The 144,179-nt window shown below is 36.7% G+C and overlaps 1 protein-coding gene across 4 annotated transcripts; it reads right to left on the reverse strand.

Moving 5' to 3' along the window:
- Positions 1–48,201: 48,201 nt before the first annotated feature.
- On the reverse strand, positions 48,202–102,211 carry LOC116759529 (platelet glycoprotein 4). 4 transcript variants are annotated; one of them, XM_032643397.1, is made up of 15 exons: positions 101,883–102,211; positions 80,153–80,241; positions 79,461–79,669; positions 68,613–68,773; positions 64,367–64,514; positions 63,422–63,601; positions 61,891–61,982; positions 59,793–59,839; positions 56,489–56,558; positions 55,431–55,618; positions 54,286–54,404; positions 53,271–53,344; positions 52,643–52,697; positions 51,656–51,820; positions 48,202–49,131 (listed from the first exon to the last, which is right to left on the reverse strand). In XM_032643397.1, the coding sequence occupies exons 3-14, from the start codon at positions 79,578–79,580 to the stop codon at positions 51,656–51,658; spliced, it is 1,419 nt and encodes a 472-aa protein (XP_032499288.1). In that variant the 5' UTR covers positions 79,581–79,669; positions 80,153–80,241; positions 101,883–102,211; the 3' UTR covers positions 48,202–49,131. The 4 variants fall into 4 exon arrangements, with proteins under 4 accessions (XP_032499288.1, XP_032499290.1, XP_032499291.1 ...); XM_032643399.1 differs by lacking the exon at positions 101,883–102,211 and adding an exon at positions 99,566–99,637; XM_032643400.1 differs by lacking the exon at positions 101,883–102,211 and adding an exon at positions 94,820–95,162.
- Between the last annotated feature and the right edge of the window lie 41,968 nt (positions 102,212–144,179).

The raw sequence follows: 144,179 nt of genomic DNA on the forward strand, positions 1-144,179 counted from the left end.
ATGATCTGATGAGTCTGCAAAGAAATCATTTTTTCTAATCATTTATAAGCTATCTGTTAAAACAGAAAAGCATGGGTAAGTTGGGAAAATAATACTAGAATAGTCTCTAATATCATCAAAATTATAAGCACCATTAAAAGAAAATTCCACTGTCAGGAATATTGAGTTCATGCCTGAATTCTTTCTTATGCCAGTGTTGAAAACATTGAAATATTTTAAAGAAGAGTATTTTCAATTTAATTTTTAGTAACTGACTTTTAGATAGTTGTGAGGTAAAAAAGATTTGAAGAAAATATGTAAGGTAGAGGATACCTAGTTTCTGTCACAGCATTGGTTTCTTACTAGTCTCAAATGAATTTTTTAACATATTCAAGTGCAATAGTGTTCATTTTGTCATGGACAGCTGACTCATGCCAATTCTGTTAAAATATGTAGATTGTGTCAGTATGTATTTCACCTAGTCAGTCTTATCTTTTGTATCTTCATATAATATATGCTCCTTTCATAAAGATTGAAAGAAAACTCTTAGTGGAATTGGTAGATCCTTCTGTAACAAAGTTAGTAAGAATTTGCTATTCTAGTATTCAAAAACCTGTTCATTTGAGATATTTTGTTTGCAACAGCATTTTTTAAAATGGGGTTGACCTGACATTGATAAATGGAATGTGCTTTGTACTTATAAAAAATTATTCCCTGCTTCAAAATGCCCCTGGCAAAGGAAAACAAAAATGCCAACAGAATGGAGGCTATAGACAGAAAAGACACATAAACAATATTTTTGTCATCCTCGTGGCTATAATAATAAAACTTATATTTTGTTATGGTCTCAGTTTTTCCCTCCCTAGCTTTGTAGTGGTAGAAATACCACTCTGATGATTTTATTAGTATTTCTCTCCACTTGAGGAACCATTTAATTCTTTTAAAGTCTTGATATTAATTCTTTAAGAAAATAAGGAAAGTTAGGTTTTCCCCCAAATGTATAATAAAATTATAACCATTTTTCATGGCATTTTTTTTATACAGCAGGTTCTTATTAGTCATCAATTTTATACACATCAGTGTATACACGTCAATCCCAATCGCCCAATTCAGCACACCACCATCCCCACCCCACTGTGGCTTTCCTCCCTTGGTGTCCATACATTTGTTCTCTACATCTGTGTCTCAACTTCTGCCCTGAAAACCAGTTCATCTATACCATTTTTCTAGGTTCCACATACATGCGTTAATATATGATATTTGTTTTCCTCCTTCTGACATACTTCACTCTGTATGACAGTCTCTAGATCCATCCACGTCTCAACAAATGACTCAATTTTGTTCCTTTTTATGGCTGAGTAATAATCCATTGTATATATGTACCACAACTTCTTTACCATTCATGTGTCAATGGGCATTTAGGTTGCTTCCGTGACCTGGCTATTGTAAACAGTGCTGCAATGAGCATTGGGGTGCATGTGTCTTTTTGAATTATGGTTTTCTCTGGAATATGCCCAGTAGTGGGATTGCTGGATCATATGGTAAATCTATTTTTAGTTTTTTAAAGAACCTCCATACTGTTCTCCATAGTGGCTGTATCAATTTACATTCCCACCAACCGTGCAAGAGGGTTCCCTTTTCTCCACACCCTCTCCAGCATTTGTTGTTTGTAGATTTTCTGCTGATGCCCATTCTAACTGGTGTGAGGTGATACCTCATTGTCGTTTTGATTTGCATTTCTCTAATTATTAGTAATGTTGAGCAGCTTTTCATGTGCTTCTTGGCCATCTGTATGTCTTCTTTGGAGAAATGTCTATTTAGGTCTTCTGCCCATTTTTGGATTGGGTTGTTTGTTTCTTTAATATTGAGCTGCATGATCTGTTTATATATTTTGGAGATGAATCCTTTGTCCGTTTGCAAATATTTTCTCCCATTCTGAGGGTTGTCTTTTCATCTTGTTTATGGTTTCCTTTGCTGTGCAAAAACTTTGAAGTTTCATTAGGTCCCATTTCTTTATTTTTGTTTTTATTTCCAGTACTCTAGGAGGTGGATCAAAAAGATCTTGCTGTGATTTATGTCAAAGAGTGTACTTCCTATGTTCTTACATTTAGGTCTCTAATTCATTTTGAGTTTATTTTTGTGTATGGTGTTGGGGAGTGTTCTAATTTCATTCTTTTTCATGTACCTGTCCAGTTTTCCCAGCACCACTTGTTGAAGAGACTGTCTTTTCTCCATTGAATATCTTTGCCTCCTTTGTCATAGATTAGTTGATCATAAGTGCGTGGGTTTATCTCTGGGGTTTCTATCTTGCTCCATTGATCGATGTTTCTGTTTTTGTGCCAGTACCGTACTGTCTTGATTACTGTAGCTTTGTAGTATCGTCTGAAGTCAGGGAGTCTGATTCCTCCAGCGCCGTTTATTTCCCTCAAGAATGCTTTGGCTATTCGGGGTCTCTTGTGTCTCCATACAAATTTTAAGATTATTTGTTCTAGTTCCATAAAAAATGCCATTGGTAATTTGATAGGGATTGCATTGAATCTGTAGATTGCTTTGGGTAGGAGACTCATTTTCACAATATTGATTCTTCCAATCCAAGAACACGGTATATCTCTCCACTTGTTGGTATCATATTTAATTTCTTTCATCAGTGTCTTATAGTTTTCTGCATTCAGGTCTTTTGTCTCACTAGGTAGGTTTATTCCTAGGTATTTTATTCTTTTTGTTGCAATGGTAAATGGGAGTGTTTCCTTAATTTCTCTTTCAGATTTTTCAACATTAATGTATAGGAATGCAAGGGATTTCTGTGCATTAATTTTGTATCCTGCAACTTTACCAAATTTATTGATTAGCTCTAGTAGTTTTCTGATGGCATTTATAGGATTCTCTATGTATAGTACCATGTCATCTGCAAACAGAGACAGTCTTACTTCTTCTTTTCCAATTTGTATTCATTTTATTTCTTTTTCTCCTGATTGCCGTGGCTAGGACTTCCAGTACTATGTTGAATAATAGTGGTGAGCGTGGATATCCTTGTCTTGTTCCTGATCTTAGAGGAAATGCTTTCAGTTTTTCACCACTGAGAATGATGTTTGCTGTGGGTTTGTCATAGATGGCTTTTATTATGTTGAGGTAGGCTCCCTCTATGCCCACTTTCTGGAGAGTTTTTATCATAAATGGGTGTTGAATTCTGTCAAAAGGTTTTTCTGCATCTATTGAGAAGACCATATGGTTTTCATTCTTCAGTTTGTTAATGTGGTATGTCAGATTGATTGATTTGCATATATTGAAGAATTCTTGCATCCCTGGGATAAATCCCACTTGATCATGGTGTATGATCCTTTTAATGTGTTGTTGCATTCTGTTTGCTAGTATTTTGTTGAGGATTTTTGCATCTATATTCATCAGTGATACTGGTCTGTAATTTTCTTTTTTTGTAGTATCTCTATCTGGTTTTGGTATCAGGGTGATGGTGGCCTCATAGAATGAGGTTGGGAGTATTCCTTCCTACACAATTTTTTGGAAGAGTTTGAGAAGGATGGGTGTTAACTCTTCTCTAAATGTTTGATAGAATGCACCTGTGAAGCCATCTGGTTCTGCATTTTTGTTTGTTGGAAGATTTTTAATCATGGTTTCAATTTCATTACTTGTGATTGGTCTGTTCATATTTTCTATTTCTTCCTGGTTCAGTCTTGGAAGGTTATCCCTTTCTAAGAATTTGTCCATTTCTTCCAGGTTGTCCATTTTATTGGCATAGAGTTGCTTGTAGCAGTCTCTTAGGATGATTTGTATTTCTGTGGTGTCTGTTGTAACATCTCCTTTTTCATTTCAAATTTTATTGATTTGAGTCCTCTCCCTCTTTTTCTTGATGAGTCTGGCTAATGGTTTATCAATTTTGTTTATCTTCTCAAAGAACCAGCTTTTAGTTTTATTGATCTTTGCTCTTGTTTTCTTTGTTTCTATTTCATTTATTTCTGCTAGATCGTTATGATTTCTTTCCTTCTGCTAACTTTGGGTTTTGTTTGTTCTTCTTTCTCTAGTTCCTTTAGGTGTAAGGTTAGATTTTTTATTTCAGATATTTCTTGTTTCTTGAGATAGGCTTGTATAGCTATAAACTTCCCTCTTAGAACTGCTTTTTTGCATCCTATAGGTTTTGAATTATCGTGTTTTCATTGTCATTTGTCTCTAAGTATTTTTTTTTATTTCCTCTTTGATTTCTTCAGTGATCTCTTGGTTACTTAGTAACATATTGTTTAGCCTCCATTTGTTTGTGTTTTTTTATGTGTTTTTCCCTGTAATTTATTTCTAATCTCATAGTATTGTGGTCAGAAAAGATGCTTGATATGATTTCCGTTTTCTTAAATTAACTGAGACTTGATTTGTGACCCAAGATGTGATCTATCCTGGAGAACATTCTGTGCGCACTTGAGAAGGAAGTGTAATCTGCTGTTTTTGGATGCAATGTCCTATAAATGTCAATTAAATCTATCTGGTCTATTTTGTTATTTAAAGCTTCTGTTTCCTTATTTATTTTCATTTTGAATGATCTGTCCATTGGTGTAAGTGAGGTGTTAAAGTCCTCCACTATTATTGTGTTACTGTCTATTTCCTCTTTTATAGCTGTTAGCAGTTGCCTTATGTGTTGAGGTGCTGCTATGTTGGGTGTGTATGTATTTATAATTGTTATATCTTCTTCTTGGATTGATCCCTTGATCATTATTTAGTGTCCTTCCTTGTCTCTTATAACATTCTTTATTTTAAAGTCTATTTTATCTGATATGAGTATAGCTACTCCAGCTTTCTTTTGATTTCCATTTGCATGGAATATCTTTTTCCATCCCCTCACTTTCAGTCTGTATGTGTCCCTAGGTCTGAAGTGGGCCTCTTGTAGCCAGCATATATATGAGTCTTGTTTTTGTATCCATTCAGCAAGCCTGTGTCTTTTGGTTAGAGCATTTAATCCTTTCACGTTTAAGGTAATTATCGAAATGTATATTCCTATGACCATTTTCTTAATTGTTTTGGGTTTGTTTTTCTAGGTCGTTTTCTTCTCTTGTGTTTCCCACTTAGAGAAATTTCTTTAGCATTTGTCATAGAGCTGGTTTTGTGGTGCTGAATTCTCTTAGGTTTTGCTTGTCTGTAAAGCTTTTGGTTTCTCCATCGAATCTGAATGAGATCCTTGCTGGGTAGAGTACTCTTGGTTGTAGCTTCTTCCCCTTCATCACTTTAAGTGTATCATGCCACTCCCTTCTGGCTTGTAGCGTTTCTGCTGACAAATCAGCTGTTAACCTTATGGGAGTTCCCTTGAATGTTATTTGTCATTTTTCCCTTGCTGCTTTCAATAATTTTTCTTTGTCTTTAACTTTTGCCAATTTGATTACTATGTGTCTCAGCATGCTTCTCCTTGGGTTTATCCTGTATGGCCCTCGCTGCACTTCCTGGACTTGGGTGGCTATTTCCTTTCCTGTGTTAGGGAAATTTTTGACTATAATCTCTTCAAATATTTTCTCTGGTCTTTTCTCTCTCTCTTCTCCTTCTGGGACCCCTATAATGCGAATGTTGTTGCTTTTAATGTTGTCCCAGAGGTTTCTTAGGCTGTCTTCATTTCTTTTCATATTTTTTCCTTTATTCTGTTCCGCAGCAGTGAGTTCCACCATTCTGTCTTCCAGGTCACTTATCCGTTCTTCTGCCTCAGGTATTCTGCTATTGATTTCTTCTAGTATAGTTTTCATTTCAGTTATTGTATTCTACATCTCTGGTTGTTTGTTCTTTAATTCTTCTAGGTCTTTGTTAAACATTTTTTGCATCTCTCGATCTTTGCCTCCATTCTTTTTCTGAGGTCCTGGATCATCTTCACTATCATTATTCTGAATTCTTTTTCTGGAAGGTCGCCTATCTCCACTTCATTTTGTTGTTTTTCTGGGGTTTTACCTTGTTCCTTCATCTGGTACATAGCCCTCTGCCTTTTCATATTGTCTATGTCTCTGTGAATGTGGTTTTTGTTCCAGAGGCTGCAGGATTATAGTTCTTGATTCTGCTGTCTGCCCTCTGGTGGATGAGTCTATCTAAGAGGGTTGTGTAAGTTTCCTGATTGGAGGGACTGGTGGTGGGTAGAGCTGACTGTTGCTCTGGTGGGCAGAGCTCAGTTAAACTTTAATCCACTTGACTGTTGATGGATGGGGCTGGGTTCCTTCCCTGTTGGTTTCTCAGCCAGAGGCAACCCAACACTGTAGCCTACCTGGGCTCTTTGTTGCGTCTAATGACAGACTCTGGGAATGCTCACACCAAGGAGTACTTCCCAGAACTTCTGCTGCCAGTGTCCTTGTCCCCACGGTGAGCCACAGCCACACCCTGCCTCTGCAGGAGACCCTACAACACTAACAGGTAGGTCTGGTTCAGTCTCCCCCGGGGTCACTGCTCCTTACCGTGGGTCCCGATGTGCACACTACTTTCTGTGTGCCCTCCAAGAGTGGAGTCTTTGTTTCCCCCAGTCCTGTCAAAGTCCTGCAATCAATTCCCAGTATGCCTCAAAGTCTGATTCGCTAGGAATTCCTCCTCCCGTTGCTGGACCCCCAGGTTGGGGAGCCTGACGTGGGGCTCAGAACTTTCACTTCAGTGAGTGGACTTCTGTGGTGTAAGTGTTCTCCAGTCTGTGAGTCACCCACCTAGCAGTTGAGGTATTTGATTTTACTGTGATTGCACCCCTCCTACCATCTCATTGTGGCCTCTCCTTTGTCTTTGGATGTTGGGTATCTTTTTTGGTGAGTTCCAGTGTCTTCCTGTTGATGATTGTCCAGAAGCTAGTCGTGATTCTGGTGTTCTCGCAAGAGGGAGTGAGAGCCTGTCCTTCTACTCTGCCATCTTGGTTCCTCCTTTCATGGCAGTTTGTTTGTTTTATATCCTTTAGGATTTCCCTTTACCTATGCCTAATACCTAGGATACTTCCACTGTAAATCAGGATGAACAGACTGATTCACGCTGAGGTCTTGGTGGCTAGGTAACTTGTATAGTCATTAGTGTCACATGATTTTCCAAAGTAAACAAAATGTTTATATTGGAGAAATCAGAAGCCTAAACAAGTGATTTACTTTTCCTATGGAATTTTATATGTCCCTGAGCAAGTAGGATAGGATTTTTATTAATTGCTTGGGGATGGAGGGTGAAAAATAACATGCTACCTCCTATGGCTTTGACCAGGGTTGTCATAATGCAATGGAACAAGTTATTTAAACCTGATAGTAATGACTAGATAGTCTCAAGTAGGATCTCCTTTGCAAAGGATAATTGCACAGCCCCTTAAAATTTTAGTGAAACATCATCTGTTAAACGATCATTGTAATTTCTAAGTAGAAACTATCATCCAGGTGTTCTGTAGTATATACAAGTGATCTTATTCAGGTGAGCTGATTAAGTAATATTTTACTGACTGCCCATTTCATAGGCCAGAGGTCCCCAACCACCAGGCCATGGACCAGTACCGGTCCATGGCCTCTTATGAACTGGGCTTCACAGCAAGAGGTGAGTGGCGGGTAAGCAAGCGAAGCTTCATCTGTATTTATAGCCGCTCCCTATCGCTCGCATTACTGCCTGAGCTCCACCTCCTGTCAGATCAGTGGCGGCATTAGATTCTCATAGGAGCACGAACCCTACTGTTCATGAACTGCACATGCAAGGGACCTAGATTGCGTGCTCCTTATGAGAATCTAATGCCTGATGATCTGAGGTGTAGCTAAGGTGGTGATGCTAGCACTGGGGAATGGCTGCAAATACAGATTATCATTGGCAGAGAGGTTTGACTGCAGAGAGACCATAATAAATCAATTACTTGCAGACTCATATCAAAACCCTCTCAGTGAGTGGCAAGTGAAAACAAGCTCAGGGCTCCCACTGATTCTGCATTATGGTTAGTTGTATAATTATTTCATTATATATTACAATGTAATAATAATAGAAATAAAGTGCACAATAAATGTAATGCCCTTGAATCATCCCAAAACCATCCCCCCTCCCCGACCCATGGAAAAATTGTCTTCCACGAAACTGGTCCCTGGTGCCAAAAGGTTGGGGACCGCTGTCATAGACCATTCCCCAGTTCTCACCTGCAGGTTATCAGAATACAGGGATCCAACCTGGTGTAATTGAGTCTGGTAGACTGGAGATTAAACTAAAGTCTTGCCACTCTCTTGCCAGGTGACCATGGGCAAGCCCCTTAATCACTCTTTTCCTCAACTTCCTCATGTATAAAATAAGATGCTAAGATGAGGTCTGCATTTTTTTTTTTTTTTTTTTTTTTGCGGTACGCGGGCCTCTCACTGCTGTGCCTCTCCCGTTGCAGAGCACAGGCTCAGCGGCCATGGCTCACGGGGCCCCAGCTGCTCCGCAGCATGGTGGGATCTTCCCGGACCGGGGCACGAACCCGCGTCCCCTGCATCAGCAGGCGGACCCTCAACCACTGCGCCACCAGGGAAGCCCCTGCATTTTTTAATCTTAAGCAGTTTTTATATTAAGCAGCTGAACCAGTTTTTCGCCTCAGTTTCCTTAACATGGAAGACCAGGCAGAGTGACTGTGATTACAACGGTGGTGGGAACCCTGACCCCAATTCCTAACTTGATCTCCCACCTCCCAGCTAACACTATCCTGTCCCATCTTTAGGAAGCTGAAGGAGAATCTCTGTAGAAACCTATGGTTTCAACTCATTAAAAAGTTGGGACAGGAAAATCCCCAAGGGTCAAATTCCAGTTTTGTTTACATAACAAAAAATATATAACTCAAAGATAAAGTCATCTCTTTTGGAAAGATATTTATTTTCTGTACAAGCACCACTAAAAATTATACAATATCAGTGTCCTTTTGCAATTCTGACAGGTGGAATAAAAATTGTTCTATTCATTTTGTTTATGGTTTCCTTTGCTGTGCAAAAGCTTTTGATTTTAACTAGGTACCATTTGTTTATTTTTGTTCTTATTTCCCATTACTGTGGGAGAGAGATTGAAAGGATATTGCTGCAATTTATGTCAAGAGAGTGTTCCGCCTGTTGTTTTTCTCTAGGAGTTTTATAGTGTTCAGTCTCACATTTAGGTCTTTAATCCATTTTGAACTTATTTTTTTTATACAGTGTTAAAGAATGATCTAATTTTATTTTTTTTACATGTAGCTGTCCAGTTTTTCCAGCACCATTTATTGAAGAGGCTGTCTTTTCTCCATTGTACAGTCTTGCCTCCTTTGTCATAGATTAATTGAGCATAGGTGTGTGAGTTTATCTTCTGGACTTTCAATCCTGTTCCATTGATCTATATTTCTATTTTTGTGCCAGTACCATACTGTTTTGATAACTATACCTTGTAGTATAGTCTGAAGTCAGGGAGCCTGATTCCTCCAGCTCCTTTTTTTCTTTCTCAAGATTGCCATGGCTATTACAGGGGTCTTTTGTTTCTCCATACAAATTTTAAGATTTTTTTTTGTGCTGGTTCTGTAAAAAATGGCATGATAATTTGAGAGGGATTCCACTGAATCTGTAGATTGCCATGGGTAGTATAGTCATTTTGACAATATGATTCATCCAATCCAGGAACATGGTATATCTTTCCATCCATTTGTGTCATCTTTGATTTCTTTCATCAGCACCTTATAGTTTCTGAGTACAGGTCTTTTGTCTCCTTAGGTAGGTTTATTCATAGCTATTTGATTCTTTTTTGATGCGATGGTAGGTGGGATTATTTCTTGAGTTTCTCTTTCTGATCTTTCATTGTTAATGTATAGAAATGGACAGATTTCTGTGTATTAATTTTGTAACCTGCAACTTTACCAAATTCATTAATGAGCTTAGTAGTTTTCTGGTAGCATCTTTAGGACTTTCTATGTATAGTACCATGTCACCTGCAAACAGTGACAGTTTAACTTCCTTTTCCAATTTGGATCATTTTATTCTTTTTCTTTTCTGATTGCCGTAGCTAGGACTTCCAAAACTATGTTGAATAAAAGTGGCAAGAGTGGACATCCTTGTCTTGCTCCTGATCATAGAGGAAATGCTTTCAGCTTTTCACCATTATGACGTTCATTGTGGGTTTGTCATATATGGCCTTTATTATGTTGAGGTAGGTTCCCTCTGTGCCCCCTTTCTGGAGAGTTTTTATCATAAATGGGTGCTGAATTTTGTCAAAAGCTTTTTCTGCATCTATTGAGATGATCATATGGTTTTTATTCTTAAATTTGTTGATGTGGTATATCACACCAATTGATTTGTGGATATTGAAAAATCCTTGCATCCCTGGGGTAAATCCCACTTGATCATGGTGTATGATTCGTTTAATGTATTGTTGGATTCGTATTGCTAGTATTTTGTCGAGGATTTTTGCATCTATGTTCATCAGTGATATTGGCCTATAATTTTCTTTTTTTGTGGTATCTTTGTCTGGTTTTGGTATCAGGGTGATGGTGGCCTCATAGAATGAGTTTGGGAGTTTTCCTTACTCTGCAATTTTTTGGAATAGTTTCAGAAGGATGGATGTTAGCTCTTCTCTAAATGTTTGATAGAATTTGCCTGTGAAGCCATCAGGTCCTGGACTTTTGTTTGTTGGGAGTTTTAAAATTACAGTTTCAATTTCAGTGCTTGGTCTGTTCATGTTTTCTATTTCTTCCTAGTTCGGTCTTGGGAGACTGTACCAAATTGTTCTAAAATTTACAGAACTACTGTTTCTAAAATGGATATATGTGTGTATATCTGCCAATTTTCAGATTCTATGCCATCACTAAGTTTAGAATTTACCTGACCTTTCCCAGAATCATTCTCCTTTATTCAAGCAGCCCCATGGACTACAGGGAAGGGTCCCAAAGGGCAAAGAGTCCCAAGAAAGTACATTAGAAAACCCAGGGGGCAACATATTCTTCAGTGCTTTACTCTCTAAACCTTAAAACTCATTATTATGACTTGCAAGGACCCTGAGTCCAAAGGTGTCAAGTCATGGGCAGACCTGGGTACTGCCTAGGCTCTGTCTGCTTTGAACTTAAAACTGAAGTGAGATAGTGTACACAGCCCACTGCTGTTGAATCAAGCTCATCAGAAAACAGAAGTGTCAATAATTTATTGTGTTGAATTGCATGGTTAGACAGTTCTTAGTCTAACACTGTCTGGATGATGCATAAGCAAAGATACAAGAGTTACTCTAACATTCCTGCATACGTGTACTGATATTTTCAACAGAAAAAGATTGACTTTACCTAGTTTTTCAAATTTTGAACTGCCTGACTCACTTTCATTATCTTGATGTAAATTTCCACGTTTTCCTGTAAGAACAGGCAAGATATTTCACATGAGTGTAGTCCTGCTTTATCAGCAGCTTTGCTTTCTATAGTTTTACTTACCCATGGTCGAACAAGGCCAACTGAGGGTAACTGAACATGTAGAAAGCAAAATCATGTATAAGGGGGACTACTTAGGATTTGGTGCTATCCTGCTTATCCATGGTTTCAGGCACACGCTGAGGGTCTTAGAAGGTATCCCCCAACACCTGTGGATAAGGGGGGACCGTTGAGTCCCATTAATTATGCTTCAGTGTCTTGTCAGCATGATTAAGTATTGCTATTATAATCGTGCTTTAACCTTATGCTTCATACTACAAAATTCTAAATACATTTGACCCTTGAACAACACAGAGGGGTTACAGGCATGGACACTGTGCACAGTGGAAGAACCAATATATAACTAACTATACAGTAAGTCCTCCTTATCTGTGATTCTGCATCTGTGGATCCAACCAACTACACATTGTGGATCGGGTAGTACTGTAGTACTTATTGAAAAAAATTCTGTGTAAAAGTGGACTCACAAAGTTCAAACCTGTTTTGTTCAAGGGTCAACTGTAGTTTTATTCACCTGCAGCAAAAGCAGGACAAACTCATTATGTAAGACATGCACTGAGTACATAAGAGAAAAGTTCAGGTTACTCAGTATGTTTTACTTAGCTTTTCCATTTATGTTTATCTTTGGAAACCAGTGTTGTTTGTCCCCACTCTTCTCTCAAATGCAGCTATTTAGAGCATATAAAATTTTTGCCTTGCATGCTTGGTTTTCTTAATAGTGTAGCTTCTTACATATTAAAATCTATTTTACCTACTAATTACATTAAATTTTATTTTTTTATTGTTATTTCTTCATCATAAGAAATAGATAAGACATTGATATCTGTAGTAATTTACTGCTTGCTTAAAGTACTTAAATTTAGAAAAAAAGAATAATCACAGGTACAGGAAAGAAAACTAATTATTGGGACTTAGGTCAAGAAGAGAAAATAAGAAAGCATGTTTTAAGATACCACTAATTGCATACCTTTCTTGAGTCTATAGGGAGATTAGCTGTGTCAGCTCATAGATTATTCTCATTTGTAGAACTCATGAGTATATCTACATGTAGGCTATCTTTGAAAGAGGAAATAGAATTTTTCTGTTTCTTTTTTGCTGTCATACCTATGGAGTGTTTCTAGGATGAATTTATGAGTGTTATGCCTTTCCACTATGTTGGAAACCTGGTGGTAGGAACTGAGGACTGAGCTATAAGATGCATGTCCAGTAAATAGGTCAGAAATCAGAGAAACTTTCCCAGAGAATCTGTAATATTCAGATGTGTGGATAGAGCTGTGTTCCCTGGGAAACCCCCCTGAAGGAAAGGCTTGGCCAGAGGTAAAATTTCATGGGATGTGAACTACAAAACTTTAAAACAGTTTCAGATGACAAGAGTACATACTTGTACCACAAATGAATGCCAGGACCTGTATGACATTTTTGTACTCATGAGTATCTCAAATTTCCTATTCTATCCATAAAACCTTCCTTCCACTTTTCCTTGGAACAGGAAGCCAGATCACACACCTCTGTTTTCCACTAGACACATGCTGCGATTCTTTTGATACACAGTCTTCCTCACCTAATAAATACAGTATCTACCCACAAAACCCAGTTTTAGAGTTTTGGTTATGATTAATGCAACAACAGGTAGAATATGAATGATGAAAGTTAACTTTTAAAATTAAGTTCCTTTTCACACTGTTACTTTACACGATATCTAGGTGTGTTTACAAAGCCATGATTCCCCAGACACGAGTAATATGCAGATTCACATTCAAGCTAGTTAAATCAATCATTTAAATCTGGTTGTGTTTCATTATGTGGAACCAGAAGGTCATTAGACTAGTACTTATTTTACATGCAATCTCAGTACATAAAGATAGTTAAAAGAATAGCTATTCTGGTCAAAGTTAGCAAGAACTGTGGCCCTTGCCCTTTCCAGTCACATCTCGTTTGGGCTCTGAGTCATTCCCACAGAACCCAAGGGCTCTGTAGAAAATATTTAAATAATTAGATTAGGAGATCTCCAACACCTTTTCTTATTGAAGTTACCATAATCCTTCTAATTTACTTCTGCATTTCCATCCTATCAGAATATGTGGAGCTAAAAATATATAATAGAAAAACATTTATAGACATCTATAATATAAAATAATACACTTCACTAAATTATGCCTCTCAAATATTACAACTTACAACTTGTTTTGGTCACAGTCTTAAAAAATTAAAACAATAAATACTATATTTATTGTTATATTGTTATATTATACTAAGGATTCTTCTAGAAATAAGCCTATCTTTTAGAGTACTTTTTGCAAGTACTTGATTTACAGGGATTACTCTAAGTTGAAATGATTCTCTTAGAGTCATGTTGGTTCAAATAGGATTATCTAGAGCCATCTTGATGAATCCAAGACCAGAAATGCTATTCTCTGTTTTTTTTCTATCTCAAGTTTTACTGTAAATAATAAGATACTATACAATTTTCAAGAGTTATGATTCTGGGCTTTGAAGTTAAATAATTTAGGTCAATTCTGGGTCTTAATATTATAATTTTCTCTGTGGCTCAATTTTCTCTAACTGGAGATAGGATACATCATATAAGATTGCAAATGTCAGATCAAATTAAATGAGATAATGAATAGAGATTCCTATCATAGCACATGTTATTTTTATTTCAAATGTTATTATGATGTGTTATTTTGAACAATCATAACAGTAAATATTATCGCATACTGGCCAAGTATTATTTTTTAAAAATCTAATAAATATATATAGTTTACACAAGTAGGAATGATTATTTGTAAAAACACTTAGATTACCATAAAATCTGATGAGATGATTGTTATTTATGTATACAGGAACTAAGACTAGCATGCAAATAAAAGGAAGCTTCTGGCTTAAAACAATGCTCCTTGAAATTTTTCAGCTATGACTTGGGCCTAAACACCCACTTGAACTAAAACACTTTGTGATTAAATCAGCTAATAGTTACAGAATTCAGTTCCTTCAGGACCAAAAAATCCACAAGATTCAAATATGTTTGAGTAAACTTCACCAATATTTCGTAAAAAATACGGGTAGCAGCTATAACTTTCAAGGTAAATTTCAAAATTTTCAGTATACTCTGTCCAAGTACCTCTCCAATTGTAATTTTGAGATTCTTCCCAGGTTAACCTGCTATCTGATGATTATGTATTGGATTTATTTTTTCCAGTCTCTTAATGATTCTGATAAATGAAAAAAAAATTCTATGTATTTTTTTCTCTCATAAAATCCAGTCAACCACTGGACTATCTACATAACAATTTTTGTAAAACTTTTTGGATTATTTTTTTGAACCAATATTAAAAACAATGTTTCTTGTACTAATTTAAAACTACATAGTAAAGAAAGGACTGAAAAGTGCATGCAAAAGATTTTAGAAAACATCTTTCAATATGTAACTTGATAATTCCAGAAACTGAGATATATGAAAATTTATGCCATTTACATTTATGTATGAATTCACTACTAATTAAATTAAAACTTTAAATTTCTTCAGAATTATTTTTGTTATCTAAACTTGGTATCATCATTCAGGAAAATAATTCACTGATATTTGTAATAAGCTTCCCTAAATAGCCAAATCATTAATTCTGAGTTGTTTTTATTCTGCTACAGAATTTTATATAATTTATACAAATTATTAAATCTAGAATCCTTATTTGGAATTAATATAATTTACCATTCCCAGTAGCAACTACCAGTATCTTTGTTCACTTAAAAAGAACATATCCAAAGAACACATTGCATTTAGCCATGTAGACAAAGTTTCACCAAAAGTTTGTGAAATTCAGATAGAAAGTTAAACTAATAACTCTCTAAAATAATTAGTAATAATTGCATATTAGGAAGCATGTTGGCATAAGAGTGTCAAATCATTTATAAGAACTAATTCCACTATACTAAATTTTATTAATGTTGACTTTTATTCATAATTTAAATTAGAAATTATGTATAAATAGCCTAAGTAGACAATGAAAGTTCTGCAGTAATCAAATTGGATAGTACCTCGTTTTAAATATTGATAAATATGTACAGATAAACATAAGTTTTAAACATCAAGAAGCAAAATGCCATAGACTAGTGGACAAGGTTTTAATATTTAACATAAAAGGTAAGAAGATTACTAACTTGGGAAACAACACAAACCTAATTTTTTTAAAAAGCCTGATAACTTCAAGAAAACAATTCCTGCTTGCTGTTGTTGTTCTATAACTTCTTAAGAGTGTTTATATAGTAGTGTCATCTTCTATTACTTTGGGAAATAGAAATCTTTTTATTAAAAAAAAAATCATTATAATTCACTTTTAAAAAGGCCAAGAAGGATTTTTCAGTCAAATGCTCCAACATCTGAACAGTCAATTCTTAGTAGGACCAAATGGTATTCTGCAGAAAAACCCTACACTGAAATCCTCATTACATAAAGTGTGAGAGTTTAAATACGCTTTCAGAAAAAAAAAAAAAATGAAGACGTCAGATCCCAGTGACTGGTTTGGTACAAGAGGAATTTAAAAAAAACAAAACCGACACACATCCCTCCACTGATATGACTCCTGTGGGTCTATTTTTATGTTCTGGTAAGGACCCATTACCTGTATCTGAGATCCTCTGCAGCACCTTTTTTTGGGCCATTTTCTATCTAAGTATATCAGATGCCAGAGAGACAAAAGGAACTAACTTGCTGAGTACCTCTAACATACTCTGTTTTACTACACAGTCATTACTCCAGATGATAAACTGGGTCTGAGGAATTAAAATGAATAATTAAAGAGAATTATCAGTCTCATTTTCCTGCATGATTGAGCTTGAAAAACTCATTTCATGACATTTAAATAAAACGTACTTTTCTATACAGCATTAATCTAAAGGGTATTGAGGCTAATAATTGTGAAAATGACTGGAGACTGTCAGTCAACAAGAGTGACAAACACTTTAAAAAGGAAATAGCCTACTTTTCTAACTGGGAGTTCTTTCACTATCATTTTCTGTTAGTTTGTACAGAAGTTTCATGAGCACAACAAAATCCTTCTATGAAAACCAAAAAAATTAAATTTCTCTTAGATCTCTTCAGATAAAAAGATAACTGTTAGATAACATTTTAAATAATTCTACTATTTATGATGACCCTTGAATATAAAAAGCATAATCATAAGTTAGTTTAAAAGAAAGTCATTATTTTAAAGTCTAACCAAATCTTTGCACTTTGGGAGGGTAAAAAAGACCCTCAATATTAAAAAATACATTTTTAGGACTTCCCTGGTGGCGCAGTGTTGAGAGTCCACCTGTTGATGCAGGGGACACGGGTTCGTGTCCCCGTCCAGGAAGATCCCACATGCTGCAGAGCGGCTAGGCCCGTGAGCCATGGCCCCTGAGCCTGCGCGTCCCGGAGCCTATGCTCCGCAATGGGAGAGGCCGCAACAGTGAGAGGCCCTGTGTACCAAAGCACTCTTTTTCCTCAAGCATTGCATTCTTTCTCCAGGGTTTTTTGACTGACACACTTATTTTAACAATTTAATAAGTTATAAAATTCTTTAGGTATATTGGGTGTTTTTTCAAATGTCAGATCACTTAATTATGATAAAGTAGAAACAGGCTTGTGTAATCTCATTATGATTTATGTTTTTCATTTAAAAAGAATAACTTACAGGGATTTCAGGTAATTTAAGGAGATGGTTCCCTTATACCTGTGACCTTTTTCTTTGTTGTATTAGTAAAAAGGTAGTATAAAGGCTAATTTAATAAATATTTTAATTAAGAATATGTATTTTCATGTAGTTAAACTGCTTTGATACATTTCCTTCTCAGTCTTAATTCTCACAAATACACACACCCTCCTGTGTGACAATTCAGAAATAGCCTACTAACACAGGAGTTCAGATGGTATTTTATACAGCATATCTTAAATATATTGAAAGGATAGTTAAATTATAATGAAAATACGAACACTGTTAGAGAAAGATATTTCAGAAAAAAATACATGTAAAATAGATGCCTAAGTTGACACTGGACTTACTTGGATCACTATTTACTCAGTAGCCTAATGCCATCCAAATCCTCTCTCTCTGGAGAGGAAAATGTCACACCCTCCCATGAGCAAACCAGAGAATCAAATTTACATTCTCAGAGGCAGCTGTTAAGTGTTCAGTCCCATAGACAACAGTTCCTGAGTAGCTTAGCACACAGGACTCTGAAAATGTAGAGCTATGTAAAATCTGCAACCGTATTTTTATATTTCAAGCAAAATATTCTGCTTGAGCAATAAGGCAGAAAAATACTGTACCCATTTCTAACGTATGTTGGGGTTTCCATGTTAAAAAGATTATGCATGTGCAATATTTTGAAGGGATATTCTTTATGAGGGTATACCTTGCCTTATGTAAATCCGCTAGAGCTCTAGACAAAATGAAAGCTAAAATTGTCCACATGCTAAAGTCGCCTTAGGCACAGTGCTTTCGGAACTCTTTTTCTCTGAAAGACCACTTAGGGTTTGGAATCAGATGTTACCAGGCCCTAGCTATATTGCCTGGGGATTAGGAGTTAGCTAACAACTCATTCTTATTTTCTTAATCAAAAAATGGAGGAAACTAAATCAGAGCATCCCAATAAGAACTAACTAAGGCGAGTTGTGTGCAACACTTGACAGGTACCTGATTATGAGGCAACAAAATGCTTCCCTTCCCATCGGGCCCCTGCCCCGTTTCTCCCTTCTCTGCTGTTTCCTGGAGATTACATATCTTCATCAGACATACATTTGACCTATTTTTTTGTCCTGTCTCTGCATCTACTAGAATGTTGGCTTCATGGGAGGGGAGACCGTTTTATCTGTTTAGTGCACTGCTGAATCCCCAGAGCACGGAGCAGCCTCATAGCTAGTAATCAGTTGAATGAATGAACACACACATGATTATCACAACCACAATAATATTTTGAAAGGAGTGAGAATGACCAGAAATTAGAGGTTATTATATTGCTAGTTTGTAACGCAAATAGGCAGTGCTTTGAGGTGAAGGGCATCTGCTATGGAAGTGAATGGACCTAAGTGGAATTTGGAATTCTTCCCTTCCTACAGTGTGTGACTTGTTGCTAACTACCTTACCTCTCTTAGTCATAGTGGAAATAGCTCCCTCTCAGCATTGTTGTAAAGATCGAGAGTGGTAATATGAAGGACTTAGCACAGACCCTGACATACAGTATTTGTTGAATAAATAATTGTTATGTGATCATTGGCAAATTTTTATTTTAGGAAATTCATTAAAGTAATATGGACAAGTAAAAAATATTGAAAATTATAGAGGGGTATAAAATGAGAAGTCTCGTTCAACCACCAGTTCTACTCCTCAGAAGTGACCGATGTCAGGTGTGTCCTCATACCCTCCATTAATTTTAAGATTTTAAACTTATATACACATGTATATGGACTAGTACATACACTGAATCATACTTTCTGCGACTTGCCTCTTTTAATATCAGGTGCCTTCTTGTTCTCTGATCTTACAAAAATCATGCTAAAAATTCATGTCTGTATAGTTTTGTTTATGTGCTTGGGCACTAGTAAACAGAGAAAGCGAAATTTCTGGGTCAAAAATTCGTACTTATTTTTTTGGTAGGAAGAGTTTTATCTAATTTCTGTTCCTACATGTACACAGCAATGTGTGAAAATGCCTATTTCCATACATCACACACACTGGTTTATACTGAAATTTAAATTTTTAACAAGTGCTTATTTTATTGGTAAATATTTAATTGAGTGAAGTTTTAACCTATTAAGTATATTGACATGTATATTTTAAAATATTTCTGAGAATATACTTGCTCATCTTTTTTTTTTCTAGTGGGTTTGTTTGTCCTTTCCTTATTAACTAATAATGAAATAGCCTCTCTTCTTACATTTGACACTTAAAAATTTTTTTGACTATGTTAAACTTTATTTTTATTGTATTTTTAAATTACTGAAAATTTCAATTTTTATGCCATTAACTTTCACTTTTAAATATTGTGTCATGCTTTGAAAGGTTTTCTCCAAGAATATAAAAAATAACAGACTTTCTTCTAGCATTTGTATGGTTTCAAAATATCCTTTAGAACAGTATTTCTAAATAAACTGATTCGTGGACTTTATCACTTGTGAAGTAAAAGAGGAAGAGTAAAGTACATTGAGTAATTGTAAATATTACAACATATTTGAGAAGCAGACAATGTAGGCATAATAAGAGTTCTAGAAGAGGAATCACACAGCCCAAGTCCTGACCACAGCTCTTTTCATAATAATAGGTTTTGTGAACTGGGCAGCACACAGTCATCATATTCCTGATTTCCTTTCTTGTCAAAGAGAATAACTACAGAGCCTACCTACAGCCTCAAGCTGAAGGTCATTATATGGTAGATTTAAATTTAAAATGTACAGGTGTATGCAGATTCTATATAGTAGACGAAAATGTTTGATTCATTTTTTTTTGCAGTCTAGCAAATGAAAAGAATTTTAGTGTCACATGCTTTGCAATTCTAGATTGTATGAGCAATCAAAACCTATAAATTATGATGATGATAAGGTAACAGAGTTAACATGTACTGACTGCCAGTTGTTGAAATAAGTGTTTCACGTAAGTTATCTCGTTGACCCACCACACCACCTTACTATGTTCTTTAGACAACTAGTTGAGGTCACACAGCTAGCATGTGCCAAAACAAGGATTAAAACCCTGATAGACTGACTGAAGAGCCTATACGCTTTCCCGAAAGAAAAAAATATACACAAATGAGTTTTTGATCAATACCTACCTTTCCATATTCTTTTTAAGACGTTTGTATAAACAGAATAACAGTTTTAAATAACACTATGTTAGAAAATTATATCTAAATTCAACAAACAAGGAATGACAATGAACATATTCTGTATGTGGCAAATAATAGAATTATTTTGAGATTAAATAAAACAAAACTCATTCTAAAGACCTGTAACACATACACTGTAAAGTACCTCGAAACATTAGTTACCACTGCAAAACGATAAGGTAAAATTCATCTTATCACTTTAATCCTTGGGATAACTAATCATGGAGATTTACACGCACATATTTGTGCACATGCATAACACACATGCTTGTGTTTGTGTATATATATATACATAAACAAACATCTAGTTTTTCAATCAGTGCCTTGTTCATTTACAGAAGTAGTAAACCAAAGGCAGGTTCTATCTGCTTTATATAGTGAGGAGGGGCTTCACATGCAGAAGTAAATATATACATACATAGTTTAAAAAGAGAATATTAAATGCACAAGACATAACAGTATACAGCAATGCCAGTGAAAGTTTGAGAGATTAAAACTGAGGTTTTAATATCACTTTTAAAAGAAAATTTCAAGGACATCATTAAAGATAAAATGTAGAATATCAACGTCATTAAAGTTTAGACTTAAGCCATGTTGTCTAATTAATGAAAGCACAGGATGAAAGTAAACCTACTGCATCAAAGATATAAAATAAACTTACACATATGTTTCATAGAAGCCATGGTTGGAACTGTGTATAAAAGACAGGTTAAATTGAGAGTGCCTCTGTATATGTGGGTAGTTCTCATGTGAGCAGGGCTAGATCAATATGTAAATGTCAAAGGCCTCCTAAAAATCTTGGCAGACCTAATTTTTACTTGACTTGTTTGCAAAGCTGACTCAACTCTCTAAGGAGAGGGGAAAAAATCATTTTTATGTTCTTATCTATATGCACGATATATGTGTATATACACACATATATATACACGCACTCACATATGCACATATGTGCACGCATGTTTGTGTGTATGTGTGCCTCTTGTACTTCCCTTTGTTTATCTGCTTCAAAATTTTAGATGTAACAGGAAATTTTTGTCATGACTGAGAAGTTAAGGTTCGGGTACTTTAGGGACCCACACAAATAATCTATTTGCATTTGGAGCTTGACTGCTGCCCACTGAAGTTGAGGGTTGTCCTCATTTATTTCCATCCAAGCACTTTCTTAGGAGTAAAGAGGCTTCTTTTTTGAGCTAACATATGTCTTCTTTATCTTCCCCATATTGCACCCATTTATCTGGAGCTCTTGAACTATATAAAATATACATAATCCATCCATCACTTAGCAGTCCTATTGAAAAGAAGTACTAAACATTTATTTATGTTGGCTTTCCTACATTGGAATTCTGTAAGTTACTACCCCATATATTTAATGGAAAAAACTGTGTTCCATTCTTACGTTTAGAAAATTGGATTAAAGGAATATTGGTGTCTTGGAACGTATATCATGCTTATATGTTTAGTGACTCTCCAAGAGGGCTATTTTGTTTGCCATATTTCCCAAATATTTCCCCAGAGGACAAAATTTTCCCATACAGTATGTATTATTATATTCCAGAATTAGTGTTCTGAGGGATACCATTTAGTTAACTTTACTACAGGATATCTTAATTCTCAAATACAAGGATCTTCAAGGTTTCCATATTATCAAACAGGTAGTATATAGGCTGTTGGTGGCTTCGAAGAGAACCCGAAAAACTTCCAGCTTTTGGGGGATCTTTTATTATTCAAAACTGGTTTTGTTTTCATGATAATATAACTTAACAAAATCTGCATGACTTAACACAACGACAGTTGATTTCTTTCTCATAACACATGCCTCACACTTGAGAGCTGGTGGGGCTGTGCTCCACACGGTCACCCAGGAAGTCAAGCTGATGGGAGCCCACCATCTTGTCTGCACGTGGTCAGGTGTAGCAGCAGCTGATAAGAACCCGAATGCTCTGCAATGCTTCTGAGGAAGTATTCTGTGGCGCTTCCATCCACGGACAGTCAGCCAGCATTTATTGCATAACTGCTCCTAATTGTAGGGGTCTGACAGATGCAGGGGAGTGGACAAAATATTTGGGGCTACCACTGTATCTGCCACAGCTAATAACACTCCTTAACTTCTTTTTATGAGCAAAATTGCCATGGCGTTAACCGATTGATGTCTCCTGAATGTCATGATAGAGTAATCTAACTATTGTACAATGGTGAATAGAGTTTGCCACAGAGTGACGATGTGTTGAATGTAAAGGAAGAATAATCATTAGTAAGATATCCCACATGTAAGAGCAAGAGAAGAATTTCAGAAAGTTACAGCAGGGAATTAAAGGAATGTTTAGCATTCACTTAAAAATGGTAGCTGTGTAGTCCAGGAATGTGTTATATGGTACAAAAAGTTAATAAAACAATGCAGTTACTACCATGATCGGATGATTAAGGTTAGCATGCCAGTGAAAGCCACAGAAGAGGGAAGGCAACTATTCCAAATACTGAGCACTTTACATGTACCACTTTCTGCCCTAGGTGCTTTCTATTCCTGCACAGATTAAGGGTATTATAGTGATTTTTCTTAAACGACCAGGAAATAAATTGTGTGAAGCAAGCAACATAGCAACGTCCAACAGTACTTTTGAAAAATGCACTTTGTATTCGTAAGTAATTATTCTTAAGTGAAAGGAATCCATGGTCATAAAACTTTGGGAAACACTGTACAGTAAATTTTACCTCCTGGAATCTGAAAAATAATATATGTGTATAACTGAATCACTTTGCTATGCACATGAAACTAACACAACATTATAAGTCAACCATAAGTCAATTAAAAAGACCTTAAAAAATTTTTTTTCCTCTTGGAGGTTTACAGCACATTAATCACTCTGAAAATCCTCCCCAGAAGAAGTTAGTTTAATGTTGTTAAACCCAAGTTTACCAAATTTTTTTATCATAGACCTAAAAAGAGTAAAGAAAAATTAACCTATCACACACTGCTGGGCCTAGTGTAGAACTGAAAGAAGTAGTAGCCATGGGGCTTCTTGTTTTCCTACGTGTCTTGCTGGGTATGCCAAGAAGGAAAGGCGCTAACTGCTCGTTACATGAGCCTTTACTTGGGCTTATGTTTGCAGTGGTGAACCTGGAGGAATGATGTAATGTCTCACTCCTGCCCCCAAACCATAAGAGGCCTTGCTTACTGCTTGCTCTCAAAGTGGTGGATCCCTGAAACTCAGTCTTCCTGAGCTGCAGTACAATCTCACGATGTGCACAGCATCCCTTTGACCTTGTTGCATCTCCCCTGTGAGACTTGAGGTCCAGGGGGACTGACACGTGCTTTTTACTGAAATGTAATAAAGTCTTTTGCCAACATCCATGAACAATTTAGGCTAATTTATTAGCTTGTAAGTAGGGTAACTTCAAATCCAGGATGTAACAGTACAAAGTGGTAATAATAAACTTTCAGCTCTTTCCATAAATTGATTAATTTGAATAATCTTTCCAGGGCTACTAATTTCGACAGAGGAGAAGTATGAGTTAGAGATAATCAACTCACAGATGCTATGGATCTACCAAAGTTACAAGGTCTTAATTAACATTTGAGTGCTTACTCTTTTATTCACTGTGGAAAGAACTTCATATGCATTAACTTGTTTAATCCTCAAAGCCACTGTATGATGGAGGTATCAGTACCTTCATTTTACAGATGAGGAAACTAAGACACAGAGGGCTTAATTATTTCATAAGGTCACACAGTAAGTTGTGGGCCTGGAATTCAAACCCCAGGCACCAGAACCAAATTTCTATCCATCACATTTAGAGAGAGGAGATATAGGAATTTTAAATTTATTCACAATAGAAACAAAGAACAATTGTCACAAAAAATAATAAAAACCCAATTAAAGAAGGATTTTTAAAAATATTAAAAACCTGAGTTTGCAAATGTCTACCCATAAAAAAAGCAAATCAAGATTTTATTGTCCAACAAGTGTAAAGAATACATGCGAAGAGAGCAAGTGAGTTTTGAGCTAGAAGGGAGGGCCTCACAAGTCAAGATACGGTTAATATTCCTTATTTAATCATTCAGATCGTATCAAGCAGAACAGCCCCATTCAGATGGTAACATGGGCCTCTAATCTCCAAAGTCCAGAGTTCATTGTTGGTGTGGCAAAGCAGTTCAGTCAGTTGAAGAATATCTATCTTGTGTAGTTTCAATTTTGCATAACATATACTTTACATAGCTGTGATAGGTTAGTATAATTGTAGTGTCATAGGAAACTCTCGGGTTAACCAGGCCACTCAAAATGATTACTCATGATACCAAGATTAAGCACCTTCAGCTACAGGGATCAACAAACTGTGGCACGTGGGCCAACTGTAGTCCACCCTCCGTTTTGTAAATTGATGTTCCTTGGAACACAGTCATACCCATTTGTTGGGTACCGTCTACGACTGCTTTGTGCTGCAGTGACAGAGCTGAGTGGGGGCAACTGCTACAGAGGCCCTGTGAGCTGCAAAGCCTGCAATATTTCCTATCTGGTCCTTTACAGAAAAAGTTTGCTGATTTCTGTTTTAGTACCTTAAGCACATTTTCATCAATGGTAAATATCTTTGTTTTGTTTTTAATTTTTATTGGAGTATAGTTGATTTACCATGTTGTGTTAGTTTCGGGTGTACAGCATAGTGAATCAGTTATACACATACTACATATATCCACTCTTTTTTAGATTCTTTTCCCAAATAGGCCAGTACAGAGAATTGAGTAGAGTTCCCTGTGCTATACAGTAGGCCGTTATTAGTTATCTATTTTATATATAGTAGTGTTTATATGTTAATCCCAACCTCCTAATTTATCTCTCCCCACCCCTCTTAACTCCTGGTAACCGTAAGTTTGTTTTCTTCATCTGTAACTCTATTTCTGTTTTGTAGATAAGTTCATTTGTACCCTTTTTTGTAGATTCCACATATTAGCAATATCATATGATATTTAAATACCTTATTCAGCATGTATATCAAAGTGAGTGAAACATGGAGCTTTAATGTTTCGAAGTGAACCCTACTATCAATATACTCTGAACTTTGAGTGTTTTTGTTTGTATTTCTACAATGTGACAGTGAATTAAACTAGTTGACCATAAATGTTTATTCCATTTAACAATGTCAGTGGTTAAAGCCAGACATCAAGTTGCTCATTTCATAGTTACCTGTGGGGATATTTTCCTTCCCCTAGGGATCCATGAATTTTCTCACTTAACTTTTCTCATAATAGACCTTACTAACTGTTCATGGCCTTTGGTCTGCACAGATTTGGGCTACTTAACTTTCTCAACCAGTTTAAGTCTTTCTCCACCAAATGATTTCAGGTAACTACTATCAAATAGATGTTGAAAGAAACTTATTTGCCATCTGTGCCTTATACTGCATACACTATTTGTAACTTTTTGTTATTTAGCAAGCCTGTTGAACATTTTCTTCACATTTTGCATGCTAACTTACTCCAAATAAACAGACACTTGTTTTTGATTCCCAACGTAAGAACTATAGAGTTGTGTAGAAAATTACCTTGAGGCAATAGTGTCCTCCAAGTACACGTCCCGGCACTCTCCCAGAGGTCTTAGAACAAAAAATCTCAGAGAACTTTAGATGCTCGAATACTATAATTTTAAAATCAATTTAAAATACACAGTGAGAAGTTAGGAGAGAGAGGTGGGGTAGGTTTACAAATGTAGGACAGGTTGCAAGCAGGGTGAAAGCCTCACTGTACCTGAATCCTGAGGTACATGATTCAGGAGCAAGGGCGTCCAACATACAGAAGGTGCTTGGTGTCAAATGCTACCCTTGTTGTATTGGAGAGACACACGGACAAGTATAGCCACAGCTCTAGACAATTAGTGACCTGATGGACAGCGTAGTTTTTGTTTCTGTTTTTTACTTGCTACTGACAGGGGACAAATGGGATATCTTTATGCCTCCTATAAAGGTAATGTCTTACACATTGACTGACTCATGTATATTTGGTATTTCCACCCTTCTGTTTTCAGCAAATGCTCTACTTTATATCTAATGAGTCACACTAGCTTTTACACTTAGTTTCATCTGTCCTTGTTATTTGTTCTCTGATTGGCAGAGCTGAGTACACTTTTTAAAAAATTGTATAATTGACACACAGTCATCTCTCCATATCCATGGGTTCCCCATCCACAGATTCAACCAAACTTGGAGTTTAGTCTGTGGTTGGTTGAATCTGGGAATGTGGATGGTTGACATGGATGACCGATGGCCCTATGCCACTTTATATAAGGGACTTGAGCATCCCTGGATGTTGGTATCCGAGGAGGTCCTGGACCAATCCCCTGCAGATACCTAGGAATGACTGTATAACATTACCTTAGTTTCAGGTGTACAACATAATGATTCGATGTTTTTATATACTGTGAACTGATCACCACAATAAGTCTAGTGAACAACTATCACTGTAAATAGTTACAATTTATTTCTTGTTATAAAGACTCTTGAGATGTACTGTCTCAGCAGCTTTCAAATGTGCAATAGAGTATTAATAACTAGAGTCATCGTACTGTACAATACATGCCCAACTGGAGGTTTTATAACTGGAGGTTTGTACTTTTTGATTCCCCTACTGACTTCACCTACCTCCACCCCTTGCCACTGGCAACACCAATCTATTTTCTGTATTTATGACCTTGATTTTTCTTTTTTCTTTTGGATTCCGTATCTAAATGAGATCATACTGTGTTTGTATTTCTCTGTTTGACTTATTTCACTTAGCATAATGCCCTCAAGATTCGTTCATGTTGTCACAAATGGCAAGATTTCACTTTTCATGGTTGAATAATATTCCATTGTATGTCTGCTTGTCTATCTATCACAATTTCTCTATCCATCCATTTCTTAATCAACACTTAGGTTGTTTCGAGATCTTGGCTATTGTCAGTAATGCTGCAACAATATGGGGAATGTATATATCTTTCAAAATTAGTGTTTTTGTTTTCTTCAAAAAATGCCCAGAAGTGTAATTGCTGGATCTTATGGCAATTTTATTTTTAATTTTTTGAGGAACCTCCAGCTGTTTTTCCATGGTGGATGTTCCGATTTACATTTCCAACAACAGTGCACAATGGTTTCCTTTTCTCCATATCCTAGCCAAAACTTGTTATTTCTTGTCTTTTTGATAACAGCCATTCTAACAGGTGTGTGGTAAGATCTCAATGTGGTTTTGATTTGCATTTTCCTGATGATTAGTGATGTTGAGCATCTCTGAATGTACCTATTAGGCCATTTGTATCTCTTCTTTTGAAAAATATCTATTCAGATCTTCTGCCACTTTTGTAACAAGATTGGGTTTTTTCTTTTTTTTTTTTTGCTATTCAATGTTATGAGTTTTTTATTCTTTACGTATTTCACATATTAACCCATTATCACATATATGATTTGCAAATATTTTCTTTTATTCCATAATTTGCCTTTTTATTTTATTGGTTTCCTTTGCTGTGCAGAAACTTTTGAGTTTGATGTAGTTCTGTTTGCTCATTTTTACTTTTGTTGTAAAATTTGAAAAATTATCACCAAGATTGATGTCAAAGAGTTTACTGCATATCTTTTCTTCCAAGAGTTTTATGGTTTCAGGCCTAACATTCAAGTCTTTAATGCATGTTGAGTTAATTTTTGTGTATGGTGTAAGATAGTGGTCTAGTTTCATTCATTTGCATGTGGCTGTCCAGTTTTTGCAGCAACATTTGTTGAAGAGACTGTTCTTTCCCAATTGTGTATTCTGAGCTTTCTTGTAAATTAATTGATCATATATGCATAGGTTTATTGCTGCACTCTCTTACTCTGTTCCATTAATATGTGTCTGTTTTTATGCTAATAACATCCTGTTTTGCTTTATATTACTTTGTAATATAGCTTGAAATCAGGGTGCATGATGCCTCCAGCTTTGCTCTTATTTCTCAAAATTGCTTTCGGTATTCAGGGTCTTTTATGGTTCAATAGAAATTTTAGGACGATTTGCTCTATTTCTGTGAAAAGTACCATTGGAAGAATCTGTAATTTGCTTGGGGTAGTATGGACATTTTTACAATATTAATTCTTCCAACTTATGAGCATGGAAGTTCTTTTTTTGTGACGTCTTCAATTTATTTCATCAGTGTCTCATATTTTTCAGTGTACAGGTCTTTCACCTCCTTGGTTAAATTACTCCTAGGTATTTGGTTCATCTTGATGGAATTGCAAATAGGATTGTTTTCTTAATTTCTCTTTCTGAGAGTTCATTATTAACATGCAGAAACACAACATTTTTGTATTTTGATTTTGTATCATGCCACTTTACTGAATTTATTTATTAGTTCCAACAGCTTTTTTAATAAGTCTTTAGGGTTTTTATACATGATATCATGTCATCTACAAACAGTGACAGTTTTACTTCTTCATTTCCAACTTAGATATCTTTCATTTCTTTTTCTTTTATGACTGCTATGGCCAGTGCTTCCAATACTATGTTGAATAAAAGTGGAGAGAGTAGACACCCTTGATCTTGGAGGAAATGCATTCAGCTTTTCACCATTGAGTATGATAATAGCTGTGGGTTTGTCATAAATGGCCTTTATTATATTGAGATACATTCCCTCTAACTTTGTTGAGAGTTTTCATCATAAATGGATGTTGAATTTTAAAATACTTTTTCTGTATCTATTGAGATGATCACATTATTTTTTTATCTTTCATTTTGTTAATTTGCTGTCTAACATGGATTGATTTGCACATGTTGAACCATCCTTGTGTCCTTGGAATAAATTCCAGTTGATCATGGTGTATGATCCTTTTAAAGTGTTGTTGAACATGCTTTGCTAATATTTTGTTGAGATTTTTGTGTCTATGTTCACCAGGGATATTGGCCTGTAATTGTTTTTCCTGTGACTTCCTTGTCTAGTGTTGGTATCATGGTTTTATAGGCCTCATAAAATGAGTTTGGAGTGTTTCCCCCTCTTCTGTTTTTTGAAAGAGTTCGAGAAGCATTGGTTTCAGTTCTCTTTGAATGTTTAGTGGAAAGCAACAATGAAGTTGTCAGGTCCTGAACTTTTGCTTGGTGAGAGGTTTTAGATTACTGATTCAATCTCTTTACAAGTAATTGATTTATTCAGTTTTTCTGTTTCTTCATGATTCAGTCTTGGTAGGTTGTATGTTTCCAGGAATTTATCCTTTTCTTCTAGGTTGTCAAATTTGTTGATGTGTATTTGTCAATAGTAGTCTCTTATGAACCTTAAACCTTTGTACTTCTGTGGTATCAGTTCTAATGTTTTCTCTTTCTCTTGTGATTTTATTTGAGTCCTCTTTTTTCTTGGTGCATGTAGCTAGAAGTTTGTCAATTTTATTTCTCTTTTCAAAGAATCAGCGCTTAGTTTCGCTGATCTTTTCTACTGTCTTCTAGCCTCCATTTATTTCTGCTCTGTTTTTATTTCCTTCCTTCTGCTAACTTTAGACCTCATTTTTTTTTTTTCTTTTTCTAGTTCCTTGAAGTGTGAAGGTAGGTTGTTTGAGATTTTTCTTGTTTCTTGAGGTGGAATTTATCATTATGAACTCCCTCTTAAAACTGCTTTTGCTGCATCCAATAACTTTTGGTATTTTGTATTTCCATTCTCATTTGTCTCAAAATGTCTTTTGATTTCTCTTTTGTTTTACTTTCTGACCCATTGGCTGTTCAGTAGCACAGTAGCATGTTGTGGAATTGGCACATATTTGTGAATTTTCCAGTTTTCTTCTTGAAATTGACCTCTAGATTCAGAGCATTGTGGTTGTAAAAGTTGCTTGATATGATTTTAGTCTTTGTAAAGCTATTAAAACTTGTTTTTTGGTTTAACGTATAATCTATTCTGGAGATCCATGTGCACTTCAAAAGAATGTGAATTCTGTTGTTTTGGGATGGAATGGTGTATATATATCTGTTAAGTCCATCTGGCCTAATTTATCATTTAAGGCCAAAGTTTCCCTATTGATTTTCTGTCTGGATGATATATCCATTGATATAACTGGGGCATTAAAGTCTTCTTGTAGTATTGTATTCCTATTTCTCCCTTTAGGTCTGTTAATATTTGCTTTATATATTTTGTGCTCCTGTGTTGGGTACATAAATATGTACAAATGTTACATCCTTTTATTAGATTGACTCTTATCATTTTGCAATGCTCTCCTCTTTCTCTTATTACAGTCTTTGTTTAAAGTCTTTTTGTCTGAGGTAAGTATAGCTACCCCAGCTTTCTTTTGGTTTCCATTTCCATGAAATATAATTTTCTATCCCTTAATGTTCAGTGTGTATGCGGTCTTACATCTGAAGTGAGTCTTTTGTTGGCAGCAGATAGATGCATCTTTAAAAAAAGTTCCATTCAGCCAATCTTTGTCTTTTGATTGGAGAATTTAATCCATTTACATTTAATGTAGTTATTGACATATATGTTCTTATTACCATTTTGTAAATTGTTATTTGTCTGTTTTATAGTTTCTCTCTGTTCCTTTCTTCTCTTGTTCTCTTCCTTTTTGGTTTCATAACATTTTTTGTGGTGTGCTTAGATTCCTTTCTCTCTATCTTTTGTGCATCTATTATAGGTTTCTGCTTTGTGGTTCTCATGAATCTTATATATAATAACATTATAACATGCACATAAAGGCTTACATATAACAACGCATTTATAACAGTCTATTAGTTCATAACTACTTAAGTTTGAATACATTTTAAAGCTCTACATTTTTACTCTCCCACATGTTTTATGTTTTTGATGTCAAATTTACATGTTTTTATGTTGTAAATCCCTTAAGTAATTATTGTAGTTAGTTGTTTTTACTACATTTTTTTTTTTTTTTTTTTTTTTGCTGTACGGGGGCCTCTCACTCTTGTGGCCTCTCCCATTGTGGAGCATAGGCTCCGGACACGCAGGCTTAGTGGCCATGGCTCACGGGCCTAGCTGCTCCATGGCATGCGGGATCCTCCTGGACCGGGGCACAAACCCATGTCCCCTGCATCGGCAGGCGGACTCTCAACCACTGCACCACGAGGGAAGCCCCTGTTTTTTACTACTTTTGACTTTTAACCTTCATACTACCTTTAGTATATTTCATTTTACCAGTGAGATTTATATTTTCATATGTTTTTTTGTTACTAATTAGAACCCTTTTTTCATTTTATAAAAAAACCCTTTAACATTTCTTGTAAGGCTGGTTTAGTGGTAATTTATTCTTTTAGCTTTTTTAGCATCTATTTTCTTTTTTTCTGATTTTTACTTATTTTTTATTGAAGTATAGTTGATTTACAATGTTTCAGGTGTACAGCAAAGTGACTTAATTTACACACACACACATATATTATTTTTCAGATGCTTTGCCATTATAGGTTATTACAAGATATTGAATATAGTTCCCTAGGTTATTACAAGATATTGAATATAGTTCCCTAGGACCTTGTTGTTTATTTTATATATAGTAGTGTGTATCTGTTAATCCCAAATTCCCAGTTATTCCTCTGCCCTTTACCCTTTGGTAATCATAAGTTTGTTTTCTATGTCTGTGAGTCTATTTCTCTTTTGTAAATAAGTTCATTTGTATCTTTTTTTAGATTTTTAGATTTTCCATATAAGTAATATTGTATGACATTTGTTTTTGTCTGACTTACTTCTCTTAGTATGATAATCTCTAGGTCCATCCATTTCCTTCAAATAGAATTATTTCATTCTTTTTGTATGGCTGAGTAATATTCCATTATAAATATGTATATATATATATATTTCTGTAACATCTTACAGAAAAATCAAAATGAACTTTTTGGCCAACACAATACATATATATATATATATATATATATATATATATATATATATATATACACACACACACATACACCATATCTTCTTTATCTATTCATCTGGCAATGGACATTTAGGTTGCTTCCATGCCTTGGCTATAGTAAATACTACTGCTATGAACACTGGGGTGCATATATCTTTTCTAATTAGAGTTTTCATCTTTTCTTGATATATGTCCAAGAGTGGGAATGGTAACTCTAGTTTTAGTTTTAAAAGCAACCTCCAGACAGCTTTTCCATAGTGGCTGCACCAATTTACATTCCTACCAACAGTGTAGGTTGGCTCCCTTTTCTCCACACCGTCTCCAATATTTCTTATTTGTCGACTTTTTGATGATGTGTGAGGTGGTGACTCATTGTAGTTTTGATTTGCATTTCTCCAATAATTAATGATGATGAACATCTTTTCATGTGGCTGTTGGTCATCTGTATGTCTTCTTTGGAGGAATGTCTATTTAGATCTCCTGCCCATTTTAAATTGGGTTGTCTTTTAGATGTTAAACTGTATAAGTTGTTTGTATAATTTGGAAATTAAGAGCTTGTCGGTTGCATCATTTGCATATTTTCTCCCAGTTCCTAGGTTTTTTCTTTTTATTTATGGTTTCTTTTGCTGTGCAAAAGCTTTTAAGTTTAATTAGGTCCCATTTGTTTATTTTTGCTTTTGTTTCCACTACTCTAGGAGACAGATCCAAAAACATATTGCTGCATTTAAAGCATGTTGTGCCTGTTTTCCTCTAGGTGCTTTATATTTACCAGTCTTACATTTAGGTCTTTAATCCATTTTGAGTTTACTTTTGTATTTGGTGTTAGAGAATGATGTAATTTCATTCTTTTACATGTAGCTGTTCAGTTTTCCTAGCACCACTTATTGAAGAGACTGTCTTTTCTCCATTGCATATTCTTGCCTCTGTTGTTGTAGATTATTTGACCATTTGGGGGTGGGTTTATTTCTGGGCTTCCTATCCTGTTCCATTGAGCTATGTGTCTGTTTTTGTGCCAGCACTATACTCTTCTGATTACTGTAGCTTCATATTACAGTGTAAAGTCAGGGCATGTGATTCCCCAGCTCCATTCTTCTTAAGATTGTTTTGACTATTTGGGGTCTTTGGTTTTTCCATACAAATTTCAAAATTTTTGTTCCACTTCTGTGAAAAAGGCCACTGGTAATTTGATAGGGATTGCAATGAACCTGTAGATTGCCTTGGGTAGTATGATCATTTTAACAATACTGATTCTTCCAATCAAAAAACATGATATATCTTTGCATCTGTTTGTGTGGTATTCAGTTTCTTTCATCAGTGTTTATATTTTCTGAGTGCAGCTCTTTTGCCTCATTACGAAGTTTTATTCGTAGGTAGGTCATTCTTTTTGATGTGATGGTAAATGGGATTGTTTCTTTAATTTTTCTTTCTGATATTTCATTATTAGTGTACAGAAATGCAACAGATTCCTATAAATTTTTTATCCTGAAACTTTACTGAATTCATTGATGAGCTCTAGTAGTTTTCTGGTTGCATCGTTAGGATTTTCAATGATGACTTTTCCAGGTAGAATATTCTTGGTTGAAAGTATTTTGTTTTCATTTCTGTTTTTTTTTCCAGCATTTTGAATGTATCATGCCTCCCCCTTCAGGCCTGCAAAATTTCTGCTGCAAATTCTGCTGATAGTCATATGGAGTTTCTTTGTATAGACCAAGTTATTTCTCTCTTGCTGCTTTTAAGATTCTGTCCTCTTTTACTTTTGATTTTTTAATTATAATATCTCTTTTTTTTCTTTTTTCTGGGACAGCATTAAATGCACCAACATATAATATCTCTTGATGTGGAAATCTTTGGGTTCATCTTATTTTGCACTCTCTATACTCCTGGAGCTGGATGTCTGTGTGCTTCCCCAAGTTAGGGGAGTTTTCAGCCATTATTCCTTTGAATAAGTTCTCTTTTCCTTCCTTTCTCTCTTCTCCTTCTAGGACCACTGTAATGAGAATGTTACTCCACTTGATGTTGTCTCATAATTCCGTTAAATTATCTTCACTTTTTCTCATTCTTTTTGATGTTCTGATTGGGTGAGTTCTACTGCCCTGTCTTTGAGTTCATTGACTTTTTCTTTTGCTTCATCTGCTCTGATGTTAAACCCCTCGTATTGTATTTTTCAGTTCAATTATTGTATTCTTCAGCTCTGTGACTTTTTTTCTACAAAGTATTTAATTTATATTTTGGGAAGGGGCCTTCATTTTATTTTATTTTATTTATTTATTTTAACACCTTTATTGGGGTATAATTGCTTTACAATGGTGTGTTACTTTCTGCTTTATAAAAAAGTTAATCAACTAAACATATATCCCCATATCTCCACCCTCTTGTGTCTCCCTCCCACCCTCCCTATCCCACCCCTCTACATGGTCACAAAGAACCGAGCTGATCTCCCTGTGCTATGCAGCTGCTTCCCACTAGCTATCTATTTTACATTTGGTAGTATATATAAGTCCATGCCAATCTCTCACTTTGTCCCAGCTTACCCTTCCCAGTCCCCGTGTCCTCAAGTGCATTCTCTGCATCTGCATCTTTATTCCTGTCCTGCCCCTAGGTTCTTCATAATCAACTTTTTTTCTTTAGATTCCGTAAATATATATGTGTGTTAGCATATGGTATTTGTTTTCTTCTTTCTGACTTACTTCACTCTTTATGATAGACTCTGGGTCCATCCACCTCACTACAAATAACTCAATTTTGTTTCTATTTATGGCTGAGTAATATTCCATTATATATATGTGCCACATATTCTTTATCCATTCATCTGTAGATGGACACTTAGGTTGCTTCCATGTCCTGGCTATTGTTAATAGTGCTGAAATGAACATTATGGTACATGACTCTTTTTGAATTACGGTTTCCTCAGGGTATATGCCCAGTAGTGGGATTGCTGGGTCGTATGGTAGTTCTATTTTTAGTTTTCTAAGGAACCTCCATACTGTTCTCCATAGTGGCTGTATCAATTTACATTCCCACCAACAGTGCAAGAGGGTTCCCTTTTCTCCACACCCTCTCCAGCATTTATTGTTTCTAGATTTTTTGATGATGGCCATTCTGACTGGTGTGAGGTGATACATCATTGTAGTTTTGATTTGCATTTCTCTAATGATTAGTGGTGTTGAGCATCCTTTCATGTGTTTGTTGGCAATCTGTATATCTTCTTTGAAGAAATGTCTATTTAGGTCTTCTGCCCAGTTTTGGATTGGGTTGTTTGTTTCTTTAATACTGAGCTGCATGAGCTGCTTGTAAATTTTGGAGATTAATCCTTTGTCAGTTGCTTCATTTGCAAATATTTTCTCCCATTCTGAGGGTTGTCTTTTGGTCTTGTTTATGGTTTCCTTTGTTGTGCAAAAAGTTTCATTAGGTCCCATTTGTTTATTTTTGTTTTTATTTCCATTTTTCTAGGTGGTGGGTCCAAAAGGATCTTGCTGTGATTGATGACATAGCGTGTTTGGCCTATGTTTTCCTCTAAGAGTTTTATAGTGTCTGGCCTTACATTTAGGTCTTTAATCCATTTTGAGGTTTTTTTGTGTATGGTGTTAGGGAGTGTTCTAATTTCATTCTTTTACATGTAGCTGTCCAGTTTTCCCAGCATCAATTATTGAAGAGGCTGTCTTTTCTCCATGGCATATTCTTGCCTCCTTTATCAAAAATAAGGTGACCGTATATACCCGGGTTTATCTCTGGGCTTTCTGTCCTGTTCCATTGATCTGTATTTCTGTTTTTGTGCCAGTACCATACTGTCTTGATTACTGTAGCTTTGTAGTATAGTCTGAAGTCCAGGAGCCTGATTCCTCCAGTTCTGTTTTTCTTTCTGAATATTGCTTTGGTCATTCACAGTCTTTTGTGTTTCCATGCAAGCTGTGAAATTTTTTGTTGTAGTTCTGTGAAAAATGCCATTGGTAGTTTGATAGGGATTGGTTTGGGTAGTACAGAAATTTTCACAATGTTGATTCTTCCAATCCAAGAACATGCTATGTCTCTCCATCTGTTTGAATCATCTTTAATTTCTTTCATCAGTGTCTTATAGTTTTCTGCATACAGGTCTTTTGTCTCCTTAGGTAGGTTTATTCCTAGGTATTGCATTCTTTTTGTTGCAATGGTAAATGGAGTGTTTCCTTAATTTCTCTTTCAGATTTTTCATCATTAGTGTATAGGAATGCAAGAGATTTCTGTGCATTAATTTTGTATCTTGCTACTTTACCAAATACACTGATTAGCTGTAGTAGTTTTCTGGCAGCATCTTTAGGATTCTCTGTGTATAGCATCATGTCATCTGCAAACAGTGACAGTTTTACTTCTTTTCCTTTTTGGGTTCCTTTTATTTCTTTTTCTTCTCTGACTGATGTGGCCAAAACTATGTTGAATATTAGTGGTGAGAGTGGGCACCTTGTCTTGTTCCTGATCTTAGTGTAAATGGTTTCAGTTTTTCACCATTGAGAACGATGCTGGCTGTTGGTTTGTCATATATGGCCTTTATTATGTTGAGGTAAGTTAGCTCTATGCCTACTTTCTGGAGGGTTTTTATCATACACGGATGTTGAATTTTGTCAGAAGCTTTTTCTGCATCTATTGAGATGATCATACGGTTTTTCTCCTTCAGTTTGTTAATATGGTGTATCACATTGATTTCCATATATGGAAGAATCCTTGCATTCTTGGGATAAACCCCACTTGACCATGGTGTATGATTCTTTTAATGTGCTGTTGGATTCTGTTTGCTAGTATTTTGTTGAGGATTTTTGCATCCATGTTCATCAGTGATACTGGCCTGTAGTTTTCTTTCTGACATCTTTGTCTGGTTTCCATATCAGGGTGATGGTGGCCTCGTGGAATGAGTTTGGGAGTGTTCCTCCCTCTGCTATATTTTAGAATAGTTTGAGGAGGATAGCTGTTAGTTCTTCTCTAAATGTTTGATACTGGGCTTTGTTTGTTGGAAGATTTTTAATTATAGTCTCAATTTCAGTGTTTCTGATTGGTCTGTTTATATTTTCTATTACTTCCTGGTTCAGTCTCGGAAGGTTGTGCTTTTCTAAGAATTTGTCCACTTCTTCCAGGTTGCCCATTTTATTGGCATATAGTTGCTTGTAGTAATCTCTCATGATCCTTGTATTTCTGCAGTGTCAGTTGTCACTTCTCCGTTTTCGTTTCCAATTCTATTGATTTGAGTCTTCTTCATTTTTTTCCCTGATGAGTCTGGATAATGGTTTATCTCTTTTGTTTATCTTCTCAAAGAACCAGCTTTTAGTTTTATTGATCTTTGCTATCATTTCCTTCATTTCTTTTTCATTTATTTCTGATCTGATCTTTATGATTTCTTTCCTTCTGCTAACTTTGGGTTTTTTTAATTCTAGTTTCTCTAATTGCTTTAGGTGTAAATTTAGGTTGTTTATTTGAGATTTTTCTTGTTTCCTGAGGTAGGATTGTATTGCTATAAACTTCCTTCTTAGAACTGCTTCTCCAGCATCCCATAGGTTTTGGATCATTGTGTACTCATTGTCATTTGTTTCTAAGTACGTTTTGATTTCTTCTTTGATGTTTTCAGTGATCTCTTGGTTAATTAGTAGTGTATTGTTTAGGGTCCATGTGTTTGTATTTTTTACAGTATTTTTCCTGTAATTGATAGCTAAACAAGCATTGTGTGAGACAAGATACTTAATATGATTTCAATTTTCTTAACTTTACCAAGGCTTGATTTGTGACCCAAGATATGTTCTATCCTGAAGAATGTTCCGTGAGCACTTGAGAAGAAAGTGTATTCTGTTCTTTTTGGATGGAATGTCCTATAAATACCAATTAGGTCCATGTTGTTTAATGGATCATTTAAAGCTTGTGTTTCCTCATTTATTTTCATTTTGGGTGATTTGTCCATTGGTGAAAGTGGGGTGTTAAAGTCCCCTACTGTGATTGTGTTAATGTTCATTTCCCCTTTTATGGCTGTTAGCATTTGCCTTATGTATTGAGGTTCTCCTATGTTGGGTGCATAAATATTTACAATTGTTATATCTTTTTTGGATTGATCCCTTGATCATTATGTAGTGTCCTTTTCTGCCTGTTGTAGTAGTCTTAACTTTAAAGTCTATTTTGTCTGATGTGAGAGTTGCTACTGCAGCTTTCTTTTGATTTCCACTTGCATGGAATATCTTTTTCCATCCCCTCACTTTCACTCTGTATGTGTCCCTAGGTCTGAAGTGGGCCTCTTGTAGACAGCATATATAAGGGTCTTGTTTTTGTATCCATTCAGCCAGTCTGTGTCTTTTGGTGGGAGCATTTAATCCATTTACATTTAAGGCAGTTATTGATATGTATGTTCCTATTACCATTTTCTTAATTGTTTTGGGTTTGTTATTATAGGTCTTTTCCTTCTCTTGTGTTTCTTGCCTAGAGAAGATCCTTTAGCATTTGTTGTAAAGGTGGTTCGGTGTTGCTGAATTGTTAGTTTTTGCTTGTCTGTAAAGGTTTTAGTTTCTCTGTTGAATCTGAATGAGATCCTTGCTGGGTAGAATAATCTTGGTTGTATGTTTTTCCCTTTCATCAGTTTAAATATGTCCTGCCACTCCCTTCTGGCTTGCAGAGTTTCCACTGAATGATCAGCTGTTAACCTTATAGGGATTCCCTTGTGTGTTATTTGTTGTTTTTCCCTTGCTGCTTTTAATATGTTTTCTTTGTATTTAATTTTTGACAGTTTGATTAATATGTGTCTTGGGATGTTTCTCCTTGGATTTTCCAGTATGGGACTCTCTGTGATTCCTGGACTTGATTAACTATTTCCTTTCCCATATTCGGGAAGTTTTCAACTATAATCTCTTCAAATATTTTCTCAGTCCGTTTCTTTTTCTCTTCTTCTTCTGGAACCCCTATAATTCGAATGTTGGTGCGTTTAACGTTGTCCCAGAGGTCTCTGAGACTGTCCTCAGTTCTTTACATTCTTTTTTCTTTATTCTGATCTGCAGTAGTTATTTCCACTATTTTATCTTCCAGGTCACTTATCGGTTCTTCTGTCTCAGTTATTCTGCTATTGATCCCATCTAGAGTATTTTAAATTTCATTTTTTGTGTTGTTCACCATTGCTTGTTTAATCTTTAGTTCTTCTAGGTCCTTGTTAAATATTTCTTGCATTTTTTCTCTTCTATTTCCAAGATTTTGGATCATCTTTACTATCATTATTCTGAATTGTTTTTCAGGTAGACTGCCTCTTTCCTCCTCATTTGTTAGGTCTGGTGGGTTTTTATCTTGCTCCTTCATCTCCTATGTTTTTCTGTCTTCTCATTTTGCTTATCTTACTGTGTTTGGGGTCTCCTTTTTGCAGGCTGCAGGTTCGTAGTACCCTTTGTTTTTGGTGTCTGTCCCCAGTGGCTAAAGTTGGTTCAGTGGTTTGTGTAAGCTTCCTGTTGGAGGGGATTAGTGCCTGTGTTCTGGTGTACTAGGCTGGATCTTGTCTTTCTGGTGGGCAGGTCCACATCTGGTGGTGTGTTTTGGGGTGTCTGTGGACTTATTATGATTTTAGGCAGCCTCTCTGCTAATGGGTGGGGTTGTGTTCCTGTCTTGCTAGTTGTTTGGCATAGGGTGTCCGGCACTGTAGCTTGCTGGTCGTTGAGTGAAGTTGGGTGCTGGTGTAGAGATGGAGATCTCTGGGAGATTTTCGCCGTTTGATATGATGTGGAGCTGGGAGGTCTCTTGTGGAGCAGTGACCTAAAGTTGGCTCTCCCACCTCAGAGGAACAGCACTGACTCCTGGCTGCAGCACCAAAAGCCTTTCATCCACACGGCTCAGAATAAAAGGGAGAAAAAGTAGAAAGGAAGAGGATAAAATAAAGTTATTAAAATAAAAAATAATTATTAAGTAAAAAATTTAAAAAAAATGGATCGAAGCCTAGTTCAAATGGTGAAAGCAATGCTATACAGACAAAATCTCACACAGAAGCATACACATACACACTCACAAAAAGAGGAAAAGGGGAAAAAATAATAAATCTTGCTCTCAAAGTCCACCTCCTCAATTTGGGGTGATTCATTTTCTATTCATGTATTCCACAGATGCAGGGTACATCAAGTTGATTATGGAGCTTTAATCTGCTGCTTCTGAGGCTGCTGGGAGAGATTTCACTTTCTCTTCTTTATTCACACAGCTCCCGGGTCTCAACTTTGGATTTGGCCCCGCCTCTGCATGTAGGTCACCAGAGGGCATCTCTTTTTCGCTCAGACAGGACGGGGTTAAAGCAGCAGCTGATTCGGGGGCTCTGGCTCACTCAGGCCGGGGGGAGGGAGGTGTGCGGATGCGCGCCGAGACTGCAGTGGCAGAGGCTGGCGTAACGTTGCAGCCTGAGGTGCGCCGTGCGTTCTCCCGGGGAAGTTGTCTCTGGATCCCGGGACCCTGTCAGTGGCGGGCTGCACAGGTTTCCCGGAAGGGAGGTGTGGATAGTGACCTGTGCTCGCACACAGGCTTCTTGGTGGCAGCAGCAGCAGCCTTAGCGTCTCATGCCCGTCTCTGGGGTCCGCGCTGATTGCTGCGGCTCACGCCCGTCTCTGGAGCTCCTTTAAGCAGCGCTCTTAATCCCCTCTCCTTGCGCACCAGGAAATGAAGAGGGAAGAAAAAATCTCTTGCCTCTTCTGCACGTCCAGACTTTTCCCTGGACTCCCTCCTGGCTAGCCGTGGCGCACTAACCCGCTGCAGGCTGTTTTCACGCCACCAACACCAGTCCTCTCCCTGCGCTCCAACCGAAGCCCGAGCCTCAGCTCCCAGCCCCCACCCGCCCCGGTGGGTGAGCAGACAAGCCTCTCGGGCTGGTGAGTGCCGGTCGGCCCTGATCCTCTGTGCAGGAATCTCTCCGCTGTTCCCTCCGCACCTCTGTTGCTGTGCTCTCCTCCGCGGCTCCGAAGCTTTCCCCCTCCGCCACCCACAGTCTCCGCCTGTGAAGGAGTTTCCTAGTGTGTGGAAACCTTTCCTCCTTCACAGCTCCCTCCCACTGGTGCAGGTCCCGTCCCTATCCTTTTGTCTCTGTTTATTCTTTTTTCTTTTGCCCTACCCTGGTACATGGGGGACTTTCTTGCCTTTTGGGAAGTCTGAGGTCTTCTGCCAGCGTTCCGTAGGTGTTCTGTAGGAACTGTTCCACGTGTAGATGTATTTCTGATGTATTTGTGGGGAGGAAGGTGATCTCCATGTCTTACTCCTCCGCCATCTTGAAAGTCTCCTCCAAAGTACTTTAAAACGTGCTTTCTTAGATTTTTTTTCTCGGTGTTGAATTTCTCATTGTGTTGCCTTGAATTCGGTGAGCTTCTTTATGACCATTACTTTGAACTTTTTATCAGGTAAATTACTTATCTCCATTTCATGAATGTTTTTTCCTCACGTTCTACCTTATTCTTTTCTGGGGAATATATTCCTTTACTTTTTTATTTTGCCTTTCTCTCTGTGTTGGTTTCTATGCATGAGATGTAATAGCCATCTCTCCCAGTCTTAAAGGATTGGTCTTGAGTAGAAGATGAGCCATATTGTTCATCTGTGCCCTAGCTCTTGATTTTCTCTCACACCTTTGTGAGCGTCCAAGCAGCCTATTTTATTTTTAATAGCTCAAAGTAATTGCAGGTGTGCAAGACCTGTCATTCTCCCAAATAGGAGGAACTCATTGAGCACTTTTATTCAGGCTGATTGGAAGCAGTACCTTAGGCTGCAACTTTTAAATTATGCTCATTTATACTGTCTGGTGGGATCACAGATTTATGCTCTTTTGGCCTCCAAAACCAAGTGTTTTGGAGGTGTGCCCTGGGTGGCAGTTGAAAAAAATCAGGGCACCAAACAAGTTAAAATAGTTCTTTTCTGGGAGTTACCAGTGAGATATAGTGAGGCAGAGGAAGAACGGAGATGGCATTCACCAGCTTATGTTCGCTGAGAGTATCTCCATAGGACTCTAGATATATGCCAATCCTGAAGCCTGCCCCTCCAGTCAAAGCTCCAAGTCAAGCAAAATCAGCTCCTTCACAGAAAGAATGGGAGTGTTTCAGTCTGTTGTTTGTGCAGTGTCCTCGGCATGGTAGTGTGCCAGAACTGTCAGTCTTATTGTTAGAGTCCCATGAGACTCAGGAACACAAGGCCCTCTGGCCTCCAGAGCCAGGTGATCAAGGGGTATCCCCTGGGAAGCACCCTCCAGATGTAAAAACTGGATCACCAAATGTGTGTAAAACTCCCGTCTGTGATATACTTGCTCTCCTTCACACTGCAGAGCATGAGTGTGAAATTGGCATCTGTTGGCTGGAGTGAGGCATAAGGGGAGCATAAGCGCAGTGTCCAAGTTGGGACAGGGGAGGTGGCACCTGCCTGATTGAGCAAAGCAGAAGAAGAGAGTGAAGATGGTGTCACCACCCTCTGTCTCCAGAAAGTATCCCAGCATGCCCCTATGTGTGTGTCAGGTGAGATGCCTGTCCCTCAGTCTGAGATTTTAAGGTTAGCAAATGAGCCTCTTTCATATACAGTCTGGGTGCCTCTGGTTCTGCTGCTTCTGTACTTGGCCCTGGGGGAGGTGAGTCTGAGCGTGTGAGCCCTTTGACTGAGTCATTTCTGAGTTTGTTATACCTTTGTGAGTCTCGTGGTTGCAAGATCTATTGGCTTTCAGACCGAGATGTTTTGGAGGCTCATGTCTCAGGTGTACATATTAAAAGTTAGGGTGCCCAATGTGGGGTTCAGACTCTTTGCTCCTCAGGGAGAAGCTCCGGGTTAAGTTTCCTCCTGAATGTTTCTTGCCAATGGCAACATTGTGTCTCAGCCTCTCCTACCTGCTTCGATGTGGGGTTTTTTCTCATTTGCTCTATGTGTAGGAATTGCTCAGCTAGTTTTTAGTTTATTCAGAGAAAACTGTTCCTCATGTTGCTGTAGATTTGAAGTGTGTGTGGGAGAAGGTGAGTTCAGGATTTTCCTATGTTGCCATCTTCAGCTGGAACCAGAGCTTATGTTATTCAGTAATAACATAAATAATGCAGCAAATAACACATGTCAACAAGAAATTATTTGTGGAAGAAGTTTCTGAATCCTAGTGACTCGACTGCCCATTCAGTTGGTTACTCCATTGATACCCCTCCTTATACTTCTGTAGACATGCTACATGTGTGCTGGTGGCAGGCTGGGGTGGGAAGGGAATGGGGGATGGGCAAAAGGAAGTGGCTGACTATCAATACAGATAATTCTCACAATCTTATAGGACCTTTAATTTTAAATGATTATTCATATATCTATGGGGAAATAACATTAACATGTGATGATATTTCAAACAAGTTCCAGAAAAGAGAAAATTTTTAGAATTCTGTTCCCCAGTCTATATCAAAAGCTGAAGATATTTAACACTTTCTCACGAACCATATTTCCATTTTAGGATGGTTCCTTGGACGTCTCCAATAACTAAATTATCTTCTTTAGTACTTAGGACGTGGAGTTTATAAAACTACCTGCTACTGATTACGTATTCTTTCATGTAGGCCCATCTTTTCATAATGACCATATTCCTCAACTGTGTAGACTGAGGGTAGGATTAGAGCAGAACAGTAGCTGTCAACTTGGTTCTTTGAGCCTAGATAGTTCCAAGCTCAGTTCTCTCCTCCACACTGGCCTTATTTATTCTTCTATAACTTCATAGATACTCATTCTCTGGAAATAAACCCTCATCTTTGTATTGTCCCCCCTTGCCCCTGCTCCTTACCCCTTTCTAGACATCCTCCAAGCAAGCAATCCCACCCATTATTTTGCCCAGAGTAAAGCTCCATAGCTGTTAATATATTCCTTATAACTTATATAATATGTAAAACTCCTGGATGCTGTAGAGTCCCTTTATTCAAGTGGATAATTTCCATCTCAGATAAATTCTGGGGAATATCTCCAGTCTTAATATTCCTTACCTGCCCTGAGCTATCTCCTACTTCACATGCAGTAAATATGTGATCAAAGAACACATTCCAGAAAATTCAGAGAGAAGAGTTACTTTCACTTCACCCTCTACCCTGGCAAATAGATTAGCTCTATTACCATCTGAAAATAGCATGTACAAGCTCAACAGGGCAAATGAGAAAACTTAGTGGAACATTTATAGCAAATTGTCAAGCGAGATGACGTTCCTCTCATCTCAGTATGCTTATATAGCTTTGCTCTCTTAAGTTGTTCTGTTAATAAATCTAATACCAGCAACCAGTCAAATAAAACTTTTTTACACAGGTAGTCTGGTTTCAATATGACTTAAATCTGGACTTCTCGAATTTTCTTGTGTATAGAAATCGCTTTGGTATCCTATTAAACTACAGATTCTGATTCAGTAGTACTAGGATAGAACCCGAGATTCTGCATTTTTAACAAGTTCACAGGTGATGCTGAGGCACCTGATTCAGATTTCACATAATAAAGGAAACAAGACTTTAAAACATTTATATTTGTCCTAACTACATCAGAGTTCCCCTTCATGAGTGTGTAGAATGGAGCATTTCTGAAATGTGTGAGTATAAGCTTACTAGCATCTGAGAACAGTTGGGAAAAGAAAATAGGAGTTAATATGTCAATAACTCATGCACAGGCAGAAACAGCTAATATACAATTATAGTATTAATATCAAACAACATTGATTCAAATGCATTCAAAAATTATAAATGAAAAGCAAATCATTATTCTAATAAAGGAAGTTTTTATTTTCACCAGTGTTTAAAAATGCAGCTACCTTTGAGCCAGGAAAGAAAAAAGTAGAGTTTGCCTGTATGTATTTGATACCAATATTATACACTAACTCACTTTTAGTTCATTAGCTCAGCCTGCTACAAATAACTCAGAAAAACAATCATAGGTAATTCTGTTAGTGTATGCAGAAAAGGGTAATGGACAGTGATTCTTTTTTTTTTTTAACATCTTTATTGGATTATAATTACTTTACAGTGGTGTGTTAGTTTTTGCTTTATAACAAAGTGAATCAGCTATACGTATACATATATCCCCATATCCCCTCACTCTTGCTTCTCCCTCCCACCCTCCCTATCCCACCCCTCTAGGAGGTCACAAAGCACTGAGCTGATCTCCCTGTGCTATGCGGCTGCTTCCCACTAGCTATCTATTTTACATTTGGTAGTGTATATATGTCCATGCCACTCCCTTACTTCGTCCCAGCTTACCCTTCCCCCTCCCCATGTCCTCAAGACAATTCTCTACATCTGTGTCTTTATTCCTGACCTTTTTTTTTTTTTAGATTCCATATATATGTGTTAGCATACAGTATTTGTTTTTCTCTTTCTGACTTCCTTCACTCTGTATGACAGACTCTAGGTCCATCCACCTCACTACAAATAACTCAATTTCATTTCTTTTTATGGCTGAGTAATATTCCATTGTATATATGTGTCACATCTTCTTTATCCATTCATCTGTTGATGGACACTTAGGTTACTTCCATGTCCTGGCTATTGTAAATAGTGCTGCAATGAACATTTTGGTACATGACTCTTTATGAATTATGGTTTTCTCAGGGTATATGCCCAGGAGTGGGATTGCTGGGTCATATGGTAGTACTATTTGTAGTTTTTTAAGGAACCTCCATACTGTTCTCCATAGTGGCTGTATCAATTTACATTCCCACCAACAGTGCAAGAGTGTTCCTTTTTCTCCACACCCTCTCCAGCATTTGTTGGTTCTAGATTTTTTTGATAATGGCCATTCTGACTGGTGTGAGGTGATACCTCATTGTAGTTTTGATTTGCATTTCTCTAATGATTAGTGATGCTGAGCATCCTTTCATGTGTTTGTTGGCAATCTGTATATCTTCTTTGGAGAAATGTCTGTTTAGGTCTTCTGCCCATTTTGGGATTGGGTTGTTCGTTTATTTGATATTGAGCTGCATGAGCTGTTTGTACATTTTGGAGATTAGTCCTTTGTCAGTTGCTTCATTTGCAAATATTTTCTCCCATTCTGAGGGTTGTCTTTTGGTCTTGTTTAGGGTTTCTTTTGCTGTGCAAAAGCTTTTAAGTTTCGTTAGGTCCCATTTGTTTATTTTTGTTTTTATTTCCATTTCTCTAGGAGGTGGGTGAAAAAGGATCTTGCTGTGATTTATGTCATAGAGTGTTCTGCCTATGTTTTCCTCTAAGCGCTTTATAGTGTCTGGCCTTATATTTAGGTTTTCAATCCATTTTGAGTTTATTTTTGTGTGTGGTGTTAGGGAGTGTTCTAATTTCATTCTTTTACATGTAGCTGTCCAGTTTTCCCAGCACCACTTATTGAAGAGGCTGTCTTTTCTCCATTGTGTATTCTTGCCTCCTTTATCAAAAATAAGGTGACCATATGTACACGGGTTTATCTCTGGGCTTTCTGTCCTGTTTCATTGATCTATATTTCTGTTTTTGTGCCAGTACCATATTGTCTTGATTACTGTAGCTTTGTAGTATAGTCTGAAGTCCAGTGATTCTTTAAGTGGAGTTGTAGATGGGCCAGAAAGGTCAGATGAAGAGAGAGCAGCCACCGTGTCTCTAATACATAGAACTTCAACCAGAAACACTGAAGTAAGAGGTGGAACACACCTGCAACAAATTCCAGCTCCAAAGATAATTATTGTGTAGCTCAGACATTGATAATGGGTTAAGATTGACAGATTATTGCATATGTAAAAATCTAATGTATAGCTAGGTTTTTTTTTTCCTGAAATGATACCCCCTTTACCTCTTTCTGAGAACTAAAAGCTTTATAGATTGTTTTCTTTCTTCATGTACTTGTCAGCAACAATAAGCCTCAACCCATTTTAAGATGCTGTAGACTCTCTAATTTATGTTAACCCGTTTGTAGATGCTATACATTTTCAAACCTAAGTTTTGAACACCGATAGTTTTGTGGTGATTAAACAATTTTGAGTGAAAATATGCCTCTCTAAAATATGGGGTAGTTTTTCTACAAAACAAAGCAAATTCATCCTTGTGTACAATTACACTTTCTCTGCGGCAATCAGCAGGTCAACGTTTAATGCATTCCCAGAAAGTGCTCCACTTCTACCTCAGCATGTGCACGTGGGCACGCACACACATATCCAAACCCATTTTTCACATAAATAAATCTATCTCCCATTTTTTTCAAGCAAGTATTATACTTTCTAATGGGCATTTTTAATGTGTTTCACTTATCTCTGTGTATGGACTTTTTTCCTCTGCATAATTTATAGAATTCAGGGAAAATACGGTGAGGAATGATAATGATTAGAATATACATGTATTTAGTTGAACGGTACTAAAGACATATAAGTCAAAACCTTTTTACTGATACCCAAATACTATGGAGGTGCATTCCTGTATGAAGCGTTAAAATCTGAGTCACTGATTGGTTATGCAATTCTACCATGAGGTGGATATGTAATTTCTCAACCAATTCTTTTGAACAGTTTCTACTTTACATCGTTCAGCCCTACTTAGTTTAAGATTTAAAGAAGTATCCTTTATATTCCTCCTTGATCAACATGTCCACAAATATCCTAATGCAGCAAAAGTAGACTCAAGTATCAGAAGAGGATGTTTAGGATCTCATCTGTCTATATCTTAGGGGGATACTTTTTTCTGTTGCCAATAAATGAGAGGACATTATTACATCAGTATGTTTTGAGTAGCTTCAGATTTTCAAAAGATCCTTCTGAACTGGTGGTATCTTGGTTTGGGGTTTTCAGTATTTACCCTGGCAGCTAACATGAGGAGATTAATTATTCTTGATTTTAGTATCTCAACAAACCAGTTACTAATAATTTATCCTAGAAACCTCTGTGTATAAAACACAAACAGAATGTGGTCCACCTTTCCTTTCTATGGGGAGCCTTTTTAGGGGGCCTAGTGCTCTCTGCCATAAGTGAACCCCTGCTGACGAAAGGGGTTACGTAACAATATATCTATCTTCTAATAAAAAGGAAAGATCCTTCATAGTCTAGACTTTAAGTACTACAACTCTAAAGCATGACCAAGTATCTTTTTATTTCCTTTTCCACCAACTAGCTCAAAAAATTACCTAAGGAAAAAGTAGTCAAGGTTGAATTTAGAAATGTTTCAGAAGGAAATGTAGATGCATAAAGAATTAAAGATTCAGATAGAATGCATAAGTCAGAAAACTAGAGTACATATTTTGTGACACAACAGGAACCAGGCAAAGCACAGGAATTTAAGGAAGAACATCTTTTAATGTTTGAAACCAGTCTTTCTGTGGTGACTATAAAAGCAAGAAATACCACAACAAATAACTACGAATGGACATTCTACTCTTTGTCATCTCCCACACAATAATTTCTGTATTATCATTTACATCTCTTAATACTAGCACAGCATTCTGAAGTTGCCAAGCATAAGTTGTATACAACTGAGTGAAAAGATCAAAATCTACTCAGATTTCCAAAAGAACTGCAGAACATGGAAAATGACAGTCCCAAAAATGTCCATTTGTATGATCATTGACAAAAATATACGCCCATATTGTTATAAACAGCATGGTTATAGTGCCTACTGATGCTGTACAAAGGATTCCATAGAGAAAGAAACTTAAGTAATGTATAATAAATGGTTCATAGGCCAGTCATTTAGTTTCCATTTTTAAACGTCTTTCAAAATGGCTCATGCTCATGAAATGCAATGTCCTGACAGTCCTGGGGTCTGTGTATTGCAGGGACACTGATGAGGGTAGTGATGTTTCTCCCTTTGATGAGGACGACAAGAGTTCAGGGTCCAGGATTTGTTTAGAACATCCACCCCTTTTCTGAATTTAGCAAAAGGGAACCAATCAGCGAATCAGTACCAAGTAAAAATAACTGGATCATGCTGAAGCCACATCTGTAGAAACTGAAATCCATTCCATTGTGAACATGTTGAATTTTAAAAGTTACTGCTTTTTGTTCAAAGTGTGGATTTTAATGACATCTTAATAATCCTTTAGAAACGTGCTGCTGCTCAGTGCAGAGAACAAAAGTGCCGCCAGTTCTTCAACTGTAAGATAAGGTGTGTTTTGCAAACATAAAGCATATTAAATCTTCATTTTGTAGGTCGATATTAAGAAAGGTCCTCATGTAGCTGGTGCATAAATGTCAACTCATTTGCTTCCTGGAAAGCAGAAGAAAGGTAAGTACTTATCAGAAAGTCGTGGAAAAATAAAGCAGGTAATATTCAAATTCTAAATACTGAGGATGCCATGTTTTCTAGTAATTAGCCCAATTTCTCAAGCTGCAGAGAAAAATTCTCTGATGAACTTCATGGATAAGGCAGTTATTTTCCCATTCCAGGATACATGGAAGGCTGCTTCCCGGCTCTCAAGAGCTGCGCATGGCCAGATAAGGAGGGGTAGCTCGTTAAATCTGCTCTGGATGAGCGTTTCCACTCTTTCCTGTCCCTTCAGACCATCCTCCATTTAGCGGTGTATATACTGCTACTTTCGAAAGGACTATTGGCTTACTCTCTTTGTGATTCATTGAGTAAAAGCACACCTTAGCTCCACCATCTTTGCTTTACTCCCTCTTGTACATCCATCTCCTTATTTTTCAATTGTTTATAAATCTTCCCAGAGGCATAATTATTATAATATTCGAAACTGAAGCTTGTTTAAGGAAATCTATACCTGTGATTCTTCTAAACCTAGTAAATCAGGTAATCTACAGAGAACAGTGTTCTTCTCTATTTGTATAGAAAAGAAAACAGACATATCATTGTGTAAAGAGCAGTAACTTTTCCTTGTAACAGTCAAAGTTTAAGCCAAGTCAATATACTTGTTTAAGCCAAGTCAATATACTCGTTGATAAAGACACTCTAGAAAGTTTTCAGTCTTTCACCTTAATTTAGCCACATAGAGACCCAAGATATTGGACATTCAGGGCTCATTAAGCACTGATGAAATAGATCATATAATTTTAATAATAGAGAATAGTATCAGAAAATTTTTACAACTACTATATACTTCATTTTGAAAAGCATATTCTCCCACTACAACAAGGTTTTGTTGTAAATTGGCTTTTCAGTGAATGATCTCTTCTATCTATTATATAAATGGTCATATGAAGAAGTACTTTGTTTAATCATAACTCATTTGTTACTGGACTGATGACCGGACTTAATGGTGATGCCGTATTTCCTTTATTTATTATAATGTGAATGTATTAAGTCAGCATTTTGAATACATTCTGTCCAAAATGATTGTAGGCAGAATTGTTCAGTCTTTTCAGGGAATAAATATAGGCTGAAAACATCAGAACAAAAGATGGAGTTGCCTTCCTCTCAATCTCACACAAAAAAAATATTGGTCCCAAAATGCCACTTCATTTTTTAATCTTCTATTTGACTGATTCACATTTAGAAAATGGATAATTTTGCAGTTAAAATTTACAATTTTCTGGAACGTCTCCAAAAGATAGAAAGATGATGATGGATCCATGGCTATTGGAAACTCATAAAATTTTATTAGGGATTAGTTGTGATAATTCATGTAAAATATTTAGCATGATTTTGGCACATTAAGGTCAATAATTATCAGTGGCAGCTCCAGAATTTCTATATAAGACAGCTTACGGTCAACAACCTGACTGAAAGTAGAGTAAGAAGACTTGTTTTGAAATTGTAATTTTTCATAGCACGTATATTGCTTTTATTTAGATTCCACTTTTTGTTTTTGATGTTCCCGGAAAGGAAGGGTGGATGGAAGCTATGGGTAAGTGGAAAATCACCCCCCGCCCCCTCAGGCCGTACCAATGTCACATATGATCATTAAAGAAAGGCTTCCATTTAGGAAAGACAGGGTCAGACATTCATTCCTCTATGTACAAGGGGGCACAGGCACTAATGTCTAAAACACAGAGGCCTGAACCATCTCTTCAGTTTTGCTAAAACTCCTGTCTGTCCACATTTACCTGATTTTTCCTGTAAACTCTGAGTAATTTGGTTTTACTATGTTGAACTATTTTTGTCTCTATTTTCTTGTACTGTTGTCTTCGGTTCTAGCTCCTGAATTGTAATCAGGGCTTCCACATCATGATTTTGGACAGCATGTCTATATGCAGCAACTCTGTTTTAATAAGCTATCTTCATTTTACCACAGCATATTTTTATCTTATCTATATCATTTATTGAGTTTTTAATTCTCATTAATTTTTAGCTTATCTAATCTAAATTTTCCTTTTCATTTTCTTTTCCTTTGTAAATTTCAGTCTCCCCTAATATCTACCATTTTCAGTTTCACATACCCTTTCCTAGTCAGAGATCTATTAAATTAATTATCTGTGATTTTTAAAAATAATTAGCTAGAAATAATCAAGAAATAAAATTTAGTACATGTATAGCTTTTGTGCAACATTCTAACTTTTCAAAGGTGACAATTTCATAATTTAGCCCAGTCCTCCCAGAATAAAGATGAAATGTCGTGATCTGCTTAATGTTAATAGGCCTTATTACTCATTCAGGCTTTGTTTATAATTTACATTAAGCAACTCAAAACTTCAAGGATGTGTTAAAAATGCTAGATGACTAGACATATCCAGAAATATTTGCAGCCTAGTTTATAACCTCTTTTTGATAAAATGAAAACAAGTAATATATAAACTAATGTTATTAAAGCCGTATATAATTTTTGTTATATACTTACTTAATTTACTCTCTTTGATCGGCATGCACAGTATGAAATCATAAAAACAATAAACATCACCACACCAACACTGAGTAAGGTAATTTCTACCAGGCCAAGGAGGTTTATTTTTCCAGTCACTTGACTTCTGAACATTTCTGCCTTCTCATCACCAATGGTACCAGTCTATAATCAAGTTAATAAATAACGTTATTTGGTTAGATTTGGGAACAAAATACTCAACTCTCCACTTAAGTGTATCACTCTTTTTTTGAAACACCGCATAGATGTTAGTCATCTTTATCTGTAAGACAAGCCAATGGAATTCCCTTTGCATGCATGTCAAAGAAGGCAATAAATGCCAAGGTAGAATATTTACAGAGAGAAATATAATCTTCCTCCCTTGAAACATGTCAGCTAGCATTCTTCAATATACTGATTTCATTGATAAATACAATGGTCTTACTGGAATATTCTCCAGTTTTCTGAAGGTTGTTTCCTAGTGGCAGAGGAAAATGCCAAGGGTCAACAGTTTTCTTCCTCTAAAGGCTTATACAGTTAGTTCATTTCCTAATCCCGTGGCTAATCAGTTCCCTGATTTGTACTAAAAATATCTTGTCAGGCACTAGATAGACTGCCTACATCTACTCTAACCTGGTTTTTATAAGTTTGGTTGCCTTTTATTAGCACTACAACATTCACATGGAGTTATTTGGAGTTACACGTTTGCATGACTCTTTCCTAACATACTCATTATGACAGGAAAAATTGTTTAATAAACATTATGAAAATAAGAACACTGAAATCCAACATAAGCGTGATACTTCTGTGTGATTTGGTACTCTCAAAATAATTATTATATAATTAATAATATATAAATCTCCCATATATGCAATGGAAACACAAGTTCAATACTATATATGTGTATTCAGTTTTCAAACATCAAAAGCTTTTTCTATCTACCAAGAAGTTTACTGTTTTTAGTGACTGAGAAATAAAAATACTAACCTCATTAAGCCAAAGAATAGGCACAAAATAGTTCTGCTTCAGACCCTTTAACGCTCTGTAATAAACATTGAAAATAATTATGAATATATATAATAATATACTACCTATATATGACAGAAATGTTAATAATTATTAGTGAAAATAAATTTTCAGAAATTAGCTGCTCTTGAAACTTGGTTAAGTACCTTGATGTTTGTTCCCTGTAGTGAATCATTTAAATTTTAATATGGCTGTTTCTCAGACATCTTTCACTCTTATAAATCTTTCTAATACACATTTCTAATTAGACTGACTTTTCCTAAGCATATGTTTTGTCCTTTCAAAAAATTATACCCAGGAAACTAAAATATGAATGCTAGAAACTATTCTCTTGAAAATATTTGGACAGCTAGCAAAATGAGCAGTGCCACAAATACTCATTCCAAAATATGTGTAAATACCATTACAATACACACTAGATATAATTCTAAATTACAAGTGAAAGTTATAAGCATTTAGTAATCATTTAATGACATAAAGCCAAATAGAAGGTGAAAGTTTTATTATTTCCACTTCCTGTCATAGATATACCCACATTCGTACAAGGAGGTAGTAAAAATCATAATGAAACTTTTTCCAAGGGACTCACTCAATTTTTCTTGCTGGCTTGACCAGTATGTTGATCTGCAGCCGTTTTGCAAATCGTAAGGTAAATCCAGTTATCTAAAAAGAGAACAAACTAAAAAATTACCAACTTATTTTAAAAACATTCTTTTATAATATCCAAAACTTATTTTTACTGTTATGTAGAACCTAAGGTGAAACTGTTGTACTTAAAACTTGTGAAATTTATTAAATAATTAATTGGACTTATTAAATATTACATACAAAACTGTCCATAATTACATTTTATGTGTATATGCCTGTGTGTATACACACATGCATATATATGTGCACGCACGCACACACAATTTTTTGCCCAAACTACTGTCAAGGTTTTAGTTAGATTTTTGATTTTTATCTGAACTGGTTTTGGGGAATCAACAACAACAACAGTAGTGAAACGTAGAACTCATGTAGTCCGTTTAAATCCTGAACTATATATTGTCAAATATATATTCAGTCAGAATCCATGTATCATCCGTATAATTATAATGCTACTTCCGTCATTATTTAAACTGAAACATGACTACTAAAATCCTGGCACTTCATTTAACTGTTGACAAGGGAATATTAAAATAAAAGTTAAAACTGTTACACTATAGGAAACTTAGTAGATTTTTTTACACTAAGTATATCATAGATCTTGCCTCAAATGCACATATACCCATAAAACTTTTTTAATCCCTCATAGTCTACAGTGTCCCTTCATGTAAGCAATACTTGCAGATAAGTATAAAAGAAGCATAAAAGAGTACCTTATACCAAATTGTTTTAAACTGATTAGAATCATTTCCATCATTGTTATTCCTGACCTTTGCTGAAAAACTAAAATTGAATTACCTTGACATTTCATAAGCAACAATAGGAAGAAATCAACGTAATTTTCATTGAAATAAAAGTAATTTATCAAGATTGTGATACAATAAATATCAATAAATGTGACTGACAAAAGGAGAGAATTATTTTAAAAAACAAATGAGATAAATAATGTATTTGCTTACAGGTTCAACATCTAAGTACGTGCTGTGTTCTTCTTCATTTGGACTTAAGCCTTCAATAGGTTGTGAAATTTCAGGACTTGCATATAGAAAATGAGGAAGTGAAATATACACAGGTTTTCCTGAAAACAAGGTTTAAGAGACAATTGGGATAAATTGTTTTCCTCATTTCATATACCACTTAGGAAAGACTTCCTTGAAAATAAAGCTTTTTAAGTTAGAAAGAGAAATGCATAAAGTTGGCTTTGAATACTAACTGGGAGATGAGGGTGAGGGAAAATTATTATATCTGATTGCTTTTTGATCAGAAATAAAATATAAATTTCTGCATCATCCTACTAACCATTCAGTTGATGTCTGTCGTTTATCCCTTAGGTGTTTATTTTCAATATGTAATGCTTAGCTGCTGAACACAAAAGTTACAACCATATACCTTCATGTTTCAGGCAGTAGTATGTCTATGGACTGAGAATTTATTTAAGAGGCTTTTCTTTCTTTATTCTCACCCATTCCAATATGAAGAAGGTGAGCAAAATAAGATAGACTCCAAATTTCATGTTTGAATCAATTCTTGTCTCAGACACCCTGAAATATACTTATTTTAATTTACCATTTTCTAGGGTAGAAAAGGTTAGAAAAACGTCAGATGGGTAAGTTAGGATGCTCAGAATATTCTGGGAACTATTTTCATTTTACCCTAAATCTATAAGGAGCACAGGGATTCTGCACAGCAAAGAAAGCCATCAAAAAATGAAAAGGGTATCTATGGGATGGGAAAAAAATATTTGAAAAATGCATATCCCATAAGTGATTAACATCCAAAATATATAAAAAATTCACACAACTCAAAAAGATAAGCAACCCAATTAAAAAATGAGCAAAGGACCTGAAGAGACATTTTCCAAAGTAGCACTCGGAAATATCAGTAGGGCTTTACCTAATAATAACTAAGTTTTGCAACACTGAAACGACTGGGACCTTGATTGACAGCGGTACAAAAATCAAAACAAAAATATCCTACCACCACCTTTACTTTCTGCCCTTATTGCTTTCACACTTTAAATTTTTGGTGGAAAGGATTCCTGGGTGAAGTTTAAAGAAAACTACAAATTATGGCATGGATTGTGCCATCGAGAACTTTTACTCACCGTCTTTGCATTTGCCAATATCTAGCACACCATATGAAGTACAATTTTTGGAGATAATTTTTTCTGTGCAGAAACAGTGATTGTCTGGATTTCGAAGTGGAGATGCGAAAGCCAAGGATGGAAGAATAAATCTATATACAGGGATTCCTTTCAGATTAATTTCGGCTCCAAACACAGCATAGATTGACCTAAACACAGATAAAGATCTTCATTTATACTGAGGACATTTCTCAGAGTTTCCTTTATAGATTAAATATTTATATGACTCCCTCAAGTCCTCTATTTGTGCCCAATTTAAAGAAAAATAAAATTTCAATCTTCTACAACTTAATCCTGGAGCGAAAGGCTGCTCACATGCTGGGGTGCGTGCATATGGGTTTTGATATATGTCTCCAACACTCCTGCATTTACCAAGTGTCCACCATAACCCCGGCAACATACTGGGACTCAATACATGTTTTCTAATCCCCTGTTAATTCTAGTTGAAGAAATGCTGCTCTTTTCAGTTTTACAGATAAGGAAAAATTCAGAGATAGTAAATGCTTACCCACACCACAAGCGTTTAGAAACAGGGCTAGGATTCAAGGATATCGGTGTGTGTGTGCGCCAATGCTTTTGTAATAGCTGCTAGGCACCATCAATTTGAAAAGATGCTATACTGTCTGTAGAGCACATTAACATAGCCCTGTGACTGTGGTATCATCCTCTTTGGACATCTTTACAAAGACTGAACATGCCTTTCTAGACTTGACTGTTACTACACATACTACTAGTTTAGTAAAAGAATGAAAATATAGTTCTCGCTTAGAAATAACAAAGAAGAAAATGATTTGCATTATGCAAAATATCCTCCTACATCTTTCAATTTTTTAAAGACTTATGAACACATTATGAATTCCATATTATATTTCTTCTTAATACATCAAGAAAAAACTTCCCTAAATGTACTTTATTTTTCTCAAATAACATGATTATTAAGTATGAGCTTCTTGGTCTGTGTTTTATCTCTTAGGTAAAGAACTGTGACTTCGAGAAATACATCAATGTCTTTGTCTTACCTGCAAATGTCAGAGGAGAAGAATTGCAATACCTGGGTCTTCTCGATGAAAGGTGGAAATGATGCTGCATCTGTTTAAAAACCAAGCCAGTGGCAAGGGATTAGGTGTAATGTGTGTCCTAGACAAATCTAGAAATCTCGATTCCAGCAGGGTTAAGAGAAATAAAATGCAAACTGTATATATAATATTAAAATTCTCCGGTAGCCACACTTTAAAAATGAAAAAAGTATCTGGTATATTTTATTTAACCCAATATATCCAAACTACCATCATTTTAAATACAATCAATATAAAAATTAACAAAAATCTCAAAATTCAGTGTGTACTATATACTTACAGCACATTTCAGTTTGTACTAGCTGCATTTCAAGAGCGAAATTGTGGCATGTGCTAGCAGCTACCACATTGAACCAGTCTGTACCCTGTACACAATCACTGGTATTCAATTTCATACTAAATTTTCCCACTCCTTAAAAATTAATGAAAGTTACAAAACAATGGCAAAATCGCACGTTGTTAAAACTGTGATTGTGTGTTTTGAAATCCTCCACCTATCAGTAGAGTAGCTCTTTTCTTACCTTGAGGTTCCTTTAGAACTCATTTTGGTAAATGTTGTTCTTACTTTTAATAACGATTCATTCACCTACCCTAACGTCTGATTAATATTTTTTAAGTCACTTATTGAAGTTCTCTCACTAAACAGAATTTCATGCAAATGGTTGGAAAATGTACACATCAAAATAAAAAGGGCATTTGTTGAGTTTATTGAATCTCTCCTATGGTTATGACCCATGGCACACACTGGATATAAGCAGAAAAAATGAGATTATTCCTCCATTTGCTCCACAAATGAATGTCACCAAAATGAGCCACCACTGAATGTGTCTGTTCAAAACAGTAAGACCTATCCTTCAACTATGAATACCATGCTCTTCTTCTGGTAACTGCACTAACCTTGTGATCTTATTACATTTCATTTATTTATTTATTTATTTATTTATTTCATTTATTTATTTATTTAAATACAATCAATATAAAAATTAACAAAAATCTCTTAATTAACAAAAAAAATCTCTTTTTGTGGTAAGTGAAATGTAACAGAAGATCTCAATGAACTTGATACTGACATTGAGAGAATGTTGGGACAACTGCTGTCCCAACATCGTAGCCATTAAAGGAAAAGAATACCTTGAAAAGCTTTAAAAATGATTTGAAATATCATCGAAAATTGTGTCATAATGACACCAGCAATTACCATGGGCCATGACCATAAGATAGCTGATATTAGTAGGGCTCTTTCTTGTAATACATTCAAATGTAAATCAATATTTTCATTTTCTGTCTCTTTAAACTTACTGAAGAAGGTAGAAGAGGTACATCTAAATCATGATAAAAAACACCTTGGAACACTTTCCATTTCATTAGTCTCTTTTCCCTAGTGCCATAACTAAGAATCTCTTTCACAGGGATTCCATCAGAGTCCTCTGGCCTGTTCAGTCTACCTTTGCTCCTAGTTTGTTTCACTGCTTTTTTATTCTTAGATACTTTTAGCTTCATGCCCGATACACATGTATTTATATTATAGTCATTAACGAACCCTCTAATTCCTCTTTTTTTTTTTTCTTGCGGTATGCAGGCCTCTCACTCTTGTGGCCTCTCCCATTGTGGAGCACAAGCTCCGGATGCACAGGCTCAGCGGCCATGGCTCACGGGCCCAGCCGCTCTGCGGCATGTGGGATCTTCCCGGACCAGGGCACGAACCCGTGTCCCCTGCCTCGGCAGGCAGACTCTCAACCACTGCGCCACCAGGGAAGCCCTCTAATTCCTCTTTTAAAACTTCTCTACTTCTCTGTTTTGGACAAAGTTTATAAATATATTTTTAAGCCCATAAACAGTAGTTTACTAGAAGAAGCACAGTATATTTTTCTCTGTGTCTAAGGACTGAAGTTTATGCTTACGAAATTACTAGAGTTAGTGGTATTGGGACACTTGACTACTTGCAGAAATGAACTGCTGAGAAAGGACCTCCTTACCCATCCCTATGATTCAAAGCACTACAAAGCAAACTCAACGTTTGGTTTTGCTCTTTTCTTCTAGAAGAGTGTTAACAAAATTAAATAAACATGCAAAACTCAGCAATACTTTTGTGAAAATGAATATTCTGTTTCCTTTTTATTCCCTGCCTTTTACATAACTTTGTATTTAACATTTTTCATCTTCATTATATTACCTTCCTATAAAGTACTGTCTCACTGGCTTTGTAAACATTATACTCTGCTTCTGCTTCTTAGCAGCTGAAAGTTCACCTCTGATTTTAATTACCTCATGGGATTTGATTCCCATTGCTTTTTACAATCAATTCTTTTTTTATGCTATTTTTATTTTTTTATTATTTTTTATTTATTTTTTTTTTGCGGTACGCGGGCCTCTCACTGTTGTGGCCTCTCCCGTTGCGGAGCACAGGCCCCGGACGCGCAGGCTCAGCGGCCATGGCTCATGGGCCCTGCCGCTCCGTGGCACGTGGGATCTTCCCCCACCAGGGCACGAACCCGCGTCCCCTGCATTGGCAGGTGGATTCCCAACCACTGTGCCACCAGGGAAGCCCTACAATCTTAATTCTTAAAATGATAGGCATATGTGTACTTTGCTTTTTTTTAAGGAGAATAATAAGCTGGATCTACCACACACTAAATCTAAATTCATAGTACTTTCTTTCTTCACAACTCTAATTCAGAATGTTCATTTCTGCGTACATTTTTCATGGTTAGTACACTTATAACCTTGTTTTGTTGCTGTTTTCTCTCTCGTTTCTGATCACCTCATTCAAAAATCCGTGGCTCTGTCTTAACAGCTTCACTGATTCTACCTCATATTGAAACCTCAATTTGGATGCATGTTTTACTTTTGGTACTTATCTTGATTTTTTAATTCTTTCAGTTTTAAACCATTATGTACACAGTACTTACAAAAGATGCAGACAGTGACGACTACTCTAAAACTTTCTAACCCCTGACTTCTGTGGCCAGGGAGGGCGTTCAATTAAGTAAAGCTTTTATGAAGCAAACATTTCCCCAGGAATGCAGTAAAGGGTCATCTTCAATGGTTAATCTTCAGAAATCCCATCACATTAGACAGACATTTACTAAGCCTACATAAGAACAGAGACTCTGAATTATGTTGCAGGGATACAAAGATAGGTAAACGCATACCCTCAACCTCCAGAACACTGTAGGTACCCTGGTGGATTTGTGGGAGAAAGGAGTTGGTTTCACTGTGATTATTACCACAGAACAAATGCCCTTACCTGTACCATTAATCATGTCACAATAACTTGGCCAATAGGAGAGATTCCTTAGGAATAAAAAAAAAAAAAGAAAAGAAAATGATCAGTCTCATTTCAAGAGCGTGTTTTCACATTACATTGTCTATTATGAGTCAGTACTCCTGCAAAAATAATATTGATTAGACTAGATGTGTCAAATGCTAGGTTTAAGAAGTGTTCTAGGTCATTTGGTCTATGTTTTGTTTGAAGTTTGCATCTTGTTGAGATAAGTGAAGTGCCTGATGCCATTAAGTGGCCAGATTATACAATAAAAGCTGCCAAAGGTTGGTAGTTAGAAACAACTTGGAACAGAGTTCTGCAAAAAGGAAATTGAGAAGCACTTATCAGAAATTTAGCTCTCTACTTAGGGGAAAGTTTTTTTTGTTTTGTGTGTTCAGCTGAATAGGAGGAAAATATTAACCAGATAACTGGTATAAACTCAGTATGAGGGAAGAGGGAAGTGTGGAGGAGGACAGAAAGAAGCAGATGTTTGATCAGCAGAGATTAGAAACATGTAATCAATTTAAACTTTTCCTCTCTTTTACCTCTTACGCGAGTGGGCATTAAAGTAGGATGGAGTTTGTTAATTTGTACTCTGGTATCTACATAAGATATATGTATCAACATATATATCTGGAAACAATAAAAACAATAGTAGTGATAGTCTCTCTGCACACTCAGCCCCACTTTTTGGTGATGGAAAATGGGTTTTTCACACTCCCAACATACCATCCAATAAGATGTCAAGGCAAGCTGTTGATTCTTTGTTGTTGCTTTTAATTTAATTAATTTATTTTTATACAGCAGATTCTTACTAGTTATCTGTTTTATACATATTAGTGTATATATGTCAATCCCAATCTCCCAATTCATCCAACCACCATCACCTCCACTGCTCCTGCTTTTTTAAACAGAGCAAACTTAATCATGCTCAGTCTTGCCATGGTCAGTTAAATTAACCTTGTCATAATCTTAAACTCATGTGAAATTCTTACTCCAATCTGGAGCATTTAGTAACACTCCTCAAAAACTATAATATTGAACTAGAGGAAATGCTCACTTGCCTCAATATATAGTGATTTCCCCTAAAATGAGCATTTCGATGTGTTCATTTTCCTCCATTAGAATTTTCAACAAAAATACGTGACTATGAACTCTGTAGAAGAAAAAGGACTGCACGAGTGTTTAACTGTTTTAAGCAACTTTTAGATAGGAACGCAGTGTGAGGTAATGTTTACTTAATAAAAATATTTCATCTCTTTTGATTTTGACTATTCTTTGTCAGAAAATCACTGACTTAAAAGTCATTTTAACTTTGAGGAGAAAAGGCTTTTCCCTTGAATATTTATTGGGGTTCGTCCTATTTTAGACATATGATGAATAAATTAGGGGAAAGTAGGAAATCATGGCTATATGAACATATCTCATTCTACTACTGCTTCACAGGAGGCATGCTCCTTATTTTCAAGTTTAATATGTCAGTTTTAGCACTTGAAGTACTACTTCCCTTATTGCATTGATAAAGTTTTTAAAAGCTAAGTTATCAATGTAGAAAATATTTCAAGAAAATTTTGAAGGGGAAAGTCATGAAAGTGTTGGCATGGATTCATTAAGCTTCCACCTTTATAGGCACATTTAGTCATGTCCTTGGAATGAACAATTTTTATTTGACATGCTCGGTTAAAATTAAAAAAGCAGAAAGATATATTTTCCTAGTTACTAGATGAGTTAATGTATTGATTTTCTTCCTTTTCATTTGCGGTTATGTAATTGTATGAGTGCACGATAACGCTGGTTATGCAGCAGAGATGGAAGTAGTCCCTTTAGATTTCTTTAGGTAAGAGAACCTATGTATAAAGGTCAACCCTCAGTGGGTCTGACACTCAGCACCTATGCACTAGTGTGACCAGTCGTCACAACTAAAGGGTTAACGCCTGGCAGAACAGGAGTTTCTAGGGCTGAGATACAGGCAGGTCTGTTCCATAGGTTGGTGTCTGTGTATTACCAGTTGTTAAATAAGTTTCTTGCCTGCCTTAGAGTATCCTAGTGACACACACACACACTTTGTGTGAATACTTACTTTTTGCCTTTATATGTGTCGATTATGGCAACTTTGCTTATGTTGTCCTTTCCGCTGAAAACTTTATAAACTCCATCTGCAGTATTGTTGTACTGAAAAGATACGTACAAGAAAAAATTACTGCTACAACAAGCCACATTTTCTAAGTTATAAAATATGTAATTACACATTTCTCAGTGGTTGTTCATAATTTTTTAATATGATTTGAAATATATATATGCAATAAAGTTTTTAAATTTTTGGTCTTTAACATTTTAAAAAGATATAATATAAAAGGTGCCTAGAAATAAGTGCTAGATCCTCAGACAGAAGGAAACAAATAGCAAAGCTGACATCCAACTCTAGCACACTTTTCATAATTAAGCCAGAAAGGCCATCTTAATCACTACTCCTATTTTATTGAGGTGAGGGGATAATGAACAAAACCTATGAGAACAATGACAGATTTCTAGAAGTATTCTCAATGTTATGATCTTTAATAAGATAATAAGTGCTTACAAAATTTAAAGCAGAATTAGCCAAGGAAAGAATTAAGAATATTTGTGTTAAATAATAGTAACTGAATTTATTATCCCTTAAGGCTTTCTATATTCATACTTGATTGATCTATGAACTTGCAATCCTAAAAACCATCTAAAGTAAAATAACAACCATGAACTGGAGAATATAACTAGTACGTCATATAGTGCCAAATGAAATCACCGTCATATTTTCAATGCAATAGTCACCTTGTCCTATTTATAATTCAAAACATTATGCTATAACTAAGTACATAACCAAGTTCACGTTTTTCTTTATCTCCAAACTGCCATTTCATGACATTTGTAGATTCCTAGAAGTTCTTATCAACTAATTCTGTGAAAATATGACATTGCTGACTTATCAAATCTGCTGTGCAATTTCTGGTGACTTTTAAATTTACATTGAAATAAATTTGTAACAGGTCTAGAGAAGGAAGAATGATATGATGAATACAATTAACAAAAATAAAAATATGGTATTAAACTTGATTTTTTTTTTTTTTCGGTACACGAGCCTCACTGTTGTGGCCTCTCCCGTTGTGGAGCACAGGCTCCGGACGCGCAGGCTCAGTGGCCATGGCTCACGGGCCTAGCCGCTCCGCGGCATGTGGGATCTTCCCGGACCGGGGCACGAACCTGTGTCCCCTGCATCAGCAGGCGGACTCTCAACCTACTGCGCCACCAGGGAAGCCCCTAAACTTGATTTTATCAGACAGGAAATCAAAACCAAAAACAGTGTTCAAAGTCTTACCAGCTTATAACCTTATTTGTGACAACTGTATATTTATCTAAGAGTGGAAACTTGATTAAATGTGCTAAATTCAGATAAGTAAATTCTCCCAACTAGGAAAACTAAATCCATGTAGGTAGAGACTTTTAAAAACTTAGAACATGTATTCCCATATCAGAAATAGGGTTAACACACTAAATGATAAAATTATGAATTGTCAGTGCCATTATATTTATCCAACTAAAGTCTAACAGTATCAACATTCATACTTCGTACTCACAGGATAAAACACACCAACTGTAGTGGTAATAGGGTATGGAACCAAACTCAAGAATGGATCCTTATAGCCCCACAATAGTTCTTTCAAAGTTCTCTTTTGAAACATAGAAGATTTTGACTTTTTGATAAGTGAATTGAGTACTCCTTGAATAAATACGTTTGGGTAGAGGTGGGGTGCAGCCTGCAAAAAAAAAATCACCGTTTAAGACACCAATTGTAGTATCAGATTTTAAACAAATAAATGGAAAATACTAGAATTAAGCTTGATAAAAGTTTTCAACTGTATCTTTAAAATGACTGCCAAATCTTGCCAAGACTAAAAGTGTATTTTTTCTTCATCTCTGAATGATTACATTTCTCTGCCTCAGTGTGAGCCACAGGAAGAAGACTGTCAAAGTTAAATCCTACTTTTTAAAAAATAAAAATTTATTTATTTATTTATTTTTGGCTGTGTTGGGTCTTTTTTGCCGCACATGGGCTTTCTCTAGTTGCGGAGAGCGGGGGCTAGTCTTCTTTGCTGTGCGCGGGCTTCTCATTGTGGTGGCTTCTCTTGTTGTGGAGTACGGGCTCTAGGCGCATGGGCTTCAGTAGTTGTGGCTCACGGGCTCAGTAGTTGTGGCGTACGGGCTTAGTTGCTCCGTAGCATGTGGGATCTTCTCTGACCAGGACTCGAACCCGTGTCCCCTGCATTAGCAGGTGGATTATTAACTACTGCGCCACCAGGGAAGTCCTAAATAATACACTTCAAATAGTTTTCTAATTCAGTTGATTATTCTATAATCTTGTTATCTTTCCAAATGAGTGTAATTCAAAATAATGCCGTAAGAACACATTTTCATAAAAATAACAAAATAAATGATATCTAATAGTAGTTCTAATCATGAGATTAATTACAGAGGATTCTAGAGTATTTCAAAACCAGTAATTTCGCTGTTTGTCTACTCACTGCTACAGCCAGATTGAGAACAGTGAAAGTGTCATTTTCGGTTCCAACTGATAGTGAGGGTTCAAAGATGGCACCGTTGGGCTGTAGGAAAGAGACCGTGTGGGTCTCAGAGTCGTGGGTTATATTTTCCTTGGCTAGATAACGAACTCTGAAAAAAAAAAAGTAAATAAAATTTAAAGTAATTGTTGCAAGTGAACATTAAGTCTCAAATGCCGTTCATTCATACAACAAATAATTTTTGAGTGCACAATGTCAGAAATTAGGCTAAACAAGTGGGTTAAAATGATATATAAGCAAATGCTGAGTTTCTAGCAAATCAGAGAAGGCGGGGAGGGGTGGGTGGGGAGGTGTCTTAGAGGTGCAGAGCAGGGGAGAAGGAGTACGTGTTATTATAGGAGTTTACACAGAGTCTGTGGGAAAACACAGAACAGGTACAAACCCAGGCTTGGGATGGTTATGGGGGGATAATGGACAAGACACAATTCCACACAAGTGGTCTGAATGACAAGGAGAAGTTTAGTTAGGTAAAATAGGGTAGAAAATAGCAGGTAGAAGATTAAGGAGTAAGAACATGGTGTAATTTTAGATACGCAAACTTTTCACTATGGTTGGTTTACAGAGTTAGAGTAAGGAGAGTGGTGGAAATAAAGCCACTAAAATAAACAAGATCTCAAACATAAAAGGGTTGTGTCCTGTACTCAGATATTTAGCTTTTCATCCTGAGGGTCGGGAGGAGACAGCAGAGAGGCTGAAGGAGAGGAACAGTAAAAGCACATTTCCATATATTAGAAAGAACGTTCAAAGTACACAGCCTTTCCAGTACTGGCTTTTTCATAATTTCTGGTATTTTAATCAGAATTAAAATAACTAATGGAATATATTTTCCACTTTAGAGACCACTCCCCTCCATCTCTGCCCCATATATTTTATACTTATGAGTTCTAAGCTCCTGGCTCTAAAATCTCTAGGCAAAGTACCAACTACTTTTTAGGAATGTGGTGAAGGGTTATATATGGAAAAAAAATCTTTTGCAAGTATAAGATATTTACTGAGATGCAATAAGGTAGACATTATTCATTGCTCTATCATATATCTGAATGTCTATTATGTGAGGTTCTAATAGTTATCTGTTGTTATCTAACTAAGGTAAAGACTGAAAAAGCATGGGACTGAAATGGAAAAAATAAAACAAACCAAAAACACCTAACCTGATTTCAATCAGGTATAATAAAAATGTAAATTGCTGTAACATAGGTAGTATGTGTGTTCTGTATCCCCAAGCAGTGTCTGGTGCATGGTAAGTTCTCCGTAAATATTTTTGAATGAATAAATTTATTGTTCATATTCTTTAAAAAGAGAATTCACAAAAAATTGAAATAGATTTTATTGCTAATGTAATTTCATCAAGCTTTATTATTTATTCTTCTTGGAGTACTGTAGACATGCAAAGAATATAAAAATCTGGAACATCTCCCTGGAGAGTCTATTACTAGTCAATTACTCTTTTCTATTAGATAAGTGTATATTAAAATTAGATTACATATTAACTTTTAAAATTAAAATACTTTAATTTTCAGGATTATATATATGTATATATATATACATAAAATAATTGAAATAGAAAAATAATTGTGACCCAAATTCTAGTTTACTTAGTTGTACTTACATTGTACCAGTAGATGGCACTGACTAACAGAAAAATCCTTTAAACCGAGGCCTGTGTTTAGAACGTACTTTTAAAAAGAGAACATGAAATCACTAAAGTTTTGTTTAAAAATTAGAATGTATACAGGTTTCAGAAAGTGTTGGTTAATAAGGCCAAAGGGAGGAATTTGCCTCCGATTTTGCTATGTACTCCTGCCAAAACAAAGTAATTAAAAAAAAAAAAAAAAAAGATTGGATCTGAGAATATTCTGAAGGAGTTACCAGGTCTTCACAGAGATGGTGTAGGTTGGAACATATATAATTCAGATCTCTATCCAGGCAATTTTATGCTTTGACCCATGTCACATCTTGTCAAAGTTTCATCAAGCTCACTTTAGCAGCCAAAAGCCAAATAAGCCTGTGGTTTGAGGAGAGACATCCTCCTCCACTTAGAATTTCAACTGAGTTCAGGGTGTAACTGATGGAGAGGCAGGATCACCTCAACACGTGGAAGACTCTCAAACTATTAACTTTTTCGGAAAGGTAAACATCATTTTCCCATCATTTAAGGCATCCAAGCAGACACTAAGGACCGTTTTGTTGACATCATGAGACAAGATGACTTGTAGTTAATCACAAATTCGTTTAACATTGTTATATAAATAGGAGTTTATTGTTTATGTACTTTAGCTGCAAATCCAACTTCTCTTCTCCAGGTAAATCAATTATATCTAACCCACCCCCTTTCATCCCTTCAAGAGCAAGGTTTAAGCCTCTAAGAATAAAATATGTATTAACTGTCAACTATCAAAGCAGGACTAGGGCAGGATTCAATATTATGTTTATGTTTTCCACACCCCAATTAATATCTTTAAAAGTAAAAACATAACCCCTCCAAAACAAACAAAAATTAAAAACTGTGATGAGTTCCCAAATTCTAAGTATTCTCTTTTATCACATGTATTCGGTTCTCTCAGGGTATGATTTTTAATCAGTTATGCTTAGATTCTTACTAGGTCATATGTGAATTCTACATTTTCATAGGTACACATCACAGCTAACAACAGTTTTTGGGCGAAGGTATTCATATAGGCTTTTCATAACAACATAAGAACTATAAGACCATGAAAAAATAAAAATATTTTCCAAGGTGAGGTGTTGTTTTGTTTTGTTTTCTGGGTTTTTTTTTTTTTTTTTTTGTAACAATGAAAACCATGTCTTCTTTGACAGAGCTGTGAATAGTCACAGACCTGTGCCTGGAGACAGGAGACGTGGGGATAATTATTAGGACAGAATAGGCACCAAGGCTCTTGGCAGCTTACGTATCATGTGCTATGGCAGCAGGCCTCACCCTCCCAACTACTGTTATTTCATTATATTTGCGTGTGAGTTGTCAATCTAGAAATATATTAATGCACGGAAAGGAAAGAAATTATATAATCATAGACCATCTGAAACAGATAAGAAAGTAAAACTATGAATTAGAAGAAATCATTACAAATATGAAATTTTGTAATAATACTTGATCATGGCATATGAGTAGTTGTATTATTCTTGAGGAAAAACCACTCGTGTGTATAACAAATGATACAGCAGGACTAGCTATGTTCACATATGGGCACCATAAATATATTCCTAATACCTGGATACGGTTAGTGTTTTTAGCACCTCAATCTCCCCTTTTCCTACTCTGTTAGAAAATACACATAGTCTATAATTTACATAGGAGAAAATGTACACAAATATCTAAGAGTTACCTGTTCCTAGGTTTGTGTGAACATGGACAAATCATTTCACTTACCCTGGTATCACTTTGTTTTTAAATTTACAAAATGAAAAGTCCTGGCTAATTATTTCCCCCTACTTCCAATAGGCTATGATTCTATTCACAAGTATGTTAAGGCATGTAGATAAAGGTGTAGCTTATTCAGTCTCAGTACTGAAGAAAACATAAGAATGAAACTACTGAATAAATACAAACACCCACATGACCTGGAAATTAGTTGGAATAGAAGTCCTTAGCAGGTATTGTAGTTAGGTAGAAACAATTTAATGCTGCGGTTCTCAGAATTGAGTGTGTATTGCAGTCCCCCAGAGTACTTGTAAAACTCATTACTGGGGTCTAAACCAAGTGTCTCTGATTCATTTGGTCCAAGAGAATTTGCATTTCTACTTAGTTCCCAGGAGATGCTGATGTGGCTGGTTCAGGAGCCACCCTTGGAGAACCACTCATATAACCTACACTTTCAATTTTAGGCTTTCAAAGTGCTCTGGTTTTAAAATTGTGATAGATGGTTTTCTATTTAGCATGCATACTTTAGACTTGTTGAAAATATATGCCACAAGTGTAAAACTCCTGTAACTTCCTAAATGTAGGGCAGTTAATTGGTGCCGGTAAATTCATAATAAAATATATGTTTCTTATCATCATTAAATCCTTAGATTAGGCTTTTGTATAGGCAGAAACAGAATATTTCAACGTATGTTAATGGCAAGAAAATAATAAGTACATTTCAATACAATGGCAGTTGTCAAGTGGAAGCTTTTTCAGAAACACATATGGTCAAGGAAAGAATGCCACTTTTTATGGGGACTCGCTCACCTGTACGTGTAAGGACCTCTTTGCTTAACTTTAATTTTGCTGCTGTTAACTGCCACATCCTCTGGATTCTGCACATCAAAGATCCAAAACTGTCTGTAAACTTTTGTGCCTGTTTTAACCCAATTTTTAAAAGCAAGTGTACCTTCTTCAAGGACAGTTTCCTATGAAAAAGAAAACAAGTTTGGGTTATTTCTTTGTAGTAAATATGGGCACTTGTGGGAGTTTAAAACCATTAATGAGTTAGTGAAAGAACCAAACTCAAGTATCTTGTTTGTGAGAACCTCTGCAACCTGCCACAGGTTGCGACAGAAATCTTTTCAACACATTTGATAGCAATCTCTTTTCATCAACCTTTTACAAAGAGAATCAGTGTCTAATATTGCAGACCATGTCTGTCGATTGTAAGGCCAACCATTAGCAAGCTTTAGAGTAACCTTATGGCAACATTGCAACAGCTTATAACACAATTTATTAAGCTAATTTAAAGCTTTTCCAAAAATTTATTACCAGGTTGAATATGAACTTCTCTTCTGCCCTCAGTGAGATGGATTGAAGAGGCAAAACAGAAAAACTGAGAGAAAATTCTAGTGGTATTGGAAGCTTTTTCACTTTCTTCAAAAGTTGGATACTTCAGGGGAAAATCACTTAATATCTTTTAAATTAAGAAAAACACAAATTTGACTTCTCCCCTTCAAAACCCTGCTAAATGAGGCTTTCCCAACTCTCAGTACATTTGCAGAAACCTACTAGTACATGTTTCCAAAAATTACAAGTTTAATTCATTATTATTAGGTTAATACTTTTTTTAAAAAAAGGATGAAATAAGGAAGTTTTCGTGTTATCCTTTTGTGAAATCCATTAAAAATCTTTGATGATCCTTGTAATAAAGATAGACAGATAGGAAAAATACCAGTGACAGAATCAGAAAACCCTACATTAGAAATCTCTCTTGTGCTTCAGGAGTTGGGACTGAGTAGAAAGTCACCGAAGCCCTTGGGTCAATTTCAGTATCCGTAAAACGAGGGAATTATCATAGATGCTCTCCTGGATTCCTTCCAAGGCTTTCACTCTCTGGGCAGGAAGCCTATGAAGCTCTAGTAGCTAACACAGACAAAGGTGACTTTGTAGCAGGCAGTGTTTCCAAGTAAGCACCTTGGGAGGAATGCCCAGGTGTAAAGCTCCAACTTACCTTGCTGCCAGAGGAAGAGGAAGGAAAGTATTTCACACATAATGAGCCTAATAAGACCTAGGAATACAGGGACAATCTGACTTCTTTGTTTCTGTCACCTGGAAGCATCAATTCATAGAATGATGGATCAGGAAAGGACATTGGACATTAGCACATTTTCTAGGAGAGCGTGCTGAGGCTCTGAGAAACCAGGTGTCTGGCTCAAGGGTAACTGAGGCAAATACCTAGAAGAAGAATCATGACGAGGATCCTAGTCTCTGACCCTTAGGCTGGTCCTCTTTTACACCGTGTTTTTACTATTTTTTGTTCCTGTCACCTCTGCACTTAGTTGGTAGAAGTCAAGTTAAGTTTCATATCTTCAGGAAACTTTACTTATTACTTAGTGGAGAGAATAACGGAATTCCTTAGAGAAGAACAGGACATCAGCTAAAATGCCTTTACAAAACCCTGTGATGTTGCAATCATTGCTGTTGCAATGCAATTGGAGCTGCTAAAGCGATGTTAGATCTTCTTACTTTTTAGAAGCAATTGTCCTTGAAAATCTTTTTATTTGCTCCTAAAAAGTCTATTTCCATAGCAAGCTCAAAATTAAGACAAAATTGTGTACAGATAAAGTATTAATGCTATTCTTTTAAATGTAAAGGTGTTTACCCTAAATGATGGGGCTTTTGAAGCTGAAATCTATATGGAAGCTGAAAGCTATGTTAATTTACCCATTTCAAGAGACTTTATGAGGGGAAAACACACACGAACATATACACATACACATAATTACTCTCACCCTATAGAATGTTAAGGACTAATACATATAGTATCAATTGTTTATCATGTACCTCTCAAGGCACATATTTTATTTCAGTTCTTAATGAAAGGAACTCAGTAATGTACTTGGCAGGACAGAAAACTCCCTAACTCTGATGCTTGTGCATTTCATATCAAAAGACATTGTAACTGTATCATGCCTTTCTTCTAACGCCATGAATTACTTTGTCTTATTTGTTGACCTAGAAATTTTTTTTAATGGGGAAATTGAAACACAAAGAGTTGAAATGAATGCATTGAATTACTAGCTTTAGAATTAGGGTCATCTAACCCCATCCAGTTTTTAGAAATAGAAGTGGGTCCTAGAGAAGCAGATGTCTGATTCAATGTTGTATGACAATTTAGTAGTAGATAATGGAGAATCTGGCGTTTCACTCCAATCTTGTGTGGTTTCCGTAACACCATGGTTTGTTCAGAGACACAGAGAAAAATATTGAAGCAGTCACAATAGGAATGAATTTCTTCTGATCCTAACATTATCAAACGTACTAAAAAATTGTAGAGGCCTCTGACTACCAAGGCTAAATATATCATAAGTTCCTGTAAAAGGAGCAAAAGTTTTTATGTTCTTTGTGAATTTAGGAGGCCTTGATTTTTAAGTTGACTTTGGACTCTCTACCCCATTTTGCAGATCTTTTACTAAATTTGAAGTACAAAGGTGATAATTATGTGTACGGAAAAAGTAATATAATTTAACATCCTCTCACTTGGCTAATATGTACATCAGTATCTGTCCCTGACTTTAAGTGTTCAGACTATCCAGTCCTAGTAATGAGTGGATACCAGCCTGATGACTGCCACATGACAGGGTCTCCAGCTGGGTTTAAAGCCACGTACCTTGAAACTTCTATTTTGCTACATTAATTTAAAGGTAGATATATGCATCTGTAATGCCCTCTATCTAGTCACCTGGTCACTTGATTATTGCTGTTACGGGAAAATAGTACTCATCAACTTTAGTGCAACTATTAAAATGCCCTTGATATCTTGCTATGCCTGAAGTATATAGAATACATACGTAGAAAATATATTGTCCCATTTCTCAGGGCTTTTACAGAGTACCAAGAGACGGAATCGTATATAGCAGATCTTTTTTTTTTTTTGGCCACGTCACGTGGCACGCAGATCCCAGTTCCCTGACCAGGAATCAAACCTGCACCCCCTGCAGTGGAAGCGCACAGAGTCCTAACCACTGGACCACTGGGGAAGTCCAAGAGATTTTAATCTATGAGTAGATTTCCTTAGCCTACTCCCAGCCTGACCAAGTATATTGGCTTCTTCACTCAAAGCCTAGAGTGAAGTGGTTAACAATGAAATAGATGCTATGAGTTTGATTCCCAGATTGGTCACATGCTAACCAGTTAAACCTGGGCAGGTTATTTAATTTCTTTGTACCTCAGTTTCCTTATCTGTAAAATAGGGATACTAATAATAACATTAGATTGAACTATATGAAATTAGTATTTTTGAAAGTCAAAATAAGTGGAATATGGTGTAATTAAATATTTATCCTCATAGGTTATTGTAAGAATGAATAAATGTGAGCATCAGAACAGTGTTAGCACATTCAGTAAACATTGACTATTATTATTATACAAATATTCTCCACCCCTTAGAGGGAGAACTCTCATCTCACTTACTTTCCAGATTGCTTTAACTACTTCGTTCATAGGATTCCTGTCTAAACCAGTCATCTGGCAAGAACTCATGTAAAATCCTGTGACACTACTTTTTCTATTTAATCACTTTTCTATTTATTCTCCATCCAGTGAAATCAAAACTTCCCTAAAAAGAAGAAACATACTGAAAAGAGTCTTTGTCCTCTCCACTCACTATTACAATTTGTTCTGTTTAGGACCAGTTACAAGCAGTCTTCCCATGTTCAAAAAATATTCTCCTATGTGTGTACATGATGCATATGTGTGTGTGTGTGTGTGTGTGCTGAGAGAGAGAATGAATTAGAATATTAGTACCAGTTGTGTTGAGAGTCAAAAAGTGGTTTTAGTCTCAGGTTATCAAGCCAACAATTAAACCACAGAATAACATTTGGTGAAATGGATCAGATTTAATGTGTTTCTGAAACTCAGAAATCAGCTGTCAATTATGTAAGTTATGTAAGAACCTAAAATGGGAGATTTTGTATTTGGCATGAAAAGTAAACTATGTTGATATTAAATTGGGCTAGAGGAAGAAAATTACACATGCTGATCTGCTTTTTCTTAAAACATTTTAAAGTGATTTTATTATTGGAGCTAATATGCAAATATATGTGTTTAAAACATGTTATTCTGCTATTTAAATTTATAATTTGTTTTAGGTTATTTCATGTTCTCATATATTATCATTAAATTTAAAACAAATGCTACCATCTTTAACAACCTATACTTCTGGCACATTTTTTTAGCTTTTTAGATACTATAATAATGTAAAAACTATTTTATCATATCTGGAAATGCTCTAAGCATATATTATGAAATTAATATAAATTAATTTTACTATTAAATATGTACTGTTGATTTGAAATTCTACTCGTTTTAATGAACATAAATAATTGTTATTTCAATTTATTTTATCTGGAAGCACTTTTTTGGCTACTGAAGGATCATTCTTTTCAAGAATGGGGGAAGGAAATGATGGTATAATTGAATGATGGTATAATTGAACATTAGTTTTTAATTGGAAATAAAGGTATCTTTAATTTCCTTCTTGGTGTTCTACAGTTAATATCATAGGGAAATTAAATTAAAATTATTTTAAATTGCCTATGTTATATAATATTCACCAAACATGTATCAAGTGACATTAACAGAGTCAAGTGATAAGTTAATCTTTGTAAATGGTGGCAGAACTTTGACCTTTTTCTGAAGTCCTTTGGTAGTTTCTACTCTCCACATTCATGGCAGCTCATGCCATTGACTTTTAGTGTGTCTAGCAAGAGCGCATAAACCCGCTGGGCCCACACAAATCTACTAGGAATCAAAGTCTAAAATACTGGTAAAAAAGTTTCCAGTTATAATGCATAGAAAGCACAAAGTCCCTAAAAAATATCCCTTGGAAATAACAAGAAATACACATATATATACATACACACACACACACATATACACATGAAGTAAAATGTATGGACTAGTTTAGGCCATTTCAAAGGCTGGTGTCCGGTGCCATCTTTTAGAACTGGAAGGTATCACAGAGTCCCAATTCTATATTTAAAAATTAGATAACAACATGATATGATTTTCTGATCTTTTTAAATTAAGCACTTCTTTTTTTTTATGCTGCTTGTATACAGGTAATAACTTTGCCAATTTGCTACTAGTCCGTTAAATAAAGCAAGTAATCTGCAATGAGTTTCAATTGTAGACAAAACTGACCAGTAGTAAAACTTATATATATTTGTAAAATAACAGAATTAACCTAAGTGCTCTGAGTCAGTGGTAAGATACTTGGCTCTCTGGGATTACACATAATTCAAAGATTTGACTTATATTGCATGCCGAACAGATATATATGCCAATCTCATTTAAAAAATAATTTTTTAGGGCTTCCCTGGTGGCGCAGTGGTTGAGAGTCCGCCTGCCGATGCAGGGGACACGGGTTCGTGCCCTGGTCTGGGAAGATCCCACATGCCGCGGAGCGGCTGGGCCCGTGAGCCATGGCCGCTGAGCCTGCGGGTCCGGAGCCTGTGCTCCGCAACGGGAGAGGCCACAGCCGTGAGAGGCCCGTGTACCGCAAAAAAAAAAAAAAAATTAATAATAATAATATTTTTTTAAACTAAATAAAAAAGAAACAGTTTTATTTAAATAAAGAAAAAATCCCAGCATCTTTACATGATTCAAATGGGCAAGATCATCATGGATATATGAACATCTGAGAGCAAACTCAGGCTTAGTCTTAAATGTACCACACAGCCCCTAACCATTGAAGGGATTCTGATGATGTCTTAGTCTGTGGATATTGAGCTGGGTTACAATGTAAACCAAAGATTGCAGATAACCCTCATTTCAAAAACAAGAAGGGAAAACACTCTATTTATTTATTTTATCCCTGCTTTGTTACCCTGCCCTAGTGAAATTATACTTTCAAAGTCATTACTGACCATGTTCTAACCATTATTTCCTTAATTTTCATCTGCCTGAGATCATTTTATTCTTTCCCTGAAAATTGGCTTCCTATTAACTTCCCAAAAAATGCACTCTATTGCTTTCATTGCTTCATATAAAATAATTTTACCCTTTTCTGTTTTTCTCTTCCTACCTACCTCTGAATGCACATATCCTATAGTAATTTCTCTGCCCTTTTGTCTCTATATTCAAATTCTCCTTAAGCAAATCTACTGTTTAGTTTTATCTGTATTCTCTATAATAATGATCAAATCTCTTGAGCTCTGACCTCTGAAATATACACTGATGTTCATATCAAATCGCTTATAAAATGTCTGTTTTTTATTCTTCTAAGGTATACATTTCTATCAATAACAACTGGACGTCTTGCAGTTTGTTCTTTCTACTCCTCTCTCTCCCTGTTTAGTCCCTCTATCCCATTGCATCCCATCACCCATCAGTTCTATGTACTCCACCACACTAAACCAGAGTGCCTTTTGTTACGTGCAGACTGTGCAAAGATCTTTCTAAAGGGAGTCTTAAATTCTCCTTGAAAGTGGTCATGTCCTACGTAGCGCTTCCTGTTTTTGGTCTCCTCACTTTCCAGTACATTCTATTGTAGAATGATAGAGTACAAAACTGTGTAAACCATTTAGTCTCTCCCTTCAGATTGCCTAGGTATGGAAACTAACTCGTCCTCCTTTTGGCTAGGTGAGTTGGCAAGTTGATTTAGGGTCTTGTGACTGTAAAATGGGTAAAATAATAGTACCTTCTCATAGATATTTCTGAAGATTAAATGAATTAGTATATATGCAGCTCTTAGTAGGACTAAATAAATGCTTTATTAGTATATAGTATGGTATATTAGTATGTATGGTATATAGCATATTAGTATATAGTATATTTGATATCAATCTCTGAATGCAGATTTTGTTATATCTAACACCTACCAGAAAACATAAACCATCTACTATTGCCTATCATTTCATTAATTAGTCTTCTAACTGATGTTCAAAGCTTCCTAAATCTTACCCCATGTTATTACTTTTCTAATTGTCTCTCCTGTTAATCCTATATTTTTGGCACATTTTTTAATATTCCTCCTTCCCTCGTCACATTTACTTGCATTTCCACAACTTTTCCCATAGTCAAACTGTCAAACAGTCCTTTGACACTTTTATTGGAGCCTTCTTTGGACTTTCAAAATTTTGTACTTCAAAATCCAATTCAAATCTCACCTTCTTCCTGAAGTTATTGAATACTCTGAGAAAGTTCTCTTTCTAAATAATATTTATTTTCTACAGTATATGCTTTAGAATTCAATTATAGAGTTTCACAGGTCTCTGTAGTTTTTACAATATGCTTTCCCCAGTTAAAACTTATCTTTCTTGAGATAAATATTTATTTTATTCTCTTAGCCTCTATATAAAAGCCAATTTTTGATGACTCAAAACACTTATTTCCTCAGGATTAGCCATTATGAACTTAGAGATAAATAGTAAACAATTAAAATAGATGCTGGCACCTCTCATGCCATCTAACAGGGTCTAAATGAATAATATTGTTGAATAATAAGAAAGAATAGATGATCACTATTCAGCTACAGATGATCAATTATGTATCAAAAAAGTCTTAGTCTAAAATGCTGTGCACTGGAAGATTATTGTCACTTTTCTATTCTGAAGATTTTTCCACAAAATAAGTTATAGTCTCTGTGTTAGAACTGATCCTGTTCTCTCGCCCCAGAATATACAGAAGAGAAGCAAGTTTATAGAGCAGAAAGGGTGTTAACAATGGCAATTCCCTCTCGCACTATTAGATCCTCCCCACCTCACCATCACCTGTCTGTCTCTATTGAACTGTATTAAAAATAGGGCTTCCCTGGTGGCACAGTGGTTAAGAATCCACCTGCCAATGTAGGGGACATGGGTTCGAGCCCTGGTCCAGGAAGATCCCACATGCCGCAGAGCAACTAAACCCGTGCGCCCAACTACTGAGCCTGCGAGCCACAACTACTGAAGCCCATGCGCCTAGAGCCCGTGCTCCACAACAAGAGAAGCCACCGCAATGAGAAGCCCGTGCACCGCAACGAAGCGTAGCCCCTGCTCACCACAGATAGAATAAGCCCGCGTGCAGCAACAAAGACCCAATACAGCCAAAAATAAATAAATATATAAAATATAATAATAATAATACCAAGAAAACTGGGAATTCCAAGGAAGGAGATGGAATTTAATGTATGTTTTCAGTTAAATGCATGAGGTTGAAAATTTTGCAGTCTGTTAGCAAGAGAAAGGATAGAAATGACTATACTGTTATTAAGCAAATATAGCATGCAACTATAGAAACTGTACTTAAAAATGTCCTATTTTTTAAAAATCTGTTATACTAAGACAAGAGCTATAATGGTACAGTGAGAAAAGTTTTTAAATTTAAAGACTAAGCATTTTAGCTAAACCAAAAAAACACTGGAAAATAGTAACTTCTTGTCCTGGGTAACTAGATTTGAAATTAAATCTTCATATTTATTTGTCAATTAGGTCAGTGCTTTAGTGAAATATAATTGTATATGTTTATACTCCTAGTAAGAGTAAGATGTTAAACATGGATGAATGGATGAGACAGATCAAGGTCTTAGCAGGAACAGAAACTGCAGTATGAGTTGGTAGTCTAGCCCATTTTCAGATTCAGTTCTTGTTGTTCTCCATGTGCACTGTGCTTACTAACGTCTAGACCGCTGACATCTGAATCAGGCTGAGAGCTGAGGCCAGCATTCAGATATGTTTTATTTGGCTAGCACTGTATTTTATTTATTTTTAGTGAATGAAATAATACTTTATAATTTTGATTAAGAGGTAAAGGAATAGAGAACAACTGAATTTGAGATATTCGAGAGAATAATTTGGAAATTAATCTTTCAGTGTTTACTTTCCATGTTCATACAATGAACTAGGCTTCTATTCAGCCTCACTATATATGATATGATGCATCACATAACTTTGTATAAGTTGCCACAAATACAGGATACCTAATATACAGTGAATGAAAGAAATTTTGTCAGCAAGACTGCCCTCATAGCTCCATTTCACTTTATATTTGTTTTTCAGTTTTCTTAGATTTTCAATGTATTTATACACAAACTCATTTTGTCTATAGCATTGAAATAGTAAAAAAAAACAAAAAAAACAAACCAAAAGAATCAAACTTTTTTTTTTTTTTTGCAGTATGCAGGCCTCTCACTGTTGTGGCCTCTCCCGTTGCGGAGCATGGGCTCCGGACGCGCAGGCTCAGCGGCCATGGCTCACAGGCCCAGCCGCTCCACGGCATGTGGGATCTTCCCAGACCGGGGCATGAACCCGTGTCCCCTGCATTGGCAGGTGGACTCTCAACCACTGCGCCACCAGGGAAGTCCCAAACCTTTTAATAAGAATATCAAAATGTCATCTTTTTTTTTTTCTTTCACATATGTACTTTATTTTTCATCAATGGTAAAAAAAAAAAGCCTAACGTGCTTCACCTTGTAAGATTTTACAAAAAGGGTATATATTTCCAAACATATGTACAACAGATTTTTTTTTACACAATCAGAGGAACCAACAAAATATCCACAAATGTTGCATGCTAATTGCTCATCAACTAGCTCCACACACTTTTTCATGGTTTTGCTTCACTGTCTCCATCTTCTCTTTGTGTAAAAGCAGTGTAGCATTGTATTTTAAAAATGAACATACATGCCTTCGGGAAGAGCACACACTTTTAAATTCACAATAGTCCTTGTCTTGTTTTTACCTTGTTCTTGGTAGTTCCCCCCCCCTTTTTTTTTTAAACCTTGTCTCCAAACCCCTGAAGCCATTTGAATTTGCCATCCCTGGTTTAGGACTTCAGCAGATCTACTTTTCTTTATTCTAGTCTTCCTTCTCTTTATCAATTAAAGTTGGTGAGTATGAAACTGAATTAGAAGGAACTAGGGTGGGAGATAAACTCTAGTTTGTTGTACAAAGCCTATATATTAAGTCACTTTATTTTTAGTGACTTAACACATAGGTGATTAAATATATTTTAGGCACTTTTATTTTTAGTTTTGTTAAAACTATAGTCAACTTGTTACATATATACTAGGATATGTTCTAAATTACATTTCTCGAAGTACCTTCTAAAAGTCAATTATCAAACTTCATCAATAAGAAATGTTCATAAGACAATCATATATTATTACACATATCATATAGAGCAGTTTACCAAACAGAAATAATTTTTACCAGTTTTACCAAATATTCCTACATCAATTTTAAACAATTTAAACAATTTTGTTTAAGTTATATATATATTAAATATGATTTTACTTTTCTCAACATTAATCAAACTGCACCTATTTTATAAATGTACCCTCACAAAATAACACTCATTTCTCATTAAAAAGCTTATCAGCATACTCTGTTGACATAATTAAATGTAATTATTTCTACTTACCTACATACCTATAATAGTTTTTTATCAGAAATTAAATATTTAGACCTAAGATGACAGTGCATTCATATAGAATATGAATGGTAGAATATACATCATACTGTGACCACTTCTCTATCATGTAGAGTTTCAGTAGTTCACAATCACGTTTGTGTTGGAGACACATTATTGCCAGTTACAATGAAATATCAAACAGCCACCCTAAGCCAAAAAGGGATGGAAGATAGAATGAATCAGGACAGCAAGAAATAGTCTTGAAATTACTTGTACCTTTTTAATTTTCTTCTCAATAAGCATGTCTCCAACTGGCATTAGAATACCTCCAAACACAGCCAGGACTGCACCAATGACAGCACCAGCGATGAGCCCACAGTTTCGATCGCAGCCCATTTTTCTGGTTCAGGGAAAAAACTAAGGTTCAGCACCCGCTTCTTTCAAACTTCCAAGTCTGATGAAGGTGGTTTCCAAGAGGTCTGGTTCTATCATTAGAAGGAGATCATAAAACATAAGCATAAGTATGATACAAAAAGATCAAAGTACAAGGAAAACACACAACTGAAACAGATCATTTTGCCAGTTATAAACAGATGTTTTTTTTAAAAAAAAATAAAACTTTCTATGTCTTGTCCTTTCTTGATTTGACCTACCTACCAGTGGTAGAAGTAATAAATAATGTCACATAGAGCAGTTCTTCAAAGTTCTCCTCTTTAAAATTTTCTTTCTATGGATGATTAACATTCTGAAATCTTATCTAAGGAGAATATGCCTACTGTACTCTTGCCCTCTGCTTACCTTGCATCAGCCTGGGACACTTACGGGCATCTTCACCGTCTATCTGGCTTCTCCACCCCAACACAACCATCTGCACCCTAACTGGAGTTCTCCTGCAAACTGAATGTGGGTGGACTGATGTCTATCACATCTAAATGCTAAGCAAGTTTGGTGACAGATGTTTTCTTTACCTTTTTCACAAATAGAGAGATGCGGATTTTACAGGAAATGATCTGATGAGTCTCAGAGGAATCAATTCTTGTAATCAATTGTAAGCTATCTGTTAAAACAAAAAAGCATGAGTAAATTGGGAAAATACATTGCCAGAAAATTAGCACTAGACTACTCCCTAATAACATCAAAATTATAATCATTATTAAAAGAAAATTCCACTTTCATCAATATTGAGTTCATGCCTGCATTCTTTCTTATATACGGTGTTGAAAACATTGAAATATTTTAAAGAAGAGTACTTCATTTTCAATTTTTTTTAACATCTTTATTGGAGTATAATTGCTTTACAATGGTGTGTTAGTTTCTGCTTTATAACAAAGTGAATCAGTTATACATATACACGTTCCCATATCTCTTCCCTCTTGCGTCTTCCTCCCTCCCACCCTCCTTATCCCACCCCTCTAGGTGGTCACAAAGCACGGAGCTGATCTCCCTGTGCTATGTGGCTGCTTCCCACTAGCTATCCACTTTATGCTTGGTAGTGTATATATGTCCATGCCACTCTCTCACCTCGTCACAACCTCCCCCTACCCCTCCCCATATCCTCAAGGAAGTCCATGCTCTAGTAGGTCTGTGTCTTTATTCCCGTCTTACCCCTAGGTTCTTCATGACCTTTTTTTTTTTCTTAGATGCCATATGTATGTCCATCAACAGATGAATGGATAAAGAAGATGTGGACCATATATACAATGGAATATTACTCAGCCATAAAAAGAAACAAAATTTAGTCAATTTCTTTTTTTAATAACTGATTTTTAGGTAGTCTAAAGGTGAAAAGACTTTAAAGAAAATATGTAGAGGACGTCTAGTTTCTGTGATAGGCATTGCTTTCTTGCTGGTCTCACATATATATATTTTAACATATTCAAGGGCAATATTGTTCATTTTGTCATGGGCAACTGACTCATGCCAGTTCTGTTAAAAGCAACTAGATTGTGTCAGTATGTATGTCACTTAGTCAGTCTTATCTTTGGAAGAAAACTCTTAGTGGAATAAGTAGATCCTATTGTAACAAAGTTAATAAGACTTTATTATTCAAATATTGAAAACATACTCACTTGAGCTATTTTGGTTGCAATCACATTTTTTATAATGGGGTTGACCTGACATCAATAAACAGAATGTGCTTTGTAGCTTATAAACAAATATTCCCTACTTCAAAATGCCCCTGGCCAAGGAAAACAAAAATGCCAACAGAATGGAGGCTACAGATAAAAAAGAGGCACACGCAATATTTTTCTCAACCTTGTAAGTAGAATAATAATTATACTTTGTTATGGTCTCAGATTTTCCCTCCGTAGCTTTGTTGTGGTTGAAGTACCACTCTGATGATTTTATTAGTAGTTCTTTCCACTTGAGGAAACATTTCGTTTTTTTAAAATATTAATTGCATAGCTAAGAAAATAGTGTTAAGACTAATGTTAAGAAAATAAGACTTTTCCCCCAAATGGAAAAAGATGTAATAAAATTTTTTCATGGCAATTTCTTTATTTTTCATCCTTTAGGATCTCCCTTTACCAATGCCTTATAGCTAGGATACTTCCACTGGAAATCAGGATGAGCAAACTGATTCACACTGAGGTCCTCATGGCTAAGAAGCTTGAATAGTCATGAGTGTCACATGTTTTTTCCCAATGTAAACAAAACACACAAGCCTAAACAAGTGATTTATTTTTCCTGTGGAATTTTATGTGTCCCTGAGCAAGAAGAGTTGGCTTTTTATTAATTGCTTGGGGGTGGAGGGGGAAGAATATATGCTACCTCCTATGGCTTTGGCCAGGATTGTCATAATGCAGTGGAACAACTTATTTAAACCTGATAATAATGACTAGATATTCACAAGTACAATCTCCTTTGCAAAGGATAATTGTACAGCACCTTAAAATTTTTGTGAAGCATCATCCTTTTTGTTTTTGTTTTTTTATTTTTGCAGTACGCGGGCCCCTCACTGTTGTGTCCTCTCCCATTGCGGAGCGCAGGCTCAGTGGCCATGGCTCACGGGCCCAGCCGCTCCGCGGCCTGTGGGATCTTCCCGGACCGGGGCACGAACCCGTGTCCCCTGCATCGGCAGGCAGACTCTCAACCCCTGCGCCACCAGGGAAGCCCTGAAACATCATCTTTTAAACGATCATTGTAATTGCTGAGTAGAGAATGTCACCCAGGTGTTCTGTACTGTATACAAGTGATCATATCTAAGGAGAGCTTATCCTTAGGGATAAGGGAGCTTATCAAGTAATATTTTACTGAATGCCCATTTCATAGACCATTCCCCAGTTCAAAATCTGCAAGTTATACTTAAGGTAGTCATCAAAATACAGGGATCGAGCCTGCTGTAACTGAGAGACTGGAGAATAAACTGAAGCGTGATGGGCTACTCACTTGTCTCTTGCCAGCTGACCTTGGGCAAGTCACTTAATAGCTCTATTCCTCAGTTTCCTCATGTGTAAAATAAGATGCTAAGATGAGATCCCCAGTTTTTAATTTAGGCAGCTGAACTGGTTCTTCACTCAACTTCTTACATGGAAGACCAGGCAGAGTGACTTTGATCACAGCAGTGGCAGCAGTGGTGGGAACCCCAAGACCCTGATTCCTAACTTGGTCTCCCCACTCCCAACGAACACTATCCTATCCCATGTTTAGGAAACTTGAGGAGAATCTCTGTAGAAACAAAAGGACTGCAATTCGTTAAAAAATTGGGACACGAAATCCCGAGGGTCAAATTCTAGTTTTGTTTCTATAACATCATGAATCTATTAAAAAATACAACTCAAAGATAAAATCATCTCTTTCCGAAAGATATTGTATTTTCTATATAAACACCACTAAAAATTATTCAATACTAAGGTTATTTGCAATTCTGACAGATGGAATATAAAATGAGTTAAACATTACAAGTCCATGGTTTCTGAGATGGATAGAGGTGTGTATTATTTGCCCCTTTCCAGATCTATGCCATCACCTAGTTAAGAATCTACCTGACCTTTCCCAGAATCATTCTCCTTTATTCAAGCAGCCCCACGGACTACAGGAAAGAGTTTCTGCAAGGGGCAAAGAGTCCCAAGAAAGTCCACTGGATGACCCAGGGGGCAACAGGTTATTCAATGTCTCTCTAAACCTGAAAACTCATTATTATGACTTCCAAGGACCCTGAGCCCAGAGATGTGAAGTCATGGGCAGACCTGGGTACTGCCTAGGCTCTGTCTGCTTTGAATTTAAAACTGAAGTGAGATAGTGTACACAGCCCACTGCTGTTGAGTCAAGTTCATCAGAAAACAAAAGTGTCAATAATTTTTTGGGTTGAATTGCATGGTTAGACAGTTCCTAGTCTGACACTGTCTGGATGATGCATAAGCAAAGGTACAAGAGTTACTCTAACATTCCTGCATATGTGTACTGATATTTTCAACAGAAAAAGATTGAGTTTATCTAATTTTTCACATTTTCTATTGGCCGACATACTTTTGTTACCTTGATATAAGTTTCCTTTTTTTTCTCTAAGAATAGGCAAGATATTTCACATGTGTAGTGTAGTCCTCCTTTATCAATGGCTTTGCTTTCCACAGTTTCACTTACCCATGGTCAAAAGTGGTCAAGTGAAGGTAACTAAACCTGTAGAAAGCAAAATCTTGGCTACAGGGGGACTACTTAGGGTTTGGTGCTATCTCTGGGTTCAGGCACCCAATGAGGGTCTTAGAAGGTATCCTCCACACCCGCGAATATGGGGGAACTACTTACTCGTGTTCATTTATTATGCTTCAGTGCCCTGTCACCATAAGTTAAGTATTGCTATTATAATTATACTTTAACCTTATGCTTCATACTACAAAATTACAAACACAAGTTGACCCTTGAACAACACGGAGGGGTTATGGACCCTGCAGGCAGTGGAAAATCCACATATAACTATACAGTCAGCCCTCCTTATCTGTAGTTCTGCATCTGTGGATCCAACCAACTACACATTGTGGAGCAGGTAGTACTGTAGTATCTACGGAAAAAATTCTGTGTCAAAGTGGACCCACAAAGTTCAAACTTGTTCTGTTCAAGGGTCAACTGTAGTTTTATTCACCTGAAGCAAAGGAGGGACTAACAAATTAAGTAGGACATGAATTGAATACATAAAAGTTCAGGTTACTCAGGACATTCTATTCAAGAGCTTCATAAAAAAAGTGTAGTTATTCCCCACTCTCCTCTCACATGTAGCCATTTAGAGCACATAAAATTTGTGTTTTGCACACATGGTTTTCTCAGTAGTACAGCTTCTTACATAATAAAATTTATTTTACTTGCTAATATTAGATTAAGTTTTATTCTTTACTGTTATTTCTTCTTCATAATAAGACATTGAGGAGAGGACTGGCGGTGTGAACACAGCCTGCAGGGGGTTAGTGCACCACGGCTAGCCGGGAGGGAGTCCGGGAAAAGGTCTGGAGCTGCCGAAGAGGCAAGAGACTTTTCCTTCCCTCTCTGTTTCCGGGTGCGAGAGGAGAGGGGATTAAGAGCGCTGCTTAAAGGAGCTCCAGAGACGGGCGCGAGCCGGGGCTAACAGCACGGGCCCCAGAGACGGGCATGAGACGCTAAGGCTGCTGCTGCCGCCACCAAGAAGCCTGTGTGCGAGCACAAGTTACTATCCACACCCCCTTCCGGGGAGCCTCTGCAGCCCGCCACTGTCAGGGTCCCGGGATCCAGGGACAACTTCCCCGGGAGAACACATGGCACACCTCAGGCTGGTGCAACGTTACACCGGCCTCTGCCACCACAGGCTCCTCCCGCATCCATATCCCTCCCTTCCCCCGGCCTGAGTGAGCCAGAGCCCCGGAATCAGTGGCTCCTTTAACCCCGTCCTGTCTGAGCGAAGAACACACGCCCTCCGGCGACCTACATGCAAAGGCGGGTCCAGATCCAAAGCTGAGCCCCGGGAGCTGTGCGAACAAAGAAGAGAACGAGAAATCTCTCCCAGCAGCCTCGGAAGCAGCGGATTAAATCTCCACAATCAACTTGATGTACCCTGCATCTGTGGAATACATGAATAGACAACGAATCATCCCAAATTGAGGAGGTGGACGTTGAGAGCAAGATTTATTATTTTTTCCCCTTTTCCTCTTTTTGTGAGTGTGTATGTGTATGCTTCTGTGTGAGATTTTGTCTGTACAGCATTGCTTTCACCTTTTGTCCTAGCGTTCTGTCCGTCCCTTTTTTTTTAACTTAAAAAAATTTTTTTTCTTAATAATTATTTTTTATTTTTATAACTTTATTTTATTTTATCTTACATTATTTTATTTTCTCTTCTTTCTTTCTTTCTTTTTCTTTCTTTCTACTTTTTCTCCCTTTTATTCTGAGCCGTGTGGATGAAAGGTTCTTGGTGCTGCAGCAAGGAGTCAGTGCTGTGCCTCTGAGGTGGGAGAGCCAACTTCAGGACACTGGTCCACAAGAGACCCCCCAGCTCCACATAATATCAAATGGCGAAAATTTCCCAGAGATCTCCATCTCAACACCAACACCCAGCTTCACTTAATGACCAGCAAGCTACAGTGCTGGAAACCCTATTCCAAACAACTAGCAAAACAGGAACACAACCCCACCCATTAGCAGAGAGGCTGCCTAAAATCATAAAAAGGCCACAGACACCCCAAAACACACCACCAGACATGGACCTGCCCACCAGAAAGACAAGATCCAGCCTCATCCACCAGAACACAGGCACTAGTCCCCTCCACCAGGAAGGCTACACAACCCACTGAACCAACTTTAGCCACTGGGGACAGACACCAAAAACAATGGGAACTACGAACCTGCAGCCTGCAAAAAGGAGACCCCAAACACAGTAAGATAAGCAAAATGAGAAGACAGAAAAACACAAGGCAGATGAAGGAGCAAGATAAAAACCCACCAGACCTAACAAATGAAGAGGAAAGAGGCAGTCTACCTGAAAAAGAATTCAGAATAATGATAGTAAAGATGATCCAAAATCTTGGAAATAGAATAGAGAAAATGCAAGAAACATTTAGCAAGGACCTAGAAGAACTAAAGAGGAAACAAGCAATGATGAACAACACAATAAATGAAATTAAAAATACTCTAGATGGGATCAATAGCAGAATAACTGAGGCAGAAGAATGGATAAGTGACCTGGAAGAATAAATAGTGGAAATAACTACTGCAGATCAGAATAAAGAAAAAAGAATGAAAAGAACTGAGGACAGTCTCAGAGACCTCTGGGACAACATTAAATGCACCGACATTTGAAGTATAGGGGTCCCAGAAGAAGAAGAGAAAAAGAAAGGGACTGAGAAAATATTTGAAGAGATTATAGTTGAAAACGTACCTAATATGGGAAAGGAAATAGTTAATCAAGTCCAGGAAGCACAGAGAGTCCCATACAGGATAAATCCAAGGAGAAACATGCCAAGACACATATTAATCAAACTGTCAAAAATTAAATATAAAGAAAACATATTAAAAGCAGCAAGGGAAAAACAACAAATAACACACAAGGGAATCCCCATAAGGTTAACATCTGATCTTTCAACAGAAACTCTGCAAGCCAGAAGGGACGGGCAGGACATATTTAAAGTGATGAAGGAGAAAAAGCTGCAACCAAGATTACTCTACCCAGCAAGGATCTCATTCAGATTTGATGGAGAAACTAAAACCTTTACAGACAAGCTAAAGCTGAGAGAGTTCACCACCACCAAACCAGCTTTACAACAAATGCTAAAGGAACTTCTCTAGGCAAAAAACACAAGAGAAGGAAAAGACCCACAATAACGAACCCAAAACAATTAAGAAAATGGGAATAGGAACATACATATCGATAATTCCCTTAAATGTAAATGGATTAAATGCTCCCACCAAAAGACACAGATTGGCTGAATGGATACAAAAACACTTGCTGTCTACAAGAGACCCACTTCAGACCTAGGGACACACACAGACTGAAAGTGAGGAGATGGAAAAAGATATTCCATGCAAATGGAAACCAAAAGAAAGCCGGAGTAGCAATTCTCATATCAGACACAATAGACTTTAAAATATAGACTATTACAAGAGACAAAGAAGGACACTACATATGATCAAGGGATCGATCCAAGAAGAAGATATAACAATAGTAAATATTTATTCACCCAACATAGGAGCACCTCAATACATAAGGCAAATACTAACAACCATAAAAGGGGAAATCAACAGTAACACATTCATAGTAGGGGACTTTAACACCTCACTTTCACCAATGGACAGATCATCCAAAATGAAAATAAATAAGGAAACACAAGCTTTAAATGATACATTAAACAAGATGGACTTAATTGGTATTTATAGGACATTCCATCCAAAAACAACAGAATACACATTTTTCTCAGGTGTTCATGGAACATTCTCCAGGATAGATCATATCTTGGGTCACAAATCAAGCCTTGGTAAATTTAAGAAAATTGAAATTGTATCAAGTATCTTTTCTGACCACAACGCTATAAGACTAGATACCAATTACAGGAAAAGATCTGTAAAAAATACAAACACATGGAGGCTAAACAACAGACTACTTAATAACCAAGAGATCACTGAAGAAATCAAAGAGGAAATCAAAAAGTACCTAGAAACAAATGACAATGGAGACACGACGACCCAAAACCTATGGGATGCAGCAAAAGCAGTTCTAAGAGGGAAGTTTATAGCAATAAAATCCTACCTTAAGAAACAGGAAACATCTCATATAAACAACCTAACCTTGCACATAAAGCAATTAGAGAAAGAGGAACAAAAAAATCCCAAAGTTAGCAGAAGGAAAGAAATCATAACGATCAGATCAGAAATAAATGAATAAGCAATGAAGGAAACGACATAAAGAACTATAAAAGTAAACGCTGGTTCCTGGAGAAGATAAACAAAATTGATAAACCATTAGCCAGACTCATCAAGAAAAAAAGGGAGAAGACTCAAATCAATAGAATTAGAAATGAAAAAGGAGAAGTAACAACTGACACTGCAGAAATACAAAAGATCATGAGAGATTACTACATGCAACTCTATGCCAACAAAATGTACAACCTGGAAGAAACGGACAAATTTTTAGAAATGCACACACAACCTGCCAAGACTGAATCAGGAAGAAATAGAAAATATGAACAGACCAATCACAAGCACTGAAATTGAGACTGTGATTGAAAATTTTACAACAAACAAAAGCCCAGGACCAGATGGCTTCACAGGTGAATTCTATCAAACATTTAGAGAAGAGCTAACACCTATCCTTCTCAAACTCTTCCAAAATATAACAGAGGGAGGAACACTCCCAAACTCATTCTACGAGGCCACAGTCACCCTGATACCAAAACCAGACAAGGATGTCACAAAGAAAGAAAACTACAGGCCACTATCACTGATGAACATAGATGCAAAAATCCTCAACAAAATACTAGCAAACAGAATCCAACAGCACATTAAAAGGATCATACACCATGATCAACTGGGGTTTATTCCAGGAATGCAAGGATTCTTCAATATACGCAAACTGAACAACGTGATACACCATATTAACAAACTGAAGGAGAAAAACCATATGATCATCTCAACAGATGCAGAGAAAGCTTTCGACAAAACTCAACACCCATTTATGATAAAAACCCTGCAGAAAGTAGGCATAGAGGGAACTTTCCTCAACATAATGAAGGCCATATATGACAAACCTACAGCCAACATCGTCCTCAATGGTGAAAAACAAAGAATTTCCACTAACATCAGGAACAAAACAAGGTTGCCCACTCTCACCACTCTTATTCAACATAGTTTTGGAAGTTTTAGCCACAGCAATCAGAGAAGAAAAGGAAAAAAATGGAATCCAAATCAGAAAAGAAGAAGTAAAGCTGTCACTGTTTGCAGATGACATGATACTATACATAGAGAATCCTAAAGATGCTACTAGGAAACTACTAGAGCTAATCAATGAATTTGGTAAAGTAGCAGGATACAAAATTAATGCACAGAAATCTCTGGCATTCCTATACACTAATGATGAAAAATCTGAAAGTGAAACCAAGGAAACACACCCATTTACCATTGCAACAAAAAGAATAAAATATCTAGGAATAAACCTACCTAAGGAGACCAAAGACCTATATGCAGAAAATTATAAGACACTGATGAAAGAAATTAAAGATGATACAAATAGGTGGAGAGATATACCATGTCCTTGGATAGGAAGAATCAACATTGTGAAAATGACTATACTACCCAAAGCAATCTACAGATTCAATGCAATCCCTATCAACCTACCACTGGCATTTTTCACAGAACTAGAACAAAAAATTTCACAATTTGTATGGAAACACAAAAGACCCCGAATAGCCAAAGCAATCTTGAGAACGAAAAACGGAGCTGGAGCAATCAGCCTCCCTGACTTTAGACTATACTGCAAAGCTACTGCAATCAAGATAGTATGGTACGGGCACAAAAACAGAAATATAGATCAATGGAGAAGGATAAAAAGCCCAATGATAAACCCACACACATATGGTCACCTTATCTTTGAAAAAGGAGGCAGGAATGTACAGTAGAGAAAGGACAGCCTCTCCAATAAGTGGTGCTGGGAAAACTGGACAGCTACATGTAAAAGTATGAGATTAGAACACTCCCTAACACCATACACAAAAATAAGCTCAAAATGGATTAAAGACCTAAACGTAAGGCCAGAAACTATCAAACTCTTAGAGGAAAACATAGGCAGAACACTCTGTGACATAAATCACAGCAAGATCCTTTTTGACCCCCCTCCTAGAGAAATGGAAATAAAAACAAAAATGAAGCAACTGACAAAGGAGTAATCTCCAAATTTACAAGCAGCTCATGCAGCTCAATGACAAAACAACAAACAACCCAATCCAAAAATGGGCAGAAGACCTACACAGACATTTCTCCAAAGAAGATATACAGATTGCCAACAAACACATGAAAGAATGCTCAACATCATTAATCATTAGAGAAATGCAAATCAAAAGTACAATGAGATATCATCTCACACTGGTCAGAATGGCCATCATCAAAAAACCTAGAAACAATAAATGATGGAGAGGGTGTGGAGAAAAGGGAACACTCTTGCACTGCTGGTGGGAACGTGAATTGGTACAGCCACTATGGAGAACAGTATGGAGGTTCCTTAAAAACCTGCAAATAGAACTACCATACGACCCAGCAAACCCACTCCTGGGCATATACCCTGAGAAAACCATAATTCAAAAAGAGTCATGTACCAAAATGTTCATTGCAGCTCTATTTACAATAGCCAGGAGATGGAAGCAACCTACATGTCCATCATTAGATGAATGGATAAAGACGATGTGGCATATATATACAATGGAATATTACTCAACCATAAAAAGAAACGAAATTGAGTTATTTGTAGTGAGGAGGATGGACCTAGAGTCTGTCATACAGAGTGAAGTAAGTCAGAAAGAGAAAGACAAATACTGTATGCTAACCCATATATATGGAATCTAAGAAAAAATAACAATGTCATGAAGGACCTATGGGTAAGACAGGAATAAAGATACAGACCTACTAGAGAATGGACTTGAGGATATGGGGAGGGGTAATGGTAAGCTGTGACAAAGTGAGAGAGTGGCATGCACATATACACACTACCAAACGTAGAATAGATAGCTGGTGGGAAGCAGCTGCATAGCACAGGGAGATCAGCTCGGTGCTTTGTGACCACCTCGAGGGGTGGGATACGGAGGGTGTGAGGGAGGGAGACACAAGAGGGAAGAGATATGGGAACACATGTATATGTATAACTGATTCACCTTGTTGTAAAGTGGAAACTAACACACCATTGTAAAGCAATTATACTCCAATAAAGATGTAGAAAAAGAAAAAAAGAAAGCACATTTTACTCAAACATAAACAAAAACTAAGATATTGATATCTGTAATAACTTATTGTTTGCTTAAAGTACTTAAATTTAGAAAACAAAAAATAATCAAAGGTACAGGGAAGAAAACATATTTTTGAGACCAATAAGAAGGAAGAGAAAATAAGAAGAAATGTTTTAAGATATCACTAATCCCATAACTTTCTTCAGTCTCTATGGAGATCAGCTGTATCCTATCAGTTCACAGACGTTAAGTCCTATTCCTTTTGTAGAATTCATGAGTATATGTACACGTGGCTGTTTCTTTTTTTGCTGTCATATCTACGAAATGTTTCTAGATGAACTTATGAGATTTATGCCATTCTACTATGTTGGAAACCTGGTGATAGGAACTGAGACTGAGCTATAAGAAGCGTCTCCATTAGTAGGTCAGCAAAATAAAGTTCCCAGAGAATCTGTAATTATTCCCATGTTGCAGATAGAGCTGTGTTTCCTGGGAAACTCCACTCAGAAAAGGCATGGCCCAGAGGTACAGTTTCCTGGGATGTGAACTACGAAACTTTAACATTTTCAGATTATAAGAGTATGTACTTGTACCATAAATGAGTGCCAGGACCTGGATGACATTTTCTAACTCATGAGTGAGTTAGAAATTTCCTATTCTCTCCATAAGCCTTCCTTCCACTTTTCCTTGGAATAGGAAACCAGATCACACACCTCTGTTTTCCACTAGACACACACTGTGATTCTTTTGATACACAGTCTTCCTCACCTAATAAATACAGTATCTGCCCACAAAACGCAGTTTTAGAGTTCTGGGGGTGGTTAATTCAACAATAGGTTGAATATGAATGATGAAAATTAGCTTTCCAAATTAAGTTCCTGCTCACACTCTTACTTTATATGATATCTAGGTGTGTTTACAAAGCCGTGATTCCCTAGCCATGAGGAAGATGCAGATTCACATCAAACTAGTTAAGTCAGTCATTTAAATCTGGTTGTGTTTCATTATGTGGAAACAGAAGGGAATTAGACTAGTACTTATTTTACACACAATCCCAACATATAAAGAGAGTTAAAAGAATAGCTATTCTGGTCAAAGTTGGCAAGAACTGTGGCCCTTTCCCCTTTCCAGTCACATCTCATTTGGGCTCTGAGTCATCCCCACAGAACCCAACGGCTATGTGGAAAATATTTAAATAACTAGATTAGGAGATCTCCGACACCTTCTCTTATTCAAGTTACCATAATCCTTTTAATTTGTATGGGCATTTCCATCCTATCAGAATATATGGAGCTAAACATATATAACAGAAAAAAGTTTATAGACATCTACAATACAAAACAATAATATACTTTACTGAATTATGCCTTTCAAATATAACAAGTTAAAACTTGTTTTGGTGGTAGTCTTAGAAAATTAAAACAATAATTACATTGACTTCATTATTACACTAAATGTTCTTCTAGAAGCAAACCAACCTTTTTGGGGTAGTTTTTGGAGTACTTGAGTATAGAGATTACTATAGGTTTGAAATGATTCTCTTAGAGTCATGTCCGTTTAAATAGGATTATCTAGAGCCATTCTTTTGTTTGTTTGTTTGTTTTTGCGGTATGCGGGCCTCTCACTGTTGTGGCCTCTCCCGTTCTCTCCCGTTGCGGAGCACAGGCTCCGGACGCGCAGGCTCAGCGGCCATGGCTCACGGGCCCAGCCGCTCCGCGGCATGTGGGATCTTCCCGAACTGGGGCACGAACCCGCATCCCCTGCATCGGCAGGCAGACTCTCAACCACTGCGTCACCAGGGAAGCCCTAGAGCCATTCTTGATTGTTGAGTCCTAGATAGAAATGCTATTATCTCTTTTTTCCCAGCCCAACTCTTACTGTAAACAGTAGAATACTATAAGATTTGCAATTATTCTGAGCTTTGAATTCAAATAATTAGGTTCAATTCACAGTCTAACATTATAGTTTTCTGTGGCTCAGTTTTCTCTAAAATGTGTATAAATACATCATATATGGTTTAAAATGTCAAATAAAATTCAATGAGGTAATGAATAAAAATTCCTATCATAGCACATGTTATGTTATTTGAAATATTATGGAATATTATTTTGAACAATAACCTAATAGTAAAATGTTATTGCAAATTGGCCAAGTATTATTTTTTAAAAATCTAATAAATGTGTATAAGTTACACAAAGAAGAATGATTATTTCCAAAACTCTTAGGTTACAGTAAAATCTGATGAAATAGTTTATTCTTACGTATACCAGGATTTAGAATATTATGCAAATGAAAGGGCAGCTTCTAGGTTAGACTAATGCTCCTTGAAACTTTCAGCCATGACTTGGGCCAGTGAATTAAAACACGTTTGGATTAAATCAGAAAATAGTTACAGAATCCATTCCTTCAGGAAGAAAAAAAAAATCCACAAGTATTTTTTGCTAACATTTTCTTAAAAATTAAGCGTAGCAACAATAACTCCCAAAATAAATTCCAAAAATTTTAGTACACTCTGTCCAATACCTCTCCAGTTGTAATTATGTTATTCCTCCCAGCTTAACTTCTGATGAGTTTGTATTGGATTTATTGTTCCGGTCTCATAATGATTTTGGTAAATGAAAAAATTTCTATGTATTTTTCCTCTCATAAAATCCAGTCCACCACTGGACTCTCTACATAACAAAATTTTTTAAAATTATTATTTTGGTTATTTTTTGAACGAATACTAAAAGCACTGTTTCTTTTCCTAATTTAAAACTACACAGTCAAGGACTGAAAAGTACATGAAAAGATTTCAAAAACATCTTTCAATATGTTACAATTCCAGAAACTGTTAGAAATTTACTCTAGAGAATTTATGCCATTTACAGTTATGTATGAATTCACTTACTATAAATTAAAACTTTTAATTTCTCTAGAATGATTTGTCCTTTAAACTTTGTATCATCATTCAAGAAAATAATTTGCTGATATTTGTAATAAGCTTCCTAAATATCCAAAAACTTTAATTTTGTTATTTTATTCTGTTACCAAATTTTATATAATTTATAAACATTTATATAAATCAGAATCATTATTTGGAACTAATACAATTAACCATCCCCAGTAGCAATTACAATATCTTTGTTCATTTAAAAGAAAATGCTTAATAAGAATATATCCAAAACATGCACTGCATTTAACCATGTAGACAAAGTCAGGTTCACTAAAAGTTGTGAAATTAAGATAGAAGATTAAACAAAATAATGACTCTCTAAAATAATAAGTAGTTAACAATTGCATATTAGAAAGCATGCTGGCATGGAGTGGCAAGTCATTTATAAGAACTAATCCTACTATACTGGTTTTTATTTATGTTGATTTTCATTCATAATTTAAATTAAAAATCATGTATAAATAGCCTAAGTAGATAATGAAAGTTCTGCAATAATCAAATTGGATAGTACATCATTTTAAATATTAACAAATAAATATTTACAAATAAACATAAGATTTTAAACATCAAGAAACAAAATGTCATAGGCTGGTAGACAAGGTTTCAATATTTTTTTAAACATAAAAGGTAAGAAGACTGATAACTTGGAAAACAACACAAACCTACGTTTTAAAAAAAGCCTAATGACTTCAAGAAAACAGTTCCTGCTTGCTGTTGCTGTTCTATAACTTCTAATGGGTGTTTATATAGTAGTGTCATCTGCTATCATTTGGGAGATAGAAATCTTTTTACTTAAAAAAAAAATCATTATGACTTACCTTTAAAAAGGCTAAGAAGGATTTTTCAATCAAATGCTCCAACATTTGAACGGTCAATTCTTAGTAGGACCAAATGGTATTCTGCAGAAAACCCTACACTGAAATCCCCATTATAAAAAGTGTGAGTTTAAATATGCTTTAAGAAAAAAAAAAAAAAGAGACAGACAGACAGACGTCAGATCCCAGTGAGTGTTCTGTTGCAAGAGTAATTAAAACAACAAACAAACAAACAAAAACCCCACACACATCCCACCACTGATATGGCTCCTACAGGTCTATTTTTATGTTCTGGTAAGGACCCATTACCTATATCTGAGATCCTCTGCAGTACTTTTTTTTTTTCTTTTGGCCATTTTCCCATCCAAGTAAGTTAGAGGCCAGAGAGACAAAAGGAACTAACTTGTTGAGTGGCCTCTAATATACTCTTTTACTACAGAATCATTATTCCAGATGATAAACTGGGCCCAGGGGTGGAAAGTGTAGATTGGGCAGAATTATCAGAGTCTAACTTTCCTGCTTGAAAACCTCATTTCATAAAGTTTAAACAAAGTGCACTTTTCATAAATCTAAAGTGTGTTGAGCCTAATAATTGCGAAAACGACTGGAGACTCTGTCAATCAACAAGGATAACAAACAGACGTTTATAAAAGGAAATAGCCTATTGTTCTAGCTGGAAGTTCTTCACTATTTATTATTTTCTCTTAGTTTTATAGAAGTTTCATGAGCACAGCAAAATCCTTCTACAAAAACCCCCCAAATTAACTTTCTCTTAGATCTCTTCAGATAAAAAGACAACTGTTACATAACATTTAAATAATTCTACTATTTAGGATGACCTTTTAATACAAAAAAGCATATACTAAAGTTACTTTAAAAGAAAGTAATTATTTTAAAATCTAACCAAATCTTGCACTTTGGGAGGATAAAAAAGACCCTCAATATTAAAAGTACATTTTTACAAAGAAATTCTCAGAAACATACAGGCAAAAATCAAAATCTTCAGAAGGTTAAACTGTCATCTATCAGACAGATCAGCTAAATAAATGCCTCTAAGTCAGCCTTGAAAGACAACAACCTAACAGTAATAGGCAGAAATACATTTAGTTCATCAGATTGTATTTAAACCAGTCCTCATTGGATTGCTTGTGCTGTCACTTCTGGGCATGTGTTGGATCCTCTCATTTGCTAGCTGTGCAATACAACTGGAAAGGAATCCAAAGCACTTTTTTTCCTCTAGCATTGCTTTCTTTCTCCAGGATATTTTTACAGACACATTTATTTAAAAATTAATAAGTTATAAAAGTCTTCAGGTATATTAGAATTTTTAAAAAATATCTGATCATTTAATTACAATAAAGTAGAAATGGCCTTCTGTAATCTCATTATGATTGATGCTTTGCATTTAAAAAGAATAACTTACAGAGATTTCAGATAATTTAAAAAGATGATTCCCTTGTAATTGTGACCTTTTACCTTTGTGGTATTAATAAAAAGGTAGTATAAAAGCTAATTTAATAATTATTTTGATTAAGAGTATCTATTTTATTGTATTTAAGCTACTTTGATACCTTTCCTTCTCAGCCTTCTCACAGATACACACACATACACACACCCTCCAGTGTGACAATTCAGAAAGAGTCCACCAACATAGGAGTTCAGATGCCATTTTAAACAGCATATCTTAAATATATTGAAAGGCTAGTTAAATTGTTATTGTTTTAAATTTTGGTTGTGTCAGGTCTTGGTTGCAGCATGCGGGATCTTTCATTGCAGTGTGTGGGCTCTTCGTTGTGGCGCATGGGCTCAGTAGTTGTGGCACGCGGGCTTAGTTGCCCCGCAGCATGTGGGATCTTAGTTCCCTGACCAGGGACTGAACCCACGTCACCTGCATTGGAAGGCGGATTCTTAACCACTGGACCACCAGGGAAGTCAAGGAGAGTTAAATTATAATGAAAATTTGAACACTGTTAGAGAAAGATGATTCAGAAAAAATACGTGTAAAATAGATGCCTAAGCTGACACTGAACTTACTTGGATCACTATTTACTCAGTAGCCTAATGCCATCCAAATCCTCTCTCTCTGGAGAGGAAAATGTCACACCCTCCCATGAGCAGCCCAAAGAATCAAATTTACATTCCCAGAGGCAGCTGTTAAGTGTTCAATCTCATAGGCAACCGTTCTGAGTAGCTTAGCACACAACACACAGGAAATCTAGAGCTAAGTAAAATCTGCAACCATATATCTATATTTTGAGCAAAATATTCACCTTGAACAAGGCAGAAAACTGCCGCACCCATTTCTGAGTAATGCATGGTGGGGTTTTCATTTTAAAAATATAATGTATGCGCAATATTTTGAAGGGATATTTTTATATGAGGCTATACCTTGCCTTCTGTAAATCCACTACAGCACTAGACAAAATTTAGTAGAATGAAAGATAAAACTGTCAATATGCTTAAGTCAGCTTAGGCACAGTGCTTTGGGAAGTCGTTTTTTTCCTGGAAGACCACTTAGAATTTGGAATCAGACAGACATCCATGACTTCTGATGTTACCATTGCTAGCTATATTGACTGGGGATTAGGAGTTAAACAACTACTTACTCTTATTTTCTTAATCAAAAAATGGAGAATGAAGTCTTTATTGAATTTGTTACAATATTGCTTCTGTTTTATGTTGTGGTTTTCTGGCCGCGAGGCATGTGGGATCTTATCTCCCTGACCAGGGATCAAACCCACACCCCCTGCATTGGAAGGTGAAGTCTTAACCACTGGACCACCAGGGAAGTTCCCATATAGTTTTGTTTACTGTGCTAGGACACTAGTAAATAGCAGAAAGTGAAATGTAAAAGTATGTACTTTTTTTGGCAGGGGGAGTTTTACCAAATTTCTGTTCATACGTGTACACAGCAATGTGTGAAAATGCCTGTCTCACACTGGTTTACACTAAACTTTGTTTTTAACAAGTATTTATTTTATCGGTAAATATTTAATTGAGTGAAGGTTCACCTATTTTCTTAAGCATATTGGCATTTATATTTTTAAATATTTGTGATAATATCTTTGTTCATCTTTTTTTCCCCCTGTGGGTTTGTTTGTCCTTCCTTATTAGCTAGTAAGGCAATAGCCAGTCTTCTGACATTTGACAGTTTTTAAAACGTTTTTGACTATTTTAAACTTTATTTTTGTTGCATTTTTAAATTACTGACAATTTCAATTTTTATGCCATTAACTTTCACAGCAATTCCTTTTAGGTATTGTGTCATGCTTTGAAAGTCTTTCTCCAAGAATATAAAAAATAATAAACTTTCTTCTAGCATTTGTATGGTTTCAAAAAATCCTTTAGAACAGTATTTCTAGATGAGCTGATTCATGGAATTTAACACTTGTGAAATAAAAGAGGAAGAGTAAAGTACGTTGAGTAATTATAAACATTGCAACATATGTGAGAAGCAGACAATGTAGGCATAATAAGTGTTCTAGAAGAGGAATCACACAGCCCAAGTCCTGACCACAGCTCTTTTCATAATAATAGGTTTTGTGAACTGGGCAGCACTCAGTCCTCATATTCCTGATTTCCTTTCTTGTCAAAGAGAATAACTACAGAGCCTACCTACAGCCTCAAGCTGAAGATCAAATCATATGTTAGATTTAAATTTAAAACGTAAAGTTGTATGCAGATTCTATATAGTAGATAAAAATTTTTAAGTGATTCATTTTTTTTACAGTCTAGCAAATGAAAAGAATTTTGGTATCATCTGCTTTGCAATTCTAGATTGTATGTGCAATCAAAGACCTATAAATTATGATGATGATAAGGTAACAGAGTTAACATGTATTGGGGGCTTGCTGTCTGCCAGTTGTTGAAATAAGTGTTTCACGTAAGTTATCTCATTGACCCACCACACCAGCTTACTATGTTCTTTAGACAACTAGTTGAGGTCACACAGCTAGCATGTGCCAAAACAAGGATTAAAACCCTGAAAGACTGACTGAAGAGCCTATACTCTTTCCCGAAAGAAAAAATATATATATATAAATAAGTTCTTGATCAATACCTCATTTACGTATTCTTTTCAACCCAGTTGTTCAAATTGAATAACAGTTATAAATAACGTCCTCTTAGAAAATGATATCTAAGTACAATAAACAAGGAATGAACAGTGAACATATTCTGTAAGTGGCAGTTAACAGAATTATTTTGAGATTAGCTAAAACAAAATTCATTCTGAAGACCTATAACACATAACACTGTAAAGTATCTCAAAACATTAGTCACCAGTGTAAAACCAAGGCAAAATTCGTCTTATCACTTTAATCCTTGGGCTAACTAATCATGAAGATCTATACACACACACATATTTATGCCCATGCATACGACACCTGATTGTGTGCGCTATACAAACAAATACCTAGTTTTTCAATTGCTGTCTTACATTTATGGAAGTATTAAACCAGTGGCAGGTTCTACCTGCTTCATGTGGTGAGGAGGGCCTTCACATGCAGGAATAAAAATAAATATATATGTACATAACCTTAAAAGAGAATATTAAATGCACAAGACATAGCAGTACACGGTAATGCCAGCGAAAGCTTGAGAGATTAAAATGGAAGTTTTTAATATCACGTTTAAAGGAAAATTTCAAAGGACGTCATTAAAGGTAAAATGCAGAATATCAGGGTCATTAAAGTTTAGACTTAAGCTATGTTGTCTAATGAATAGAGCACACAATGAAAGTAAACTTACTGCATTAGTGATATAAAGTAAACTTCCCCCTATGTCTCATAGAAGTCATGGTAGGAGCTGTGTGTAAAAGACAGATTAAAGAGAGAGCACCTCTGTATATGTGGATAGTCTCATGTGGGCTGGGCCAGATCAATATGTAAATTTCACAGGCCTTCTAAATATGTTGGCGCACCTATCTTTACTTGAACTGTTTGCAAAACAGACTTAACTCTCTAAGGAGAGTGGGGGAAAGTCAACATTTAAGCAATACTAAGAACCTTAAGGAAGTGTTAAGATCAGCATAGTTGTCAGGACAATTTGTGTTCACACATTAGAAAGGAAATTATTAGGGGGAAAAAAACAGAAATCTTCAGGTAAAAGAATAACTAGACCTCAAAGCATGTTGTTATGAAATAATAAGAAAAAAACAATAATCAATTACAAAAATAAGCATTTAGCTAACCAAATACCAGAAAAAGGTTGAAAAAAATTATGTGAGCAATTAATTTATAATTTCACATGGCAGAAATATAAAATTCATTGAATTGAGGGTACAACAGAGTTTTGTGTTGAGAAATGTCATCTACACTATAAATAGTCCCTGAAGTGGGGTCTTAAAAAGGAAATCAATAAAATAATTTTAAGAAGGGTTACAGAAATCAATTTATACATTCACATTAGCTGATGGCTTGATCAAGGTGATATGCTATGAAAGGCTAAAAGAAGCTTTCATTGTGATGAATGTATAAAACCAGAAAAGAAATCAGAGGAATAATGAGACTTAAAGTGATTTTGTTCCATGTAGTAAATAAACAGACATACTAACCATACTCTCTAGGCTGTCTTTTAAACAATTATATTGACATCTATGCCATCTGACAATCTGTTAAGTTCAGAGATACACAGCACTTGGGTGTCAAATTCCTGAAAGAGTTAAACTCACATAATGCATGCATAGGCACACACACGCACGCACGCACGCGCGCACACACACACACACACACACACATACACACAGACACTTTTCCAGGGACATGGAAGCATACCTAATTAAATTCTTTTTTTTTTTTTTTTTTTTTTTTTTTTTTTTTTTTTTTTTTTTTTGCGTTATGCGGGTCTCTCACTGTTGTGGCCTCTCCCATTGCGGAGCACAGGCTCCGGACGCGCAGGCTCAGCGGCCATGGCTCACGGGCCCAGCCGCTCCGCGGCATGTGGGATCCTCCTGGACCAGGGCACGAACCCGTGTCCCCTGCATCGGCAGGCGGACTCTCAACCACTGCGCCACCAGGGAAGCCCTAAATTCTTTTTTAAAGCTGAGAAATAAAATACTTTCTAAGAAGTATGTCACGTAACAGTAATTTATCTTAGAAATCACCACACAGGAAATAAGATATTTCTGATGCCTTTCTTTTTCTGTTTGTTTGCTTGAAAATGGAAAAGTTTGATCCCTCTGCCCTGAAACTTTGAAGAAACATTTGTCACAAACCTTGCATTTGAGTGGCACAGCAGCTTCTGCTAGAAGCTTTAAAGAAATATTAAACAGCCTATCAAACCCTATAGTGAAATCAAATCATCATTTTCCAGGTTGGTGCTCAGTGGGCTTAAGGGAAGGATTTGCTCGTGGATAAGCCAGAGTTTTCTGTCTTCCAAGAGACCAAAGGGTTTGGTTTAGAGTGCTGCTTCTGAAATGAACTCCTTGGAAGAACTTGAAATAAATTCTTAAGATTTCCAAGAATCCATAAGGATTCAAAGTGGGAACATCCTGCTCTAAATGTATTTTTTAGTTTGAACAAAGCCTCGTGTAATAGTCTGTAAAAACAAAACAAAAACCTGGGTAACACACATACATACCCACATATGGAGTGTATGGGTGTGTGTGGCTATATATGTATCTAATATATCAAATAAAACTTCCAGAAGCAAATATTTTCCTGGAAATGCTATACATCATTTAAATTTCTTTCTATATATCTTATTTTCATGACTATATTCTATAAATCATAAACGTTAAAATCCAAACAGAATAAAAGTGACAGACTACTATTCTATCATGCATAAGGTAGATATCATAAAAATTCAGAATTCTAAAATATCAGAACCCTGCAACTGTTCTGCATGTTTCTCTGTGACAGTTGGTTATCCGCTTGAATGAAAGAAATGATAACTAGTCAGGGGTACAGCAAAACCTTCCCTTTAGTATCTGCACACTTAAACTTTGAATAATAGAGAAGTTCAACTTACCTATTAAACTTCATTTTAGCCCTAACGTTTTAGTAGCATCATTAAAGTTTGTTTCACATTAGGGGGCACTGACAATGGACTTGATAAAGGAATTTACCTTATGGTTAAGTAGAAAGAAATCTTCTATTCTGAAGTAGGTTTAAATAACATCAGCTGTGTCTTTATGCAAGTGTCTGTCATCCTCATCGTTCTCCAACAAGCGACCAAGGACTCAAATCATGTTCATTCTCACCATCCCCTTTCAGATTCCGGAAAGTTGCTCTTCTCTTTTGTCCGGAGGTTGTGACTTAAGTAAACAGTAGCAGATTATGGAATCTGAATTGCTATGGAATGTCACCCTAAATGACTCTACTGGTCCTCCTAGTTTTGCACTGGTTGATTAGTACATTTATCCTCAGAGATTGCTAACACAACTGTTTTCCTGGCTTTCAGGGCCCAGGGCCCTCAGTTGTGGTATTTAGCAAGCAAACTGTCTTACTCCACATTGCTTCCTGTTCATGGGTAAAGATACAAATGTGAATCGAGATGTTTATGTTATCCAAGTGTGTTTCAGTGTACTCTGTAGTACACCTTTTGTTAAGGACACAGGGCTTTCCTGTTGAGAGTGAATACACTGAGATCCTCATTGTTTTCCCAATCTGTGTGTACAAGGCTTGGGGCACCATCCTCCATGCAGTCCAAGGACTAAAAACATTTTCTGGACATGATCCAAGACTGTTGCAGGCCTGTTTTTCCTTTCATTTTCTACAACTCCTCAGGGAAAACTGGATAATCACAGTAGGTTGAAGAAATGAGGACTACAGCGATTAATATTTGGAGGTGAAATAAGCCCATAAAAACCATACCATTTCATGCAACTCAAAATTAAAAACCACTAAATATTTCCCATGTTATAAATAAGTCTGTCCCAAAATATTATTTTTATAAGTTTCAGTATAGACTTCTCTCCTCCACAAGATTCCAGTTTTCATTTTTCCTTCTTTTCTTCCTTGGTTTACGTTGCATTTATCTGTCCTAGCTGATTTTTATTTGACATCTCATTTTTATCTTTCTAATAGTTTTTCAAAATTAAATGTGGTTTTAGGTATGTAAGTTTGAAACTGCATCCAAATTAACTTACTGCAATTATACTTACAAAATCACAGCTATTCCTAAATTAGCAGAAACCATGAATTCATTTGTTCCTTCACTCTTTTATTTTTCGTAAACATCTTTATTGGAGTATAATTGCTTTACAATTGTGTGTTGGTTTCTGCTTTATAACAAAGTGAATCAGTTATACATATACATAAGTTCCCATATCTCTTCCCTCTGCGTCTCCCTCCCTCCCACTCTCCCTATCCCACCCCTCTACATGGTCACAAAGCACCGAGCTGATCTCCCTGTGCTATGCGGCTGCTTCCCACTAGCTATCTATTTTACATTTGGTAGTGTATATATGTCCATGCCACTCTCTCACTTTGTCACAGCTTACCCTTCCCCCTCCCCGTATCCTCAAGTCCATTCTCTAGTAGGTCTGTGTCTTTATTTCCGTCTTACCCTTAGGTTCTTCATGACCTTTTTAATTTTCTTTCTTAGATTCCATATATGTGTGCTAGCATACGGTATTTGTTTCCCTCTTTCTGACTTACTTCACTCTGTATGACAGACTCTAGGTCCATCCACCTCATTACAAATAACTCAATTTCGTTTCTTTCTATGGCTGAGTAATATTCCATTGTATATATGTGGCACATCGTCTTTATCCATTCATCTGATGATGGACACTTAGGTTGCTTCCATCTCCTGGCTATTGTAAATAGAGCTGCAATGAACATTTTGGTACATGACTCTTTTTGAATTATGGTTTTCTCAGGGTATATGCCCAGGAGTGGGATTGCTGGGTCATATGGTAGTTCTATTTGTAGTTTTTTAAGGAACCTCCATACTGTTCTCCATAGTGGCTGTATCAATTTACATTCCCACCAACAGTGCAAGAGTGTTCCCTTTTCTCCACACCCTCTCCAGCATTTATTGTTTGTAGATTTTTTGATGATGGCCATTCTGACTGGTGTGAGATGATTCCTTCACTCCTTTTATTGATACACTCACATTATCCACTTAATGGGTATTTCTGTTTTGAAAGACACCTACCTCCTGATGGCAGTTCAATACATAACCACGGGTTTCCAAATATTACCAAAAAATACTTTAGTTATAACTGAACCCTATTCTGCCACTTATTCCTTTAAGCTCATATTTATTTACCATCCTGTGTAGTAGAAAATATTTAAATTCTTCAAGCTATGAAACTAAAAAAAATAAAGATTAAACTAAATTTGTACTGTTTACTAAACTTTCTCTGGCTTATTTGCCATGTCATTTAGGTTAGGGAAAAAATGCTGTGGTGATTTTCCTTTTTAAGTCTTTTGGTGCAATTAATTACAGGGAAAACCTTTTCTTTCTATGATAAAACATTCTACCATTGAAGATGTCACCCTTTCAGGCAATCTTCCTCCAATCTCAGGTGAATAAAATTAAAATTGAAAATAGACAATATCTGTTTTTTGAAAAATTCCAACATGCATGTGTTAAGACATGTTTTAGGAGATTGGCTTCAATTTTTTAAAGCTGAAACATAATGAATAAATATAACTAAGTTCATCCATTTTGATTGACTAAGTCATAATCTGGATGGGACATTTCTACATGCTTAAGAATTTCCCATTTTGATTGACTAAGTCATAATCTCGATGGGACATTTCTACATGCTTAAGAATTTCCCAGAGGAAAGGAAGATAGTAATGTTTCTTCAAGAACTTATCCTCAGATCCTTAGTACATCCTGTGTAGTGAGAAGCAACTAGTGTTCCGGAAGCCACAAGCAGCTGACTTTACTTTCAGAGATGCGCCTCAATATTGAGTACAGAAGGAAAGATTCAAAAGCTACCTCCAGGGCTTCCCTGGTGGCACAGTGGTTGAGAGTCTGCCTGCCGATGCAGGGGACACGGGTTCGTGCCCCGGTCCGGGAAGATCCCACGTGCCGCGGAGTGGCTAGGCCCGTGAGCCATGGCTGCTGAGCCTGTGCGTCTGGAGCCTGTGCTCCACAATGGGAGAGGCCCGCGTACCGCAAAAAAAAATAAAAAAAAGATTCAGTAGCCCAAGTCAGGTATACCAAGATGATGACTAAGTTTCCCTAACCTGTGGGTAAAATAAAATTGCAAAGTCACCTCTCTAGCAAGTCACAGTGACCACTTGCTGACTAGATCCATTCCAGGAATGCCCCAGTAGAAACTGCCTGTGACCTCTACTGGTTACTGTTGACTATAAGAGATGGGAGAGGATAGATTCTTCTTTCTCCACGACTGGGAAGACAACCACTCTGCCTTACAATCTTAATATAAGAGACTCCAAAACATATATAATAATATTCATTCTAAGTACCTCTTCGGGTAAAAGTGGCCATCTATAATTTAACAGTCTTCCTGGGCATATATCTTCTCAAGAATAAAAGGTAGCCGCACATGAATTTGCCCTTTTAATATGGTGCTCTACTAAGATATTCCATCGTTGCACGTATACAAGCATAGGTAAGTTGGAGGGTTTGGACAATTTCAAATATTTTTGAATGTCATCTTATCACTTAGTATTGTAGTTATTACTGACAAGATCATAGTAAAATTACAACACCTGACCAACTCCTTCCATTTTCTTTTAGACACAATTTCTTATCTAAAAGCTTGGGACAGGGTGCCTGAATGTCTATACCATCTCATATATTCTATTCCTTAAGAGAAGAGAAAAATGCACGTATAGCTTAAACTGGACAAGAACAAAGCAAAACTCAGAGCAAAGTAAGAGATTTTAGTATTGCAGGCACTGGTCTTGAGTCCTACACTGTTAGGCTAGATAACTTCACAGTGATTATATAGGTGTAATTACCAGTTAGAAGTCCGATGAAAAAGTGCAAGGCCACCAATGTCAACGCACTTTCAAAATGCTGGTTGGAGGATACGGAATTAACACTGATGACTCTGGTTGTGTTTGCCTTAAGTGCTGGGTCAGGTCACCGCTGTACATCAATCAGCCCCACCTCCAAGTATCCAAGAATGGCTGTGGAACTTTGATTGACCCTCCAGTGAGGCAGTGGGATTCCTAAACCAAAGTAAACCCTGCAGCCTATATTTGCCATGCTCTCCAGCTTGAAAATAAGCTGCTCTTCCCCCTGGTTCTTTCCTTAAAAAAAGAAACAATTACTCTGTGACATTTAAAAGAACACAGAAGCAACTCCTTCTCCAGGGATATCCCTACTTATTTTCTCATAGCAATTCCCTTGACTCTTTTCATCCTTCGTCTTTGTTTAGGACATTACAGTCTTCCTAGGAACCACATAACAACATGCACACTGGTCTTTAGGATAAGAAACAAAGCATCAGGGAATATTCTAGTTTGTGGAAAGCTGGAGATGCTAGCAACATTGGGCAGGATCTTGCAAAATGAGCAAGTTCAGGTTTACGATAGTTATGACATTCTTTTGCCATGTAAGATTACCAATATTTGGTGAGTATGCTATTATGTTTGCAACTCATAAGAATAAAGAAACTAAGACAAAAATAAAGATATTCTAAAAGCAAATCAAGCCATTACAGTATATGCTACATTAGACCAAAAAATGTATGATTTTCTCCATATCTCTCAAGGTAATAATTCTGTAAAGGTTAAAGTTGATGACATGCATCCTCATACACACACACACATACTCAATGATTATTCATGATGTGGCCACTGTGTGCCTAGAATCCTGTCACAAAGAAGAAGAAAGCATGATCCCTACAGGGAGGTTTTCTGTAATGAACTTCAAATACTCGCATATAAAATGCAATGAGGGAGTACTGAATACTTTTAATCTACCATCTCGAAATGGGCAGCTACCCTAGTTGTGAATATTCATTCTAGAACTGTTTACTTAGTGTGTAATCAAAATCTGTAATTTAGTTATCTTTATCTCCTAAAATCTGGAAATTTTCATAAATGTAACAATGAGGTTTTTACTGCTGGAATTAATGGTCTCAAAGATTTACGAATTGGCTAGAAATATTACTGGCCTAAGTCTCTACCCTTACATTATAGGCTATAAAAACCCACTAAGCCCAGTTCAGAAATGGCCCATTGTCCAGCTCTTGATTTCAGGGCATTCCTGGTTGCCTGACTGGGACTGGATGGTTAGCTGAATTCTGTAGTTCGTATGTTAAGTCTGTGCCTCTGAGGAATCTTCCATGCAAGAACTACTGGGATACTTAAAAGGACTGGGTGGGGACTTCACAGAGCACATGGAGCAGGTTGGGTTCCTGCTGGCTACTTAACTCCTTCCATCAGAAGCCAATTCTGAGAAGGTTTCTCTGTAGCTGTCTTTCGAAGAGATCTATAGCTCACCCTACTGTTGTTTATTGGAAGCTACCAATATTTACCAAGATAACCCAATAATAGTGTGTGCCCAAATTGGCTTGGATAGTTTAGCAATGCTTACCTTCAAGGAGGTCATATATTAGAGGTGTAGCTCAGGCACAGAGGGCAATTCTACATAAAGATTCCAGTGTAAACAACCACAAGTCTCCAGGCTCACAGGACATTCACATTTACTCAGATATAAATAGCCGTGACAGTTAGTTCAAAGACCTTTTACCCACTTCCATGTATGACACATTTTTTCTCTCTCTCGTTTGTGACCTTTATGCTACAAAATGTGAAGGAATTTTAAGAATCATCTAGTCTTAATCATTTAGCAGATGAAGCTTCAGAGGTCTGGGGAAATGCTCTTTTTACACTGCCCTAGTGGCAGTTAAAAAACAAAACTCCTCAGCTAGAATATTGCTCTCTTTTTCTCCTTTTCACATATCTTGTCCCAGGATCTGGCCTGATATTTGCTAATGTATTACTTTAGCTTTTTTGTGTATGTCATTGTACTCTGTTCTTCTTCAGCAGTGCTAGTCAGTTTAATATTAATTTCCTGGATAACTGGAATAATTTACAACTCTCTGATTCCCATACACTGTACCCTGTTACTAGAGTGAAGTTAGTTTTTTAAAATTATTCTGGTTCCAATGCTCTTTTGGTTTTTTAAATTTTACTTTGTTTTAAATACTTTTTTAAATTATTTAAATTAAGTTATTAAATATAAAAGTAGAATACTATTTCTTCTCCCATATAAGGACAACTTGAAAAGTTCTAAGAAAGGATAAGGGGGAGGACAAATACTTGTTAACATATTATCATGCTAAATGCTTCCATGTCATTATTTAAGTCTACAAAAAATTCTATAGGGCTTCCCTGGTGGCGCAGTGGTTGAGAGTCCGCCTGCCGATGCAGGGGATACGGGTTCGTGCCCCGGTCCGGGAAGATCCCACATGCCGCGGAGCGGCTGGGCCCGTGAGCCATGGCCGCTGGGCCTGCACGTCCGGAGCCTGTGCTCCGCAACGGGAGAGGCCACAACAGTGAGAGGACCGCGTACAGCAAAAAAAAAAAAAAAAAAAAAAATTCTGTAATTAGGTATTGTTAACCACATTTTTACAGAGGGCATAACTGACAGAGAAAATTAGAAAAATTAGAGAAATGCTAAGATTTCCAGGATTTGTATGAAATAGGTCACCTTGGGTTTTATGCACCCAGACAAGTAATATCAAAGATTAGTCAGAAGACATAAGGATGCATGATCATGTAAGGCATTTTCTTGCCCATATCTAAATCCTTACCTTGTGTCAATATAAATCTCCCAGCAAATGCATTGTGCTATGCTACTGTGATGTTTCAGAATTATTTTCATATACAGATTATAGTTAAAATAACTCATTTGTTCACAAAATTACTTAATTTAATAAACTATTCCTCCTTGCACTAGATATTTCTGGGTCCAGAAATTATGAAAATAAAATAAATAAAACTCTAGCTTCATGGAATGACAGATAGACATATAGAAAAATTATTATAAAATCAAACAATAGATGGCCTAATGGAAGGTTTATGGTACAGTGGAAAACCTACAGAGTGGGGAGGTTTTAGGAGAGATGACAAACTTCTCAGAGGACCTGATATTCCAGCTTCTTCCTCAAGTATGAGTCAGAGAACAATTACCATGTATTGGCTAACACAGAGAACACACTGGCTAACATAAAGGCAGAGAATATTTCTCCATCTTTTGAAGGATACGGGAGTTTCTACCAGAAGCCAGTGACTTCAAGGAAGAAAATGTGAAAAGTTGCTGTGGCAACATCAAAATATATAAGATCAGAGGAAATTCAATGCAAATGAATTGAGTGTCTGCTATGTCCAGGCACTGTTATGGAAAAAACTGTAGTTTCACCCTAAAATTTAAAAGAAATTTGTATTAAACTACCAAAAGTTATAATCTTTTATTGCGTAAAAACAGTACAAATAAGAACTAAAAATTCTGCTTCAAAGCACAAAAATTTTACCGCATACGGAAAAAAGAAGAAAACCATACTGGATGCATTTTACAAGCATCTTTGTTATGTTACTATCTGGTGCCTATATAGATAAAGAAAGGCTCATTTAAATTTAGAAAATGAAAGCAAATATGTTGACTGTTATAAAAAGAAAACCTACCAGTTTAATTTGAAAATGATGGAGATTAAAAGTAAAGGTGTATACATAACTTTGGAAGCACTTCAATGATTTTTAAATTGAAAACTAGTCAGACTAAATGTATCAAAGGTAAGTGTTTAAGGTAGTTACAGATTTCTTTGCTGTATTAAGTAATGTAAATTTTAAAAAAGATCTTAGTATGTCTCTATGTCTCTTATTATAGATAAAACTTATCACCTTACTATGAATGTTAGGGATTAGAGTAAGCAAACATTCATACTCAGGGCTAAGGAAAAAAGAAACCTGAGGTTGTATAAATACTAATTCACAATAAGACAGAAAATTAATAACGCATTCTTATTAAAAAAATAATAAACCCGGGGGAAATTTATTTCCATTTGAAAGCACAGAGGAAAAATATTTTAAAATAAAAATTTCTTGCTCCTCCTATTTTTCACCATAAAACTTTCTGAAAATATGTAGAGCCTAGATTGTAGCACTGTGTCATGGAAGTTGGCTATTTAGAAGTACTGCTTTTCCTCTAATCTCCTTTATTCCCCTCACTTTAAAAGTTTTTTCGCAATCTCAGATCACTCATTTTAAAATGGGCTCTACAGGTACCACCCAATTATAATGCTTTCTGATTATATTCACTTCCAAACTCCACTAACCTTACCAGACTCAGAGGCAACATGAGGACAGCACACTCTCTCCATGTGTAACCCTCTCTCTGGCGTCTGTTGGGCAGTTTGTCCTGGAGTCTCTTCTTCTTCTCTATTGCTCAACTGGATTAAGTAAGAAGAAGCAGAGGTTTGCTCTCACCTATCTAATAGGTAACTCCCAGAGTCCCTGGGGGCAGGGAGTGGACTCTTCTTGCCTTGAAATTCACTGAGCTTCAATGTCTAAACTCACAAATCAAAGTTCAGGTACGTGGGCAACCTCATAGAATGGTCTTTTTTTTGACCATTGTTGACCAACAGGTCAAATAATTATTTAAGTCTAACTGTAAATACAACCCAAATGGTATCTTGTGCCCTTTCCTCCTTTAGGCTAAGGGTAACCAAAGCTATTTCTGGCGAGTACTTTTAAAAGTCATTGAACTTATCTCCAGAATCTGTCTGGAGGGCAGTTGACACACTTGTTGTGTGTTGACTGACTTTTAAAATAACCACATCACCATTTTTATTCCTTGGAATATCACTTGGCATTTAATGTGTGAAATGATAATCTTATTAGAAGCTCATTTTTTTAAAAACCCAAATTATGTCATTTTATACATATGGCTGACACTGAGGGTGCTTACTATAGGCCAGACACCATTCTAAGGACTCTATATGGATTATCTAAATTAATCTTCATAAAAATGACTTGAAATAAGAATTACTGTTTTGCTAGTATTACAACTGGCAAAAATACTAAAGTACTGAGAGGCAAAAGGACTGAGAGGTTAAGTAAACTGCTCAAGGTCAAAGAGTGCTGAGCTACTACGGTTGTATCAATTAGGATGCTTTTGTCTTCAAGTAACATAATACTCCAATAAAGTAGATCAGAATATAGTGGGAACTACTCTACGTGTCAAATAATAAATATTAGGAAATAATTATCAGCTTCCAAAATGCTAGCTTTTCTCCACAGCAGCCATTTTACAATATTGGGCTGTCATGCCATCTTGATAATAGTTATTCGCTCACATTGCACAGACATGTGTATGTATATGCAGTCAATGCTAAACAAAGACCATAGAAATGCCACCGCTTCTCTGTCACCTAGAAGGGTATATATTTCTTTAAAGGGAGAAAAAATTACATGTTAAGTTTTCAAAATCAAATCAAAGTTCAAAATAAAAATCAAGTCGAAGTTTCCATCACTCCCGGAAAACAGAATTGTCTATCCTCACAAAGGGAATGTGAAATATAAAATTAACTAATCTAAAACAAAGAAAAGCTATCATGGTTATCTGGAAGGGTTTTCCATTTGTTTTGGCAAGAAAGAAACTTCGGGGATGGCTGTCTATTACTGAAATGGAAATGAGTGTTATAGTCATAGACTCAGGTCTGCAAAACTGAAATTTCATTTTACCTCAAGCCTCCATTCTGCCTGATCCAGCATAATTAATTTAGTCACTTTTAAGAAACTTTTCATTTTTGATATTTCTCAGTCATTTCAAGTTTAAAATTGTGTTATATTTTTCTCAATAGGTGCTATTTTCAGAGGAGGAGATGAGAACACAGAGCATGCCCTCTCTAAATTTGTGGCTATAACTTTCTCTCATCCTGGCCTTGAGCACTTTGCAGGTGATGGCTCTCTTTTTCTCAGCTGACTTGCACAAAGGTCAAGGGTCTTAAGCTCAGTGTTAGGGTCCCAGGGGCTCCATAACACATAACTGCCTACACACCACACACAGCCCAGGATACTCCACTGCTCTGGTGCCGTGACTGATGCAGTGTTTTCTGAGGCTTCTCTCTGAGCGACACTTCTACTCTGAGATCCTCACACTTGTGGGGTGAAAGGGGAGAAAGAACTTGCCTTCAGGAGTGAGTCTGCGGCGGGGCAGATCACAGCAGCTCTCTGGGATTTATTCACATCTAGGCTCCCACGTTCTCACTTCTATCCAAGCTTATGGCCATTTTATCTTTTTTAGGACAGTGTTGGAAAACAGCGGTTTCAAGTTGACCATAACTATTTTCCAAGTCTTTATTAAAACCGAATAGTAACATAATGTCAGTTCCTTGTCTCCACTAAAAGTCCTCCCTCAATTTGCTGCTTCATATCTTGCAGTTAAAAAAGAGAATGAAGTGGGAGGAACAAAACTATATGGATTAATACCTCACAATATCATTTTATCATAGTATAAAAACTATAAATTCTGGGAAACAAACACATGATAGAAGTTTAGCTAAGAAAGAGATCAATGGGGACTAAATTCCTAAGAATATGGTCACAGAACTCTTAGATCCTTAATCTTCCCTAGAAGATTAGTTAAATGTGACAAAGTAGAAGGAAGTGGGATTCTCAGCCAATAAAATTAGATAATCACATAAAGCATTTAGAAATGTAACTGGGATGTTTGAAAAAAGGCATGTGCACAAGCTAAGCCTGGTGTGCCATGAAGGTTCATATCTACAAGTAGAGAGAAGTATATTACACCAGGTTATAGGAGACTTAAGTATCTGAACATAATCTGACAGAAAAGATTGAAGAAGGGAATGGCAAGATGATTTTAAGGTTTAAACATGGCAGATTGAATACATTTTCACTTGCACCTGAAATCTCTTTAAAATGCAATTAATAGAATTTACAAAAATATGAACACACACGTTCAGCTCAAAGATTTAGATGAGAGAAGACAGGAAACCAGTCAACATAGAGAAAGCCATAATGGACTAACAGTAATTGCTCAGCCTAACGTGTCATATTCTAAACATCTAGACATAGAGCAGAAGCCAAAAGAATCTACTATACAATCCCAGACAGGACCATGGGTGCATGGGAAGCAGAGTCTAACTTGGTTGAAGATCTTTAGAAGTCCTAAACCCTAGATCTTCTCCCCATATACTCTGCACAGGCTGCTCCCTCTCCTTCCTCACCTGTCAGAAGGTGGGGTGTTTCCTTGGAGACTTGGAGTAAGAGATCTCTGGACCTAAGACCAGGAGGCCCAGCTAAGGGTATGAGAGAGATCAGTGTTGAAATAAGTTTAAGTGAAAGTCCACATGCTGATTCCTCTTCCACTTTCACTTCCAGAACTCTACCAAGCAAAAGATTCCAGGATTCAAAAGTAGTGTTGATACTACTTTTTGTTTTTGTTTTTTTTACATCTTTATTGGAATATAAGTGCTTTACAATGGTGTGTTGGTTTCTGCTTTGTAACAAAGTGAATCAGTTATACATATACATGTGTTCCCATATCTCTTCCCTCTTGCGTCTCCCTCCCTCCCACCCTCCCTATCCCACCCCTCCAGGTGGTCACAAAGCACTGAGCTGATCTCCTTGTGCTATGAAGCTGCTTCCCACTAGCTATCTATTTTACGTTTGGTAGTGTATATATGTCCATGCCTCTCTCTCACTTTGTCACAGCTTACCCTTCCCCCTCCCCATATCCTCAAGTCCATTCTCTAGTAGGTCTGTGTCTTTATTCCTGTCTTACCCCAAGGTTCTTCATGACATTTTTTTTTTCTTAAATTCCATATATATGTGTTAGCATACGGTATTTGTCTCTCTCTTTCTGACTTACTTCAACTGTATGACAGACTCTAGGTCTATCCACCTCATTACAAATAGCTCAACTTCATTCCTTTTTATAGCTGAGTAATATTCCATTGTATATATGCACCACATCTTCTTTATCCATTCATCTGTTGATGGACACTTAGGTTGCTTCCATGTCCTGGCTAATGTAAATAGAGATGCAATGAACATTTTGGTACATGACTCTTTTTGAATTACGGTTTTCTCAGGGTATATGCCCAGTAGTGGGATTGCTGGGTCATATGGTAGTTCTATTTGTAGTTTTTTAAGGAACCTCCATACTGTCCTCCATAGTGGCTGTACCAATTCACATTCCTACCAGCAGTGCAAGAGTGTTCCCTTTTCTCCACACCCTCTCCAGCATTTATTCTTTCTAGATTTTTTGATGATGGCCATTCTGACTGGTGTGAGATGATATCTCAAGGTTGCCCACTTTCACCACTCTTATTCACCATAGGTTTGGAAGTTTTAGCCATAGCAATCAGAGAAGAGAAGGAAATAAAAGGAATCCAAATCGGAAAAGAAGAAGTAAAGCTGTCACTGTTTGCAGATGACATGGTACTATACGTAGAGAATCCTAAAGATGCTACCAGAAAACTACTAGAGCTAATCAATGAATTTGGTAAAGTAGCAGGATACAAAATTAATGCACAGAAATCTCTGGCATTCCTATACACTAATGATGAAAAATCTGAAAGTGAAATCAAGAAAACACTCCCATTTACCATTGCAGCAAAAAGAATAAAATATCTAGGAATAAACCTACCTAAGGAGACCAAAGACCTATATGCAGAAAATTATAAGACACTGATGAAAGAAATTAAAGATGATACAAATAGATGGAGAGATATACCATGTTCTTGGATAGGAAAATCAATATTGTGAAAATGACTCTACTACCCAAAGCAATCTACAGATTCAATGCAATCCCTGTCAAACTACCACTGGCATTCTTCACAGAACTAGAACAAAAAATTTTACAATTTGTATGGAAACACAAAAGACCCCGAATAGCCAAAGCAATCTTGAGATACTACTTCTTAGTGGAAGTGGGGAGTTCAGAGAGCATAATGAAATGGTCAGACCCTTATCTGATCACTCCAGAGCAGTACTGCCCCATGGAAGTGTGATACGAGCCTCATGCTAAATATCCTTTTGAAATGCCCAGTAGCCACATTGAAAGTATAAGTAAATAGGTAATATTAATTTTAATATTATGTATTACTTAGTCCAGTATCATAACTACTATCATTTCAATCAATATAAATTATTAATGAGATTTTTTTTCAGCACAAAGCCTTGAAGTTTGTTCTTTACTTCACTCTTGGAGGACACCTCCATTGGGATTAAGCACATTTCAAGTTCTCAATAGCCGCCAGTGGCTAGTGGCTACCGTATTGGACAATGCGGCTCTAGAATGAAATCTGTATTCATTTGGCCACAATCTTCAATATAAAGGGGCAATTAGCAGACATTTGAGGAATACTTCCGACTTGCATGAAAAAAGTTAAAAACAAATAAGCAAACAATAAGGATGAATACAAGAAAAGGGAATAAAAAAACACTAAATATTTTTGTGATTAATATCTTCAGACAACGAAGAGATGATATTACATCATGAAATCACGAAATCCTGAAACCCAGAGAAATAGAAGGCAGCAATCTGGAAATTTAAAACCATGATTGTAGAAATAACACAGTCAAAAGAGCAAGCAGTTGGAATATCTGAGTACAGAGGAGCCCCTGGAGCAGCGTTAGAGTAGCCGTAGAATAGATCCAACCTCCACATAACAGGGTTTCTGAGAAAACAAGATAAAACCAGACAGTGGGGAAATATGACACCGTACATGAATATTTTCTAGAATCAAAGGACATAAGTCTCCAGAGTGCAGGAAGCCACCCAACTACAGCACAGTGGATAAAAAGGGCCACAGGACGTGGTCTACCTGCCTGTCTTCACGTCACAAGTACCAAGAATAAACAGAAGATCTTAAAATCTTCTGGTGGGTTTGGGAGTAATGTCACATATAAATCAGAAAGACAACAGACAGTAGCACTGGGAGTTTAGAAGTCAAATGAGCCATCTCTTCAAAAATCTGCAAAACTGATTTCCAACTGTTATTCTATGTGCAAACACATTTTCAAGAATGAGGATATAGACATTTTAATATATGCAAGGTCCTAAATTTTACTTCTCATTTACTCTTTCTTAAGGAGCCCAAGAAATCCCAGCATATAAACTTTACCGAAACAAGGAAGTAAACAAAGAAATCGGAAGACAGGGGGATTAAGGAAATAGCTAATCTGACAAATGAGGGGCAGAGGGAATTTTCAGGAAGAGCTGAAAGGAAGTTTCAGGGTAAGAAATATGTTAGAGGTCGAGGGGAAAAAGAAAACCAAACAGTTAGTATTGGACCAGGAGGACAGAGGATTTAAGGATGCAATTATCACCAGGAAAACATAAATTGTACCAGAAAGAAAGCACTCTTTGTTTATTTCTTGGCTCTGCTGCTCAGAAAATTCATAATAATGATTTAAACAGTCAATAATATTAAAAAATAACTACACTGATTGGGTGGGAGATGGGAAGCATGTATATGGGTGTGGTGGGTGGTGTGGTATTATGTGTGATAACTATAAAAGTTAGATCCTTCTCTTCCACAGGAGGAAATTGTGTAAAGCAAAGCAATTTGGTTTTTTAAATCAAGGAGTAACACTTCAATGTCCTCCTTGGAAAAAAATCATGGGGAATGGGAGACGGTGGGAAAAATAGGGCAATTGTCGTTTTATTTTTCTTCAAGCTTTGAAATACTATTTGACCGTTTGTTTTTTCTTAATAACAAACATTCATTTGACAACCACATATATTTTTGAACAAATTATATTTGAACTGAGCCATGCTTACCAATCCTTTACTTTTTTTCCTATCTTGTGACTCTTATCTTCACTCTCTTGGCTTTGCTGTGGCTTCTTCATTTTCCTAAGAATTTCCCTGGAAACCTATGTTCTCAGGATACAGCTTTATTTTCTACTTTACTGAAAAGTTTGAGGCCATCTACTGTGTATCTCTTAACATCTCTCTAAAACACAGTACCTCCTTCACCCAGAAACTATAATCCCTCACCTGGAATCCTGAGCTCTTGTGAAGGTATTTTTATGCATGGATAGTTCTTTAAATTCATGTTTCTGGTAGGGGATGGGTGTCGAAATTCCTGTAATGGCCATTTTGCTTACATCATTTCTGTTTAGTCTAAAAATGTTATTGAAGTCTTCACAAACAGTTGCTATATAATTCTATAATCAGAAAGTCAACACCAAAAATGCAATTCTTTCTTTGGAATTTGGCCAAGATATTATTGCCAGTTGCTTACTAGCTCCCAGTCACCTGCCCTGTAAATCTAGAACACTTTCTCCTATTGAAATTATGTTCATCTGTCAATAATTTTAAAAAAAAGTACTTGGGAAACTTTAGTGTAATAGTATATACACAAAAGGAAGGAAATGGAAACATAGATTCACATAATAAATAATCAAATAAACCTAGCATTGGAAGATTCTTTATAGATCATCTGGTACAACTGCTTCATTTTAGCTAAGAGGCAGAGATAAGATGTTAGAAATTACTTTTTCAGTGTCACAGATAGTAAGAGAACAGAGACCAAGTTAATGTCTCCCAAATCTGAACGCTGAAAGGGGTATTAAAAATAATTTAAATGATTTACTTTTCTGATGAGGAAACAAGAGTGTTCCCAATTGTTCATATATAGTTTGGTTTAAAATCTTAACCATAAGATAATTTTGTAGCCATTTTACAGATGGGAATTCTGAGACACTGAGAGGTTACATAATTGATTCAAGGTCACAAAACTAATATGTGGTAGCTAACACTTGAACTCAAGTCTATCCAATGCCATGTAACCTCTAGTTTTTACATTTGGGAACTACTATCAGGAAAAACCACTGAAGCTTCCTCACTAAGCCTTCATGGGAGAAATTATAAAAAGTAGAAGTAAACAGAATTCCAAGCTTCGGGTTAAAAGAAAGGAAAGGTGTTCAGGAACTAATTTATTCATCCGAACACTTACTGACCATCAACTATATATAGACTTTGAACTTGGCACTGGGACACTAAGATGAATAACATAGGGTCTCTAATAGATTGTGGTTTTGTTGAGAGAAGTTAGACTATAAAATAATGGAAGGGCTTCAGTGACAAAAGACATTTTCTAATCACACAGGAGGGAGAAAGGTCAGTACAAGCAGAAAGAACAGCATGCCTCAATTCAGAGGCAGGAGGGAATGACATATTTGGAAAATCATAAACCTTGATTTTTAGGGCAATAGTAAAAAGTGAGACAAATGGCTGAAGACCAGATGTTGAAGCTCCTTGTATAATATTCCAAGGAGCTTGAACTTTATTCTGGAAGGAGAACAGAATCGTTAAGTAATTGTCATTAGGGAAAGGGACAGGATAAGTGTTTTCACTTTTAAAGGGTCCAATTAAAAGCAGTAAATTGGGATGAGAATCTACACAGAAGACTAATAAAATAATCCTGGAAAGACATATAGCTCTGAACTAAGACTTGTGTTCAGTCTAATGAAGAGAAGGTGTCCACCTTCAGAGTTTGGATTAGTTGGAAAATGGGTGCAGTTTATGGCGGCAGCCATTGGAAAGAGGGCTGTAAAAATAAAAAGCAAGCCCTTACAGCCGTCATCATGAGTGGGAGAAATACGCTTGCTAAGTGTTTTTGCTTTTTTTTTGATGGCACTCTGGAGCATAACAGCAGGGGTACAAAGAGGAGAAGGAATGAAAACTGGCTAAAAACTGAAGTAACAGTCCTGGTACAAGCAGAGACAATACATTAAAGATCAAAGGAACTGAGGGACTTAGCACTTCTTTTATACTGGCTCTGGTTGAAGCGACGAACATAGTATCTGCTCTACAAACGGCAGACCAGATAACAAGAGCAAGCACAGACTTCAGTTGACATTAAGAAGTATTTAATCTCCTAATTTCTCAATTTCCCCACTTCACATTCCAGGCTGAGGTTTGTGGAATTAGGGCCGTGTTCGACATCTTTATCCCGAGTTGGGGGAAATGTGTAGGGGGTGAGGAACAAAGGTCAGGAGATGGAGAGCTCTGATGCAAACGCCCACGGAACAGTAAGCAGGAGACATCGATCATTTGATTTACTTAGTCTAGGGTCAATAACTGGCCCTTGTCAGGAAGAAGATAAAATGATTATATCAAACTCCTTTTTGTTGAACATATTTATAATTTATCTTGTTTGGCCAGTAGGTGTGTAAAATGTAAATGCATTATGGCAGTTCAAAAAGGATAGGATGAGAGAGAAAGAGAATCTAAGCCTAAAGACAGTCAGAAAGAAAGGAGACTCTCCAAGAAATCATCTGGGTGGTTTTCGCAGTTGAAAACAATTGCCACTGTTTGCCTGCCTGATATGCTCCGAGCAGCAAGGATTATATGTAAGCAAAAAAGAGAAAGCTGCCATTTTATTCTGGCTTAAGTCATACGATAACTATTTTGAGAATATCTGTGATGTGTAAAGAATTTGCAGAAGTACACCATGTGCAGGAATATTTCAGGTAAGAAAACTGACTGACTCTAATCCTTTTGTTTTCATTTCAAATAGGTGCCTACTGCTAAAATGGGTACACAAAATACTCCTCTTGACAAAAAGCAGTAATAAATGTTCACGTGCAGCAAACTTCCAGACAGTAATATTAAAGAATATACATATCCAAAAGCACATTATACAAATCTGACCGCACATCAAATCGACTCCAAGAATAATAAGTTCCCACGTAACCAATGGATATTTATTGGTATTATTCCCCTTTTACTACTGTTAACAAAGAATTAAATCAGTTATCAGGATTCGGATGTAATTTAATTATTGAACCATTTAGATTTAAGGATCCAAAGTGCTGCCATTGGTTGTACGAGGCTTGAATAAACCCACCTCTAGGCCCATGACAGGCATCTGTAATCTTTAAAATGATTTAAACCGTGTTGTTTAATTAAAAGTTAAAATGCTTAACTGGAACTTTAACTTCTCGATTTCAGTTTCCCGTTCAGTAAATTATTATTTCTGGCTCACGTAAAATGTAGCTACATGTTTTACTCGAAAACAGGAAAGATGAAATAGAATCGTACAAAAGACTAAACCGTAAGGAGAAAGTGAAAAATGAGCATCTTTCTTTGTTTAGATCATATCTACAAGGGTAACTAAAGGGCAAAGTCCACAAAGTTCAATCAAGACATCTTCTCCTTATTAACAAGATAATATGATAAATAACGCAGAGCTGGAAAATAAATAGCTATTTCTTCTGTACTGCCTTAATTCTATTTTAAAACCAATCAAAAAAACTCAAAGATGAAGAAACTTAATTTTACTTATGGGACTGTAACCTCGAATTGATTATATAGCTCATGTTTAAAGAGCATATATGTGTAAGTCAAAGAAAGTGTTATATTTAACAATATTCTAAATACCTTAAATATTACATTATGGAAAGATGTTTTCTCATGCATGACTAAGCCTAGTTTATACAGACTCATCTCACCTCCTCCCCTCCTCAGAGCCCCACAGCACTGCCTCTACAGACCTATGACAAGTTACAAAGCAAATTATCAGCACAGGACATTTGTCAATGGTTCTACCTATTTTAAATCCACACATTACTTAAATATTGAATATTACTCAGTCATGAACTTGAATCACTCACAATATGTTCTTTTCTTTAAGCAAAACTTATGGTAATGATAGTCTATTATGTAAGAGAAAAAGTAAGATTATCCCATTTATTTTAGGAGGCATCTAGAATGTCTAAGTAGAAAGTTTTTTAACCACATTTACATTAGTTTAACTTAGATGTATATTTCCGGAGATATGTTGATTTATGATCATTCCCAGCTCCAAGATTCTACAGTCTCTGATTATTAAGCTCTTTCTCTCTGTAGTAAGTGGAAAGACCCTCTAATTTCTTCACGAGTAACTTTCACTCAGTAAAATTAAGATGTTATTCCATCTATTTCCTATCTGCCAATGGTATATACTTTCATTTATATAACAAGTTTTTATATAACAAGTTTTCAGTGTTTATGGTATAAGTATGAAAAAATTAATCAATTCCCTAAGTAATTTGTATACTTTTATTATACCCAGATTACTCTTCTCTTGTGGTCATCATCGTACTGCTAGCATAAGGGAATGAAATTTTGTATTAAAATACCCAATGTGCTGAGCATACCGTAGCACTTAGGGAGGAAATTACAAAGAAACTGTATGAAAATCTTATTGCCAAAGTAGTGGAAAGTGGATTTCATGGAAGTAGGTTTAATTACTGAAGTAGCAAAAAATTTTATCATGAGATAGAGAAAACAGCCCCTGACATCCAGGACCTGGCCTGGTGCTATCTGTTAGGTCTTGTTGTTTCTGGACACTGGCCTGGCACTGACAGCCTGGCCTTGGTATCCTCTTGTTGAACGTAAACAATTTCACAGAACATCGACGCTAGACGAGGGCACTCTATGATCATGAAGAATCAAGACAAAAACAAGACACTCTGTAATTGTGTCTGAATACAGACCAATCATGAACACTGTCTAAGCCACAGACAGCACATGTCCCCCTTTCCTAGCTAATATGGGTCACCACTGCTTCATCACCCAGCCAGTCTCCTCTTTCCTCTTCCTAGATAAGACTTATCAAGGCACCAAATTGTAAAAATCACCCTGCTTCCTAACGACATTCAATTCAGAGTAATACTCTACTTCCTTAAACCCTCTCCCCAAATCACTCAACCGAAGTTCAAATTCTATAAGACATCCTTTCTAAACACCTCAGACCAAGTCACCATTGGTTCCATACGGTATACACTTCTCCCTCTTTGCAATAAGTAATGAATTCAACTTTTTCAACTCTAGGCATCTTTCTGGCGGTCCCTGGCTGAAGGGCATGTACAGTAATAAGGCAGCTAAAAAGCTTGACTCCTCAAGCCAGCGTTATCAGGAGGCTCTGACATATTTGGTAGCATAATTGCCTAGAATTTTGGAACGGAGTAAATAGAACTTCAAAGAAGGAAAATTAGAAGATGAGATAGTGATGAGGAACGGGAGAGATTATTATGGGGTTTGCAAAATGACACTGGACAAAGATTTTGAGGTAAAAGTAGCAGTTTCAAGTACGGAGTAAAAGATCCTGCTGAGATGAGGACCATGGGCCAGGGCACAGGGAAGGGCAGGTCATCAGCCGAAGGACCATGAAACATCAAAGAGTTTTATAACCCTGTTTCAAAAGTATCAATAGGGCTTCCCTGGTGGCGCAGTGGTTGAGAGTCCGCCTGCCGATGCAGGGGACACGGGTTTGTGCCCCGGTCCGGGAGGATCACACATGCCGCGGAGTGGCTGGGCCCGTGAGCCATGGCCGCTGAGCCTGCGCGTCCGGAGCCTGTGCTCCGCAACGGGAGAGGCCACAACAGTGAGAGGCCCGCGTACCGGAAAAAAAAAAAAAAGTATCAATAGCTAGAAGAGTATTTTAAGTCTGAACCACCAAGTCCCAGCCACTATGTTGAAGATATTATACTATTCTTATATCTGCAAAAGAGCACAAAAGAATAGCATAGTATCACTAGGGGACTAGGGACCCTCCCGGGAAAGGGCTATCAAGATAACAGTAGGTGAATTTTAAATGACTTAGAAGGGATTAAGACAAAGTCAGTATGTAGAAGGGATTAAAATTTTAGGTAATCACGGGCTTCCCTGGTGGCGCAGTGGTTGAGAATCTGCCTGCCAATGCAGGGGACACGGGTTCGAGCCCTGGTCTGGGAAGATCCCACATGCCGCGGAGCAACTGGGCCCGTGAGCCACAATTACTGAGCCTGCGCACCTGGAGCCTGTGCTCTGCAACAAGAGGGGCCGTGATAGTGAGAGGCCCATGCACCGTGATGAAGAGTGGCCCCCGCGTGCCGCAACTAGAGAAAGCCCTCGCACAGAAACGAAGACCCAACACAGCCATAAATAAATAAATAAAACAAAAAAACCCTTGATATTTAAAAAAAATTTTTTTTAGGTAATCAGTGAGGTGGGGAGAACAGGGTACAAATGTAGATTAGGAAAACAATAAGAGTAATGATGACAATGATGATGAAGATAATTATAACAACAATGAGTTTCTTAAAAGCGGGCACTATGAGTACTGAGTTAAGCACTGTTGGGCTTCACCCCGCAGGCCTGCAAGCCCTGTGCTTGCCCCGCCTCAAGACTAGAGAAACAGCCTGGAGTCAGTGACAGAGACACCAGTGGTTCAGTGGATGAGGGATCTTACATGTGTGAAGCAAGGTCCTGGAGTGACAGGGCGGCAGACAATGAGCAGGACACACAGCAGTCTTTGCTGGGTGCGGGGGTGGCGCGGGAGGAAGGTTACCAGTTGACATCAGGTTGGGTCACTGGTTACCACGGAAACCAGCAGAGGAGCACATCCTTCACTTCCCCCTTTGATAAGCTATCTTGGTGGAGATGTTCTGATCCACAGATTAGAACAATCACTAGCTGGGGCCTGGGACAAGTTTGTAGGCGTTTATTGATTAGACTCAATGATGAACAGGGAAGGTCAGTCATGTGGGTAGGATGTAGGTGGGCAGGGACTGGTTGAGCAGTGGATGTACAGAGAGCAAGAGAACAGCCATCTTGCGTGGCCTGATCATACCAGCATTCTTGGTTATTCTCATGCACACCAATTTTTTGAGATCTACTGTGCCAAAATCTAATCTGATTTAAACAACGGTTAAAACCGAGCTGAGTGCCATGAGATACTACTTCTGACTCTCTAGTTTCCAGCACTCACTTGCTAGTCCTTATTTTCCCAGAGAAGGAAGACTTTAGACTCTGAACTCGCCTTACGCATCATAGTACATGTCCTTCCCTAACCTTACCTTGCCCTCAACCTCTTGCCTACGTGGCAAGCACCTGCCAGGCAGTCACGCCTGCAACCTGAACCAACTTCTGATCTGGCTCCCTGCACAGCCAGATCACAACCCAGAAGATGAGCAAACTCTGTCTGCAGTCTTTCTGCAATGATCTTTATCGGTTCTCATATTGGATCGTTTCCCCTATCAAACTCTTTCGCAGTTTTGAAAATTTCAGATTACTTTTGAAGCTACTTTCCTAGAACAGTTTGAATCATTAACTTTGCTTTTCATTTATTTATGCTTTTATTCCTCCAATGACACTCGCACATGTGTCATTAACCTGTTGCCCTTGCGAGAGTAAAATAAAATAAATTCCTTAAGCATTCTTAGCCTGGACTTTTTTTTTTTTTTTTTTTTAGCCTGGACTTTTAATTGGGATAAAATGAGAGAATCAAAAAACAAAAACCTGATATATTTTCCTGCAAGTAGCTCACAGCATGCCTAGGAAGACAGATTTGTAAACAGACAATTATAATACATTGTGACACCTACACGCAGGTGGGGAGAAGAATGGTGGGTCATGGAAGGATGTGAAAGGACAGCAAAGGGATCAAAGGCATACGCCCCAAAATACAGATGCATAAGAAAATGTAAAACTACGGAAATATAAATAGTTTGGTATGGCTTTGGTTCAATGTACGAGTTTTAGAAAAGACAAGAAAGGACACTGGAGAGGTGGGCAGAAATGACATCATGAAACCCTAACATGCATAATATACCACTGAGGGTTGTGCTTGAACACCCAGGAATTCATTCCCTCAGGAATTTCTCTTGAAAGCAATATAGAATCACTCAGGCATTTTAGGGAAGGAGTATATGATAAAATTTGGATTTAGGAAGATGGTTGTGATGTAACATGGAGAAGAGATTGGAGCTAAGGCATGAGAAAGTCTTTTGAAATAATCTAGGTAGGAAATGATATGGTCTGAATTCATGCAGTGGTTGAGGAAGGAGACATTGGGAAAGATTTCAGAGATATTTAGTAGAGACGAAGAGATATTTAGAAGGTAGCATGAACAGCTAAGCTTTGGTGATTTACACTGCCTGTAGCAAAGAACAATTACTATACATACTGTGGTTTCCCAACAAGTAAGAAGTAGAGAAATCAAAATCTATTCATTGCCTGTTAGCAAATCTTAATGAGCTAGGTAGAGAGGTAAAAAATCAAAAATGGATTCTAGGTTTCAGGCTCGGAGTAACAAGATAAAAGGAAAGAATGGAGAGGAAATAAGAGATTTGGGTGGGGGGGAGAGGATAGTTCTATCTAGCATTTTCACAAACTAGCTGCAGGACCCTGGGCCAGTATCTTAATCTCTGTGAGTCTGTTTACTCAGTCTTATGTGAGGGTAACACTGCCTATTTGAAATTATTGTGAGAATTAAATAATAATAGTTAACCCTTCTATAGCACTTGTGCAAGGCACTTATGTAAGTATTTTACGTATAGTCACTTGTTTATTTTGAACTACTGAGCCATGAAGACGGTACTTTTATTATTCTTATTTAACAGACAAGGAAGCAGAGACACAAAGAGGTTTACTATTTTGCCCAAGGTCACACAGCTGGTAAGTGGCAGATCCCAAGTTTCAAACCTTTTCAATCTAGCTGCGAGTGCATCTCAACCAATAATTTACACTGCCTCTCATTAAATACTAGGCATTTTGCATAATTATTATCAGAGTGCCCTGAGCCCACCAGTAGGTTATAATTAGCTCATATAATTTAATCCATCCTATTTGTTTAAAAGTATTTGCAGAGTACATGCACGTGCACATATTTTACTGAACATTATAAGAGAGATTCAAGCAGAGGAAGAAACACACCACTCTTGGGTTTGTTTACAATTTAACTTTGAGCATAAAATGCACATCATGAATCAGAACAGAGTAACAAGGTTATGTGTTGAAAGAGGTTAGATACTTTCAGCTCAAGAGTAGGGCATCCATGTCTAGAAATTGACCAGCAGGCACATAAATGGATGAGTCTAAAGCCCAGGGAAGAGAATGGGGTCATGAAACGCAGATTTGGGTCTCTTCAACATCTAGGTTATAGGTTGAAACCATAAAAACTAGATGTTGGTGTTGATGGGAAGGGGGGACCTAGAAAGGGAAATGAGAAAGGGAAATGAGAATGACAATCCAATGGCTAGGCCGGGACACAAAAGCTCACTTCACTTCTACGGGCCTCAGGGTCCTCACTTATAAAAATGAGTGGATCTTGGTTTAAGACTGTGCCAAGAACTATTCCCACTTCCAATGTTTGCAGCTTTTGCCACGAACAAATGTGAACATCGGGAGACCTGCTAAAAGTTGACTTCTAGCCTTAAGCTGCAGAAAAAAGCCAAGCTTCATAGCTGCTGCTCTGCCATGGTAAATAATTATTAACCAAGTTTTCTCCTCACAAAAGCCCATTCAGATGGTTTCAATTGCTTTTCTTTATTCTACAGGATTGCAGCTTCAGAAATGCTCTTGCTGTTACTATGTACAGAGTTCCGCATGGGAGATGTGAGAGAGAAAACAAAATGGCATCTTTCAAACTCAGGAGGAATATTAATGGGGTAGAGAAGATAGTGGGAGTCATTATGGTAAGCTTCCTTTCTGCTTGCCTCTCAACATTAGAATTCACTTTTTTCCTTGCCTAATCCTGTTTCTCCTGACTTCGTCTGGTAAAACAGAATTTTGCTGAAATACTGTAATAGGACTGCAGTATAAGAATGCAAAACACAGAAGTTTGGCTAACTGGAGGCAAAGAAACTCTCAACGAGGTCTGGAAGGAACTCCGACCGGTGAATTGAGGAAGAGAACAGATAATGATGTCTGCATCTCTACTACCCACTGGCTTCTACAACCACCCCAAGGGAGGGTCTTGGAGGTATGTGTGATCAGGCTAGCAAAGAACAACTACTATACATACTGTGGTTTCCCAACAAGTAAGAAGTAGAGACATCAAAATCTATTCGTTGCCTGTTAGCAAATCTTAAAGATGACCATTGGACCCAGAGTGCAACAACTGAGCAAAGAGCTCTTCTCTGGCTTTATCCAGAAACTTGGTACATATAGTGAAGACATCTAAGAGACTGAACACACAAGCAAGCGCACCTAAGCTTTCCATGTAGATTGGGGAAAAGGACTAAAGCTGCAGTGGCATTAGCTGAGATGAATGAGCTTCATAGACTTGACTCACTGAGAAATTATCCCTGTCTGTGAGTTTACATACTTAGTGTAATATGAAATATAGAATGTTTCTGTGTTAAATTTTGTAATTAATTTTTTTTTTTTTTGTGGTACGTGGGCCTCTCACTGTTGCGGCCTCTCCCGTTGCGGAGCACGGGCTCCTGACGCGCAGGCTCAGCGGCCATGGCTCACGGGGCCCAGCCGCTCCGCGGCATGTGGGATCCTCCCGGACCGGGGCACGAACCCGCATCCCCTGCATCGGCAGGCGGACTCTCAACCACTGCGCCACCAGGGAAGCCCTGTAATTAATTTTAATAGATGATTGCCCTATACACGCCCCTCCACCAATTAAAAAAAAAAAAAAAACAGACATTCTGGGAAAGGCGGGGTTGGTGCCAGTGTTGGTGACTGTCCATGAAACTACCTACCTGAGAATTTCTCACTCAAAAATCTGCACACATCTATATATTACTTTAGAGTAGAGATTTATGTCAATTTGGATATTTTAAAAAGTGCTAAGCATAAGAGATGGGTAAAAAACCAAAGATTTTAAATTATTTTAAATGACTAAAAATTCTTAAAATTCTATTCATAGACCTCATTGGAAGGTGAACATTTTGGGTTAGAAAAGATTTAGACCTAATTGACATATATACACTACTATGTATAAAATAGATAACTAATGAGAACCTACTGTTTAACACAGGGAACCATACTCAATGATCTCTGGGGACCTAAATAGGAAGGAAATCTAAAAAAGAATGACTATATGTATACGTACAACTGAGTCACTTTGCTGTACAGCAGAAACTAACACAATATTGTTAAAGCAACTATACGCCAGTAAAAATTAATTTAAAAAATGATTTAGGGCTTCCCTGGTGATGCAGTGGTTGGGAGTCCGCCTGCCAATGCAGGGGACACGGGTTCGTGCCCCGGTCCGGGAGGATCCTACATACCGCGGAGCTGCTGGGCCCGTGAGCCACGGCTGCTGAGCCTGCGCGTCAGGAGCCTGTACTCCGCAACGGGAGAGGCCACAGTAGTGAGAGGCCCAAGTACCGCAAAAAAAAAAAAAAAAAAAGGTTTAGACCTATTTTTGAATAAATGGATACAATCTGTCTATTGAGTGCTTACTATGTGTCTGGCATTGGATATTTCTGATACTAAGTTACAAATGACTCCTGCCTTCATGGAGCTTACATCACAGCAGGAAGTATAGACTCTACCTAATAGCAAAGTTCTGTAAACAGAGCCCTTATCACCAAACAGAGCCCTTATCACTGAGCATTGCCCTTATCACAGCTCACGTTCTCTTGCACTGTAATTGCCTGTCTAACCCGACTGCTCGGATGTGACTTTTGACCAAGCAGCTCTTAAAAGGATGGGGCTCATATCAACTAGAGGTTTCCATGCAAACTAGAGGTCTTCCCCCCAACCAAGAGACTCAGCTACAATTTAGACAAAAATAGTTCAACCAGAAATAAATTTAGGAAGCTATGAAACCTAAGGCTTCATAGTCTACAGTGCAGTTATTTTTTTCTGGAGGTATTTCCATGTGCTGTATGTTAGTTAGAATTTTAAGAGTTAATTATGCATTTGGAAAGGCAATGGCGAGAAGCTAACTCTGCCCGGTATCTTCCTTCTACTCCTCCTCTACATATAGCACTTATTTTTAAGTCACTTGTTTAGCCTATTTTCTTCAGGAGACTGACTGCTGCTTAAGGGGTCTGTTTGTGGGCAGTGGTGGGAAAGTATCCACAGAATTCAACTTACATCTTCATCGTTTACTGACTTAACTTTTTCTTTTTAAATTTTCATCAAAAGGTTTCATTCCATATAAACAAAATGTAGAACCACCACCTGAAAAAAAAATCCTGGATCCTTATAAATGTCCAGCACAATAAGGTTTCTAATAATGTTCTCTGTAGCCTACAACATTGTCTGACACACAGTAAGTGCTCATAAATATTTTTCAACAAATGCATCAGTGAATAAGTGTATCTGAAAGATAGTGACTCCATTATCTATCCAATCAAAATAGCTTTTTGCTCTTTTAGGGTTCTGCCTTAAAGTAGGAATACTTGTAGAAAAGATCCCACTTATTAAAATGTATGCCTGCTCTGAGAAGACGTGTTTAGGGTCCATGCTTTGGGCCCACTGTACTGAATAACCTTTTATTACTTTATTTCTAAAGCTTCCTAGAGTGAGACACAAGAAAGACCCCTTACAATAGCATCTGTTACATTTCAAACAGAGTAATGATGAAGTTCCACATAGAACAAAGGGAGCCTCCAAATGAATTTCAGTAAGACTGCGTTCTCATGACTACTACTATCCCTTTTGATTTCCTAAAAATTAAAGTGGGAGAAATGTAAGATATAAGTTTGGAAGATTTAATAAGAAAAAAACAACATTAAGAGATCAAACTAATCATTTTTAAAACTGTTCTCATTCCACTTTTAAACTTCACAAACACTGAAGGGTGAACAATGCTTTTCTATTTGAGCACACTCTGGAGACCTTGGTGACTGTAGCCAAGCTGTCTGCTATGTCCCCTCCAGAATGTTTGCCAGTTTTCTGTCATTTCCTCCTTCAGATGCTAGTGTTTGTGTGACAAAGGTCTCTGGGTATATTTCAAAACATCTTAAACTATTAACAGGGTACTATCAAGCACCGATTTAAAAGTGTTATTTATTCTCCACACGACTACATTTGTCAGAAGACACAAAGCAGAATTCACCTTACCCTTCTCCATAAAGAAATGGCTGGAAAGTTCATTGTGGAATCACTGGCATACCTACTAACTGCCCTTTGTAATGGAAAAAAGTTTCCAGTGGCTTAGCCAATATCTATACTTCAACATAAAACACACGAAACAGTAAAACTATTTACTGAACTATGTTTCTCTTTTTATTCCCTGGGCACTTAAGCTAGCTTTAGACTATTTCCTTTTCCTGGCAATTCATTGTTTGTGATTGAGAGGATCATTTTGGATTAGGCATTATTTCTGATTCCAGGAAGCTGATATGGAAATAGCATGCCTCCTCCACCAGCACCGCCCTGCTTCTTACTCCAGATCTTTTAGGTTGTAGTAAAGTGGCGACACACTTTTCAATTTTCATCCAAAAGCATCAAAACATATAAACAACTGACCAATAAAAAACACTTTTCATTTTAAAGCATTTCTTTTTCATTTCAAAATTTTATGAATTTTTTTCAAAGAATTCAACTGTGAAGCTTCGCTTGTAAATACTATTAAATTCCTTAATTAGTAATCTCAATGAGCAATCTGTGCTAAAAGCAAAACTAGCCTTAGTCACATCAACAGCAATATATTACTCTGTATTTTTTCGCTCTAAGAAAAATATATTCTTCCATTTGATTGGTCCACTCTGCAGTCTTACTTGGTCTGTGCCACTAATTTGTTAGCACTTTAAAGCCTTTTGCTTTTTCCTTTTTCTTTTCTTTTTTGTTTTTTTTCCTAACAATGATTCTTCTGAGTTCAGGAGCTAACCTTTTCCCAGGTGAAAATCATTTTATTATCCTCAGGTGTTGGTTTTCTTTCTGAAACTCTGGGAACAGTTCATTGCAAAGTCCTGATTGTCCTTTACAAAATGATCCCATTCCAAATAATTACAGTTTGTGTTGTACATCATCTGAAAATATCTCTCCTTTCCCCTTGTCAGGACTGCAGGAGTCTCATCTGTTGCCCCACAAATCGCACTTCTATTACTTAGTCAGTTATACCTGAGAACAAGACGGGTTGCCTATTTCTCTTCATCTGATCCTGATCCTACCTGAGTTCTGAATTCTCTCACAGGAAGTGAACAAAAGTTAATACTTTTATAAGTATCAGTCTAGAATGCTTTCCCCTGAATTCAGCACAGCTCCAAGAAACCATTCTCCAAAGAATAAAAGGAAATGACCTTCTTTAAAGGTAAAGAAACCTGTCCAATTCATTCTCAGACTTTGTAGCATAGCATAGAGAGTCAGAGGGAACTGCTTTTTTTTGTATCAGCACGTAATTTTGTCTCTAAATAAGTATATCCTTAAGTTTCCTGTCTGAGTAAGTCATTACTCTAGCATTCTTTGAAGTGTTTCCTGGTCTTATATAGCCATTGTATGAAACATACCATGTAACAAAAATTCTTCTATGTAACAAAATCCCCTCCCCTCAAATATCTGGTGCCCACAGTCAATACAATTTCTGTGATCACTAGTGATCAATAAGCTCATGTATGGAATGATTTCTTTTCCTTCTAGGAGCCAGTTTGTAAAGAGGATTGAGTCTTTTAAATTAGCAGTCTTGACAACACACCAAAAAACATTTTTAGCTCCCATGAACACAGGTCATTCAACTTCTAGTCTCATTTAAAACATGTTTTTCCAGTTTGGAAGCAAAAAATTGAACTGGTCAGAATTTTAGAGCATCCTTTTCAAAAGAGTAACGTTTTTAAAAGAAGATGCACAGAAATTGAAATAAAATAAGAAATCAGTTTAGATTAGGACATGCCAGATCAACGAAGAGAATCTGAAGGCAGAAAAATTTCCACTAAAATTGTACTTTTTAAAATAATTAGTTCAAGTTTCTGATACTTTCTAAATAAAAGGTATGAAAATATGCAAGTGGAAATTTCATAGGATGAATTGAGAGACTAGTGGAAATGAAAAATTTGTGTTAAGTCTGTCCATTTAGTTGAAAGTTTATACCTCTGTTAAAAGAAGCATCATAAACTAAATTATTATACCAGTTAATGTTTATCTTCTTAAGGAGTTAGAAATAACAATTACTAATACTTACTAGATGATAGTCCATCAACTACAAAGACATTTATAGCCACACCCCTAAACAAATAATTGTGCTCACCAACTTCTAGAGGCGCTTGCTTGCCCAGATATAGGATCTTAAAACTGGCTTCAGAGTGACTGTTGTAGGAGGAGATGCAGAAAATAAACACATGATTTCCACAGCACAGCAGCTGAGAACTCAGAAATGAGGCTCAGGGTCCTGACGACTCCTCTGTCTTTAAGGTTATCCTGACATGTGAAAGCCATTGACATCCTGAGCCTTCCAGTGCTTCCCACGCATGCCTAAACCGAGATAAATATAGATCCCTGACACCTGAGCCAGATGAAATGAAAATTAACTTGAAAAAAAAAAACTCACTCATTTTGTGCCTCAGGTGAGGAAAATAAAACCCTTAATCCTTTTCCTTTTAAAACCTGTTATGCCCCTTAACAGATATCTGCTTTGCTTATGAAACATGGGAATTCAGATCATCAATCTTAAACAATCAATTTGCTTCCCTCTATGATTAGCATTTGTTGTGACAGGTTTGAATTTTCCTTGATTAAGTATGAAAAAAAACATAATAGTGAATATTAAATATTTATTCAACAAACTTTTGGGGGGAAATTTTGCAGATGAGTCCTTGAAACGTGAATATCTATTTGGTAAACTTTCTAGTATTTTTTATTTTACATGGGTTAAGTAGAAATTTGGTCCATTTTGGTTTGCCTCAGTTAACAAGGCAGAAAGTGTCACGCATTGCCGTCGTGCTTCATTTTAAGTTAATCTTTTGGTATAGGTGTATAATGTAGTAGATTTAAATTGAATTTTGCTTAGTCCTGTTGGTAAGCAAATGAATAAGCCTCTACTCTCAGCCTGAGCAGACTCCATGATTAAAGTTATTACCCTGAAGCTATAATGGCAAGATTTCTAACAATAAGTCACTCCCTGGGATTCATACATTAAGGATCTATAATAATACATTAGAACAAAGTGACTAGAGAAACTAGAAAAGTCATGCTGCTTTCCTGAGATTTTGAGGTATTAATTATTTTCAGTTAATACTGTCTTTACAGAATGGCATTAGAGAAAAATGATGGATTTTGGAGTTACCACCTTCTAAATGAACTGATCTTACCTACTGTATTATCTATCATCCCAGGAAAGAGAATGACTTTTTTCAAATTACCAAACCTTGTATTTTCATATCTTGATAATAGATCCCATGCACTGAGCACTGTCTACATGCTTGGTACTTTGCTAAATTAAATATTGTACAATCTCATTCTCTTTTGCTAATCCCCAAAAATCCTTTCAAATCAAGTTAATATTTTTAGGTCCAAATGTTTACAGAAAAGGAAACAAACTCAAAAGGATAAATATTGACAATGGACACATGGCTAATAAGTAGTTCATATGAGAGTCTAACTCATACAGTTTTGACTGAAAAGATGTTTCTTTCCCACCCTAAAATATAGTTATAGGTGAAAAATGAATTTCATCCACCCATTATCTGTGTCAGATTAACCATCCTATGAGTAATGAATGCCAAGGCTGCTTTAATTTTTTTCAAACAAAGTTAGGAAAAGTACAGAAATGGTCCCTATGGAGTATTGCTATGACACCAGGAAATCTCCAGAAGCATTATGTCCCTAACACAAGGAAAAGATCGAAGATCTGTAAGGCACAACCTTACTACCAGAGATATTTCTCATCTCTTGCATTTACTTTTCTCAACTTGTCCTTGTCAGTTTGCGTAAACAGAATTTGACCTACCAGAGCCGTGAGGGTCAGTCTCATGGCCCTTCTCAGCCATTAATATCATGTTTGGCAGTCAGAGGTTGGATAACTGGCATAGGGGAGTGACATCCAGGTGGCAAGGAGTCAGCTGGTGAGGTCAGGAGATCAGAGAGATTTTGGCATGAGAGGGAAGGCCAGGTTCTCATCTATCATAGAACGTGACCCCTTTCTTTATAGGAAAAAAAAAACGTTCTGTATGTATAAAAAGTTTTTCTATTACTTGAGCTAGGAACTTGTTAAACAAAATGTTTTATCAAAGAGGTCAAAGGACAAACCACAAATTCTGCAAACTCAGGATCACACATACTTTCTATGAATCACAATAAATATCGTAGCATGCCCACACCCGACTCACCATTATCTTTGAATGTGGATTATGTCCTGTAAATAAGAATAGGAAATGTGGAATATCCTTTCTATGAGTTAGGTATTCATTATCATTAAATTTTTCACTCCCTGCTGGCATTGACTTCTGAAGCGTGGGTGGTGAGGGAGAGGGAAGAAGAGTGGTGGATTGAGATAAAAAATAACTGGGCTCGGGCTTCCCTGGTGGCGCAGTGGTTGAGAGTCCGCCTGCCAATGCAGGGGACATGGGTTCGTGCCCCGGTCCGGGAAGATCCCACATGCCGTGGAGCGGCTGGGCCCATAAGCCATGGCCGCTGAGCCTGCGCGTCCGGAGCCTGTGCTCCGCACAGGGAGAGGCCACAGCAGTGAGAGGCCCGCGTACCGCAAAAAATAAAAATAAGAAAAGTAAAATAAAATAACTGGGCTTTAGGGTAACTAACTCCAGCAAGACCTCTGACCCTCTTCAACCAAAGAATCGGCATTCTTCAGCAACTATCTTCAAAATTCAACATTTCATCACAGGATGTTAATTAAACCTAGGACTTTTTCACCCCAAATTCGTTGCCTTTCAAGTGTTTATGAACCTAAAGTTTTAAACTAGGCAAACTCAAAGCCTCTCCCGGTTTTTGTTGCACGATGAGTGCCATAAACTGTAAGGCATGAAAGTTGAACCAACAGTCCTGCTGCTAACAGCAGCTTTTGCCAGTTGTCGATAGTATGTTCTTCACAAGACATTATTGCGAAATGTCCCATTTCTATGTGAAATTTTTTTCTCAGAACAGCAATCAAATTAATCCATCCCTACACTTAGCCTCATGGTTACAGTGGCAGTAGTCACAATCATATTTTCTGTCCTTCCTTGCCCCAACCCCCAGATCCTCTTTCCCTGACACCCTCAGGGTGCCATCTCTCTTTCAGATATCTCTTCTCCATCTGACCAGCACCATCTAGGGCGCTTCATCAAATACTATTAACAGCAATGACTTCACCCCTAAGTACTATGTCCTGCAGAACATGTTTAGGCCTTTTCAATTAATAATATGATGCTTTAAAAAAATTCCCTTCAGGACTTCCCTGGTGGTGCAGTGGTTAAGAATCTGCCTGCCGATGCAGGGGACATGGGTTCAAGCCCTGGTCCGGGAAGATCCCACATGCCGCAGAGCAACTAAGCCCGTGCGCCACAACTACTGAGCCTGCGCTCTAGAGCCCACGATCCACAACTACTGAGCCCGCGTGCCACAACTACTGAAGCCCACGCGCCTAGAGCCCATGCTCTGCAACAAAGAGAAGCCACCACAATGAGCAGCCCCCACTCGCCGCAACTAGAGAAAGCCCACGCACAGCAACGAAGACCCAAAGCAGCCAAAAAAAAAAAAAAAAAAGAAATTCCTTTCAGGAAAATTCAAGTTTTAAATCAGAGATTCACCCCTTTGTTTATATTCCTGTCCACTGTATAAGTGTTAACAGCAATCTGTTCTTGAGTCCCTGGTTCTGTAACGTAACAGGGAAGGAATGGTTGTGGCCTTAGGAGATTTTGGCATAAACCCCTGTACACACTTGAAAACAATGAGAATATTCACCAATATACTTTAACATGTGAACCTTGCTAACTTGTTTTTAGGAAAAACACAATTGAAAAACGCCCTTGGATTATCATCAGCTTGCGGAAAGGATATATTTAGGATCTGAAAGACATTTTGAGGACTAATTTTTCACTGATTCTAGTAACACACCCTTCTTTCTAGGCTTTTCTGTTTGTTTGTCTGTTAGCTTTCCCATGTTAGCACGGAATAAATAATTTCACTCAGACATTCTTTGTAAGGACCATTTTCTTGCAGAAAAGCTGGGGAAAAGTTTTTTTTTTTTTAATTGCGGTATGGTTGCTTTACAATATTGTGTTTAGTTTCTGCTGTACAACAAAGTGAATAAGCTATATGTATACATATATCCACTCCCTCTTGGACCTCCCACCTCCCCCGATCCCACCCATCTAGGTCACCACAGAGCACCGAGCTGAGCTCCCTGTGCTATATACCGCAGGTTCCCACTAGCTATCTGTTTTTCACATGGTAGTGTATGTATGTCAATTCCAATCTCCCAATTCATCCCACCACCCTTACCCCCCTCCATGTCCACACGTCCATTCTCTACGTCTGCGTCTCTATTCCTGCAAATAAGTTCATCTGTACCATTTTTCTAGATTCCACATATATGTGTTAATATACGATATTTGTTTTCCTCTTTCTGATTTACCTAATCTGTGACAAAGGAGAAAAGAACATACAATGGAGAAAAAGTCTTAATATTAATCTTCTCTGCTTACCTTGCTCTCCTCAAATCTATACGTGTGTGAAATGTCTTTATTCCAAACATCAGCTTGAGGTAAAGGTTTTACCACCATTTCCTCTCAAAGCTGACTTTAGAGGCGAGTGCTGGCTTTATGTTTGTCATCCAAAGTAATGAGGATTGGGACTTCCCTGGTGGTGCAGTGGTTAAGAATCTGCCTGCCGATGCAGGGGACATGAGTTCAAGCCCTGGTCTGGGAAGATCCCACATGCCGTGGAGCAATGTGTGCCACAACTACTGAGCCTGCGCTCTGGATCCCGCGTGCCACAACTACTGAAGCCCGTGCACCTAGAGCCTGTGCTCCGCAACAAGAGAAGCCACCACAATGAGAAGCCTGCGCACCGCAACGATGAGTAGCCCCCATTCGAGGCAACTAGAGAAAGCCCACGTGCAACAACGAAGACCCAGCACAGCCAAAAATAAATAAATAAATATTTTTTTAAAAAAACAAAAGTAATGAGGATTGATGGAAATCTATACTATTAAAAATGATCTAATGGAGTGGTGCTCTTGTCTTTGACATCTAAAATTACTGCTCAGTTGTGTATCTTTATTTTTTTCTCCCTTCCAGTGTCATCTTCATTAGTTGTAAAAGCCTTAGCAATAATTTGCAGTGTAAAGGATACTCCAATAAAAATTAATTAAAAATATAATTTGCAATGAAATATTATAGCTCCAAAGCAACATTCCTCCCTTCTAAGGTGGATGGTTGATCATTTAATCATTCATCCATCCAACAGCAAAACACTTTGAGATTCTGTTTATGTGTATGGTATTGTGCTACTCCTTTGAGAAAAAATGGTGAATAAAGGGCCAAAGTTTGTGCTCTCAGTATCTTATTGTTTAGTGAAGAGAGACAAGCAGTATTTCACAAATCATAATGTATTATCATAAAGTGGGATAAATAATGAAGGAAAGTTTTATTGTGATAAGCTAAGCTAAAAGATCAGAGTTTTCCCTAATATACATATACATTTGAATGTATACATATGTGTGCATATATGTATACGTATATATACATTGTATGTATTTGTTTATATATGTATATACACGTGCATATATGTATACATCTATATATTGCATGCATTTGTTTATATGTCTGTATGTGTGTATATATATGATATATGCAGATATTGATTGTTTATATATATGTATATAAATATACATATTATACAGGGAAGCCTATATATAGATACATTAGGGAATTCTCTCTGACCTCTCAGCTTATCATAGTGTAAATTCCTTCAAAAATTATCCTTGTTTATCTCAGTTTATTATAATATATTAAGATGTCTTAAATACTGCTTGTCTAAACAATAAGATACTTGAGAGCATTAACTTTGGCTCTTTATTCACCATTTAGTTCAACCATGTATAAATACTGACATATAATATATTTATATCATATATATCATACACACACACACACAAACACACATAGCTAAAAATGAGTTGCTTTTAAGTGGCAAAGAATTAGGAAAGCATTCAAAGGTAGGGGTCCAGCAACTCTAAGGAGGCTGCCATGGTCAGGAAGGAGCATGGTAGATGACCAATGTGACTGGATGAAAGAGGGCAGGGAAGAGTAATATGAGATGAGGCAGAAGAGCTGGGGAAGAACCAGATGTCATAGGGATTTGTAGGGATTTATCCTAAGAACAATGGGAAGCCTTTGAAAAATTTTAATCAAGAGAGATACATGATTGGATCTGAATAACATTTAAAAACAAGCTCTCTGATAGCTTCGTGGTTAACGGACTAAAGAGAGGTAAGGATGGATGCGGGGAAACCATCAAGGCAACTATTACTGACTTCAATAGTAACGTCCTAAAATGACTGAAAAAAATGGAGAAAAAAACATGGATTTGTGAAATATTTAGAAGGTAAAATCAACGGAGTTTGCTGTTGTGGTATGTGAGGAAAGGGGAAGAAGAATAATTGATAAACTGTTTAAATTGAAGCTATTCTAGAAATTATTCTACACCCTAACATGAACACTTATTCTTCAGTTAACACATGAGAACACATCTAGCTCAATGACTGGCATATTTCAGCTGGTGCTGAAACATTTCTTGAATGACAGATTATGTAAATGAATGACTAAGCGGAACTGAGTACAACGTGAACAGGAGTGAACGCTTATTGCGATGTCAATTTATCTTTTTTGTTTGGGTTATCCTACCAAGCTTTCACAAGGAGAGTCACAGGGAGAGTCACAACACAAGTGACACCTTAGAGACTGGAAGTCCAGGGAGATGATTAATTCTCATGGAGGAAGGACTAAAGGAAACTGAATGAACCTAATACTAAAAGCAAAAAAATTTTAAGTGACTTAGAAATTGTGCAAGAGTCTTGCACACATCTGGCTCTGTGTATAGAGCTTGTAATCTAATGGAAACTTGAGTCCCCCTGGACCAGGAGCAAGTAACATCCACAGGACATAAAGTCCTTCTAGTACAACAAAACAACAGGCTGGTGGCCAATTATGGTAGCAACCAAGCAGATGTCCCACTGGTTTTTAAATCAGACACAGAGCTTTGGTTTTTTGTAATTATTACTTACATGTTGTAGCACTTTCTGTTTATGAAATTTTGTTTTGATGTTATCACATGATAATCAGCTAATAATCAGGCAGTTCTTATGTACTTTTTTGGTAAGCAATTGTACAAAACACTGTCTAGTGTGCTGTAGCTCTGTTTTCTTTGGGAGAGACAGGGGAAGATTAAGTAGAAGGATACTGAGACCAATCAAAACGTACTAACAAAGCTCTAGAACCAAGATTTCCAGCCCTTAGATCATACTTCAAATAGGATTCCTCTGTTTCTGCATAAATTCTTCATACCATGTTCTTGATTGTCCTTTCCCTGTCCATTTTTGTGTTCCCCTTGCTCTACCTGCATTCTCAAAATAGGTATCTTCTATGTTCTAGTCTTATCCATTCTCTTTTCTTCCTGTACCTTCTCTTCCTGGGCAATGTATGCTACTCTATGGGCTCGATTTAGCACCTCTGCACAGTTAATCCCCAACTTTATTTTTTACCCCTAAATTCTACCCTAATAGTAAATTTACTTAGCAGTTTTGAGAATTCTCTATACACTAGTAAAGGGTCTCTATTAACTCACTTTTTTAAAATTCTGGGTATAAAACTAATATTTACCATTTTACACATTTAAATGAAAGTTTAGTAAAATTAAATAACTTACTTCACTGTTACAGTGCTCCGAGTAGCCAGATTTGGGCCCAGATCTCCATGGCTCCAGGTCTTAAGCTCTTAAACACCGTGTTTTGATTGACTCACTGTGACGTAACTGCACGTCAACCTTCCGTGCACATCTCTACCCTGCTGCCGTAAACACATCTCCCCTTTCCTACCTCTACATCTGTGTTCTTCATCTCTGTAAAATTACATCACCATACCTCCTGTTACCCAGCCTAAATCTGTTCCCCATACACCCAATCATCTTCCAATTCCTAACAACTCTAACCTCACCGTATATTTTCCATTTGTCGCCTGTGTTTTGTTTTCACTGCCTCTACCTAAGTCAGGTTTCAAGCACCACCTACCTTTAACCATTACCATGGTCTCCTGATTGATTTTTCTGCATGCAGAAATACTCCCCTCTCATTTATCCTTCTCACTGCTTTCAGGGTAATCTTTCTAAAACCCAAATTTGATTTTATGATTTATTTATTTAAAATAAAACATTAATAGTACCCATTTCCTAGAGAATGAACTTTAAACTCCTTAGACCAGTACAGAAGTTTCTCAACTATTATTCCTATTCCTGCATGAAGTCTATTCTTCAATGAAATATTCTCTGCATTTTTTCTTGCATTTTCCACTGCTTTAAATATTTCCTCTATCCAGAATTTTCAATTCTCTACCTAAATGTTACTCTCCAAATTCAATGATCCTTAACATGGTGTGGACACTGAAAGCTTTAAAAAACATAACATGTTCATTCTTCATCCCAGACAAACTGAACTGGAATTAATGGATACCTTCATGTTTAAAAATTACTGTTTGTGCTACTATTGGCCTATGCGGTTACTTTGTGCAAATGAAAGGAACCACTTCTTCAAAATACTTTGAAGTACCCTACAAGAAAATTGCCATTATATATGTACATATATTACATCATATATAATACATCACATATATATCACGTATACAATGTGAATGACACCATTTAGTACTGTTCAGTGTATAATGAGTCTTACCATATATATATTATATGAAGATGTAAAGTCCTTGGGGCCAGGGAATTTTCACTCTCTTGTTCACTGCCATATTCCACATTGCTTAGAAGAGTACCCAACATGTAGAAGGCATACCAGAAATATTTGCTGACTAGGTGAATAAACTATTTTTATATATTTATTTATGGCATTAACCTGCAACTAAAATGTTTAAGATTTAACATGGAACCCTTAATTCCATGAAAGAATTTCTGTGGGGAATGGAAAGTCTTTAGTCCCAGAAATAGCTTTCAGGTTATTTGTTTCGATATAAGAAACAATGGGAATTAATGCAACAAAAAAAAACAAAACAAAAACCCCCATCATATTAATTTTCTATTGCTTCATAACAAACTTAGTGGCTTAAAGCAACACCCATTTATTATCTCACAGTTCTGTATGTAGTTCGAGCATAGAGTGGCTGAATTCTCTTCTCACAGTTTCACACAGTTTCTGCTGGGCTACTTTCTCATTTGAGGCTTGAGGTCATCTTCTACACTCGTATGTTTGCTGGAAAAAGTGAGTTCCTTGTGGTTGTAGGACTGAGATTCCTGCTTCCTTGCTTACTGTTGGCTAGGTGTTGTCCACAGCTACTAGAGGCTGCCTTCAGGTCCTAGCTATATGTGATCCTCTCAAAACATGGCAGATGACTACGTGAAAGCCAGCCGTAGTCTCTCATACTGCATCATTTTAAGACATACGTTCTTACTCTAATGAAACTTTTGATCCTAAAATTCCAGTCATTATAGATATATTTTGTTATTTGATAGTCAACATTTAAATGTAATTTCAATCCATTTCCTCTTTTTAGAACAGCATTCTCAGGTATGTTTGTGGGAAATAATGGAGAAGAACAGAGAGAACTGAGACTTCTACTATCTCTTGGCCAATCCATAGATCTCTCCAGCCAAATATAACAGAAGAAACTAGAATGGTGCTGCTGACTTTGAGGTTTAGGCATGAGAAGAAGATTATCTGAGCTTATGAAAAATATCTAGGTGATAATATCTAATTCCCTCCCTTAATTAGATGAATGATTATTGTTTATTAGATCGAATTTTATAATTTTTTTTTAAAGTTTGGTACAATGTATTATAAAAGGTAGATGAGATGGAGGACTAAGAGATTAGTCTTAGTCTTTTAGTCCTCCATCTCATCTAGGAAAGTAATGGATGATATCAAAGAACAGTGGGAAAAAACGCAATTGAATTTGGATAAATGAGGTTTACACAAAAGAAAGCTGGGAAGAAATACTAACTTCTAGGATTTGTGTCTTTCTCCTGAACATTTCAACACAGGTTGAAGCCACATGTATACCACATGCAGGCTGAAACTACACTCAAAGTAGAGCAAGAAAAGAATGGGATAAAAACTTTGCATAAGGACTACTGCATAGGTAGGTATATTACTGGAACTGCCATATCTATTATTTTTATAATTAACTTGTGCTCAAAGACTTTTGGTGGGATATCTTTCCTAAGGACCTATAGCTCATAAGTGGCAGTTTTAAAAATTCAAACCAGGTCTGTCTGGTTTTACAATCAATTTCTTCTCTAACAAATCTTGCTCTTCCCTCCTCCTTCTAATTCATGTATTTATTCATCTATTGATTTATTTATATATCACATTTCTAAGTGAATATAAAGTATTAATTTGTTATATTCAGTTTTTAATTATTTTTATTAACATTTCCAAACATTTTCAGACCTGTGACCCATATTCATAGTTATATCTATAGCCTGTCATGTTAAAAAATTTTATTCATTTTTAATGATATGAAGTAGAGTCAGATTTCTAATTATATTAGGAAATTATTAAGGATTGTGTATTATTTAATATAGCCAAAATAGAAAACTAAATTTGATTTTTCCTACTAAGAAAGGAAATTTTACCTCCAAATAATTAAGTAATAAGAAGTTTAATTTGTTAATGCATAAACTAAAGTTTTAATGTACTGTGTTTCAGTACAAAATATATAGTGAAAGATGACCTGAAATTTAACAATTTTTTTGTCATCAAATATGGACAAAAACGTTTCCTTAATTGATATTTGACTTTTTGTATTTCATACTTTTAAACTATATCATACTATTTTTTATATTTCTATTAATTATTTAATTTCTTAATTATGAGATAAGAAAGAAGGTTAGAGGCTGCTTTATGAAAAACTTCTACATCAATAACACTATTTGGATGTGTCTTGCTTTTGTACCTAACAAGTAAAAGATTAAATATATGTGACACATATATTTTCTTTGGTTACTGATCTTGAATTTCCAGACACAACTCTTTCTTCTTTATCGAAATGTGAATTGCCTGAATGCACTTTTCAAACCTGATAAAGATGGTGTTGGTGCAAATTTGCAGATATACAAACTTCCTTACTTCTACTTTCACCTCTGGTTTTCAATACCCTTAGGTCTCTCAATATCTTTAATCAATGATTTATAAAATAGTTTTAAAAATAAGAATAATGGTAGTTTAAAACTGAATAGAGTTTAAAGCTCTTCCTTTCAGCTGGCATTGTTCAGTTTTGATAAACTGAATGGGTATTCATTTGACAGTGTTTGAGACCTCAAACTGTTTTTTTTCCTCTTTTAAGCAGTTATATTTCAAATTGATTTTAAAATTGAAATAGAAGGGCTTCCCTGGTGGCGCAGTGGTTGAGAATCTGCCTGCCAATGCAGGGGACACGGGTTCGAGCCCTGGTCTGGGAAGATCCCACATGCCACGGAGCGACTGGGCCCGTGAGCCACAACTACTGAGCCTGTGTGTCTGGAGCCTGTGCTCCGCAACAAGAGAGGCCACGACAGTGAGAGGCCCGTGCACGGCGATGAAGAGTGGCCCCCGCTCGCCGCAACTAGAGAAAGCCCTCGCACAGAAACGAAGACCCTACACAGCCAAAAATATAAATAAATAAATGAATTAATTTAAAAAAAAAAAAAAATTGAAATAGAAATGGACATATTTACCATCTTTATCATTGTTAATCCATGAATATTTTAACTCAGTGGTTGGAAAAACTGCTTTACAGTAATAGATAGGTAGCTAGTTTTACAATCATAGGATATGCATAACTAATTTGCTTTGAGACCTCAGAGAGAGATAAGGAAATGCAGAGATAGCACGTTATTATGTTAAGCTTTGGAAAATGAGTAGGATTTGAACAAGTGGAAAAGGCGGAAAAAAGGGCTTCTAGGTAGGGCACACAATGTTAAGAAAAATTCTGAGGTCCTTAAAGATGTGGGATGTGTACAGAAAATAGACGGGCAATCAATTTGCCTGACGTTCTGCCAACTCAAGAAGTAGGAGATAATTTTTAAATGGGGATAAAAAGGAAAAGAGAGTCTGTATGTTTGCTGATCACAGAAGCAGTTCAATGCTTGGCCAAAGTATCCATTCAGGGACTGTGAAGATAACAAAGATTTATGAAAGAAGTTGGTAGAATTTAATCTCTGTATTATCTTGGCTCATACATTCCCTTTGCTTTCCTTTTTTTTCTTTTTGCTTTGCTATTTTTAACTCCCATTATTCTCCTTGAAAATTATAAGTATCTCAGGAGAGTAATAAAGAACATTAGAATGATAGTCAAGATGCCTGTACTACCTTTTGCCCTGATATTGCTGTTATTATTATGCTAAATTTTGCGATGCATTACTCTCCATGATATTCTATTTCCTTAATCACATATTGGCATTCAAGTACCAAATTTCTGTTTTTTACCTTAGAACTCTAAGCATATAAATTGAATATTCTTTGCCACACCATTTCCTGAGTATCACCTACATACATGTAAAGAGTATTTTTATTTTAGTAAATAGTTTGTAACAACTTACTACTAGAGGGAGATAAGGGATAGCCAGGTCAAGTTTATGTACCTTATTACTGAGTTCA

The sequence above is a fragment of the Phocoena sinus genome, chromosome 9 (assembly GCF_008692025.1).
Source record: "Phocoena sinus isolate mPhoSin1 chromosome 9, mPhoSin1.pri, whole genome shotgun sequence".
NCBI classification, from domain to species: Eukaryota; Metazoa; Chordata; class Mammalia; order Artiodactyla; family Phocoenidae; genus Phocoena; species Phocoena sinus.

Excerpts from the sequence above, each read along its gene's own strand:
- LOC116759529 (XM_032643397.1), bottom strand. The coding sequence starts at position 79,580 with ATGGGCTGCGATCGAAACTGTGGGCTCATCGCTGGTGCTGTCATTGGT. Across the intron at positions 64,515-68,612 it reads AGAGGTCCTTACACGTACAG|AGTTCGTTATCTAGCCAAGG; the intron begins GTGAGCGAGTCC and ends TTTTTTTTTCAG. Across the intron at positions 59,840-61,890 it reads GACACATATAAAGGCAAAAA|GAATCTCTCCTATTGGCCAA; the intron begins GTAAGTATTCAC and ends TTTATTCCTAAG.